Below are 130,618 nucleotides of genomic sequence, written 5' to 3' on the forward strand. Positions count from 1 at the left end.
TGATGCCTTATCAGGTACCAAACGATTTAATCAGTTCACCGACGAACGATCTGCGTGTCAGTTTTACCTGTATACACAGTAGCTACGAGTCAAACAATGCAGAAAATCTTATCATTTTATCTCTTTAAAAATCTCTTAAGATATCCTTCAAACAAGACATAAAAATCGTAATGAATTGACACTGCCGGTATATGAGGTGATATCGCCACAGCTTGCATATATACATGTACAAAATTGTGAAGACGTAGGCCTGCGCACCTGTCCACACTCTTGAAAGCTGTGTACGAGTCTACTGGCTTTTTTGATTTTATATATAAAAAATAACGAGTCTCTTTCGCATATCTTTATTATCGGAAACATTTAAAAGAACTCCGAAGCTTTAGTTCGTCATCACTATTGAAAGTACAGCCAAGGCTCGGACGCTTAGGTGAAGTCTAGTTGTAAACCGCATCGTATTTAAACTAAGAAAGCAAATATTTAATTGCTTGATTCTCCGTCCAAATAGCTGTTTCTTGCCTACAGTTTACGCATTTCTGTGCTTCAGCCACCTTTTTAGTTTGACAGAAAGCAATGCACGCTTCATACGACCTTTTTATATGCGCACCTTGTACATCATCTACACCTAGCATTGCCATGCTGGAAACAGCAGAGGACCACTATGACCCCTGTGGCGCGCGGTTCCTATCATGCGCACTTCGTATTTCCGCAAAAGATGAAAAAGGTCTATAGTCCGAAGGTTCAATAGTCTGAAGGATCCGTTTACCATATGAAAAAGTCTCAAATTCATGAAATAAATCAACAACTGACAAAAGTAAACTTAACAATAATCTCCTTAAAACCAACACTGAATTAATGGAGAATGTGGAACTCCTGCCGCAGTGTCACGTACCCCGCCCAGCAAGCGGCTGGTTACCTATATATACTAGCACATTGTACATGTAGGTACACTGTACAATACTGACATCGACATGTTAACAGGCCCGTAGCCGGGGGGGGGGGGGGGGGGGGGGGGGGGGGGGGGGGGGGGGGGGGGGGGTTCGAAAAAATCGCCCCTTTTGCTGGGAAGAGGTCCACTCTGGGTAAAATTTGATCTAGGTACATGAAGTTTTTATGGGAAAAGGTCCACTTTTTGTGAAAAAGAACCCCCCTTTTGAAATTGCTGGCTACGGGGCGGTGTTAATCAGGGCACATTGTACCCAGTGACACAGCTTGGTTTTTTTCACTGAAAACACATGAAATACATGCACCAGTGATAGGTGTATAATATGTAGTATGTGAATGAATACGAGATTAAATGACCTAAATCTGTTCCACTTTATATTTTCTAGAGAAAGTCAACCTCACGATAATAAAACAGCGAGAAAAGTACTGGTGCATGAACCTCTACCATTAATCATGCAGTGTAGGTCTACAGAACGACCGCGAATGCATGAGATTATTTAACTGGCGAATGAGTTAGAAACACGAAGGGTGAAAATAAAAATGGTTACACACAAGATACTCTGCAATGGAAGTAAATTGCTTGGAAATCGACCGGGGTCAACATGACCTACTAGTAGGGCCTACAACTCGCACTATGGCACGCATTTTTTAAGGGCGGATACAGGATTGCACACGTTTCGTTTTCGATCGCACACTTTATGGAGCGTTATTCCTCCTGAATATTAATACGTATTAACCAGGAAACTACCACACATTTTGTTGCATTATTTTAGACCCACAAATACGTTGAGGGTCATTGTACGGATTGCTTGTACTGTAATGCCTGTGTGACGTCTTGCCCTCGTCAGGTCAAGTACACATCACGCACATATTTTTCCGCTAATACAAATAGATCGAATCAGACTAGACATTTTCTTATATTCGCCTACGCCAAATAAAACCAATCCAAGCAATAAAAATATTTTCATTCAATTAAAGCCATGAAATAGTTTTGATAAATTACATGTTCAAAATGACTGACTTTTGAGGTATATATGTTGCTTTGTACAGGTATTTCTACGCGAGCTCGAGGACATTCACCCGTCTTTAACCTGGTGCAGTAGGAGTTCATTGACTTAATATAAATATAGCGTCACCTATTTTAACAATATTCTTTTTTAACCTAGTCATCTCGTAGCCAGCAGTTAAAGCAGATATACTTTTCATAGCCAATTTCTCATCAAGAGCAACAGGAAACACTAGGATTTTATTTGCCTTTGTTACCTATAGCGGTACATGTAAATGTACAAGGTACATAAGAGTTTTTCTAAAACAGAGAAGTTTGTTGTTGTCTATCACGAGGACTATGTATACACTGTGCGTACAGTGCATGTATAAAGGAAAACGTTTCAAAGATAGCTTGTTTTGAGATATTTGGTAGTACTATGCTAAATGATAAAAGTATCAAATTGATGAAACGGGTCACGAACAACGCACAGGGAGCACGTTTCCGACAGTTAATGTTGTCCACTTTTTAAAGTAGGCCTATATAAACAAGTACACAGTATATAAATAATAACCTCCCAGTTATACTGGTGAGATCACAGGAGGTGCACGGAATATTACTATCCGAATACAAGACTGTAGCAGGGCACAAACACCGACTTGAATCAGTTGCACGGAGTTTATTAAATTCAATGAAGCAGAGGAAATTATACACCTTCTTGGTAGGATCTGAGACCAGAAGGGCAGTAGTGGACCCGGCGGGGACAGGCCCCGGCAGTTCTGCCGGCGGTCGCGATCATACAGACATAAATCCAGAACAAGAAGCCGGTACAATGGGCCCTGACACAAACAATCGCTGTGGTCGTGGAGCACCTAACGGTTGTGACACGGCCAGTACAAGTCGGTCCATTGAGAGGAAAGACACAGACGACGGTATGGTCAGCACAGTGAGACCAGCGAAAAGGCGACGGTCAGGTTAGTGATAGAACGCAAGTCCCAAAAAAGACTGAAAATAATGTCAATTTCATATCTATTAGGGATTATTTCAATCGAGTGCAATGGTCTCTGCTTAAAAAATGAAATATAACTATATGAATGTGTTTGTAACTGAATTGCTGGTAGTCTACTATAAAAAAAGTATTATGTCACCAGCAGATGAGATAGAAACACGCAAATGAAAAAAAATACATCTAAGATCTTCTGTTTGAAATCAACGTGTGAAACGGTGTATTATTAACAAAGGCAGTGTACGCACATTGCTTGCAAATCGTCCTGGGTCAACATGACCTAGCGCGCACTGAGGTACTTTTTTAAGTACGCATACAGCACAGCACAGGTGCCGTTTTCGATGGCACAATTTATGGAGCATTATACCTCCACAGTGGAATATTAGACACTTAAATAAATCATGTAATTACCGCACTTTTACTGCATTAGTTTAGGCCCATAGATACAATGAGGGTCACTGTACGGAGTAAATGCTTGTGTGACGTCTTGCCCTCGTTAGGTCAAGTACACATCACGCGTATAACCCTCCGTTAAGAGAAATAGTTCTAATCAAACGTTTTATTTTTATATTCGTGTAGGCTGAGCACAACCAACAATAAATCCAAGCAAAAAATTATGTTAATTCAATTAAAGCCATGAAATATAGTTTTGATAAATGACATTTATATGACTGACTTCTGAGTAATATAAGGTGGTATGTACAGGTATTTCTACGCGAGCTCGAGGACATTCACCCTCGTCTCTAACCTGGTGCAAGTACAAGTTCATTGACTCGTTATAAATATAGCGTCACCTATTTTAACAATATTTTTTTTTTAACCAAGTCATCTCCTCGCCAGCAGTTAAAGAAGAAATACTTTTCACAGTCAACCTCTCAATGCGAGCAACGGGAGCGAGGATTTTACTTGTCTTTATTTCCTATACATGTACCCTGTACATAATAGGGTAATCAAAACGGAGAAGTTTGATATTGTCTGTCTGTCTGTCACTAGGGCTATATACAGTGCAGCCGTAGAGGAAGGCGTTTTAAAGGTAGCTTGTTTTAAAGGTATCTGGTAGTACAATGCAAAATGATGAAACAGACACGAAGTACAACTCACAGGGAGAACATTTCCGACAGTTGAAAATGTTCACTTTTTATAGTAGTCCTTTATAAACAAGAATATCTACCAGTAAATATAATCTCAATGTATTACTGGTAAGATCACAAGTGGTGCACGGAATGCTACGAGCTGAATACTAGACGGTAACACGGCAAAAACACGAACTTAATTCAGTTGCACAGAGTTAATTAAATCCAATGAAGCAGAGGTAATTTTACACCTTCTTGGTAGGACCTGGGACCAGAAGGACAATACGTAGAGGATCCAGCGGGGACGGTTGCGATCATACTGACATATAGAGCCAGAACAAGAGCCCGGTACAATGGGCCCTGATACAAACAATCGCTGTGGCCGTGGAGCTCCTAGTATTTGTGACACGGCCAGTAGGCCTACAAGGCGGTCCAGTGAGGGGAAGGAAATAGACGCCGGTATGGTCAGCACAAAGAGACCAGCGAAAAGACGACGGTCAGGTTAGTAAGAAGAATGCAGGCTCCCAAATTCATTCAAGCCACATGGCAGTTCTCTTGCGGATTGTGAGCACGTCCGGGGGGGGGGGGGGGGGGGGGGGGGGGGGGAGGGGGGGGAGGGGGGGGGCATGTACAATTACATGTGTATCGATATGATGGAAATTATGGAGCAGCTTATATATATATATAGCTGTTTTGTTATCTTTTATAATAGGCTTTGCGACATTAAATATCTTTTCCCGCAGCGACTTATAAGAAGTAAATACTAGTATATGTGCGGTAATACACCTGTAGGCCTACTATGTATGTATGACATGAAAAATTCATAAGAAGACTGTAAGCATACCAGAGCTCGGGGAAAGTGGACTGTAGTTCATTGGTTGTTCTACCGGTCGTTGACCGCGGCCAGACAACTTCAGGTCACCTTGACAAGGAACGCGTGAACTAACGATCGACCTACTTTTAAGAACTAGGGCAACGCCACTTCCTACGCAGGTGCAAAACAGTCATTAGCCGTAAACTTGAGGAAGGCGCCGCTGCAGCCCCTTTTTATAGGGCTCATTTCCAAAGACACTATCGGTCAACCAAGATCGATCCAGCTTCGTAGGGACTCTCGCTGAATGCAGTCAGTTTAACAGATTAAAACAACTCCTTCTGGCATTGAGTAGAATACAGAAAAAGGGGAAAGAGGTCCACTTTGTCTGAAAAAGAACCCGAGACTTTACATTGTTGTCTATAGACCTGGCGTTCACGCTGTGTTCATCATGATTTATGATTTCGCTACTTTTAATAACTAAGGCCGCAGATCAAAATAACCGTTTTTTTATTAAAATCATTTGAATGATCTGCTGGTGTACATATATGTAGCTCATTGGTTTCTCTGTAAACGAACATCGCCCTTTGACAGTGCGTAGGATTTTAAAAACACAATTTTTTCACCTCTCTTCTCAAATTTCTTTTTTATTTGTGCTGCAGTACGCGCTCCTTACACTTTCTCGTTTCTTTCATCCAGTAAACGACGAGGTAAACCGGTAAACCACAAGGCATTGTCACATAACAAAGTTGTTGGATATACATGATTGTTTAAAGGGCTACTCCTTGGGATTTACCCAACAATAGATTTCCCCGGGGAAATAATCAAATTTTTTCGTATTTTGTTTTTTTTTTTTTTAGCAATTTTTGCTTGTACTACCAGGTTGAGTTCCTTAGGTAAGCGACCGACGGAGTTTTCACCTGGTGATTATCTCTTTTGCCCGCACGCTATTTTCTACAGACGGCAATGGCTTTAATGGTATTATTAGAATCTTTCAGCACCATCATGGGTCTTTCACCTAACAAACGGCGGGCTAAACACCCGTAGGTGAAATTGCATGCGGTTTGTGCGTGTATCGTATACTATACAGTGTCGGGCATTGTAATATCCCGGGAGCAACGACCGCTCTTATATCACTCACTGCAAGTGGTAAAGGCCAAGCTCGTGCGTTAAATCTGACATTATGCTTGCTCCTCCCACTGTAGGTAAAAATAACTGCAAGGATTCCGCTTGTGATTTTTTTTGTGTGTGTGGCTGTCACAGAACAGTGACCTTTTACGTAAGTGGTCTTTTTTTTTTAAGTTTATCAAAGTGGGATCCTTCAAACTCCATTGCATGCTACCGGTTTTTCTACCCTTTCAGGCATTCCTTCTTTTCAGATTATTACAATTGTGAAAAAAATGATTATCTCAAGTGTCAAAAAAAAAAAAAAAAAGAATTTACGCAACCAGAGCTCTTTTATTAAATCAACAATAGCTGACTTTTATGTACTCAAATGCATTTACCGAGCACTTTATGTTTCACTATTTACTAAATGTTGAACTAACTTGCGTATATGAGAGCTCGAGTACCGGTAACATGACATAGTAAGTCATTCACCGCAGGTCACTGACATCTAGAAAGTCGGCATTGAAATCAATAGCCGCCATATGAGCACTCATGTGCGTTGACCTCATTGTGTCCCCGGCAGGTCGTTGGCCGCACAGTGAGGGAGCTTGCCGTTTGGATATCTGCAAAAACATCGCTACTATCAGACATACCCTAGATGTGTGCATTTAGCGTTCAAGTTTATTAGTATCGCTTCTTTTACGCTCATAAATACCAAGGTGAAGATCCCTCGCCGCAGGTTTTTTTTTTAAGTTGTGGTCGTTAACCGCATTTGTAACCTAGATATGCAAATAAGCCTCGTTTCTGGGAAGATCAGTCAGGTCAATCAGGACAGAATAATGTTATATAGAGGCGTATACAATAGCATCGTATATACATTCATAGCGGTTGTGTGTTCAGCGGGTTCGCGTTTAAATCTTTAATGGTTTGTATATTTAAAGTTACTTTTAATCAGCGGTAAGATTGGACACAATTTTCTCGTGACTGTTGCACCTAACAAAACAAAAACCCTTTAGAGTGAATTTGAACATGTTGATCTGTAAGGTAATTGAATGGAGATAAAAGAAAAATAACATAAATTAATACGAGATCAAAAGAATCTTATATTTTGAAGACCAGTCCTTAAAGATCATTTACTATAACTTGTGGAATTTTCTTTTTAGATGCTTCTACTAGTGAGAGTTCAACTTCGACAACGCCCACGGGCACGTGTTCGCCTGAGTTGCCCCCGGTCCCCTCCCGTCAGTGCCTCATATGTGGAGACAAGGCGACGGGGCTGCATTACGGCGTGGTGTCGTGTGAGGGGTGCAAAGGTAAAGTCTTCCGGTCACAAGAAATTTTTTACATCGCGTGACGGCATTTACTGGTTGAAGACCTATCATATGATAATGGCGTATTGGTTTGGAGGGATATAAATTGAAAAGAATCACGATGACACTGGTAGGGTTTTATTAAAGTGGCAATTGCGAATTGGTCTAAATAATTACAGAATTATGGAACCTCGAAGAAGATTTATAATGAAAATAGAAGAGAAACCTCGTAAACATGAAAACCTCGTTTTTATGCCTGATCAAATCTCACAATATTTCTGCCAGGTATCGTGCTTTAAGAGTCAAGGACTCTGCATTGTCCTGATGCATCTAAAAGTGTTCTTTTCCCTTTTTTTGACCGTCAGGTTTTTTCATGCGTTCAGTGCTGAATAGATCCACCTATAAATGTAAAAACCACGGTCGGTGTGTTATGAACAAAAGGTCTAGAAACCGCTGTCAGTACTGCCGGCTGTCCCAGTGTCTTAAGATTGGAATGAACAAAGGAGGTGAGCTACACATGCAAATTATTTTATTTTATTTTCTTATATTTTATTTTATTGTGTGTGGTTGGTAGGGGGATAGCGGAAGAGTAACTCGATCAAAAAGTTTACAAAAATACCATTTCTAGTACATTCAGAACAGGTTTTGTCGCTACAACTTAAGGGGTATGCCGCCATGGGTATTTAGTTATTTTTTCTCTTTTGTGCTGCACGAGTTAGTGAAATGCTGTTGATTTGTATTGTTTCAGCTATAAGAGAGGATCGCATGCCCGGTGGTAGATCACGCCATGTTGGACAATATAAGGTACTGGTGACACAGCAGTGGACAAACTTCTCATGCATAGGAGGCGCCAGTAGTCTAAATTGTACCCCCCCCCCCCCCAATCCCCCTGTATATATAAAAGTTTAATTTATTGGAGTTTGGTTGAGTTATTAATCGTAAAAAAATAGTCACATTACCAATAATATATTTGAGAATTATGTGTAATATTTAAGTTTCAGTTATGTCGGTAGCTTTCATAAATCTTATGCTTTTATTTTTCGGGAACACAAAATGAACAATCCAGTTTTGGGAGTGGGTGAGTAGTATCTGACATATTCTTCTATAATGCTTTCTTTGTATTTTTAGTATTCACAACAGAAAATGGAGCGGATACTTAGTGGATATTACTCTGATAGTGATACGGAATCTGCACAAAGTCTCAGTCCTAGCCATCTTTCTGATGGCGCGGAAAGTATTGAGTGCAAAGTAAGCCTCTCTCTCTCTCTCTCTCTCTCTCTCGTAGATTCTTTTCTAGGTGACATGCTACTAAGCGTGCACCAGTTTACCTCTTAAGACATGAAGTAAACACACAGAGTTATCATTTACCCATTTCTTCTCCCGTAGTAATACTTTCAGGGGCATTAATCAAATTGAAATAAAAAATAACGATCGTTTTTAAAGCGGCATATAATTCCAAGACACATATAGGTGCATGATCACCTGTCGGACTTAAATATGAATAACCCTTTGAAATAATAACTCAATTAGCGTTCCTTTTTTAACCTTTCAGTCGGCCAGTGATGCACGCCCAATTTGCCAGTGCCCTCAAGACATCCTGGACAACCACAATCTCCGTCTGTGGCGACTGGCTCTCCCGCGTCTCCTGGAGCTTGACCAGAACCCCTTGCTCACCGTGTTCCCAAACTGTGATGGACAATTGTCTGATGGCGACATGTTATCTCTCATTAACGACCTTGCCATAGAACTTTGTAAGCGACAGAGCGGTTGGGTGAAGAATCTCCCCATCTATGGCTCTATCCCGCTGAGTGACATTGCGTCTTTAACCACGGATAGTTTCTTTGAGGTGACGATACTGAGCTCGCTGATGATGAGGAGGAACGGGCTGGCGTCTCACCTGCGCCAGGCTATGACCAGGTACCAGCCGTCTAAAGAATCTTTACAAGCTCAAAGTAAAAGCCTAACGGCCGCCTTTTACCAGGTGTGCAGTAAGATACTGCAGCTGAGACTTACCATGGAAGAGTTTGCCTGCCTGAAGGCATTGTCCTTCCTTCAACCAGGTAGTTATCGATGGCTTATACTTTATGTTATAATAATTCATTATCCGTTCTAAACAATTTTTTCATGATTCTTGTCTGGAGTGAATACTGGAATGTCAACTGAATTGTAAAGTGCAATATTGTACGATATTCGTGTTTTTCCTAAAATGATATTTTTAAAGTTACCCCAGACACCGTGGTGTGTCGGTCCCATTTTGCCATTTATTTTTCTTGTTGTCCCGTCCACCAAATCCTCCAGTTGATTTCCTCTCAATGTGACCTATACGAACCCTCATACTACAGGTACAGGCAAACAAGGCAAACCTAATTACTGTAAAGTGTTTCTTTAATATTTCCAGACAGGCTCAACTGTCAACACCAATGCCTTGTGTCACACCACCGGGACAAGTACGAGAATCTCGTTCGTGACATCGCGTCCTCTTCTGGAGGAACGCTGGATCCCGAGAGGGCTTCAAATATCATCAAGGTTCGCTGCCTTCTCACGGCAGTGTCTGCAGAACTGCGTGAAATGCCCCTCGACGATTTGCCAGTTGTGTTGAAATGTCTCTTTAACATAGAAATGAAGCCGAGCAAGTGAAAGGTCCCACAAAAGAACAGCAAAGCTGCAAGATGTCTTATTATATTTCTATCTTAAGGTGATAACAACTCTACATATGAGATTCAACATTTCCCAATAAACATTTTTAACAATTCGTAGAAATATCATAAATTCAATTTTACCTCCAAAATGACGGCCAGCGCAATTATTCTGAAATCTGACCTTGCCACCCGAGCACGTGGGCCTGAAATGGCTACCATCCGTAATTATCTCATAAGTGATTATTACAAAAAAAAAATGTCGTTTACCACGGGAAAATCCTTTTGTGGAACTTTTTCGGCCATAAAGGAAGAGTTGTCATCCTTTTAAGGTCAAACTGGTAATATTTTTCATATTAGTATTTTTCACTTGATAGGTATGATTGTCTTTTTTGTGATATAAGTTTATTCTATGACGGCATACGAAAATCGTTGCCGTTTGTATGAAAATGCGTTCAGATAACTCTACATGTTCCCGTTGAGGAACAAATGTACCGGGTACATGCATTTCCATGCTTAGGCATGGTTTTAACATTCTTACATTCCTTGTTATAACAGCATTTAAAAAGCGGACTTCCAGTTGGTGATGTACATGTAATAGTAACTAGTTCCACTGGCCAATGCTAGATATCAGAAGTGGGTAAGGTGTGTGTGTGTGTGTGTGGGGGGGGGGGGGGGGGGGTGCGCAGTGGTCATTTGCATTAATAGAAAAAAAAAAAACAGAAGGGTGGGGGTGGGGAATCCAATGCTTCCTTTGTAACCGGTGCAGACAAATTCGCTTTGACCCGTGACAGATAGCAGACTTCTACTCAAAAGTGATGACTGTACAGATGTTTCATCATTTTGCCTTTGTCTTCCAAGAAGAATCCCCCGCTTGTTCTGCAGACGAGATGACAAGACAATTTCAAACTCGTGGTGAATGTATTATGGGTTTCTAAGAACTTTTGTATTATGTGTTATTGCGCATCACTTTTTACCAGCTCAAATCAACCGTCTGTTCCTTCGTAAATAGACTCACGCAAAGCCCTTTTAGCATTAAGATTTTTTTCTGATACGATGCCAGGCAATAGAAAAAATCATGAAACCGAAAAAAAGACCTCCACCCCAAAAAACGCCGATATGACGTCATCGGCAAAATGGCCATGCTTCATCTGAACAGCTTATGAACATGATATGATAAATTTATAACTATCAGTATTATGTTAAGGCGTTTAAGCTTGGTACTGCCTAACGTGGTAAATGGCCTGAAAGGAAGGCAAAATAGAGATTCAGAAGATAAAGCCTAGTATCCTCCCAGGATAAAGCTAATATCCTTGTAGGATACAACCCTATATTCTCGTAGGATAAGATTATATGGGGGTCACTATATTCTGCGGAATACTTCATAGAAGGTTGTGTTTGACATGTGATTTAAAAAGCTTCCTTATATTATATATCTTTGGATTGTTTATAGCATACATATATGTTGAGAGATATTTTTGTTGTAAAGCTTATTTTCATTACTTGTTGGCAAATAAAATGTGTTTTGAAAACCTCCCTTTGCTGATTGCGTTGATTGCGACAAGAGAGGATCCTAAAGGCGGGGACCACAGAAAACACACCGGACACCGATCTGATACTCTGGACAGCCGCGTTCATACACAAACTTATGAGAAATCCATAACAAGCAAATCATACTTATTTAATTTAATATATCATGCTAGTAAATATTTGATGAACAGACTTTGCTTGTGATATATTACGCAGAGACAAATTACTCATTATGTATTACTGGAGGGACCCAAAGGGTATTTTCGCTTTCCTTGAAACCCACTTTTTATCTCCCAAGATGAAGCTTCCGTGAAGCACCCCATTCCCGTGACTCAACGAAGTCATTGTAGTCGTTGATCAATGCGTGTTTGTCAACACACCGGCCTGGCATTTGTATGATACCCCGTACAGCTGCGTTCACAAACAAATATGTGAGAAATCCGTGTATACGCCTGCGCAACATGTAATTTAGCTTTGATGAAAAGACACTTTGATGTTAGTTTTGATAATGTAGACACAAACAAAGTTTATAGTGTATTACAAGAAAAATAAACATTTAAATAAATAAATAAATAAATATAGGTATTAGAATGATAAATATTTCAAATGAAATCAAGTCATATGACACGCAGCAAATATGTGCACCTTAACCTCTAGAAGTGGGTTTGACCCGCACATGATCATCATCATGTGTCATTCATAAAATGACATATTGCGACAGACAGACAGGGGGATGAACTGTAGAAGACCTTTACCTAAAATACACATACACATGCATATATCCAATCAACTGACAACTCGAATACATCAAATGTTTGTAAATAACAATATAAGGTGCCCAGAGACGACCGTATCAATGCCCCTCTTCACTGTCACTTTAGATATTTTTTCGAAACATTTAAAAATAATGACAGCTATAAAATGACCCATTATAAAGATAGTGCCATGATGTTTCACCGGTGACATAGCATAGCGCACGTTCTGGTCAAGAGACACGGAAGGAGGTAGGTCCTTAGCTGTCTAGCTATTGGTTGTTAATTTCAAGTTTGCTTAATTTTGTTTACTAAATAAGATATAAAGATTGGCATCATTTGCCGCTTCAGTTTGTCGACAATCGGGGTTTCAGATATGTGCTGTTTCGTAATTTGCTTGAGATAAAATAAGAAAAGAATATAAATAAATGTTTCCCAATGCGTTATGGATTCCGGTGTAACATGAAAGAGAGTCCCCCACGATATAGAGTCCGCTTCCCATTTATTTGCATAGGTAAACCTCGCCCTAGAATTTGATCCACTTAGGTCAGACTAACCCTAACCATCATAACTAAATGGAGGCCAGACTTTCTGTTACATGTACCCTCAGTTTCGTTACACCGGATCATCACTGAGATCAAACGTTTAGGAAGCTGCACGTCACCGTATATAAATGCACTCAATGCGTGTTTAATCTAGACCTTATGCCATAAGTGATTTTCTTTAAAACCTCAACACTTAATCAACAATCCAATGAACAAGAAGAACACCATTCCAATACCGTGGACAAAATCTTGATATATGAGCCCAGGTTTTTGTTTTAAGTTTTGATTATTAAACCTCAGCCTCCTCGCCCTCTCTCTCTGTCTCTCCCTCCCCCCCTCTCTCTCTCTTGCTGGAGATGGAGTCTGGTGCATTGCTCATGACAGTAAAAGAAAAAATTAAGAGCTTAAGCACTGGTTTTGTGGAAACATTAATATCTACTGGGCTTAAAATTGGACTTATGAAATCCCCAAATGTTCAATGTATTGAATATTGTTTTTATTTTGAAAATAACCTGCTTCTCGGTTCAGATATCAAACGAACGAGGGCACTGCTTAATGTGGCCATTGATGAAGCGTCTGGGATTTTATAAGGATATAAAAAGAACATTAGGAACAAAAAACACTTCTTTAAAATTGGATTGCTGAAAACATTTCGGTTTTGCATGTAGAACGCGTAGAGTGTAAACTTGCTATGCTATAACATGCGTAACGTTTTTTTTTCATCCTTACAAAAACGCACCTATGCCGAAGCGTACCACACATATTTCGAGACGAGACTGTCGCAAGCACACCGTTCTCTTCATTTCATCTATTAGGTAATATTTTGCTATGGACGAAATCAATAAGTGATATTACTTTTGTTTTATTCGAATGATATGTACATAATTCATATCAATTTAAAATGACGGTCATGACTAAAGAGAAACGAAGACAAATACCATTTAGGAAGGGACGTACAGCAACATGCTCGAGCGTTTAACCAAACAACATTATATTGTACATGTAAATGGGGCATATTAAAGCTCTGTTACATTAAGAGAATTACAGAATATCTATCGGGCAGACAATCTTTGACATATGGTGACTTTATGCGGCCATTGGCGACGCCTGTGGCATTTTATAGAGATAAGAGGCCATAAACAACAGAAAATAGTTTTATTGAATTGTTTTACTGAAAACAGAGTTTAAATTTATTTTAACATGCGCAACGCTATTTTACCCTTCCAAAAGGCAAGGCGTGGCACATGTTTCGTGACCGAACTGTGGAAAGCATACTGTTCTCTTTGTTTTATGTAATAAATAATACTTTGCTATGGAATCAATAGGTGTTATCACTTTTATTTTATTCGAGTTCGGAATAGATGTACGTAATTCGTATCGCCATAAGATAATGACCAAGACTGAAAAAAAAAAAAAAAAAAAAAAAACGAAGACGATTCAGGCACGACCGTGGAGGAACAGCAAATGAAGAATTGCAGTATTTCGCAGATTTTAATCTTTTTAACTGTTTTAATTGTTTTAATACGCTTTGAACACACCGCACCGGTTTACATTGGGTCGGGTGATGTTTGAATAAATTTGTGGATAATGTCTATTAAACGTTCAGGGTGAAAAGGTGATGGTTGACATGAACACGGTTTCGGAGATAACTGCTAGGGCAAACTGTCTGGGGGTTATGTACTTTTTGTTTCACTTTGGCGTGTTATATAAACCTAGACGTTTTGGACACTTCTGCTACAAACATGCAATATTGAACACCAAGTGTACAACAATGACGATGCGTACAACAAGGAAACCATACCAGGTCCGTATCCAGCAATTTCAAAAGAGGGGTCCTTTTCCTGAAAAAGTGGACCTTTTACCATAAAATCTTCATGTACCTAGATAAGCATTTACCCAGATGGGACCTTTTCCCGGCAAAGGGGGGGGGGGGTTCTTTTGAAACTCCCGAAACCCCCTGGTTACGGGCCTGCAAACTCCCACTCACACCGGCCGGTCCGACTGAAGGCTCCCTTGATAAACGCTGCTCGAAATTAATGCGGCGGTAAATTTAATATACCGTATACGTAGAAGAAAACGCACCCCAAAGCAGTTTGACCCAGATGGTAAACGGTGTACTTTTGACGGAAGGCGAGTTAAGTATCTGAATATTAATATTGTTTTAATTGTTTCGATACGCTTTAAGCACATCACTCCGGTTCAAATTGGGTCGGGTGATGTCTGAGTTAATTTTCGAATAATGTCTATTATACGTTCAGGGTGAAGAGGTTGACACTAACGCAGTTACGCAGATTCAGTGTAAACTCTGCGGCTCACGCACTAATTGTTTGACATGTGATATAAACCTAGACTCTTTTGACACCGCCGCCATAAAAATGCATGTATTCAAACTTTTAATGAAACAAATAGTGGTATTATGCAAGTAGAACCCAGAAGTTATGTTAAGCTAAACATGTTATGCTAAGATAAAGAACTACGCCCATTGAAAAAAATTGAGGAATTAGGACCTGCAAAATTTTTAAGGGTAAAAAGTTTTAGTTTAAGTGTGATTACTAAGGTGTGCGTTTTCCCACATGAAGTATAATGGTGTACATGAAATAAAATTATACGTTTACAAATTATATCAAATAAAGATATCGTGGTAGAGGTTGACATGCAAACTACCACCCAATGGGGCCGTAGCAATAGTCCGAAGGTTCAATGGTCCGACGGTTCATTGGTCCGAATGTTCACTATAGAACCTTCGGACCAATGGACCCTTGATTAAAAAAAAGATGAAAATGTTACTGTTTTTCGAACCAATGTACCTTCGGACCAATGAACCTTCGGACTATTGAGACGCCCCCCCACCCAACTATACAAATATCTTCGACTTCAACACTGTTTGTACCTTTCAAAGTGCGAGGTACACATGTATTCCAAATTAGAAAGTGGTAGAAGCTTATTATCATGTGTTAGCCAAGGGGATGCTCCAGGGTACAACGTAATTTGGTATTATTAATTAATATTGATACCTAGCTGAATGGGTTATTATTTCTAATATCCTTTTTTCATGATTTTTCGCTATCATGGCAGCAATGCACGAAAGGACGAAGAGCTATCTCCGTGGGAGGTTTTGGATCTGGAGCACCATCGGCCTCTCTTTTCTCAGCCTCACTCTTCTGATTGCACTGGTTGCAGTAGGTGAGAAATGGCGGGAACTGGAGGAAAACCAGCAGCAACTTATTCACAGGTCCCGTAGGTCCTCGGCGGAAACCGAAGTTGGTAAAAGGACGAAACGCACCACCCACTGGAATGTGCCGCATTTGCGGTCTTATTGGAATTACAGAAACTATTGGAATATTCTTCCGAAATATGAACTTTCAACCCCCTCCATTTTCGACTCCCTGACCAATGAGGAGATGTTAAAAATCCAGCGATTCATGCAACAGCAACCAGAGCTGAATCTAAAACCGGTGTCTGAAGCCTCCATGTCTGATAATTATATATTCCTCATGGAAGCCGTGCTCCCACCAAAATCCGAAGTGCTGGATCACCTCGATAGAGGGCAGCCTATGCCAGCGCGCCGTGCACGTGTCACGTGCTTCATGGGAGCAAAGAATCCTCCGGTCGTTGAAGAGTTCTTAGTTTCTCCGTTACCGAGAGTGGCGCGATATGAACGGGTTAGCAGTACAATATCGTTCCACGCGAGACCAATTGATGGCTTTGAATCCAATGGGATGGATGAATACATCTTCAAACCAATCACAGAAAAGATGTTTCCAATTTTAAAGAAATACTACGGCTACTGGTACCACAACTGCACCAATCGGTGTATTTATTTTGACACGAGCGCACGAGGTCTTAGAGCAGGAGATCGTCAGGTCCACGCGTCGGCTTACCGATACGGAATTGACGGCTACTACATTTGGCCACTTCCTTTGCAGATTGTCGTGAATACAAACGGCAATAACCCTGCAGCTTACAGCGTAACCAGATTGTACTTTGAACATCAATCGTACAGCAACGTCGACGAAATACTGGATGCGTACAACAGTGGTCAACTGAAGGTAACCAAGCTCCCACCTCCACCAACTAGACCGACGTACGGCTCTCCTGAGAAAAGACGCTTGCATTACGGCGGCGATTATCGTAGAAGAAAACGCATCCCGAAACAGTTTGAACCAGACGGTAAACGGTACACTGTTGACGGACGCCGAGTAAAATATCTGGATTGGGAGTTCAACGTTCGCTTTCGTGCCTTGACGGGAATACAGATAATGGACGTGAGATTCCGAGGTGAGAGAATCGCCTATGAAATTGGTATTGGGGAAATAGCTGTCTATTATTCAGGAAGGGAACCCACAGGAATTTTAGCAAATTTCCTAGACTCGGGATTCGTGCTCGGTCGACTGCATTTCCCACTTCTAAAAGGGTATGACTGTCCCAACAACGCCATGTACTTCGACAACACCTTTTACAACCCATCAGGCGGCCGTCCCCACACCCATAGGTCCGCTGTCTGTCTGTTTGAACACAACACTGGTATACCAGTCCGTCGACACTATTTGAGAGACTATACCGGCCCAGATATTTCGAGTTTCAATTACCAATTTAGCCTACCGGGCACCGTACTCATTCTTCGAGGGATTATTACACTTTTCAATTATGATTATGTACTCGATTACGTCTTTCATCCTAATGGCGTCATTGAGACCAAGGTTTCTTCAACAGGGTACGTATTCAGCATCACCAATCCTAAGGGGGAAAGTTCACCATACGGGTACAACATAAACACCGAGGACGGTATACTGGCTCCACTTCACCATCACATGTTCAACTTCAAGGTCGATCTTGATATAGGCGGTACACAAAATCGGTTCGAGACTTGGGATCTGAAACTGGAGAGCCTCCCCAACCCTCTAGCCCCAGGCGACAGTTGGATACAGAAGAGACTTGAACGAAATCTACGCAGAAACGAGCAAGATGCCCTGATCAAGTATAACTTTGACGAACCGATATATTACGTGATGTACAACGCTGGAGCCAATAACTCATTGGGTTATCCACGTGGATACCGGATTTATTCCAACGGATTCTCCAAGAAAATGCTACCGGATGGATGGTCGTTTGAAAACGGAATCTCTTGGGCTCGGCAACAGGTGGCAGTATTGAAGCAGAAGGTAACAGTGACCTTTCATGGGTGTCAACGTTTTTGTCCTCATTTATACTATTCTGCATGTACCGGGGTATTGTTGCATTACTTTAGGAATACGGCAATGTAACCGACAGTGTATTATACCATAGTTTTGTTTATTGAGATGTGGTTTAGCACAGAAAAGGGTTTATTGTATATTGATTCAGTTTTTTTAAGACAAGAAAATTATCTTATTGTACTGTAAAATTGTTTATTTATTATAGGACAGCGAAGACACGACAGCCAGTCTATTCAACCAAGCCGATCCCTACAATCCCACCAAAAACTTTGCTGATTTTCACGGAGACAACGAGAGCATAGTCGACCAGGACTTGGTAGCTTGGGTTACCGTAGGTATACACCACATCCCTGTGGCTGAAGACATCCCCGTGACGACAACCCCAGGAAAGGAGCTCTCAATCTTTTTAACCCCACTGAATTATTATGACGAAGACCCTTCGATGACGTCATGTGACGCAACTGTCGTACGACCTTGAGAGGCAAGACCTGACGTTGCTCCACTCTAGCAATTCAGATTGGAATTGTCCTTTTCAATTGAATAAATTGACAAAACATTAAGGTTTTGGGTATTTCCTATGTACCTTTACATGGTCATTTTTATAGATTACGCATTAACCTACCGTCGATTATAAGAGTTGATGTTGATTTGAGCTTAAGCAGCCCATGTTTAACTTAAACCTGTAACAATCGTCGCTCAAGTTATGTAATGACAGACCACTTTTTCAATGAAATAGTGGTAGGGATTTTGCGTAAGTGTGAAATCAAACGCGGATCGTGTATTTAGTAGTCAATTCCCGAAATAATCTCTCTCTCTCTCTCTCGCTCGCTCGCTCGCTTTGGTAGTTCAAATAGCGTCAAGCATTCTGGACTGATAAGCTTGATTCGTCTTGTATCTGATGTAACATAAGGCTTCATGGCGCTTAATCCCTTAACTGTGTACTAGTAATACCACCTTCACGACTGCACTCCTCCCACTTGGTGCATTAATGGCCTCGTTTACACAGCCGTACCTATACCATAATATTTTAAAGAAACATATCCCTTTGATCGACGAAGGGAACATCGTTTTACTGAGACGCGAGGGGCTCGAGGCCACGTTGTTACATGTAGAAATTATCAAAAACAGTCTATTCACGCAGTCGTCGTCAGAAAACGTTTGTCGCAACGCAGAACCTGTCAGATCGGCCGCTGTGTGAATGGAACCAAACCGGTGACAACGCAGACACGTATATAAGGATGCGCAGTACCCGCTACCCGGCCCATGTACAGTAAGTCGAGCTAGAGTACTGCTACCCGCCGTGATGAAGGTCCTTATCGTCGCTGTCACCCTGTTTGCTGTGTCACAGGCAAGTGGATGTCTTTTTCTCTTATTTCTACTTTTTTCCAGATGAGTATTTGATTTTTTTTTGTAATTTCCTGTTGAAGAAACCATGACAACCTTCGATGAAGATTTACGTCTTGTTATGTAGTAATGGCACCAATCTGTTCCTTTTTATAAATCAAACCGATCTGACTAAATTTTTTTCTTTACTACTCGAGTGGCCAGATTTGATCAAATGCCTTCCTATGATCTGCGGAACTCGAAAGACTACACCTTGATTACTTTTTGAAAATTTTGTACAACAGACGCTAGTCTGCCCGTTTACGTAATTGTGGATTGAAATGCTACTAGTACATTGTACAAACCTTTATATACAATACATCTTCCTATAACAACATAAACCAAATCATAACATAAAGAATAATGGTGTGGACTTATATCTACTTCAGGCACAATTTGGAATCGAGTGGAACAAGCTTCCAGACCTGTTTAACTTTGGCACCAAAGCCCCAGGAACAGTATGCAAGACCTCTGAGGAATGTGGCGACGGCGAGTGCTGCGTGGAGGACATCTTTGGGCAGGCGGCCCTCCTAGGTGACGTAGATACATTTTATCGTCTGGTTTGCCACTGCTCTGTGTACAAAGTATGTGTTTTGGATGAATTTCGTAGGACACGTCAGTGGTGTTGTTGGTGCCGTTAAGTGTTACTTAATAGATATAATGTAACAGAAACATCGTTTTGTGTTGTTTTAAAGGTTAGGGTTGTGTATTAGGGTTCTGAGAGAAAAGCCTTTGTCATTTTTTGTGTTTATTATTTTTTTCAAATTTTTCCTAGCCTAGTCATTGCCATCATTACACATTCTTATGATAGTCATGGATACAATGTCCTTCACGTTTTCCCTGGTTTTTCTGTGTTACCACGTTGTTCTGCTTGAAGAACTAACATAAGGTTTATCTTAAAAAATAGGCGTAAGAAGGGAAATGCTTTGAGTTATTGAAACTTAGTCAAATGACAATGAAAATTTAAATGGCATTCTCACAAACGTGATCGGATTGTTAAGATAACTAAATGTCGTTTTAACAATAAAACCCAGTTTATTAATTTGCATATTTGAAAATGAAAATAATATAGCAAAAATGAATAAATTATCTTCAGGAAAGCGTCAGCTGATCTGGCCATTTACCAAGCAGCAGGGTGTATGCAAACCATACAGGAAAGAGGGAAGGTATGTACAACATGGTCACTTGTGCATGGACACTGACATTCTGCACACGCGCGCATGATGAATAACGCGAACTCAAACAAACGCCAAGAAACACACGTGAACGAGGAATTATTCACCAAATAAACACACACACACACACACACACACACACATGCTGACAGGTTGAGCAAACGGCCAGAGAGGATTTGGCACACATAAATATGTGCATTTTGTACATACATGTGCATGTATGGGTTTATACCGCTTTCTGTGCGTTGACGCACCTGTAGGCGGACGCACGTAGAAGATTTTTAAAGGGTCATAAACTGGAATCAATCGTGTGAAGGCGAATTCGATAACCAGCTGTCATTGTCTTACTGTTACGACAGATGGCAACGTCCACATTTGATATGATAACACTAAACATGATGTACACTTGGAGATAATTTGACATGCCTATATCTCTTTTTTTATTGCATTTGCGATTTAGGCTTATGTTATTAATTTTGGAACCAAAATATACTCGTTGGTAGGCGTTTATATATGAGGTATTGCACGTGATTTTTGAGGATCGAAATGTCTAAAAATTCTTCCATAATATAAGGCACAGCGATAAAATCTTTATGCCAAATGTACAAAATGGCTTCTCCATAGTTGCACATACTTACAGTATGTACATATGTGGTTTTCTTCCAGCGCCTGCCACCCACTGCACGAGACCCACCTTCAAAGCAGCATGTACAAAGGAATGTACCAATTCTCCTGCCCGTGCGACCCAACCCTGGTTTGCAAGGGAGAAAAAGTCCAACAGACCTTCGGGTTCGTGATCCACACCAACCCCACCTGCCAGGTCGATGCCGAGACCGGAAGTGGAAAGCCTGACACCGACAAACCAGAGGAAGACTTTTAAACAAACCTTGAGCCGGAAAAGACGTTGTTCGTGTGATCACAATTGACATACGTGTTGGCTGCCTGCATGATTTTGTACTTTTTGGTCAGAAATAAAAATGTTCGACTGTTTGGTTCGCCCAAGGCCTTGATCACGGATACTGAGTATGGTGCTATTAAGATGCGAACGTGTAGAAAATATCATCCGGGCCTCCGCCAAAATGTTGCTTATATCCAGGAGTTAAAGCTCATTTTTGCTACATGTATGAATAATTCAATCGATGATATTTATTTAATCAACACTTTGTGTGTTTTGTGCTTGAGTTTTGAAAACGCTTTGTTCTCCTAAATAGAGTAGGCCCTAGTGATTTACTTAAATATACCGTTTACATTTATAACGCTATTCTCAATAGGCCTACCTGAATACGATTGCCAACGATGTTTTGTAATCTGACATCGAATATATCATTGAAGTTTGTTGGAAAAATTCCATTTCCGATCAATAATATTGTTTTGAAATCTTTGCCATTTAAACGTTTGAAAGTCGAAATGGCCTTATTCCATTAGGGGTGCCAATGTAATGAAGCTTTCGATATCTACATCATGTCACTCCTTCAAGTGTGGAATTGGTTTTCCTAGTCACCAGAGATCTCCAGTTTTTCTAAACTTCGGTATAAACCCTTTGCAATATACCTGTATTTCGATGTTTTAACAACTAATCAATTAATTTCGTTCTTACAATTATATTAGGTCTTGCATGTTTAATTTAGAATTTAACATGAGTACCACGTATACTGGTACATGTGGGGTTTTGCGGAATGTAGGCCTACGTTAAAGGTACAAGACTGGTGGATGGAGAACACTGGTACATTTCAATAAGCTATATAATGACAACGTAGGCGTGCACTTACTTAAATAATGTTTTTTTATTGAAAAAAAAATCAGGAAACATACAATAAATATGTCTTGTGGTTCTGTATGGACTTCAAAGTATTTGGAAGATAGACTTCACAGTTTTAAAATTAAATTTAAATGTAATTTTAAGCGACATTTAAAAGACTGCGAAAATGATCCCCGCCTAGTTCTCCTAATTTTTAAGTCTCTCCAGCAGATTAGACAAACGTCATACTCAAAGTAACAACGATCAACGCTGTCACCACGATTGATTTACAATTCTAACAATGACAATAATGGTAATGACAATGATGACAGAAAAAAGTGATTACTGCAGCGACATCTATGACAGTGCAAGGACAGCAAGACTCAACATGCCGGTGACGACGTGTGCGCCATAACCCCACGACCTTGACCTCGCTCCACTCGTTGACCCCTGGTTAGTTGACCCGGGGGTGGTGGTAATCATCACCTCCATATTGATGGTACACTCTTTAAGCGTGATCTGTGGATCAAGCATGTAGACTTTGTATAGTCCTAGTGCCGTCATCGTGGCCACTTCTCTTGCTGCCGCGCGACATGTGCTGAACGCTGTCCCTGTGCAGTTAACGTATTCGTTCAGTTTACTGGAAATTGAATTAGGTAGCGGATTAGGTAAGGAAATTGAGAAAGGCGCTAGAAGTATAAAGTATAAATATCCTATTCTTCGTCCGTACACTGTACCATATACTGGCACTGCTGCCTCACCTCATCTTTTTGCATTAAGTTTGGTCCTTGCAGCATTCTTTCTCTCTCTCTCTCTCTCTCTCTCTCTCACACACGCACGCACACACACACACACACACACGTCCAGACACACATACGAAAGAGGGTTAACCTTATGCATGTTTATAGTTTACTGCAGGGATACAAATACACTATCAATATAATGAATAATAGTTTCAGATATGACTATTTTTTAACGCTTAGCCATTACCTCTATATACCGTCTAATCGTGTTAAAACAAATGTGCTCGTCACTGTTCTTAGTTCAGACTGACTCAGCCATTGCTGTAGTAGACAAAACAGTCATCAGCTACAACGCGTCTCACCTAGCGCATTCCCCCATCACATCAACTTACTAGCAAATCTCATCAGCGCTGTCCGAGTTCCTGGCCCTGTCTGCGCTGTCTACTGCGCTTGGAGGCAGAAAAGCTTGTTCCAGGTGATCTGTGTAGCAGCTGGCGACGGCCGTGGTCCTACTGCTCTCAGTAAAACAAGCTAGGTTGTCCTGGTAATCTGAAGAGGGTTAACGCACGGAAATTACTATATTTGTACATGAACAGAAATTGTTATTGATGTTGTTATTTTTTTATTCAGGTCGTTCTGATAAAATAAAGGCAGTTATGTTCAGTTCACAGCAACACCAGCATGCCTACAAATTCCGTTCTTACGACAGGTTGGTTATTGTGATCTGGCATTGTACAAAGCTATGTGATAGTGACCAAGGCTTGTAACAGTGTCTATCAAAACTAGTACATTGGTGAAATTCGCAAGAAGTACCCGTCAGAAACCTTTTCATCAACTCATTAAAATTTGGTACAGATGCTTCAATAAATCTTACAACCTATGCTCCAAAAAAGTGTAGATTATTTCAGCAGATTTTACAAGGGCGGTTAAGGACCCAGACAGTTTAAAATATTTCCTAAAAACATATCTCCTAGCGGATTTTCATGTGAAGTCGAGACACTTACTCTTCTTGCCAGCGTCACTGCACAGGTAGGCTGCGTTAGCGCTCTCAGCCTCCAGTGTGATGGCGGTCTCGTTACATCCCAGGTTACTCTTTAACTGGGTCGTGCATGTCTTCAACTCTGTTAATTTCCTGTTGAACAGAAAATAACCAGAAGTGTTACTAACATATCTCGTGAAATACAGGTTACATGTACATGTATTTGTGATAAGGCAGATCGTGTATTCGTGCAATTAAGATGTTCTTTTAACCTGATTGAAAACTTTTGCTGAATTTTAATCTGATAATCACATATAAAATGACTAAGCGGTTCAAGCTTGTGCTATTTTTTGTTGGCTTTTCAAACCTCGAATGGTGACGGTGATTTATTAAGTGGTTATTTATGTTACATGCGTGTTTGAGAGATGAGAAAAAGAGGGATCATATTTACCATGATTACTTACAGGCAAAAGTCCCGGAGCTGCGTGTTATTGAAAGTAGGCCAGTTGAACCACAGGTCCATGGTGGAAAGCATCTGGCTACATCTGTCTTTCTGCTGATAACAAAAATCGCCCCCTGGATCGACGCCCTGAGACCGCTGCACCGGCCCTGGAGAGACAACGAGAGAGAATAACATTTGGTTAAAATATCCTGATCCACATTTGCTGGCTTAGGATTGATAAAACGCACAGTTCGCATTCATGCCTATTGTACTGTATGCATTCTTTTAGATGAATGTATTCAATTACCTCTATAATATTACAGAACTTGCGTAATTTTTTAGTTTTCTCCATCTGCACCCACTGATGAGAAAAATGCACTTAATTTTCTTCAGACAATTCTTTGAATTGTTTATAGAGTTGACGGTTGTTGAATAATGTAGCTATATAGTGAAACAATACACATCTTGAACAAATATGGATTTATTCGCAGCGTTTACTTTTTTTCTTTCTTTAAAGCTAGGTACATAATAGTAGGTAATTAATAAGGTGTACATGCACTTGCACATCCTATCTAACCACTATAACAGTTTCTGCCCCCCCCCCCCAAAAAAAAGAAAAAAAATGGCTTTGGGGTAACACTGACATTTGAAAATCATTCGTAAATATCGATGAGAGTTTAAATTTACTGAACGACCTGTAGTTCTAATAGCAGTACGTTTTAATTTATTGAAGCGCATCTCTGAACTTATCCCATCAAAAACACTTACCGGCAAATAAAACAACCGCAACGAAAAACAGTATCTTCATGGTTCCTGTTGTCGAACGAGTGGACGTAATGAACAAGACAGAGAGATGTAATGTATGTTAATCAGTGCTGCTGTCATGGCTTTATATACACACACAGACGCTCACTCACTCTTTATCTCACACACACAGCAACGAGTGCAGCGGGGCCGGAAGTAAGAAACGTGAGTCAATGACCCTGCAAATATTTCGTCACAGGTTATTATTCAGCATGACCTGGGCCTCCTAAGTACCCAGGTAGGCGTAAAGCGTATCCCCAGTCTCTCTTTTGTTAACGATCTTAGCTTGCGTCAACATAAGCTGCGGTGAATGCGGTAAGCGGTAACGCAACACGGGTCCTTTGACTCATGCTAATATTAGATCTAAAAGATCAAACTTGTTCTCCCCCGTCTCCTTATATGGGGCATAGAAATGGAAGAAGGATTGAGACTCGTGGGTTTATTTGCTGTATCATGGTGACTGTAGCCGTCCACAGCAAAGACATGAACTTGCAGTGACAAGAGATGACTGTGATAAAAAATCTGTAATGATAGTTTGAGTACAATAAAATACCCTAATTTATTTATTAGTAATTATTGTTTTATAATGTTACTTCGTTACGATAAATCAATCCACGATCCGTTTTATGCACTCATAATGTGCATTGCTGCATGGAGAAATAAAAAGCATGGAAGTCGAGGCGGGTTATAATGGTATATAATGGTACATGAGTAGTGGAAGCGAAAATAAACTCCTTCATTGAATTTTACTCCCCGATTTTCATAGTTCATAAGAGATCATTGCTAATATTTAAAACTACTGGCACTATGCCAATCGAGGTAGGTTTGTGATTGAATTATCCTCAACCAAAAAAAAAAAAAAAAAAAAATTGATTGTGCATTTGTTATTAACCTTTATTGAATCAAACCCTAAAGACTTCATCTTTTAAAGAAGAAATGATTATTTCACAATTTCGATGTTGAAAATAAAATGATTGAAGATATCTTTCTGAGCTTACTTCAAATTGAATTTTGTTTCCTCTCATACATGAAATTGCGTCTCTCAATAAACATAGTAATAGATATGATGAAATATCAGACACAAAAAAATTAATTATTAAAGCACATTCACATCAGGTTAAGTGTCAATCCATTATAAACATATGGAATTGCTCTTAAAAAGTACAATCACATCTTGTTACGGTTTTACATATTTTCATCATTTTTAACACAAAATTATAAGAATAGGTGCGTTGAATGTACATGTACTGTACATGTACATCAGGTTAAATTTTGGCCCACTGACATCTAAGCCGCCGAAGTTAATTGAAATTAAGCGAGAGTACCCTCGGATCCAAAGTTAGAACGATAGGGTCTGGGAATGGTCTCTAAAACTCCTGGTATAAAAATAATGTAAGCATATGATAAAGGCAGGTGGCGCGCTTTTGAATAGCCGTGTTGAAATCAGTGTTAAGTTTGCATATTCATATACTGAGGCTAGTCGATATAAATGATAAACATTGTGTTTCATGCAGCCGCAGATGAAGTACAATTTTACAAGTTTGGTCGTTGCGTCCTTTTTTTTCTGATCAAGGGTAAATATCGATCCGAATGAATAGTGACATTGCTAAGACATCAAAACCGTCTATTCATTGTCTAACAACGGTAACATGGATCTGGCGTTCGACAGTGATAGTTGGAGGGGTCCGGTGAGTGGTGCTGTAATCTGGAGGGGATGAAGTCTCCTCAGATTCCTTCTCACGGCAGCATATGTCATAAATAAAAGAGAAGCAGACGAGGATGGCCAGACCACCCAAGACAATGAGGGCGATCGCGGCACCATCGCTGACAACGCCCTGGCATGACTACAAAGATAAAACAAAAATGGGCTTTTGAATATAAGTTACTATAAGTAACTGGCTCGCGCTGCCAGTAATTACGCCGCGGGATATTCAGGGCACAGACCGTGATCATAAGACATACCGCGAATAGAAAATAGAATTTAGAAAATAGACATTCCATGTGAACGAAGCCTAAGGGTGCTTTCTCAGAGATTTAGATCGATCTAAAGATTAAGTTTTAGATCGACCTAACTCTCTGGGGGTTCACGCTAACTTGCAGTCAGCCGAGCGGGCACCATAGTTAATTAACCCCTTACAGCTTGTAGTAGGCGGGACCGAAATTTAAGCCGGATTATCTGACAGTAATCTAGTGAGACTCCCCACAGGGATAGGTCGATCTAAAAATCTATGGAAATGGGGTGTAAGTGTGCTATAAACTGCTGAAAGGCGCACAATGTGTGTTATATCTTAGCTTAAAAAACCTTGAAATTACGGCGACCCTTACGATAGTGCCGAATAGAATCTATATGGGACTCTATAAGGGCCCATTCAGATTGAGAAGAGCCTAGTGATAGTAACGAGTGGGGAGGCGTGTGAGAGGCGGAGAGACTATTACAGGATTAAGCGGTCTCCCTTTCATGTAGGTCCGGCATATTTAGGTCGCGGCCTTACTAGCATTCGGCTCTTCTCAATCTGAATGGGCCCTAAGAATCTGGCGGGACTATAAAATTCCTATAAGAGTCTATAAGAACTACATATGATGTCCTGATTTTTCTTATCTCGGGCAATTTCCAATAAAAACTTATAGAACTTTTGGTCAATTTCCTGTAGGGCGTCCTACAGTGAAGTTTTGTTTTGAAACTTTCCAAGGTACAGTAGACTGCAGTGAAAATAGATAGATGAAGTCCTTGCCATAACAAAATGCATAGTATCTATTAACGTGAATTGTATGCAGATTTAAAGGAGTGAAGTTACTATGGAAAACATCCCGTTACCGTTTGCTTAGTTTGGGCAATCTGAATCGGAAGACCTAAATGTTGAATTTCAGTGCGTGTTACTGCTCAGATTTATTGACAAAACTGTTAAGTTGTTGTTCTTTTAGTCATCAAACTTTGATTTTTGAGAAGTAATATTATGGTGGTAATCAACACCGTTCACGTACCTTGTTCCTCAGTCGATCCTCGGCGTGCAGACACTCTGTTCCGAATCCCACACCACAGGCTGCTACAACCACGAATGCCAAGATTATACACCAGTTTGCAAATGAATCGTCCGTTTCGACCATATTTGAACTATTAAATCACAACTACGAAATGCGGGTTTTATACAAAGAAAATATGGGCCAAGGACAAAATGCAACTCCTTTGAATGTAAAGAGAAAGTATCGCAGAACTCGGTCGAAAGAGTGACATCACAGTGAGGTAACCGTTAACTCATACAATGAAATCATGGTGGGCTCAGATAGTGACCCGACGGTGACACCACAGTGACTTCACAGTGAGCTTTGCATGCAATTTTTTTTATCAACCAACACCCCGTTACCTTCTAAAACTAACTTATCGTTATGCTCCAATAAGTAGTTTTAGATCACTTGAGCAGGTTTTGCTGATGCCATGTAATGGCAGATTGAAAACATACGGCGGTCTATCACTTAAAATCTGTGGACCAAATGAATGGAACTTTCCTCCAATATGCTTAAAACTATAGAGTCTGAGGACAATTTAAAATATTATTGATTTATTTCAAATGTTTATAGCTGATTTGGTTGTTTTCTTTGCCCCTATATAATGTATTGTACATATATATTTAAATATCTTTATATTTCAACTTCTATTTATTTATTTATATGTTTATTTATTGACCTTGGATTTTACCAGACAGATGGCTTTAAAAAGTTCTTGGCGTTCAAAACTGCTCGTACATTGACAATAGAAATAGGGATATGATTGGATAACAAAAATACATTGATGGTGCATTTATCATTAACCTTTGTTGAACTTAACCATTGTAATTTTATATTTTAAAGAAGAAATAACTACTAGACAATGCCGAAGGTGAACATTGAAGATTGAAAAAAATTCTTTTTGAGATTAATTTCCTCACAAGAAATGAATCCTGTTGAACAACACGACATTTTGTGCTGATTACACGATGACAAAATTAATGATAATGTGTCACACACAGTAAAAAAAATAAAGCACAGTCACATTAAGGAAAGTGTTTACCTATAAAAGTCATCATAAACATGGAATTGCAGTCAAAAAGGGCACCCACATTAAGTTAAAAGCCTGAACTTTTTACACACCGCATTGTTTTGATGTGGTGTCATTTACTAGTATATCTAGCAATATAACAAGTTTGGTTGTTGCCTTCTTTTTTCTGCTCAAAGAAAAATATCCGCACTCGATCCGACGTACAATGGCATTAGTCGATCCGACGTACAATAGCAAAACCTTCTATACGTTGTTTGTATTCCTAACACCTATTTTTTCAATGGCGACGTGTCTAATTACGTAGATCTGACCTACAACGGCGTGAGTTGGTGGGTCCTCTGCCCGGGATGAAGTCTCCTGGGAGTCTTCAGCTTTGAAGTGGTATGCCCAACAGAATAAACCCCACAAAGGAATGGTGGCCAGTCCACCGAAGACAACGAGGGCGATCGCGGCACCATCGCTGACAACACCCTGACACACCTACAAAAATAACACAAAAATCAGGCCTTCCCAACTACCAGACTCGGCACCTACGGGTCCAGTATAAACCGGTTTATCAGACCACACTACCCGTTTTCAAGGTGTGTGTCAGATCGCATTACAGAGTATCAGCCACCACACCGATTTTGCCTGGTGCGCGATGTGATAGCAATGATCCTAAGCGGGGTTGGAAAGTAGTGCATCTCATCTAGATTCATGCGCTGCTGCAATTTTCTGTTTATGCTAAAATCTGACAGTACCGCAATTTTTAACATAAAATTTAGGTTCGGACATAGCCAATGATGTTTTGTAAATAAGAACTTGCAAACTTATATATTAATTTAGAAAAGTAGACCTAATTTTGATAGCGGAAGCATATTCTGTCGGGGGTTAAATATTTTCATGACTACCGGGATGGACGAGATTGAGGGCAGGGGTAATCCTAGAGAGGGGTGAGAAACGTCCATTGTTCTCGTCAGCGAGGCTGTCCTTTTTCAGGGTTTGTACGCACGGACAGAAAACTTAAGTATTGTGGGAACGTTATTAATGAAGCCACTGGTAGTACTAGTAGATATCAGCCTGTAGTCTTGAACAAGCGCCTCGATGACGAGTGAACAGTTGTCAAAAACAAAAGACCGAGGTGTGGTAGTTCAACTACTGTTCATGCGTGCCGCAACGACCAAACCTAATTGCTCCTCAAGGTCACAAAACAATAACCGGTACTGACGGCTAGGCTCGTCTTAATCATATAAGTCGCGCGTTTCCACCCCCTGATTGAGGGAGTCGTCTGTTGTATTCATACGACTCCTACTTGACGAAAACGAGGCGCGATACCCGGATGACAGGTAGGCTTACAGAATTTGTGATAGGGTATGATACTCTTTTATGCGATCTGACACACACCTTGAAAACGGGTAGTGTGGTCAGATATATCGGTTTATTCTGGACCCGTAGGTGCCGAGTCTGGTAGTTGGGAAGGCCTGAAAATGTTCAAGCGGGCTTTTGAATTGCACTTTTAGAATACAAAATGTGCGTTATATCTTAACAAAAAAATTCAGAATTACGGCAACCCTTGCCTTATAGTACCTTTGGCAATTTCCTATACGACGTCCTATCGGAAATTTACGTAAGGCAACTTTGCAAGGTGCAGTGGAAATCGATATTTATACTCCTTACCATAATCTACATCTTATCGGCCACGTGAATTGTAAGCCGGTTTAATAGAGTAAAATTACCATGGAAAATATCACTTATATCTTTGTTTAGTTTGGGCATTATGAACCGGAGTACCTATGTGCTGAATTTTCAGTGAGTATCACTGCTCATTTCTATTACCAAAGGTGTAAACGTGTAGTTTTTGTTCTTCGTCAAACCTTAATTTTTGAGAAGTAATATTCTGGTGGTGACCAAAACCGTTCACGTACCTTGTTCTCCAGTCGTTTCTCGGCGTTCAGACACTGTGTTCCAAATCCCAGACCGCATGCTGCTAGAGCTATGATTAACAAGATAATACAACACGCACAACATGAATCTACCCTTCCGGCCATCTTTGAACTAATCACAACAAAGAAAGTCGATTTTTAAACAAAGGAAATACCGACCAAGAACAAAACAAAACGCCTTTGAATGGAAAACGAAAGTATCGCAAAACCCAGTCGACGGTGTCACCTCCCAGTCACTGAATGAGTTATGCAGGCAATTTTTTTTATCAATGAACATCCCCGTACCTACTTAAACTAGTGTGTGACATCATTATGCTCCCAAACGTAGACCACTTGATCAGCTTTTGTTCAGGCCTTCCCAACTACCAGACTCGGCACCTACGGGTCCAGAATAAACCGATATATCTGACCACACTACCCGTTTTCAAGGTGTGTGTCAGATCGCATAAAAGAGTATCATACCCTATCACAAATTCTGTAAGCCTACCTGTCATCCGGGTATCGCGCCTCGTTTTCGTCAAGTAGGAGTCGTATGAATACAACAGACGACTCCCTCAATCAGGGGGTGGAAACGCGCGACTTATATGATTAAGACGAGCCTAGCCGTCAGTACCGGTTATTGTTTTGTGACCTTGAGGAGCAATTAGGTTTGGTCGTTGCGGCACGCATGAACAGTAGTTGAACTACCACACCTCGGTCTTTTGTTTTTGACAACTGTTCACTCGTCATCGAGGCGCTTGTTCAAGACTACAGGCTGATATCTACTAGTACTACCAGTGGCTTCATTAATAACGTTCCCACAATACTTAAGTTTTCTGTCCGTGCGTACAAACCCTGAAAAAGGACAGCCTCGCTGACGAGAACAATGGACGTTTCTCACCCCTCTCTAGGATTACCCCTGCCCTCAATCTCGTCCATCCCGGTAGTCATGAAAATATTTAACCCCCGACAGAATATGCTTCCGCTATCAAAATTAGGTCTACTTTTCTAAATTAATATATAAGTTTGCAAGTTCTTATTTACAAAACATCATTGGCTATGTCCGAACCTAAATTTTATGTTAAAAATTGCGGTACTGTCAGATTTTAGCATAAACAGAAAATTGCAGCAGCGCATGAATCTAGATGAGATGCACTACTTTCCAACCCCGCTTAGGATCATTGCTATCACATCGCGCACCAGGCAAAATCGGTGTGGTGGCTGATACTCTGTAATGCGATCTGACACACACCTTGAAAACGGGTAGTGTGGTCTGATAAACCGGTTTATACTGGACCCGTAGGTGCCGAGTCTGGTAGTTGGGAAGGCCTGTTGTTGATGCCATGTGATGCCGGATTGAAAACACACGGCGATCAAACTATTCAAGGCTATGGGCTAATGAATGGAACGTTCTTCCAATATACTTAAAAAAATAGTGTCTGAAGACAAATAAAAACAAAAAGAATAGATATTTTTTTCAAAATATTTAATAGCTGATTTGACTGGCTTTTTTTCTTTACATTGTATTTTACTATCTTAAAGATTTATTAATTAATTAATTTATTTATTTATTAATCTTTGTCTGTTCATTTTACCCCCATAAACTTTACTGCAAATTTTATATGGATTTTAGACTATAAATAAATCTAATTACTATTATTATTATTATACAATAAGCTCATGATGGGCATAAATTTGAGTTCACGGAGATACCACAGTGACGTCACAGTATGAGGTCACATTGTTAGCTCATGCTGAAGTCTCCCTTTTTTATTTTATGGAATTTTAAAAGGAATAGTACAAACAAACGCGTTCATTTCATGAAAAGTATTGTAACACGTAACCGATAAAAAACCAACCACAATGGTGCCTTCATTTCATTCAGTGCTATGTGACAGCAATTCCGTAAGTTTATATCAACATGGGGATATATATACTTTATGAACATAGTTAAACTGTTGGACAACTTTTGCCTGATGATTTGAGCAAGTATATATATATATATATTTACTCGTAGAATTCACTTGTGGACAAGTCAGTTTCTTTAAGGTAATATAAATACACATTATGATAATTGATTCGTTACAGTATTGTTTACTGAATCTTATTACACAGTGACAATTAATAGAAATCAGGGTGTGTTTGAAAAAAAGTAAACCTTTGTGACTTTATATTTAAAAAAAAAATTAACTACAGTATAAGATTATGTCGAAGGTGAAAATTGAAGATCGAAAAAATCTTTCTGAATTTAATTGAATGCAATTCCATTTTGTTTCCTTACACAAAACATTAATCCTATCGTACAATATAACAGTTTTTGTTTATTACACGATGACAAAATTAATGATAAAATGACACTTTTGCATAGTCATGTTGAAATTAAAGCAATGATTGCAAATTCATGTCCAATAGGTACTGTACTGTGGGTCGATGTATCTGATAAATATTTCGTTTCGTTGTGTCGTAAAAGAATAATAAAACAAAAGTTCAATAAAAATATATATTTGCATTCGGTCTGACGTAAGTAGTGGCATTTTCCCGACTTCTAAACCTTTTATTCGTTGTTTATATTCCTCACGCCTGGACTATCAATGGTCACGTTGACGTTAACGTTGCGAGTTGGTGACGTCAAATTAGCCGAACTGCCCCAGTGGGTGGCCTCGTAATCAGGAGAAGGGCTCTCGGTCCGGGATCTAGTCTGCTTGAAGTTCTCGTTTCTGTTGTGGCAAACGGGGGAACAGCAACAAATGAGGATGGCCAGACCACCGAAGACAATAAGGGTGATCGCGGCACCATCGCTTACAACGCCCTGGCACGCCTGCAAAAATAACACAAAGGTGTTCAAGCGGGCTTTCGAATATAATTGTGCTATATCCCAATAATAATGACAAAAAACAGTTTATAAATACATGTACATGTACATAGCAGCCAGAAGCTTGAAGTTGTACATAAATTGGATTAGAATAAAAATTACAACTTAAAACACATGTATTTACATAAAAATGATATACAAAAGATCAAAATGAGTTTGAAAGCACAGATCTACAAGATCAAAGGGGATATAATAAAAGATATGCAATAAAGACCAAGATGAATTCCAAAACAGAACATTAAAAGGAGGAGGAGGAAAAATGTCTTTGGTGTGAATTTCGTTTGAGAAACCGAAGGGAGGGTGTCAGGACCCCCCCATCCCCCACCTGAAGCTGCCAGTGATAAACCCCTTATCATAACATACGGATTTAATTAAAACTACCATGGCAATATATACCTTAAATATTTTTTGGTTCAGGCAATCTGAACCGGAAGACGGTGCCTATATGTTAAATTTCAATGAGCATTACAGCTCATATCTACCAATAATGTTGTAAACATGTAGTTCTTTGATCCGTCGATAGTTACTTTCGGGAAGTAATATTCTGGTGGTAACAAACAGCCTACTAGTACACGTACCTTGTTCTCAAGTCGATCCTCGGCCTTCAGACACATTATGCCGAATGTCAGACCACAGACTGCTAGAGCTACGATTCCCAAAAAATAACAGCAAGCACAACATACACCTCTGTTTTCACCCATGTTTGATATTGATCTATAATCACAACGACCATAATCGATTTTTATACGAAGGGAAAATGGACCAAGGGCAAAACACAACGCACGTAAATGAAGGTGAAAGTATCGTAGAAATAGAGTATAAATATAGTTTAATTAGGTGAGTTCACATTGGTCACATGACATGGTATAGATTCTATAGATCTGCTGTGGTGGACTTTACCAGACACATGACTAAAAAATGTTACTGACTTTCATAACGACTCGTATAGAGTCACAATAGAAATGGAGGTGTGATTGAATAAAAAACCCACATTGATTGCACCCTTGGCTTAACCTTTATTGAACAAAACCATTGCGACTGAATCTTTTAAAGAAGAAATAACTATTAAACAATATCGACGGTGAAAATTAATAAGATCAAACATCCTTCTGAGCTTATTTCTAATTCCAGTTGGTTTCCTCACATAAGAAATTACTCCTATCCTTCAATACAGCATTCCCCTATTGTAACGTAATGACAGATATGGTAAAATATCACAGACAGGTAATAAAAAAGGTGCTTTCGCTTTAGGGTAAACATCACTAGTACAGTATGTCACTTGTACCCATCAATAAATTTATTTATCAAAAAAATTGCTGTCAAAAAGTGCATTCACATCTAGTTAAGTTTTTACTTATTCTCATCATTTCAAACACTGAATTACAGGTTTAAATTTTACCGATTGAAACTTAAGCTGAATTACATGTAAGATGTCAGCTTTTAAGCTTGTGACTTCAACAAATTATGAAAAAAAGCTCATGAAAGCTAGAAATTATTTTAAAAATTGCAGAAGCTTATTTAGCAGGAACTTATGTAAAACTCCAAACATTAATTTACACGTATGAATGAATAAAGCAAACGTAACGTCGGTGTGAATTAGCAGAAAAAATTTACCCCGTTTCTTTTCTAGTGACGTTTCCAGATATTACAATCATGCTTTCCTAAATTCATTATTTAAATACTAGTACAATGAAAGTATATTGATAAAGACATGAGAAGCGCTTTTGCGTAGCCGTGTTTAAATCAGTAATAATTGCAAATCCATACGCTATTCCTGGTCGAGGTAAATGATAATCATTTAGTTCCTTGCGGCTGTAATTGAATTATAATGTAACACAGTTGTTTCCTTCTTCTCTGTTCAAGGAAAAAATACCCATACTCGAAATAACGTAATAAGTACCGTGTACATAGATTGTTGAACCTTCTATTCGTTGTTGATATTCCTAAGGCTTAGTCTACCAATGGTAACGTGTCTTATAACGTGGATTTGGCGTATGACGGTGTGTGTTGGGGAGGTCAAATAAGACGAGCTGCTCCATTGGGTGGCGTTGTAATCAGGAGGTGCGGCCTCTACCGGGGATGACGTCTCTTGGGAGGTCTCATCTCTGCTCAGGCATGCGTAACAGCAACAACAGCAGCAGAGGAGGGTGGCCAGACCACCGAAGACAATGAGGGTGATCGCAGCAGCGTCGGTGACAACACCTTGACACGCCTGAAAAAAAATTAAATAAAAAACATAAAAATGTTCATGCGGGTTTTGAATATGAAAATGCTGTTGCACTGATCAGACACTCAGTGGGCGTTATACAATATTTAAATTACAAAATCTGTGAAATATGACACAAAATTTCAAAGGTAACTGTGTACAATGAAAAGTCGATAGATATACTCTTTCTTTGGACATACTTCATCTTACCTGCTCACGTGCATAGTAAATGAGTTTCAAAGAGTGACGATACAATGTAGAAACACCCCGTTAATGTTGGTTTAAGCCCCTTTTACACTGGAAGGCGTCCTTTCTGCGTCCTGTAATATGGCCCTGTTTGAGAGCAAAAAAATAAAAGCAATAATACTATACGTCCCGACAACTGGCCTATCATTGACCATTCATTTCGTTTCACCATTGCTTGTCTTCTTTTTATGACCACGGCGATGCCAGTGTCATGGTCGCACAAAGAACGCAGAAATTCGCCGTCCAATGTAACGGGGGTTTTAGTTCAGTCGATCTGAACCGAATGGCCCAGATGTTGAAATTCAGTACGTGTTACAGCTAGCTCATTATCTACAGCTGTCTCAATAAAGTCGCTACAGTTGTAACATGTAGTTTTTTTTACCCGTCGATCGTTCCCGTTTGAGAAGTAGGTCATGTGTATTCTGGTGGTAACCATACTAGTACACGTACCTTGTTCTCCAGTCGATCCTCGGCCTTCAGACACAGTATTCCGAACGTCAGACCACAGACTGCTAGAGCTACGATTGACAGCAATACACAACATCCACAACACACAGTTCCCTTTTCACCCATGTCTGAAACTTATCACAATGAACACAGCCAATTTTGTTTACAAAGGGACATGGGTCAAGGACAAATTTACACAACGCATGTGAACGAAAGCGAAAGTATCGTAGATATAGAATAAAAATATAGTTTATGTACATTTACATTGGACACAGCACATGGCATAGATTCTACAGATCCCCTGTAGTGGTTGCATTTTATGCCATCTCGAGCCACTAATTATCTTAATCAAAATATCACTGAACTATGCCAAACAGCAAATACCAAGCAGTAGGCCCCTACACCATGTTTTATTGCATTGATCTTGGAGCGACACGCGACATCGACACATTCTAAACCCACATAGAAAGATATTGATTGGTATGTATGTACATTTATAGATAGACAGATGGACGGACAGACAAACAGACAGACAGAGAGACAGATAGGTAGAAAAAGTAAATGATTTAGGGGTCGGTTAAAGAGAGTACTGATGTGACGACACCTCCAAGGTTCTAGTTCTTTTAAAGACACCTTCAAGCTTCAACAAATTTGATTTCTTTGATTTCCTTCTCTGAATAGATGTACACTATACAAAAAATAATAATTTTGACTAGATGAACAGTTTTTATTGAAGTGAATGGCAGACCGTAATGTCTTTGATAAAACACTGTACACATTTTATATCAAAGATAGCATGATGAAAATCACCATCCATTTAGCATTTCTACTAAAAGAGAAACTCGTCATTATAAACATAGAATTACATTTAGTTAAGTTTATACTTACTGATTCTCATTCTTATTCTCATCATTTCAAACACTGAACTACTGTGATATGGTGCATTAACATCAGGTTAAAAATTTACCCAATTGAAAATTAACCTGAAATATTAGGTGTAAAGCTTGTGATAGCAAGAAATTAAGAAAAAACTCAAAAGCTCGCGGTAGCTAGAGTAGCATTTTTATTCAATTCTAATGAATGTATAAAGCGCAAGTAACAGGCATGTGAATTGGCAGATAAAAAATTAACACCCTTTCTTATTTAGTATTGTTTTCAGAAATTAAAAGCGAGCAATTTTATAATTTCTTATTTAAATTTAATGAAAGACTATAATAAAGACGTAAGGCACACATTTAAATAACCGCACTGAAGTCAATGGGAACATAGCAAATTCATATCTGCTGGTTGAAATATCTGATAAAAGTTGTGTCCCATGCAGCCGTAATTGAATTAAATCTAACACTTCTGGTCGTTTTGTTTTTCTTGTCCAAGGGAAAATATTCATACTTAATCTGACATAAGCACTAGTCCGTCTTTTAAGCCTTCTGTTCGTTGCTAATATTCCTGGTTTACCAAGAGCACCGGGTTTACCATTGGTACAGGTAACATGTCTAATAACGTTGATCTTCCCTAGGTGAAGTTTCTTTGTTGTCTTTCTTAGATTTTAGATAGCAATATACGCAGCAAAAACAGCAGAGGAGGATGATGGCCAAGACACCGACAATTATCAGAACGACCGCAGCAGCATCGCTGACAATCCAATTGCACGCCTCCTGCAAAAAAAAGACACAAAAATGTTCAAGCGGGCTTCCGAATATAGTTGTGCTATAACCATTTGCAGGTGCAGAATTGGTGTTATTCATTGCATCTTAATACGTTATATTACAGTAACCCCGACGGAATGTCTCATGGGACTTAATAGGAATTCTACGGGACTACAGGGATCTTACATGGGTACATGGGGTTCTATATTATCTGACGTACTATAGTTTTCTAATTTTGGGCATATTTCCTATAGAACTTTTGAGAACTTTTGGTCAATTTATATAGGACGTCCTATCGGAAATTTTCGCATCGAAACTTTTCAGGGTATAGAGAAAATCGATAGATCCACTCCTTACTAAAACACAATGCATAGTATTTACTCCGACATACTTAAAGCGAATCGAAAAGAGTAAGATTACCATAGCAAACACCACGTAAAAGTTTTATTCGGACAGTCCGAACCAAAAGGCATATATCTTGTATTTCAGTGCTTTGAACTGCTGAGATTTATACACAATATGTTGTTAACATGTAGTTATATTCTATCAATCGATCGTAAATTTTTGAGAAGAAATATTCTTCTTGGCGACCCACACCGTACTACCGTAGTACACGTACCTTGTTATTCAGTCGTTTCGCGTCTGTCTGACACTGTGTTCCGATTGCCAGACAGCAGACTATAACAATTATAAACCCGACACTCCAGCACACACAACCTTTGGTGTCTTTGTCTATTTGTGTATATAATGGTGCTTCCATTTTTAAAACTGAACTCACCACACTTAACACAATCGATTTTATACCAAGGGAATAGGGGCCAACGTCAAAACACAACGCATGTGAATCAAAGCGAAAGTATCGTAGAAATTAAGTAAAAATATACTTTGATTAAGTACGTTTACGTTGGTCACAAGGCGTGGTATAGATACTACAGATTCGATGTAGTTGGCTGCATTTTACGACATGGAGAACCACTGATTATCTTGATCAAATTATCACTGAACGATGCCAAACAGCAAATACTGAGAAGTACACCATGTTTTATTGGCATTGATCTTGAAGCGACACGTGACATCGACACATTCTAAACCCACATAGAAAGATATTGATTGGTATGTACCTGTATGTACATTTATAGATAGATAGAAAATTCTATAGATAGATAGATAGGTGGACGGAAAGACAAACAGACAGACAGAGAGACGGAAAGGTAGAAAAAGTGAATAGTTAAGGGGTCGGTTGAAGAGAATGATAAATGTGACGACACCTCCCAAGGTTCTAGTTCTTAAGAAACCTTTAAGCTTCAACAGATTTGATTTCTTTGATTTACCTCTCTGAATAGATGTACACTATACGAAATACGAGAAATTTTGACTAGATGAACATTTTTTTTATTTAAGTGAATGGCAAACCGTAATTTCTTTGATAAAACACCGTACACATTTTTATATCAAAGATAGCATGATTAAAAGCATCATCCCTTTTGCATTCCTACTAAAAGAGAAACTCGTCATTATAAACATGGAATTATATTTAATCAAGTTTATACTTATTCTCATCATTTCAAACACTGAATTACTGTGATGTGGTGCATAAACATCAGATTTAAAATTAACCTAATTGAAAATTAACCTGAATTAGATGTAAAATATTAGGTTTAAAGCTCGTGATAGCAAGAAATTATGAAAAAAAACCCCCAAAAGCTCATAATAGCTAGAGGTGCGTTTTTATTCAATTCTAATGAATGTATAAAGCGCAAGTAACAGGCATGTGAATGGCAGATAAAAAATTAACACCTTTCTTCGAGTATTGTTTTAAGGGATTACAAGTAGGCAATTCTATAATTTCTGGTTTAAATGTAAAGAAAGACTATAATAAAGACCCTTTGAATAGCCCTGTTGAAGTCATTGTAAAGATTGTAAATTCACATATATTTCTGCTGGTCGAAATAACTGAAATAACATTTTGTCCCATGCAGCCGTAATTTAATTAAATAGTGGCACTAGTCCGACTTCTGAACCTTCTGCTCATTGTTTTTTCCTGCTCTATTATTGTTACATGTAACGTGTCTAATGACGTGGATCTGGCCTAGGACGATGCGAGTTGGGGAGGTCCAATGAGTGGCCGCGTAATCAGGAGGTGCGCCCTCTACCTATCAATTTAAATTGTATTGTCCTAGAAAATCGTGGTTGTTTGATCTAAGTGTCAGTGGTAGCTGTGGTATGAAGTTTCCGTGGAGTTCTAAGCACTGACCAGGCGTGAAGATTCTTGGGAATTCTCTGAGTGGAGCAAGCAACATCCGCAGCAAAGACAGAAAAGGATGATGGCCAAACTACCAACGATAATCAAGACGACCGCAGCAGCATCGCTGACAACCCACTGGCAGTCCTGCAAAAATGACATAAAATGTTCAAGCGGGCTTTTGAACATGGTTTACAGGGGCAGTCTTTGAGTTATATACACTTTATTTTTTACTGAAAACCCGTTATACATGTATAAAAGCAACACTTACTTATGTCTTATACCGTAGCATGGGACTTAATATGAATTCTGCGGGATTCTACAGGAATCCTACATGGGTCCATGGGATTCTATAGGATCAAACGTATCTGTAGGTTTCTTATTTTAAGCATATTTCCTATAGAATACTAGAGAACCTTTGGTTGATTTTATATAGGACGTCATATCAGAAATGTTTGTACTATGACTTTTTAAGGTAGGTTTAAATCGATAGATATACTCTTTACCATAACATACTGCATAGTATCTGCTTATGGTACTGTAAGCGGATACTAAAGTGTAAAACTGTCATAGCAAACACACCTTTAAAGTTTGTTTTATTCAGCAAAGCTGAACCGAAACACCTATGTGTTGCATTCCGGTGCTTTTAACTGCCCAGATTTATTGACAATGTTGTTAACATACATGTAGTTATTCTGGTGGTAACCAACACCATACTAATACACCTACCTTGTTCTTCAGTCGATCCTCAGCGTGCAGACATCGTGCTCCGAATGTCAGACAGCAGACTATTAAAATTATAAACCCGACACTCCAGCACACACACTTTTTGGTCTCTTCGTCAATGTATACAGTGACACTCATGTTTAATACTGAGCTACCTCACCGAACACAGTCGATTTTATACAAAGGAAATATGGGCCAAGGACAAAACACAACGGGTGTGAATCAAAGCGAAAGCAAAATATAATTTGAAGTGCGAGTTCAGACTGGGCACAGGGCATGGTACAGAGGCAGGCCTGTAGATACTACAGATCAGCTGTAGTTGCTTAATTTTCTGACATAGTTGACCACTGATTATCTTAACCAAAATATCATTAGGCTATGCAAAACAGCTGATACTAACTTAAGCACCATGTTTTATTGGGTACTGAACGCGGAGCGACACGTGACGTTGGCACATTTTAAAGTCACATAGAAAGATGTGGATCCTTATCTACTTTATAGATAGACAGACAGACAGACAGACAGACAGACAGACAGGGATAGATAGAAAAAGTGAGCATGGTAAGGGGTCCGTTGAAGAGAGTACTAGATGTGACGATACCTCCCAAGCTTAAGGAGTTAGGTAGGGTTTCTATAAAGCTAGTAAGGAGACGGGGCAATTTAAATGAATGACAGGCCTTGATTTCTTTGATAAAACACTGTACAAATTTTTATATCAAAGATAGCATGGTTATAATCATCATCCATTTTGCATTTCTACTAAAAGGGAAACCCGTCATTATTAACAGAAATTACAGTCCAAACCTGCATTCACATTTAGTTAAGTTCATACTTATTTTCATTATTTCAAATACTGAATTCCTGTGATGTGGTGCATTTCAATGTTAAAACATCAGGTTTAAAATTTACCCAATTGAAACTAGATGTAAAATATTAGGTTTAAAGCTTGTGATAGCGAGAAATAATGAAAAATAAAACAAAAGCTCATGATAGCAAGAGCAGCGTATTTATTCAATTCTGACGGATGATTAAATCGAAAATAAAGACATGTAAATCGGCAGATAAAAGAATTAACCCCTTGTTTTAATGAGTAGTGTTTACAGAGCTGATAAACAAGTAATTCTAAAATTCCTGAATTATATATAATAAGGGAATATTATTGAAACAAAAGGCTTACTTCTGAATAGCCGCGTTGAAAACAATGTGAAGATTGCAACTTCATAATTCTGATGGTTGAAAAATCTGATAAATATTTTGTCCCATGCAGTCGTAATTAAAGTAAATCTAACAAGTTTGGTCGTTATGTTTTTTCTTGTCCATGGGAAAATATTTATACTTAATCTGACATAAGTAGTGGCACTATAGTCCATCTTCTTCTATTCTTTGTCTTTAATCTTCGTCTGCTAATGCCAGGTTTACCATTGGTACATGTAACATGTCTAATAACGTGGATCTTGCCTAGGACGATGTGAGTTGGGACGGTCCATAGAGTGGCTGCGTAATCAGGAGGCGCGCCCTGTACATGTAACTGTCAATTTATATGGCATCGTCCTTGAAAATTGTAGTTATCTAAGTTTCAGTGGTAGCTGAGGTATGAAGTCTCCTCGGATTTCTAAGCACTGACCAGTCCTGAAGTGTCCTCGGATTTCTCATATTTGAACGAGGAACATCCGCAGCCGCAGCAGAGGAGGATGACGGCCAAAACACCTACTATGATCAAGACGACCGCAGCAGCATCGCTGACAACCCCTTGACAGTCCTGCAAATATGACATAAAAATGTTCAAGCGGGCTTTTGAATGTTGTTGTGCTATACATGTAACTCTTTACAGTCACAGAACATGTGTTATACATTGCTCTGTATCATGACTAAAAATCCGTTATATTACACTAACCCTTGTGAAATGCCTTATAGGACTTTACTGTATTTGACTCTATAGGAATCCTACATGGGTGTATAGGAATATGTAGGATCCGACGTCCTGTAGGTTTCTTTTTTGGCGTCTGTGCAATAAAAACCTAAAGAACTTTGGGTCGACTTCCAATAGGACGTCCTATCGGAACTTTTCGCACGGCGGCTTTCCAAGGTACAGTGAAAATAGATAGATACCTTCTTTACCATAACATACTACATAGTATCCCTTGTATAAATTGTGCGCGGATCCAAAACAGTAAAATTTCCATGGCAAACACCCCGTTAAAGATTGCCGGGGCATAGTTTGGGCAATCTGAACCGGAAGACCTATATGATGCATTCCATTGAGTGTTACTGCTCACATTTACTGACAATATTGTTAACATGTAGTTCTTTTATTGATAAAGCGCTCATTTTTGAGAGTAATAGTATGGTGGTAATCAACACCGTACACGTACCTTGTTCTTAAGTCGTTCCTCGGCGTGCAGACACTCTGTTCCGAATCCCAGACCCAAGCCTGCTACAGTTACGATTGCCAAGAATATACAGCATCCACAACATGCAGTTCCCTTGTCAACCATGTTTGAAACTTTTCACAATGAACACAACCGAAATTGTCTACAAAGGGAAATATGGGCCAAGGACAAAACACAACGCTTGTGAATCAAAGCGAAAGTATCGTAGAAAAAAACAGGTAAAAAAATGTGAGTTCAAATAGTTCACAGGTCATAGTACGGAGGTATAAATACTACAGATCTGCTGTAGTGGCGTCATTTTCTGACATAGTTGACCACTGATTAATTTATCTTCGCCAAAATATCACTGGACTATGCAAAAACAGCTAATACACAGTAGTACACTGTGTTTTATTGCATTGAACACGGAGCGACATATTTTAAAGCCACACGGAAAGTTATTGGTCTTTATCTACATTGATAGATAGATAGATAGACAGGCAGACAGACAGACAGAGGGATAGATAAATAGTGAGCATGTCAAAGGGGTCGGTTGAAGACAGTGCTAGATGTTACAACACCTCCCTAGCTTAAAGAGTTTGGAAGGGTGCGTGTAAAGCTAGTAAAGGGAAGGGGTACGTAGCACTCTGCATACAAGGAAAAAACAATGTGTTTGTGTGTGAAACTGCTATGATAAAACTTTCAATATATATTGAAGCCGAACAATAGGTGTCTAGTGCTCTGATGGAAAAGATTTAATGTTCTTAAAAAGTTCTTTGCTTCAATTTTATTTCTTTGATTTAATCCCATGAATAGATGTATACTATACATAAATATTAATTTTGACTAGATGAACATTTTAAATCAAGTAAAGGACAGACCATTATATCAAACATAGCATGGCCAAAATTATCATTCACTTTGCATTTCTACTGAAAATGGGTCCTGTCATTATAATCATGGAATTACCCCTCAAAAATACATTCATATTTAGTTAAGTTAATACTTATTCTCATCATTTCAAACACTGATTCACTGTGATGTGGTGCATCAACAGCAGATTAAACATTTACCCAACTGAAAATTAACCTGCACTAGATGTAAAATATGAAAGTTAGTGATAGCAAGAAATTATGAAAAATAAAACAAAAACATGGTAGCAAGAGCAGCGTTTTAATTCAATTCTAATATATGATTAAAGATAAAGTAACGGACATGTAAATCGGTAGATTAAAAAATATAACCCCGTTTCTTATTGAGTAATGTTTACAGAGATTACAAGCAAGTATTTCTAAAATTCCTGATATATATTTTATAAAGGAATGAAATTATGACATAAGGCGAACTTTCGAATAGCCCTGTTGAAGACAATGTGAGGATTGCGAATCCATATATAATTCTGATGGTCGAAATATCTGATAAACATGCTGTCCCATGCACCCGCAATTAAAGTAAACCTAACAAGTCTGGTCGTTGTGTTTTTCTTGTCCAAGGAAAATATTCATACTTGATCTGACATAAGGAATGGCACTAGTCCGTCTTTTGGGCATTCCATTCGTTTTTTTCTTTCTGCTCTACCAGTTGTTTATGTATCGTGTCTGACAACGTGGATCCGGCCTAGGAAAGTGTGAGTTGGTTGAGGTCCAATGAGTGGCCGCGTAATCGGGAGGTGCGCCCTCCACCTATCTATTTAAATGGCATTGTCCTAGAAAACCATAGTTGTTAGATCTAAGTTATAGTGGTAGCTGTAGAATGAAGTGTCCTGGAAGTTCTAAGCACTGACCAGACGTGAAGTTTCCTGGGATTTCTCGGGTCGGGTGCGGAATATTCCATAGCAACAGGGGAGGATGACGGCCAAAACACCGACAATAATCAGGACGACCGCAGCAGCATCGCTGACAACATACTGACAGTCCTGCAAATATGACATATAAATGTTCAAGCGGGCTTTCAAAATAGGTTTTGCTATATCTCTTTACAGGCGCAGAATTGGTATTAGACACTGTATCTTAACTTAAAATCCGTTATATTAGAGTAACGCTTATAAAATGTCTAATAGGGCTCTATGGGACTCTATATGAATTCTACGGGACTCTACAGGAATCCTACATGCGTCCATGGGATTCTTTAGGATCAAACGTCGATCCTATAGGATTCTCAATATGGGCATATGTCCTATAGATCCCCAGAGAAACGCTGGTCAAATTTATATAGGGGGTCCTATCAGAAAATTTCTCACCCTAACTTTCCAAGATACGGTGAAAATCGATAGATATACTCATTACCATAACGAACTGCATAGTATCTGTTCATGATACTATGAGCGGATCCAGAAGAATACAACTGCTATAGCAAACACCTCGTTAAAAGTTGCTTTTACTCGGGAAATCTGAACCGACAGACTTTTTTTGTATAATTCCAGTGCTTTTACTATGTCTATGTCAAACAGCTAATACTAAGTGCAGTAAAAGCATGTTAAAACATGTTGTTCTTTTTTCCATTCTGGTGGCGTCAAACACCGTACTAGTACAAGTACCTTGTTCTTCAGTCGATCCTCGGCGTGCAGACACCGTATTCCGAATGTCAGACAGCAAACTATAAAAAGTATATACAAGACAGTCCCGATCACCCACTCTATGGTGTTTCTGTCCAAGTATGTATGTAATGGTGGATACATCTTTAAAACTGAGCTACCTCACCGAACACAGTCGATTTTATAGAAAGGAAATATGGGCCGAGGACAAAGCGCAACGCATGTGAATCAAAGCGAAAGTGTCGTAAAATACAGGTATATAAATGTGAGTTCAAATAGGTCACAGGTCATAGTACAGAGGTATAGATACTACAGATCTGCTGTAGTAGCGTCATTTTCTGACATAGTTGACCACTGATTATCTTCACCAAAGTATCACTGGACTATGCAAAATAGCTGATACTAATTTAAGCACCATGTTTTATTGGGTATTGAACTTGAAGCGACACGTGACATCGGCACATTCTAAAGCCATGTAGAAATATATTGGTCGTTATCTACATTTATAGGTAGAAAGACAGACTGGCAGAGAGATAGGAACCAGTCATTATAAACATGGAATATCCGTCCAAAAATGCATTCACATTTAGTTAAGTTAATACTTATTCTCATCATTTCAAACACTGAATTACTGTGATGTGGTGCATTAACATCAGGTTAAAATTTTACCCAATTGAAACTTAACCTGAACTAGATTTTAAAGCTCGTGATAGCAAGAAATTATGAAATAAATAATCAAAAGCTTGTGATAAGCAAGAGCGGCATTTTTATTCCATATTAATGAAGTATTAAATTGAAAGTAACAGAAATGTAAATCGGCAGATAACAAATTAACCCCGTTTCTTATTTTTAAAATAATATTAAAATAATGTTTTTAGAGATTACAAACAAGCATTTTTATCTGATTTATACATAACGAAAAAATATAATAAAGACAAGGCGCATTTTTGAATAGCCTTGTTGAAGTCAATGTGAAGATTGCAAATCCATATATAATTTGCTGGTTGAAATATCTGATAAAAGTTTTGTGCCCCATGCAGCCGTAACTGAATTAAATCTAACACGTTGGATCCTTGTTTTTATGCGTGTGTGAAATGTATAAGCCCCTTACAAGTCGAGAGGTATGATATAGTTTAGAGAGCATGCTTAACAACACACAGGTCAACAAAAAGAAAGTCAAGAATGCGTATAAAATGCATAAAGAAAAAGCCGGAGTCAATGCCGCATATATATGTCTTGTTTTCAGTCTATGTGTCTCGTTTTCAGACTATATGCTAATAGTACTGTCAGGGTTAGCCAAACATTATTATTAACTGTCTTAATTACAACTGTACAAACACGGTGATAATTTTTTTGATAATAAATAAATCTACATTGTTCACTGAATAAATTATCTTGCATTTACACACATGTTATCTTGCCGACGGCGTCATAATTCCGATTTTGGGGATAAAAAAATGCAAAATCGGTTTCTCAGATTTCTCCTTTACCTGGGGACCCATGACACCTGTTTTAAAGCCAATTTAATAAGACCACTGAGTACTCCGAATACCTGCCAGCGATTTTTCTGAAAAACCGTAGTTCCTATGTTATCGTTAATAAGACAAAATAAAACTTGCATTTCAATAATGCATTGCAATTAGGGGCTCAAAACTAAAAAACAAAGCATTTTATCCAAAATGACGGCATGGGATTGAAGCCCATACACTTTCCGTCATCTATGCCAATTTTCGTGATAAGGTCTCGTTTAGGTGTAAAGTTATGCTCCAAACCGATGGCCAACTCGCATCAAAATAAAAGATGTTAAATAGACGATAAAAGCTTTGAGTTGCCTACATGTTGTATGCTTATACACAGAAACGAGAAATATAAACTCTGATATTTTATGTTTTCGAGGGGATTTTATTGTTTTTAATCAGCACAAAGGTAGATACATTAATGAATAATAAGATGCAGAAAAAAGACGCATTTGGATTATCATGTACCCTTTCAGTACCATTGAGTTTTTTTTCCTTTGACTGCTATTTATTGAGAAGAAACATTCTGATAATGACCAACACCAAACGTTGTTGCCCGGTAGATGTCGGTATTCAAACAAAATTGTTCAAATATCAGACCTCGGACTGCTTGAGTTACGGCTAACAAGAAAATGCAGCAGCCACAACACAAAGCACCTGATTTTATTACCCATATTTGAAACTATTCACCGTGAACAAAAGTGATTTTTCTGTTCCAAGAAAATGGGCCAAGGTCAAAACATAATGCACGTCAATGTAAACCGAAAGCATCTTGAAATAGATTTTAAAAAAATTAGTTCAGATAACCTGTTTTGTTCAAAGTTCTTGATTTAGATTAAAAAGTACCGCTACAGCGCTGTCATTTTATGAAATTCAGTTTTCATTTCTTTGATTTATTCCTCTGTATAGATGTTAACTATACAAACATATTAATTTTGCCTAGATGAACATTTTTGATTTAAGTGAATGACAGACCGCAATTTCTTTGATAAAACACTGTACACATTTTTATCGGCAGAAAAATCGGCAGATGAAAAACATTAACGCTGTTTCTAATTATAATTGAAAAATGTTTTCAGAGATTACAAGCAAGCAGTTCTATCTGATTTATACATAATTAAAGAGTATAATTAAGGCATAAGGCGCACTTTTGAATAGCCCTGTTGAAGTCAATGTGAAGATTGCAAATCCATATATAATACTGCTAGTCGAAATATCTGAAAAGCCTGTGTCCAATGAAGCCGTAACTGGATTAAATCTAACAAGTTAGATCCTTATTTTATTCAATTTCATGTTCAAGGGAAGATGTTCATACTTGTAGTGGTATTGGTCCGACTAGTTTATATTCCCGGTCTACCAGTGACGCTGGGTTTACCATTGGTATAGGTAACATGTAAAAACGAGAATGTGCTTTACGACGGTGTGAGACAGGGTGAGCCAGTGAGTGGCCGCGTAATCCGGAGGTGCGCCCTCAACCTACAATTTTAATGGCGTTGTCCTTGAATATTGTGGATGTTATATGTAGATCTAATTCCAGTGGTAGCTGTTGAATTAAGCTATCAGGGAGTTCCAAGTACTTCCCAGGCATGTTTCCGGGGATTGCTTAGATTTGTGCATGCAACATCCCAATAAAGTGCAGCAGGAGGCCAAGACCACCTGAGCGAAGATTATTAGGGCGATCCCAGCAGCATCGCTGTAAACCCAGTGACACTCCTGTAAAATAGCACAAAATGTTCAGGTAGATTTTTGCATAAGATTGTGCTATACATTTTTACAAGCACAGAATGTGTGTTATTTTTGAACGAAAAACTTCGGAAAATCCAGCATCCCTTACGAACATTTCTTATAGGACTCTAAAGACTATGGTACTCTGAGTGGATCTAAAACAGTAAAATTAATACCCCCCCCTCCGTTAAATTTCCTTTCGCTCTGACAATCTGAACCGACTGACCTATTATGTTAAATTCCAGTGCATTTATCTCCTCAGACTTATTGACAATATTGTTAACATACGGATCTTCTACTCTTTGATCGTTAGTACAGTATTTGAGAATTCTTAATATGGTTGAGACCAACACCATACATGTACCTGTTTTGTCAGCCGTTCAATCGAACAATGTACTCCGTATCCAAAGATAGTGCCCGCTACAACTAATATGACGAGAGACCAGAAAAAGCACACCTTGAATTCTTTATCGGTCATGTTTGAAACTTCTCACACCGAGCACAGTCGATTTCATACAAAGGAAATATGGGCCAAGGACTTAACACAACGCATGTGAATCAAAGTGAAAGTATCGTAGAAATAAAGTAAAGGAATAGTTTTATTATCTGACTTCAGATTTGTCACAGGGCGTGGTTTAGATGCTGCAGTGGTGTAATTTTATGACATCGTAGACCACTGGTTATCTCGATAAAATTGTCATTGGACAATTACCAAACAGCAAATACTAAGAAGTACAATACGTTTTTGGGCATTGATCATTCTGCGCCACGTTATCTTAATACCTTTTTAAACCACATAGAGGGATAGTAGTCTGTATCAACTTAGATAGATAGATTGATAGATAAGCGTGCAAAGAAAGGGGCAACTGGAGCAAGGACTAGATTCGCCAAACCCCCAGGTTAAATAGGTTGCGTAAGGTGCGCAAATGGAAAGTGTGTGAGATATTTTATAAGTCCCATACAATCGTAAGGTATGCCATAGTTTGGAGTGCATCCTTAACAAACACAGGCAGACAATAAGAAAGGGGTCGAGTATGCGTATAAAACGCATAAAGAAAAAGCCCGAGTCAATGCCGCGTTAATGCCTCGTTTTCAGCCTATATGCTAAGGGTACTGTCAGGATTAGCCAAACATTATTATTTACTGTCTTACAACTGTACAAACACGGTGAAAAAATGTTTGATAATAATAAATAAATCTCTGAATAATCACTGAATAAATTATCTTGCATTTACACATATGTTATCTTGCCGATGGCGTCATAATTCCGATTTTGGGGATTAAAAAGATGCAAAATCGGTTTCTAAGTTTTCTCCTTTACCTGAGGACCCAAGGCAACTGTTTTAAAGTCAATTTGATAACACCACTGAGTACCCCGAATCACTCCCAGCGATTTTTCTGAAAAGCCGTAGTTCAGATGGTGTCGTTAATAAGACAAATTGAAACGTGCATTTCAATAATGCATTGCAATTAGGGGCTCATAACTCGAAGACAAAACATTTTATCTAAAATGACGGCATGGGATTGAAGCCCATACACTTGCTGTCATCCAGCTAATTTTCGTGATAAGATCTCGTTTAGGTGTAAAGTTATGCTCCAAACCGATGGCCAAATCACATCAAAATAGAAAGATGTTAAACAGACGATAAAAGCTTTGAGTTGCCTACATGTTGTATGCTTATACACAGCAACGGTGTTTTCGTGGGGATTTTATTGTTTTTAAGCAGCACAAAGGTAGATACATTAATGAATAATTAGATGCAGAAAAAAAAGACGCATTTTCCGCAGTTGGATTATCATGTACCCTTACAGTACCCTTGAATGTTTTTTATCCTTCGATTGCTATTTATTGAGAAGAAACATTTTGATAATGACCAACACCAAACGTTGTTGCCCGGTAGATGTCGGTATTCAAACAAAATTGTTCAAATATCAGACCTCGGACTGCTTGAGTTACGGCTAACAAGAAAATGCAGCAGCCACAACACAAAGCACCTGCTTTTATTACCCATATTTGAGATCAACTATTTAACGTAAACACAATTGAACTGATCTTTCTGTTCCAAGATAATGGGCCTAGGTCAAAACGCAACGCACGTCAATGTAAACCGAAAACATCTTAAAAATCAAGCATCTATAAAAACTTAGTGTAGATAAACGGTTTTGTTTAAAGCGCATGATTTAGTTTCAAGAGAACCGCTATAGCGATGTCAACTTTTGAAATTCAGTTCGGTTTCCTATACCATTGATCATGTATCTTGATCTTATATAATTAGTATCATTGGGTTACTTCGTTTGAGCCAAGCGATTAATTAAAATAACTGAAGGTACAACTACTTCTCTGATATAAAGTGGAGAGAGAGAGAGAGAGAGAGAGAGAGAGAGAGAGAGAGAGATGGCGGACAAACGGAGGGATACAGGTAACAGGTTCTCAAATTGAATGGAGGGGATAGAAGAAAGAACGTAGATGAAGGATTATCGTGGAAATAATGGGCAGCGTTTAAAGAAATCAATTTAAAGAATGGGAAACGGTGAAGGTATCTCTCATATAGAGCCTGGGCTATCGCAGTAAATGATCGCAAAAGACGAAGAGGTGGCGACCCCACTTACCTGCTGCCAGTGGGGTTACAGATATAGGGCTGTGTTCACTCTTACTTATTACGATTAAAAGAGTGTGTGCAAAGACAGCGTACAAAAGGCCCGCAACCGGGGGGGGGGGCGGTTTTGGGAGTTTGGGGGGGGGGCTTGAAAGAGCCCCCCTCCCTTTTTGCAGGGAAAAGGTCCCATCTGGGTAAAACTTTATTTAGGTACAAGGAGCTTTCATAGTAAAAAGTTCATTTTTTTTTCAGAAAAATAACCCCCTATTGAAATTGCTGGGTACGGGCCTGTGCAAAGACGTGCATTTTGGTTTACAAAGACATAGAGTACGTACACTGGGGAACCTACTTGTACAGACGTGCAAGGCACTCGTACTCTCCCGTGTAAGCCTGTCATTACGGCGGTTTGACGCGTAACTGGTGTGCAATCAATTACAGTAAAGCTTTTCATCCTTTTTATTATTCCGCTTGGCATAATTGCATAGTCTACAAATGATTTTCAACAAAAATTTAATGATGAACAAAATCTGAAGTTTTTTTAAATAATATAAAGGTTATCACAATGATGAACAGAAACTGAAGGTTGTTACAAAAACAGCACCGTGACGTGTAGGTGAATTGGCACATAAAACTTAAACCCATTTCTCATTGCAAGTGATATTCAAATCCTTCAAACTTAGTGCTACTGCTAAAATTCCTCATTTGAAAATAGATATGAGATAATACGCGCTGTTTCAAAGGCACGTTGCAATTGCAGTGAAGATTACAAATCCAATAGCAGATCGCTAGCAGATATAGCTGATAATTATTTTGTTCCATCACCTAGTAGTTCATGCATTATCAATTAGCAAGAGTTTAGTCGTAATGTTTTTCTCTTTTTAGAGGCGTTTATCCAAATTTGTTCTTCCATAGATTGTGACAGTTTTCGACATCTGATTGGTCTTTCTATTCGTTGTTCAGGCCTAGCTTACCAATGGTAACGTGTCTTATAACGTGGAGTTGGTGAACGACGGTGTGTGTTTGGGCGGTCAAGAACGCTGTGCTACTCCATCCGCTTTCTTCGTAATCAGGAGGCGAGTCCTCGGAGTCCTCATCATCGCCGCTCAGGCATCCGTAACAGCAGCAACAGCAGCAGCAAAGGGTGGCCAGACCACCGAAGACAATGAGGGTGAACGCAGCAGCGTCGTTGACAACACCTTGGCACGCCTGCAAAAGAGACATAAATATACAAAGTGTGCATGTGGGGATAAGGTTTTCAGAATTTAATGTTATAGCTTTACATTGCTAAAAGAGTAATTTTCTGTGAAATTGTAGGAATTTTCCAAGGTACATATGTACACCTATCCAATAATAATATTAAAATCTATAAACCTTTTGACTTTTAATATCTATAAACTTTAATATTTATTGTCACGGAAATTCGACAATCTTCATATAAGTTATAAGATTGGCCTAAAATGGAAAATTGGACGTACAAAGTCGATTTTTAGATCGCAATTTGTGAACGGTTTGGTCACAGAATGCTTACTGCTGCATGTATAAATGTATCACAGCATACACATCAGCTATTCACAAAAAACTGAAAGCGACTTTTTAAAGAGTGACATCACCAATGAAAAACACTTCAGGTATCGTTCAAGGTTCATTTGGTTCAGGCAATCTGAACCGGAATCGCCAAATATGTTGAATTTTGATGCGTACTTCAGCTCATACGTGCAATGTTCTAGACATTTAAAATTTTCTCCCATTTATCTTTTTTAGGAGAAATATGGTGCTGGGCGACACTGTACCTTGTTCTCCAGGCGTTTCTCGGCATCCAGACACAATATTCCAAATGTCAGACCGCAGACTGCCAGACCTACGACTGACAGCAACAAACAGCAGCTACAACACAAAGCACCTGTATTTTCACCCATGTTTGAAATCAACTATTCACCGTGAACACACAAGAACTTATCTATTTGTTCCAGGAAAATGGACCAAGGACAAATCGCAAAGCACGCCAATGTTCATGTAAACCGAAAGTAGCTTGAAATACACACAATGGACAAAAGAAGTCAAGTGTCACCCCCTGAATCAGAATAACCAAATAATAATCAAGTAATCAATAATCAAAGTAGGCAGATCTTGAGTAGTTATAATATCTGGCATAAATTTCGTGTTTTCTTAATGTTAATAAAATGATACCAGGAGCATATCATTCCACAGTCATTTACATGTATCTCCCCCAAATATTGGTTCAGTAGGGGTGACACTTCCATTGTCCATTGTGTATTGAACAAACAATTAGTTCAGATTTACGGCAGGGGCGGATCCAGAGATATGGAAGAGATATGGAAGCTTTCCAAATTATCTTTGTTGATACATCCTCCATTTTTGACCGTCTTCCAAAAAAAAAAAAACTTAAAACTTGAAAATCTGAACGTCTTCCAGAAGACAGCCTCTGAACGGTTGTTCAAAAGGCATGGTGCAGACTCTAGAGAACAACAATAGTGACGTCATTTTATAATCTATGTTACTCAAATGCATAAGTATTTGTAACTGTTGGCATAATGTGAAAAATTGCCAAATCAAAAATGCGTATACTGTATAAGGCTTAGAAATGGAGTCATTTAAACAAAAAAGCTATTATGCCATTAAATGTCTACATGCACATGACGCAGGTAGTTGAAGGGCTCTTTCCCAATGAAAGCAGCGATCTGCGTAGATCGACCCAACTCCGAGTGGACTCACTGAATGCAATCAAATTAGCAGACTTACCAGTACAAGCCTCCCGTTGTTTTCAACGTATAAAATGCAGCTTTTCTGTAATCTACTCATCGACAAGAAGTTGCTTCTTAATACGATTGAATTTAGCAAGAGTTTAATCGAGAACAGCTGAATTTGATAATACGCCTAGCTTCTTCAGGCCGTTATGAATGCGACATCATTTCAGTGCATACACTCCATCTATACATAATTCATTGACCTCATGTCATGCGACACCCCCACCCCCAGGTATGATAATCAAACTTTTTATTGTGCCCTTATGTGTCTCTTATATATCAGTCATGACACCTTTTCGAAGGCATGCTAAACAAACCATTTCAACATATATGCGTAACGCAAAAAAGGGGACTAAGACATCGCCGCGTATTTGTCTCGTTTTCAGCCTCCCGTCCACACCATCAACAAGCGGAACTTCTCGATAAACGAGATTCCTTTCCGGGAAGTGAAAGCCACTAACAAAGATGTCAGAGGAGAGATGTCCCGATTGCTGCGGCTGGTGCATGTGTCTGGTCGTCCTAGCCGTGGGGGTGTGTGGGTGGACGTTCGGCATAGGGTGCCTGCAGGACGACCACAGGGCCACCCGGGGGGTAATGTTTGTTTATATGTGTGTGTTTGTTGATAACGCAAAAAGTACCGTATCCCAGTTAGGTTCGGCCCTGTTTCGTAGTTTCACAGCCAAATCATAACTGCATAAGACCTGCGTCTCACGAAGTACATGTACCATACTGAAAAAGAGGGGCATTCTCTTCGTCTTCTTCTTATATATATATATATGTGTGTGTGTGTGTGTGTGTGTGTGTGTGTGTGTTTGTTGATAACGCTTAAAAAGTACCGTGTCCCACTTAGGTTATTCCGTAGTCTCACAACAAAATGATAACTGCATAAGACCTACTAGTAAGTCTCACGAAGTACAATAACCATACTGCAAAAGAGGATCATTCTTTGCATGTTCTTCTTACGGGTGGTTAAAATCCAGGTAACCCTCGTTCAGGAGCGTAGGAGACAAATTTTAAGTGCGTGCCTGTGTTTCCGCCCCCCCCCCCCCCGCACACACGTCAGTTTTAACAAAATATCCCAAGAAAGCTCTGCCTGTGTGTTGTATTGCATCAGTCCTGTTATGTGAAGCGTGTGAGTTGTGTCCCTTTGAGAGACCGCTTTACTTTATTCCGTAAACACTAAGCAGGATTATAAGTGACCTAAGTATACCGCTCGATCGCTTTATTAAAGCTGTGGACCTAGTTTTAATGGCACCACTTGACAATAGAAATACAAATGCGACAAGTCTGTAATAATGCAACGGTTTTACCAGAATAATGATATTCGAGTTTACTTTACTTTTACAGCTGTGTCTCTTCTGCCCTTCAAAAGCTTATTTTATTCCCTGTAAAATTCTGCAGGCATTAAAGATGATTCCTATTTTGTGCAACCCACTATTGAAACGGTGCCCAGACAGCCATCAACACACTGTTTTAACAGCTCGAAATAAAAATCCCAGTGTGTATATACAAAATGATTCATATGTAAAAGATCTCTTCCTTTTTACAGTACTGTTCAGGAGTTGTCAGCAGAGGCGCAGCCATAACTCTGATCATTTTCGGAACCATCGCCATGGCCCTCATTTTGTGCTGTTGCTGTATCGGCTGCTGCACGAAAGATGGCGCTCTAGACACCCGAGACCCCATCCGGGACCCTCCTCCTTACCAAGAAAGCAACCTTGCTTTCTGGACAGAACCATCTCGTATACTTATAAGGGACATTAGAAACGTTCGGCAAGTAGCTGTTGTGAGGCTTGGATACTCGGGAATTTGATTTCCACAGTTAAACATGCTCAAGAACTGGTAATTCTTTAAAAAATTGATGGGAGAGTATGCATCTTAATGATGCCAATTTTTGTGTTTTGAGCACATGCAATACGTTGACAAAATATTTTGCTTTGTCAGAAAAATAATGTCTGTGATTTGCAGTTTTTTTTACATTATTTTGCAACAATTGACGTCGCTTTGATGAGTGCCAGTGAACTTTTTTATGTTGATACGACGATCAAATTGAACTTCATGTATTCGATTACTGCATTTCAATTTTAATTCCAACATAAAGCTTAATTTGGGCTTCGGAACGTAAATGCACTGTACATTTTGATAAAAACTATTGGACACGACTGGAAAAACGGGAGACTGAAAGAAATGTTTTTGTGAGAAAGAGAACATTTAGAAATCAATGTCGAAATCACTGACAGTTTACAGTTTTGTTATGTTATTTTATCAAAGATTGTGAGATGAGAAAAGACTGAAAGACTGAGAGTGATTTTTAAAAACTTTACTTCCCACATTCTGAAATGCATTTGTTGATACGGATCTATGAGCTAGCAGTTCGTTCCGTCTTCTCTACCGCATTCAAAACCTGCCGAGTGTTCGGCGACGCAATGTACTTTACTTTAATAATAATAATAATAATAATAATAATAATAATAATACATTCGAGGAACACTTCTAACAGGTTGATTGGTCAAAGTAATTTATAAGATTGCTACACAGCAAATCTATTTTTTATATTGCAGTTGGGTTTCAATCTATCGGATAAATAAAGATGCATATTAAAAGATTAAAAGGTGTCATATTGTTGATGGCCAAACAATGTTCAAGTCTGTGACAAGAAAAGCTTGAGGTACAATATGTTTGTTATCGCATTATATCAAACATTTTTGACCTCTCGCGTTGAAGGGTTGAAATATAATTGATATCAGCCGTCAGAGAGGGCAGGAATGTGACCTTTCCGGTGACATCACGAGGCCAAATAAAATATTTATAATGTAAGCAACTTTAATGCCACGCTGACGAAAGTGCTTGCAGTTGACCTGCCAAGTGTCCATAAAAAAGATTCTGATATCAGAAGTGCTTTTTTATAACAGCCGAAATCTATCTTAGTGTTCAATGTATGGACCATGAGCGTTACGCATTTTGCTTTTGATGTATGTTTTGTGACTTTGTACATGTGTTGAATTTTTAAAAATCAAAGCAACTTGATGTTGCCAAAAAGAAATAACATATGTTAGTTTATCGATAAAGTCAAAACACGGAAACTCTGGGCTCAAATTCCTAAAAGCAGGAGATTTTAATTAAAATGACAAATACCATGTGACATAAATTGAAATTCCAATTATACGAACTCATACAAAGACGGGAAGGGTTTGAATTAACGGGCGAATTTGTTACTCAAGCAATAAATAGCGCATTATTCTTCAAGGTCTAAAAATTACGCGACCTCGAGCTCAATATCATTTTAAGGTACATGTAATTGGCTGAAGATAAAGATATACAACCTTAAGTCGAATGTTCATTTTTGTATTGTGCAATGCTGAATGGTTTTTGTTTGAAATACCTTTCATCCATTTAACACATGAGTTCATGTTACTGTGTATTATTGGACCGATTTCATCCATCGTCTTCTCTACCTCGTTACCAGCGTATTTCAATTCCATTCATCACAGTCCCTTAATATATTAAATAACTCATTCTTATGGGTTCACGAATGAAAAAATCATGAATCGATACTGATAGAGAACAGCTGAATCGAACCCGAATGTCATGATCTGGAAATCGTGTTTTAAAGAAAAACAAACCACCGACTCCTTAACAAAAATAAACAATATTTATTTTACATTGTTATTAGAAAAAAAGACTGTTAGACGGTACTATCCTTTGTCATGAAAATTAAAATATTTAGTCAACGCAATCAAAGAAATCTTTATCGAGCCGCCAATTAATGTACAGAATGAATGAATGTACAAACATAAATATTAATAATAAATTTTAATTCAAACGATTTGACTCAATTAATTCGATGACGCATTCCATACAATCCGACAAAATCAAACTAGCTCGGGTCAGTTTAACGAACATCATCAGGCTCCAGTCCAGCAGCAAACCACCTCAGCACTTTCCATGCGTACGGACTGGGGTGGTCTAATTTTTGACACTTGATAACTTCGATAATATGCTACATAATTACTTCAACTTTTATTTTTTAACACTGCCCGCTGTGATGTAGAGAAACAGAACCTTGTATGATCACTTTAATTTCAACTTTAATAAAGTTTAAAAGAAAAAATATTCGTACACAAATTTCGTGCCTTTTAAGTATTCCTTACACACATGTAGTATTTCACCGGGATTTGTAATGAATCCATTTGTTTTGTTTTATTATAAAGGAATGAATTTTCACATGGAACACATTTACATGTAGATGAATTTGTGCACAGACAATCACGTGATGAGAAAGACCAATATCTGAGTTGTTCTTCGGTACATTTCCTCTCTGGGATAAAGTTAAAGATTTGTTTCACCAACGTAACGACATTTACTACATTCTTGCCGTACGTAAATTGACAAGTGATATTCAAATCCTTCAAAATTAGTGCTACTGCTAAAATTCCTGATTTGAAAAAGACACGAGACGCTCTGCTTCAAAGGCGCGTTGCAACAGAAGTAAAGATTACAAGTTCAATAGCAAATCTGGTTATTATTTTGTTCCAACTTCTTGTAGTTCATGCATTATCAATTAGCAAATATCGTAATGTTATTATCTTTTTAGACGCGTTTATCCATATTTGGTGTTTCATAGATAGTGACAGATTTCCGTCTTCTGATTGGTCTTGCTATTGTACATGTATGTCTATGCCTAGCTTACCAAGGGTAGCGTCTCTTAAATGACGCATTTGGCGTTGGAAGATTTGTGTTTGAGCGGTCAAGAAGGCTGTGCTACTCCATCCGCTTTCTTCGTAATCAGGAGGCGAGTCCACGGAGTCCTCATCATCTCTCCTCAGACATGCACAACAGCAGCAAAAGCAGCAGCAAACGGTGGCCAGACCACCGAAGACATTGAGAGTGATCGCAGCAGCGTAGTTGACAACACCTTGACACACCTGTAAAAGCGACATACCTGTAAATATACAAAGTGTGCTTGTGGGGATAAAGTTACTAGAGTTTAATGCGTGTTAAACATGTAGCTTCACATAGTTAAAATAGTATTTTTTTGAGAAATTTTAGCAATTTTCCAAGGTACATATGTATACCTATTTAATAACAATATTACAAAACATAAATCTTTTAAACTTTTAATATCTATAAACTTTATTATTTACTGTCACGAAAATTCGCCAATCTTCATTTAAGTTACAAGATTGGCCTAAAATGAAAAATTGGACCTATTAAGTCGATTTTTAGATCGTAATTTGTGAACGGTTTGGTCGCAGAATACTTGCTACTGCATATATACATGTATCATAACATATATATTAGCTGTTCACATTACTTGAAGACTGAAAGCGGCTATTTAAAGAGTGAAATCACCAATGAAAAGCACCTCAGGTATCGTTCAAGGATTGTTTAGTTCCGGCAATCTGAACCGAAATCGCCAAATATGTTGAATTTTGATGCGTACTGCAGCTCATTTGGGCAGTGTTCTCGACATTGATCTAATTATTATTATTTTTTAGAAGAAATGTGATGCTGACCAAGACTGTACCTTTTTCTCAGGGCGTATATCGGCATCCAGACACAGTTTTCCGAATGTCAGACCGCAGACTGCTAGAGCTACGACTGCCAGCCAAATACAGCATCCACAAAATGCAACTGCCTTATCACCCATGTTTGAAACCAACTATTCGCCGTGAACACACTTGAATTTATCTATCTGTTTCAGGAAAATGGCCCTAGGACAAAACGTAACGCACGGTAATGTACATGTTAACCGGAAGCAATAAACAATCAGTTCAATTTTACGGCAGGGCTTATCCAGAGATATGGCAGAGATATGGAAGTTTTCCAAATTAACTTTGTTGATCCATCCTCCATTTTTGACCGACTTCCGAGAGAAAAAAAAAATAGATACCCGTCAATGTTAACTTGGAAATCTGACCGTCTTCAGGAAGACCCGGAAGACGGCCTCAACCCGCCCCTGAACGGTTGTTCAAAAGGCAAGGTACAGACTCTAGAGAACAACTATAGTGACGTCATTTTATAATCTAGGTTACTCACATGCATAAGTATTTGTAACTGTTGGCATAATGTGAAAAATTGCCAAATCAAAAATGCGTTTCCTGTATTGGCCATTATTGGAGCCATTAAATGTCTACATGCACATGACACAGGTAGTTGAAGGGCTCATTCCCAATGAAAACATAGTTCTACATAGATCGACCCAACTCCGAGGGGACTCACTGAATGCAATCAAATTAGCAGACTTACCAGTACAAGCCTCCCGGTGTTTTCAACGTATAATCAGCAGCTTTTCTGTAATCTACTCATCTACAAGAAGTTGCTTCTTAATACGCTTGAATTTAGCAAGATTTTCATCGAGAACAGCTGAAATTGATGATACGCCTAGCTTCTTCAGGCCGTTAAGAATGTGACATCATTTAAGTCGATAGTGCTTATACTCCGTCTATACATAATTCATTGGCCTGGGGTTATGCGACAACCCCAGTATGATAATTAAACTTTTTAACGTGTCCTTAACTGTCAGTTATATACCTGTCATGACCCATTTCTGAGGACAAACCCGGATCAACATTTCAAAGAAAGAGTATACGGAACGCATAAAAAAGGGACTGAGCCATCGCTATGTATTTGTCTCGTTTTCAGCCTCCCGTCCATACTATAAAGAAGGAAGTGAAAGCCCCTAACAAAGATGTCAGAGGAGAGATGTCCCAATTGCTGCGGCTGCTTCACGTGTCTGGTGGTCCTAGCCGTGGGGGTGTGTGGGTGGACGTTCGGCATAGGGTGCCTGCAGGACGACCACAGGGCCACCCGGGGGGTAATGTTTGTTTATATGTGTGTGTTTGTTGATAACGTAAAAAGTACCGTATCCCAGTTAGGTTCGGCCCTGTTTCGTAGTTTCACAGCCAAATCATAACTGCATAAGACCTACGTCTCACGAAGTACATGTACCATACTGAAAAAGAGGAGCATTCTCTTCGTCTTCTTCTTACAAGTGGTTAAGCCAGGTGATCCTCGTACAGGAGCGTAGGAGGCAAATTCCTAGTGCGTACAGTGCGTGCGTGCGTGTGTTTGCGCCCCTCCCACACGTTAGTCTTATCAAAATGCCCCAAGAAAGCTCTGCATTTTTACCTGTGTGTTGTATTGCATCAGTCATGATATTTGTAAAGTGTATGAGTAGTGTCCCTTTGAGAGACCGCTTTACTTTATTCTGTAAACACCAAGCAATATTATAAGTGGCCTAACTACATGTATAGGCCTACAGCTCGATCGCTTTATTAAAGGGTTCACCTAGTTTTTGATGGCACCACTTGACAATAGAATTACAGATGCGACAAGTCTGTAATTATGCAATGGTCTTACCAGAATAATGATATTCGAATTTACTTTAGTTTTACAGCTGTGCCTCTTCTGTCCTTCAAAAGGTTATTTTATTTCCTGTAAAAACTGCAGAGATTAAAGCTGATTCCCAAACTGTGCAACACACTATTAAATCGGTGTATGGACAGCCATTAACTCGATATTAACAGCTCAAAATAAAAATCCTGGTGTAAAAATACAAACTGATACATATATAAATGATCTCTTTCTTTTTACAGTACTGTTCAGGAGTTGTCAGCAGAGGGGCAGCCATCACACTTATCATTATGGGAACCATCGCCATGGCCCTCATTTTGTGCTGTTGCTGTATCGGCTGCTGCACGAAAGATGGCGCTCTAGACACCCGAGACCCCATCCGAGACCCTCCTCCTTACCAAGAAAGCAACCTTGCTTTCTGGACAGAACCATCTCGCATACTTATAAGGGACATTAGAAACGTTCGCCAAGTAGCTGTTGTGAGGCTTGGATACTCGGAAATTTGATTTCCACAGTTAAACATGCTCAAGAACTGGTAGATCTTTTAAAAATTGATGGCTGAGTATGCATCTTAATGATGCCAATTTTTGTGCTTTGAGCACATGCAAAACGTTGACAAAATATTTTGTTTTGTCAGAAAAATAATGTCTGTGATTTGCAGTTTTTTTACATTATTTTTACAACAATTAACGGCGCTTTGATGAGTGCCAGTGAACTTTTTTTTATGTTGATACGACGATCAAATTGAACTTCATGTATTCGAATACTGCATTTCAATTTTAATTCCAACATAAAGCTTAATTTGGGCTTCGGAATGTAAATGCACTGTACATTTTGATAAAAATATTGGACACGACTGGGGAAAAAAGGGAGACTGAAAGAAATGTTTTTGTGTGAAAAAGTACATTTAGAAATCAATGTCGAAATCATTGACAGTTTATAGTGTTGTTATGTCATTTTAACAAAGATTGTGAGATGAGAAAAGACTGAAGTTTAAGAAAAGTGATTTTTAAAAACTTTACCTCCCACATTCTGAAATGCATAAGTTGAGACGGATCTATGAGCTAGCAGTTCGTTCCGTCTTCTCTACCGCATTCAAAACCTGGTGCAATGCACTATACTTTAATAATAATAATAATAATAATAATAATAATAATAATGCATTCAAGGAACACTTCTAACAGGTTGATTGGTCATAGTAATTTATAAGACTGTTACGCAGCAAATCAATTATTTATATTGCAGTTGGGTTTCAATCTATCGGATCAATAAAGATGCATATTAAAAGATTTAAAAGTGTCATATTGTTGATGGCCAAACAATGTTCAAGTCTATGACAAGAAAAGCTTGAGTTACAATATGTTTGTTATCGCATTATTTCAAACATTTTTGACCTCTCGCGTTGAAGGGTTGAAATATAATTGATATCAGCCGTCAGAGAGGGCAGGGATGTGACCTTGCCGGTGACATCAGGAGGCCAAATACTATATTTATAATGTAAACAATTTTAATGCCGCGCTGTCGAAAGTGCATGCAGTTGACCTGTCAAGTGTCGATAAAAAAGAATCTGATATCAGAATAGCTTTTTTATAGCTGCTCAAATCTATCTTAATGTTAAATGTATGGACTATGAGCGTTACGCATTTTGCTTTTGACATATGTTTTGTGACTTTGTACATGTGTAGGATTTTTTTAAAATCAAATTAACTTGATGTTGCCAAAAAGAATTAACATCTGTTAGTTTATCGATAAAGTCAAAACACGGAAACTAAGGGCTCGTATTCCTAAAAGCAGGAGATTTTAATTAAATGACAAATACCATGTGACATAAATTGAAATTCCAATTATACGAACACATGCAAAGAGGGGAAGGGTTTGAATTAACGGGCGAATTTGTTACTCAAGCAATAAATAGTGCATTATTCTTCAAGGTTGTAAAATTATGCGACCTCGAGCTCAATATCATTTTAAGGTATATGTAATTCGCTGAAGATATAGATAAACACCCTTAAGTCGAATGTTCTTTTTTGTATTGTGAAATGCTGAAAGGTTTGTGATTAAAATACCTTTCATCCATTGAACACAGGAGTTCATGACACTTGTATTATTGGGCAGATTGCATCCCTCCCCTTCTCTACCACGTTACCAGCGTATTTCTATTCCATTCTTCGCACTCCCTTAATATATTAAATAACCCTTTCTTATGGGTTCACGAATGAAAAATGAATGAATCGATACTGATAGAGAACAGCTGATTTGAACCCGTATCATGATCTCGAAAACGTGTTTTAAAGAAAAACAAACCACCGATTCCTTAACAAAAATAAACAATATTTATTTTACATTGTTATTTTGATATGCATTTGTAAATGATAAAAAAGAGACTGTTAGACAGTACTATCCTTTTTCATGAAAATTAAAGTATTTTTAAAATTAAAATCAACGCAATCAAAGAGATCTTTATCGATCCGCCAGTTAATTGAATGTACAGACATAAATATTAATAATAAATTTTAATTCATAAAACGATTTGACTCAATTAATTGGATCACACATTCCATACAGTCCGACAAAATCAAACATCAGGCTCCAGGCCAGCAGCAGACCACCTCAGCACTCTAACTTTCCATTCGCACGGGAGACCCTGGACTGGGATGGTCTAACTTTTGACACCTAATAACTTCGATAATATGCTACATAATTACTTTAACTTAAGCTAATGTGCTTTTAATTTTAACACTGCCCTCTGCCATGTAGAGAAACAGAACCTAGTATGATCACCTTAATTTCAACATTTAATAAAGTTTAAAAGAAAAAAGGAAACAATATTCATACACGTACATACATGTAGTATTTCACCGGGATTTGTAATGAATCCATTGTCTTTTTCTAAAAGCATGAATTTTCACATGAAACATATATAGATAGATTTGTATTGCTGTAGCACCGGTACTATAGTAGTGTCCGCTTGACATAACCCAACCTTGTGCAGCTTTGTTTGCAATCTGTGCTGAAAAATGCACAGACAGTCATGTGATGAGAAAGACCAATATATGAGTTGTTCTTCGGTACATTTCCTTCCTGGGATGAATGTTAAGATCACCAACGTAACGACATTTACTACATTCTTGCCGTACGTAAATTGACAAGTGATATTCAAATTCATTGCAAGTGATATTCAAATTTTCAAATTTAGTGCAACTGCTAAAATTCCTGATTTAAAAGTAGATATGAGACCCCGCTGCTTCAAAGGCGCGTTGCAACTGAAGTGAAGATTACAAATTCAATAGCAAATCTGGTTATTATTTTGTTCCATATCCTTGTAGTACATGCATTATCAATAAGCAAGAGTTTAGTCATAGTTTTTCGCTTTTTATAAGCGTTTATCAATATTTGTTCTTTCATAGATAGTGACAGTTTTCCGACATCTCATTGGTATTTCTATTCGTTGTTCATATTTTTCAGGCGTAGCTTACCCATGGAAAAGTGTCTTATAACGTGGATTTTTCGTACGACGGTGTGTGTAGGCGCTCAAGAAAGCTGTGCTACTCCATCCGCGTTCTTCGTAAACTGGGGCCGGTTTCACAAAGCAGTAGTTAGTTAGAACAACTAACTACTGAACTACCTCGCTAACGAGCAAACTTAGCGATTTTCGAGGGGTGTTTCACGAAGCAGTAGTTAACTTATCGCTAAGTTCAGTCGTAAAGTTCGGTCGTTAGTTCTCTCGTTACTCACCGTAGTCTCGAAACCGTCTGCCGGAAGTGGAACTCTTGCGTAAAAGTGTCACGAAAGCACTAATTCTCCAATTTTTGGTGGCTGGAAATGCATAAGAACGTCTGCTTTGAGGTCGTTGTAAAGGATCTCCACCACCTTTTTGCCGCTCTTTTTGTCACAGCTAGGCGCAACCTCTCGTAAATTGCATCATCGTGTGTATATTCTAATAGATTCTGCCTTTTATGAAAACGTCGTAGTCTACGTTGCCGTCTGGCGGTACGGATAGCAAGAAAGGTAGCCGCCATATTGGATACAAAGACAAACGACAGACAACGGTAACTAAGCAACCTTTTTATTTCACTCATTACGCATGCGTACGATGAAACTCTAGAGTTAGCGACTGGTCTGACCAGTCGTTAAATATCCAAGGTAACAACGAGACAATAACGAGCGAGAGAACTAGCGACTACTTCGTGAAACGGCACTATAACTAGCGAGAGGCTAACTACCGATCGCTAACTAACTACTGCTTTGTGAAACCGGCCCCTGCTTTGTTTGAAAACAGCCGCAACAGCAGAAGAAGAAGGTGGCCAGTCCACCGAAGACAATGAGGGTGATCGCAGCACCATCGCTGACAACTCCCTGACACACCTTCAAAAGAAAAACTAATTTTCAAGGTGGCTTGTGGGAATATAGTTGGTAGAGTTAAATGCACACAATATGCGTTATTTCTTTACATAGCAAAAAGAGTATTATGACTTACATATTAGCTGCTTAAATGAATTGAAATCGCCTTTTAAACGGTGAAATCACCAGTGAAAAACACTTCATGTATATTTTAAGGTTTGTTTAGTTCGGGCAATCTGAACTTGATAGCAAAAGCTGTTGAATTTCGATGCTCATTACACCTCATATGGGCAATGTTCTATACATCTAAATCTCTCTCCCATTGATCTTTTTTTATGTATGACACTGTACCTTGTTCTCCATGCGTTTATCGGCATTCAGACACAGTATGCCGAATGTCAGACCACAGACTGCTAGAGCTATGATTCCCAATAAATAACAGCAGGCACAACATCCACCTCTGTTTTCACCCATGTTTGAAATCAACTATTCACCGTGGATACAATTGAACTTTTCTATCTGTTCCAGAAAAAGGGACCAAGGACAAAAAGCAACACATATACATGTAGCTATAAACAGAGAGCATCTTGAGATAAGAGCAAACAATTAGTTCAGATTAACGGTATTGTTCTAAGGGCATGGTACAAATTCTACAAAAACCACTATTGTGACGTCATTTTTCACCTTGAACACAACTGAATTTATCTATCTGTTCCAGAAAAATGACAAAACGCAACGCACAAAAGCATCTTGAGATAAGAGCAAACAATTAGTTCAGATTAACGGTATTGTTTCAACGAGCATGGTACAGATTCTTAAAAACCACTATTGTGACGTCATTTTATAATCTATGTTATTCACATGCATAGATGTTTCTAACCGTAGACAAAATGTGGTAAAATACAAAATCAAAGATGCGTGTATTGCATAAGGCTTAGAAATAATAATAATCTTTATTGAGCAACTAAAATGTGTATATGTTACATTTTACAGGCTTTCTACACTAGTCATAACATCTTAATAACAATTATACAAATCTATACAAATACTTATGGAATGATTACTGGGAAGCAGCACAGAATAAAACGATTATTGCTATTGATGGGTTTGTCGTTTTTTCAAACTTTCAGTTATATATAGATGTAATGTTCTCAAGCACGATTCTCTTTTTGGACTGAGCAGGTACTGAATTTTTTCATCTGTTTTCTGCTCAGGAGGTATCATTAGTCCACTTCTTCTGTCACTATGTTCTTCACATTTCAGTAGGAAGTGGATTTCCGTTTCAATTTCATTTCAGTGGGTGCACTTGCGATAGGGGTTTTAGGGGACGTATAGCGGCCACGTTCAATTTTTAATTCGTGGTCACTAATCCGCATTTTTGCAATAGTCTTCATTTCTGATTGTGAGACTTTCATTAACAGATATTTTTCAGGGGTGTAAGTAAAGTAAGTTAAGTAATCTGTATGTCCTAAGTTTACTGTAGTTATCACTTTCCAGGTCTTGCCAAAATAGTTCCTCAATTTTATTGTTGATTGCATCTCTTAGGTTTTCAAAGTTACCTAGTGTTTGTATATTAGTTTTATGACCCAGACCCCAACACAAATAGAGCCATTAAAACAGAAAGCTATTATGTCATCAAATGCCTACATGCACTCTGACGCGTGTAATATAAGACATGCATGCACACACTAAGGGAGCGCGAACACGCATCAGCTGAAATTCAATAGGGTCCTCTCATGGCAGTTCTTTTAAGAAAAACGTGATAAAACGCGACATCATTTCAGTCATTAGTGCTTATACTCCGTCTATACATAATTCATTGGCCTCGGGTCATGCGACAACCCCAGTGTGATAATCAAACTTTTTATCGTGCCCTTATGTGTCTCTTATATGTCAGTCATGACAACTTTTCGAGGGCATGCTAAACAAACCCTTTCAACAAAGGGTATGCGTAACGCAAAAACAAGGGGGGGGGGGGGGGGGCTGAGACATCGCCGCGTATAGGTCTCGTTTTCAGCCTCCCGTCCATACCATCAACATGCGGAACCTCCCGATAAACGACATTCCTTTCCGGGAAGTGAAATCCACTAACAAAGATGTCAGAGGAGAGATGTCCCGATTGCTGCGGCTAGTGCACGTGTCTGGTCGTCCTGGCCCTGGGGGTGTGTGGGTGGCCGTTCGGCATAGGCTGCCTGCAGGACGACGACAGGGCCACCCGGGGGGTAATGTTTATATATATGTGTGTGTGTGTTTGTTGATAACGCTTAAAAAGTACTGTGCCCCACTTAGGTTATTCCGTAGTTTCACAACAAAATGATAACTGCATAAGACCTACTAGTAAGTCTCACGAAGTACAATAACCATACTGCAAAAGAGTATAGTTCTTGCATGTTCTTCTTACGGGTGGTTAAAATCCAGGTAACCCTCGTTCAGGAGCGTAGGAGACAAATTTTAAGTGCGTGTCTGTGTTTCCGCCCCCCCCCCCCCCCACACACACACACGTCAGTCTTAACAAAATATCCCAAGAAAGCTCTGCCTGTGTGTTGTATTGCATCAGTCCTGTTATGTGAAACGTGTGAGTTGTGTCCCTTTGAGAGACCGCTTTACTTTATTCCGTAAACACTAAGCAGGATTATAAGTGACCTAAGTAGGCCTATACCGCTCGATCGCTTTATTAAAGCGGTGGACCTAGTTTTTAATGGCACCACTTGACAATAGAAATACAAATGCGACAAGTCTGTAATAATGCAATGGTTTTACCAGGATAATGATATTCGAGTTTACTTTACTTTTTCAGCTGTGCCTCTTCTGTCCTTCAAAAGCTTATTTTATTTCCTGTAAAAAACTGCAGGGATTAAAGATGATTCCTATTTTGTGCAACCCACTATTAAAACGGTTCCCAGACAGCCATCAACACACTGTTAACAGCTCAAAATAAAAATCCCAGTGTATATATATATATACAAAATGATTCATATGTAAATGATCTCTTCCTTTTTACAGTACTGTTCAGAAGTTGTCCGTCTTCTCTACCGCATTCAAAACCTGGTGCAATGCACTATACTTTAATAATAATAATAATAATAATAATAATAATAATGCATTCGAGGAACACTTCTAACAGGTTGATTGGTCATAGTAAATTATAAGACTGTTACACAGCAAATCTATTATTTATATTGCAGTTGGGTTTCAATCTATCGGATCAATAAAGATGCATATTAAAAGATTAAGAAGGGTCATATTGTTGATGGCCAAACAATGTTCAAGTCTATGACAAGAAAAGCTTGAGGTACAATATGTTTGTTATCGCATTATTTCAAACATTTTTGACCTCTCGCGTTGAAGGGTTGAAATATAATTGATATCAGCCGTCAGAGAGAGCAGGAATGTGACCTTTCCGGTGACATCAGGAGGCCAAATACAATATTTATAATGTAAACAATTTTAAGGCCACGCTGACGAAAGTGCACAGTTGACCTGTCAAGTGTCGATAAAAAAGATTCAGATATCAGAAGAGCTTTTTTTATAGCTGCTCAAATCTATCTTAATGTTCAATGTATGGACTATGAGCGTTACGCATTTTGCTTTTGATGTATGTTTTGTGACTTTGTACATGTGTTGGATTATTTTTAAAATCAAAGCAGCTTAATGTTGCCAAAAAGAAATAACATCTGTTAGTTTATCGATAAAGTCAAAACACGGAAACTCTGAGTTCGTATTCCTAAAAGCAGGAGATTTTAATTAAATGACAAATATCATGTGACATAAATTGAAATTCCAATTATACAAACACATACAAAGACGGGAAGGGCTTGAGTTAACAGGCGACTTTGTTACTCAGGCAATAGCGCATTAATCTTCAAGGTTATAAAAATACAACATCTCAATATCTTTTTAAGGTACATGTAATTTGCTTAAGATAAAGATAAACAGCCCTAAGTCAATCGTACTTTTTTCGTAGTGTGACCGACAGAAATTGAGCACAGGAGTTCATGCTACTTTGCATTATTGTTATTGAACCGATCCCCCCCCTCTCTACCTCGTTATCATGAAGCACTATATCACAGTCACTTAATTTATTAAATAACCCTTAATTATGGGATCACGAATGAAAAATTAATGGACCGATACTGATATAGAGAACAGCTTATTCGAACCCGAACCTCATGATCTGGAAAACGCGTTTTAAAGAAAGACAAACTACTGACTCCTTAACAAAAATAAACAATATTTATTTCACATTGTTATTTTGATATGCATTTGTAAATGATAAAAAAGAGACTGTTAGACAGTACTATCTTTTGTCATGAAAATTAAAATATTAACTCAACGCAATCAAAGAGATCTTTATCGAGCCGCCAATTAACTGAAAGTACAAACATAACTATTAATAATAAATTTTAATTCTTCGTAAAACGATTTAACTCAATGAATTCGATCACACATTCCATACAATTCGACAAAATCAAACTAGTTGTGGTCAGTTTAATGAACATCATCAGGCTCCACTCCAGCAGCAGACCACCTCAGTACTCTAACTTTCCATTCGGGAGACCCTGGACTGGGGTGGTCTAATTTTTAATACCTAATAACTTCGATTAAACTGCTACATTATTACTTTAACTTAAAGCCATTGTGATTTTATTTTCAACACTGCCCACTGTGATGTAGAGAAACAGAACCTTGTATGATCACTTTAATTTCAACATTTAATGAAGTTTAAAAGGAAAAAGAAACAATATTCATACACACATTTCGTGCCTTAAGTATTCCTTACATACACGTAGTATTTCACCGGGATTTGTAATGAATCCATTGCCTTTTTTTAAAGGCATGAATTTTCACATGAAACATATAATATTATAGATAAATTTGTATTGCTGCAGTACCGGTACCATACTAGCGCCCACGTGACATGACATAAGGTTGTACAGCTTTGTTTGCAATTCTAGGCATCATTGCTGAAAAATGCACAGACAATCGTGTGATAAGAAAGACGAATATTTGAGTTGTTCTTCGGTACATTTCCTCCCTGGGATAAAGGAAAAAGATTTGTTTCACCAACGTCTCGACATTAACTACATTCTTGCCGTACGTAAATTGACAAGATCTGAAATGTCGTAAAGTCCTACCGTTCAAAACCACAGTTCTTTTTTACCTAGTTTCGATGGTCAGAGGGTTGTTTTCTTTACATTGACATTGGCCGGAGACCGCCAACCTTCTACATGGTCATGTATTATCTGTCGTTTAAGAGGTAGGATTAATATAAACAATCTATTGATGAGCTTGGAACAACAATGAGAACAATAAAGACGAGGTACCTGTGTATTACTTTGTACGACTACGACGGCCTTTAACGGAGGTGCATATGTATTATCACTGCATTGTATCGTTTCCCACTCAAACGAATTGGCCCCAGAGTCGCAGCCAATCGTTTGATCGTTCAGCTTAGTTACATCATTAACATCCAAATACAGTGCTTAGTTTTCAAATAAATACTTAATTAACGTGTACCAACTAATAACGATTTTACTCTGTTTTACTTTGTGTGGATTTTTTTTTGTAAGGGGCAGACCATGACACTTGCACGTATATCATATTTACATAGATGCACTATTACTCATTGGGACGTTACGGCGATTTCTTAATGAGTGCATATTTAGAAGCACTAAGTACCCCCTTTCCCTGTATGCACCTACAGAACATGTGCACAGTTTTGTGGCATTGGTCCATAACATCTTAAAATACCAACTTAACTACTTACATGACAAAATAAGCCTTACTGGCACGGTAAAATGAAATGGAAATGTCCAATTCTGAGACCACTGTCGGAAGATATATTGCGTCATTTGCCTGTTTTAACTTCCAGTCGCCAAATCCACAAGCTGGTTGCTCAGTGGGAACTCATACAATTACATTCCCAACTGCTTGATCAGGGAACGTCCATGTCAGTCTCATTTAACCGCTTTAGAAGCATACCCGTGGGTCTTCTACGGCCGTTATTCCCATTTAACCAGTTCAGTGTGATATTACGGTACAAAGCGTCTGTAAAATTGGTCAGTATTAAGCGACCAACATTCTCGACACGGAATCTGTGCATGCTACCATTCACTCCGGCCTGTTTGAGGATGTGCTTCGGTTTGTTAAAACCAATCCCATCTAGCCACTCTCTCGTTTTGTTTAGCAAGATTTCGCTTTCCTGCGGCCGTCGTGTGGTATTGTCCCCTACTTTGACTCGCACTTTCCCGGGTAACGTCGTCACTTCGAGGCTCACTTGGACTTCCGTTTGCGCACTGCTTTCCTCGCTGATTTGCCAGATGGCTATAAAGACAACGGCAGCTATGAGTGTAGAGCTGATCACGCCTGCTATAAGAAAAATCAAAGCTTTGGTGCTGCCTTCGTTAGCCTGCTGGTAGTAGGTCCTGTTGAAGTTACGGATGCTGAGGAGTGAAAACGCCACCGTCGGGACGCCAAGCAGAGGATTGAACAGCGTCAATACGAGGGCAGGAATGAGGTAATTTGGTGGAGGCCTGCAATAGAAGAAATCATAATTTATTTGCGTTATTGGGCAATGTGTTGGGGCTTTTTAATGAGCAAGTTAATGTTTGGGCCAAGTTTAACTCAAGGAACAATGTGTATCTTTATTTCGAAGCCGCGTATTTTTTTCTGTATTTTATTCGCAGGAGGGTTTAACATGTCCATGGCATGTCCGTAACATAGATTTTGCAACGGGTGTCATTCAGTAATTTTTACGAAATGCAACCCTGTGAGTTATCATATAAAGTAATGTAAATGAAGATTTTCAACTGATGTTGTATACATGTATCTCCGTACTCGACACACTGAATCAATGAATACAGGGGGGTACTCGAATCACTAAAGTTAATTCCCAAACAACTACAACTACAAGGAATATCAAAGCCTTGAATTGGTAAACAGACTTTGCACCAGACAACCAGAGTACGTGATTGGAGCACGTTTCAGAACTCGACTCTTGTGTTTAGTTTGTGACGTTCCTATCTGGTGAAAGACAAGGCGCAGACACAACATGGCCCCGTTACAAAGTATAGGAGGTGATATCATAATTTCTCCCATTCGATTCACGTGTTGCTGTGTCTGAGATTATATACATGTATGTCTCCCTTGTTGTTTGTGTGTCACCGAAATCTACGTGAAAACACACTTACTGTAGTATACACATAGACATTGTTTTGCTTTCCCAGATAAGTTAACTACCCTACTTTAAGGTTATGCAGTTTCGCTTCAACTGATACACGATAAAAGAGTGTTGAAATATGAGGGCTTTTTTTAAATGCCAGATTACACGTGCTTGCTGAATGATTATTTTAATTTTGATAACATAACTTATCAGTAGACTGGAGACAGCAAGCAATTTAAAGGTTACGGTAAAAAGTTTCAAAACAAATCCCGATATCAACATGAAGCCGAGCTTTTTGTATCTGTTTGTTGCTTTGAGACCTAAACACACACTCACTCACGTACGCACGCAGATGTTACAGAGACGTCAGGGTAGCTTCCTACAAAAAAGGAGAAACTGCCTATATCTATTTGAAACATGGTTGTGCGCAAAATCCTTGTTAAAATAATTCTAAAAATTGCGGCAGGGTGTGGAAAAAAAATGTTATTCAATCCCTTTGTTCACGACATACGAAATATGACATGAATTATGTTGTGGTTCGCCTGCATAATCTAATAAGACTGGCAGCCGAAGAAGTGAGGGAGATTGAGGGGATAAATAATCAAACGACACAAGTGATTTCGTAGCCGCATAAGCGTTGTTAAGTACGCCACACTAAGTACAGTGTACATGGTGGAGGAACGCCATCGCCAAATATCATAATTTAAGGGTCTTACACAACGTCTTTGGGCGTATTTACGTCTAATAAAAAAGTAAAAATATAATAATAGAGACATTCGTTTACACTGAGATAATCCGGTGACTGAGAAAGCCTTGAAACCGAAAATGACGCTTTGTCTAAAAAACACTGCTAGTTCGCGTACGTCATTCGGGAGTTCGTGTAACAGGTAAAAGAGCAATCACGAGCACTGTGCAAATTTACGTAAATGTGGCTTTATGATTACCTGTAACTTCTAAAATCATTTGTAATCCTCCAGTATTTGTAGTCAATACTACAAGTACAATGTACTGGCAATTGCCAAAACACTCAATGGAAGGGATGACAAACGATTAAACATCTAAATTATTAGTCGCCAGAAAAACAGAGTCACTCCTGGAGATGGATTTTGAACTGACAAAACGGAATTAAAAACAAGTTCTATAAAACTTATGCTGAAAGTGTGTTGAAGTAATCAAAAAGATGGGATTTTCTAAAGGCAACAACGAAAAAATGATACAAGTGCAAATTTCGTTGTAATAAATGTATGTACTTCGTACTTAATGATAAGAGTCGTAGGTACAAGCGCCTGTAAGATTTTAAAAATTTTAGTTGTAATTGACAGAGGCCAAAATCAAAGGGCAGACAAACAGACAGACGGACGGACGGGAAGAGAAAGAAAATACACAGAAAGAGAAAGGATAAGAAATTAATGGAACGTAATGTGGACCACAATGCAATTACTAGACAGCTAAAAAATTCCGTTGATATTTGACATAAGCTGGATGGGTCGAGTTTGGAAGTATGGTAATTACGCGTACTGTTGATCCTTGTCATAAAAGCTGACAAGGGCAACTAAACAGACACTTGGATGAATACCAAACATTAGAAAGGTCGACCCGGTGTCATTCTACCCTACATCTGTGTGTTTTATCAGCTTTGTGCTTGTGAGAGTGATTTACCTCACACTGGAACACACGCACACACACACACACACACACGTGTACATGCACACACGCACACAAACAAACACACACACACCCAAGTTTTGAGAAAGAGAGAGAGGGAGAGTGCGAGTATACTTTCAGAGAAGGAACACCTGCCGTTTTAATTTCATCAAAATAGCCGCAAAAAGACCATTATCGTGTTATTTATTATTTCTAAAATGTAATCAGGAACTGAGGAGAAAGCTTTTCTTTACTATACGAGGCTTTTCTTCACTGTACGAGGCTACAAACCACCGTCGTATATGTCTTCTTAGACGGGATTTGGAAAATAACTAGGTGCGATTACGCCGAGGACAATGAACCTGATTAGCGGAGTCTGAAGCTGACTGATTCCTTGATTACTTCGAAAAAACATATAACACCTGCTCACGATACAGAAATGATATGAAATCGCTGACGGTTACTATAATTTCAGCAATTCCATTTCTAAAAGATATTCGATCGCGTCCACTACGCGTAATAAATTGCTTTCTATATTTAGCTGTAAGTGAATTATTTGACATTTTCCAGTCGAGTTATCTTAGCGTCATTGGAATTGTTTTACATGCCCCTGATAAATGGGTAAATGGCGGATACAGAATATATCTCCCAGGTGAGAGAGAGAGAGAGAGAGAGAGAGAGAGAGAGAGAGAGGAGGAAGAGATGAGATTTGGAAAAAGAGATAGACAAGAAACATTTCAAGTGAGGAATTACGAGAGAAAGTGAGGGAGAGAGATGAAAAGAGAGAGAGGAAAAGAGAAGGGTTAAATTCTAAGAGAAAGAAAGGAGGGTTGGGGTTGAAATTCCGAGAGAGAGAGAGAGAGAGAGAGAGAGAGAGAGAGATTCACTCACTTTGGGGGTGGTAGTCGATACCTATATGTACACCTGGTAGTACCCAGAGCAGTGTTTCCGTACGGCATCGCATTGCCCCGGTCTTTGGTCTCGAAACATGTTCTCTCATCAGCCGGATCTTCATCCTCATCATCATCTTCGGCGATTATGTGGATGCTTCCGTCTGTGAGCTGGTCCAGCGTCTTGCAGTCTCTCGAAGAGCCAGCGGCGTCAGCCTTGGGTGCAGCGGAGGGCTGCGGTGGCGGCAGAGATAACGCGCTCGCAGGTCCATTACAGTCCATGGTCCAGAATAGGCAGAGCAAGCGCTATATGGGGCATTCGCTGTCATGTCTAATGAGAGCTCCCACTGAACCAATAGGCTTATATGATACTTCACAATTCTCTCTTATGAAAACAATGAACCTTGCAGCTGAAACACAGAAAAAAAAAACTTCCTTAGTGGTGGATTATTTTAAAACATTTCCGACGTGCAAGAGTTGCAGATCAACGGGGTTAGATAAAGTGACACATTTTCAAAATAAGCCGTTTGTTTGACATTTGTAATGGTGAAGGAACTTTGTGTACTCTACCACTTCCAAGAGTCAAATGACTGATGATTCGAAGTTGAAAAGAACAAAAAAGTTGTGGCTTTCAATTGTGTATTTGCAGTTCTTTCATACAAGTGCATTTATTACGAGTAATTGTTTTATAAACAACGTTCATATTTTGTGCAATTAACAAAATATACAACCCATGTTCATGACGAAGGTCGTCTTGTGACACAATTCAAAGTGCGATACAAACCGTGATAACCATATAATATTTCCAAAAGTCTAATAAATATTGTTTGATTTTATCAACAGAATTTTGTTTTCGCACGCACCTTCATTAAAATGTGATTGCTCTTTGAGTCAGTCAAAATGGCGACAATTCTCGTTCAATGGACACATAAGACTACGAAAAACACAGGCTTCGTGACAACTAATTTACCACAACTTACATAACTACTTTTTTGTATCCTAAATCAGCTGACACAGCTGAGCTGTATAAACTTACAGATAACACGAAAAAACATCAAAATAGACCACACACTGGTGACAATTATGTCCTTGGTTGCCAGTTTTGTTACCACGCGCTTAGTCAGGAAGCGAATGACGCATTTTCTTTACTAGTTTGTCAAGACTTAGATATCGGTTGTGGATATACCATAACCTGTAGAGATGATCTCTAAACTGTATCTTACTCTTAACATTATCACTTAACTCCCAAAATCGCAAAACCCCTCACACTCTTACCCTCCTTTCCCGTCCAGGCCTCCCTCAAAACCAATACTCAACTGATAAGGCAACTGGTTGCCCTAAATATCACGTCGTTGCACAAACACCCCTTCCCGTTATGCCCCTATTTCACACAGACCACGAATCGCCAGGAATTGAAAATTTCAGGATTCGTGGTTGAATCGTAATCAGTTCGTGAAGTTCTTAACAGATTCGTATATAATCGTAGTCAGTTCTTGCAATTCTTGATCAATCGTTCGAAATTTTGGCCACGAACTCCCGATTCCAAAAAATCGTAGTGAATTTCTGGACAATATTCGTGCGATTCCAGCCGAATCCTACGAATATTCGTAACACTATCGAACCTGTATTGTAACTGAATCGTAGAGCGTGTCGAATTAAAGCAGAAAATTGGCAAAATCTCACGAATCCAGCCGAATCCCACGAATATTCGTAACACTATCGCACCTGTATCGTAACTGAATCGTAGAGCGTGTCGAATTAGAGCAGAAAATTGGCAAAATCTCACGAATCCTCACGAATCCTGAAATTTGTCAATTCCTGGCGATTCGTGGTCTGTGTGAAATAGGGGCATTAGTTAGAAGCAGTCACCATTCCACGTGGCCTTATACAGGTGCAGTGCCGTGTGTATTATTTAAGGTTAAAGAGGCGAGCGTTTTTGTTAACATAAAGCACGTTTTATATCTTGACACTACAGTAGTAGGTGTTTTGTGCAGCATAATATATTTAATGTTTGGAACGATTGTAAGACTTAAAACAGGGTTATTCTCCTCCTTAAAAAGAAGTCTACATTAAATACAAAACCTAGTGAAAAGGAAAATATGGCGATTAATGGAAACAAATTTGATCAAACAGATCGTGTATTCAATACGGATTTGTTAGCTTAAACTTTTAAGTTTAAGCTAATTTTAAAAAATTGAAATGTTCTATATAATCTTCGAGGCAGGGAATTAGGAAATATATACAAGTATTGTGTGGAAAACGACAGGAAAACTGGTTTTAGTGGCGTAATTAAGATCTAGAAAACAGCAATCCTCTTCACTAGAATTGTAATCGAACTCGTCCATATGTAAGGCGATGGCTTTTGATGCTTTATCATTTGTTTTTTGTTGTGTAAAAATCAAGAAAAAATATTTGGGGCAGTGTACTAATTGTCAAGATATTTAGCGAATATTTATTGACTATTTTTAATCATATAATGTTTCACGTAGAACAGGAAACAAATGCTCTTAAATGCCGCATTAAATTATGAAAACTTGTTTACACTATGGCACTCCCTTTTGTAACACTGCGTGTGGCTCCTCTATTTTCATAAACATTTCGTTCTTTAAAATAACCCAAGCATTTCTTATTGCCATTAAAAAGTTACGTAACGCCTCAGATGATTCAGACAAATAGAAAATACATAAGGCCTGCTGCCAATGAATTGTTGCATTTAGTTATACAATCTTATTATTATTTTTTTTTGCGCACGTGTTTGACATTTTCCGGTTCTCGAAGAAAATAAAAACAACTCCAGCTGATTAAAAATATAATTGGAAACGTTGTATCATTTCTAAAAAATCAAATGAGACGGTTCTGTTTATCAGTCAAAAAAAGTTCCTTGTCCAAACAGACGCCCCTGGTTACATAAAACGCCTCCCCAACACCCTTTTAAAACGTAATAAGAAACCACGTGTAGAGCCGCATTGTGCAACCGCAACGCTTTTTGCAACCTTTTTTTTTCTAAGTCACGGAAACGGTTTTAAATACCTGAATGCTATAGTGATACATATGGTTACATGAATGGAAGACCTCTTAATCCTGTAATGGTCTCTCCACCTCTCACACGCCTCCCCACGCGACGTCCCTGCAGAGGCACATTGATTCAATCTCGGCTCCATTTGACCGGACACCTGGGGTCTTCCTTTCATGTAGGGTGCGCCATATTTGATCCTTGGATCAGTTGATTCTCGGATCTTCTATTCTGAATGGCCTCAGAAACGTTGCCATAGACCCTCTTGAATTTTAGTGAGAGGGGGAGGGGATTTGTTTCCGGGTTGGATGGTTTCACTTTTAACTTGTAATTTTATTAACCCCAAAAATTAAGATTTAATCTCTTCACTGGTTTAAGACGAAATAACGGAAATTACTTTTAAAAAAACTCGTCCTTTAATGCCACTACCAGGTAGTTGCATTAAATTTTCCAAAGACCCTTACACTTCCCTGGTTTATCGATCCCCAATGTTTCGAGCCCTATCCTAATCGGCTAACGGCGTCAATAGCCTTGTAGAGACGCATTTTGTTCTGTTAAATTATGAGTTGGAGATATTATCCGTTCTGCCAGTGAAAACTTACAGGTGCTGTACGTCTTTCATATTGCAAAAGTGATATGTTGGCTAACTTCGATAACACCAAGCCAAAAACACTTACGTAGAGTAGCCGGTGGAACAGTTGCCAACAAATAAGCAAGATAGGGTAACTAAACTCCCGAGTATATTCCTGCTAACAGTAGCTCTTCAAGAGGATTGATTTCCCAAGACAGAGTAACGTTGAGTAATTTGAAAATCTTGTTTTTTTCGTCTCTTTTACACACAGTACATTAGAAATAATATGTAACTACTTACATTTGCGCCCCAACCACACTAAAATGGGGGCATAAGAGAACGAGTTAGGAATTTCATAATACATCCCAATGTAGATCAATGTAGCCAACGTACTTCCGCCTTGAAAGTTCCACCCCCCTTGTTTTCACTACAGTTTATTAACAGCCAGTCAATATACAATGTACGTGTCAACGCGATAAATTTATCCCCTTTTCATGCGTTCAGAATATCTGCCTACAGGTACGGATGCTTAAGCATATCATTTATAGAAAGAGTGCATTAATTGTCTGCAGCCGTATGTTAACGTCCAAATACAGAGGAGACACATCAACATTCATTGTTATTTGGTTAAATTGTTTTTTTAAAAACAGCACAAAAGTCGGCAAAAAAGCCCATCGTTTCTGAAGAGACACTAAAAGTTGCTGTTTCATGCTTCCAAGACATTGGTGTTTTAACCCATCATCAAAATGATTAATTTCATTGCCATCATGGAATAAGAGACAATAAAAGACAAATTTCACCTAACGCAAAATATGCTGTGAAATATTTAATCGATTTTTAAAAATTATCCATTAAAAAAAACTTGTTTGAAGATCAAGGTCAGTGTGTCTTATAAATGCGCTGATATCCAGAAAAATCTCCGCGTTCTTAAAAAAAAAAAAACGCTGTTTGTATCATTAAAACATCTCCCATCTCTAATTTTTTTATTTAAATTCTGTGACATTCGCATTTGCACTCGATGGAACTTATCAATTCGGCCCGCTGGCACAAAGCCAGGTCGGGGTTAAAGACACGTGTTCAAGCATTGTTTTAGTTTTAGTATTTTTTATTTCACTTCCAGTCCTTCTGTATCTTTAAACAAGGTAATTCAGTTGTAGCAACAATTAAGTAGTTTGAGAAACGACACCATATATTGGCTGTTTGTAATCGTTCAAACCACTTATTATTTATGTTCTAAGCGGTGTATGTAACCATTATAATAAATATGTGGAGATTAAATTCAGGGATCGAGGACAGGGAATGTGGGGGCAGGGAACACGGGGGGGGGGGGGGGGGGGGGGGGGGAGCGCCTGCGTAAGGGCGAGACGAACTTCTGCTTATATTACTAATATTCCTGATAGAAATTGTGCACTACTACATGTAGTAGTTAAGAGGTTAAATGCATAAATAGAAAATATCGAATATTTGATTTTAAATAAGAATGGAAGAGTTTTTAGCAGGAGTATAATGATCAGTATTAAAAATAAGGTAATCTCGGCCTACGCTACCTTTGGAACATAAAAACAGGATATCAAAATTAAAAACAAAGAGATTACGGACGCAAATCCACGTACAGCTGGTGTGCTACAGACCTTTCCGGATTGGACAACAAATCCACTGAACCACGTGACCTATGATACGCGAAAAAAATAATTTGCGCTCATATGCCATGGGGGGAGGGAGGGGGCATGACGGGGCTCCAAAAACACCTTTCAGTTTTTTTATAGAAAAAGGTTTTCAAAGTGAAGATAGCCGGATTAACATAAATGAAAGCAAAATAATTGCAATTAGCATTGGCGAATGCCTCAGTAAGACAAAACAAAACTTTCGCAGCAATACAACGCAGTGAACAACAATTGAGACCATGGTAAATCCCGCCGACAGCATCAAATCACCCCGTTTATATTATTCTAGTCTCGTTAAATGCATGCCATTTACATGTCTGTTTCATCAACGTGCACAATGTGCAATACTACAGTGCTGTATTTAAGAATAATATCTAAAAATCAAAAGGCAGATGTTCCCTTGATAATCTGGTGCTCGAATAGGAAGTAGGTTGCAGATCAATTACATCTTTTTTCAGAACAAAAGAGGTCGAAGGCACCTGTGTTTCTGCAGAATAGCAACAGCTGCTGAAACTACAGGGGGTAGTTAAAAAAGAATAATGAGGAAAACACTCGTAATACACTAGGGCACACAACGAATACGAAAAAAAAAAAAACATTTGTTCTTGCTGTGTAGTTTCAAAAACTCTGCGACGCGCTAAGACGAGAAGAAGGCAATGTGTCATTAATGAAGGTGGCTTCCGTCTCTGATTTGATCGTAGATGCATTTTTGGTAGTAGTGGTTTTATCGTTTTCCTATTTCAAATTCCAAGGAAAAAAACAGAATCCCTACCGGCAGTGTCACTGACAATGCCACCAAACTAGGGGATAAATTGCAACTTTTACGTTAGGACTCCCGTCCTTTCTAGGTCTGTCACGTTGCTATCGGTTTTGATAGAATTTAAGTTCCTGGACGTGAAAACTAAGGCCAGGGTCCGTCGAGAAGATAATTGACTCACCAATAGATGTTTTGATTTTCTGTGTCTGTTTTCTATCTGTCAACAGCTTTACGCAAAAATTAATTAACGGATTTTGATTTTAATTTATTAATTAATTAGTTAATTAATTAGTGGTTAATTATGAGTTAATTATTTGTTTTGGCTGAGGCCTGTGACCTCTGGGTGTTCTTGTTAGATACGGGATTTTTCTGTCAGTGCTAAAAGCGCGTCAAATAATCCAACCAAGATGGCAATTTATGTGACTACATGTACGAATATTTCTCCCTAATCATAAACCTATACTTCCGATCATCGGTACTGTACAAACACGTGCTCCACAACGGTCGCCACACCGTGCTTTGAAGTCTTAAAATATAAGCTAGGGCAATCGTATGTGAGATAGAGCAGATTTACCCTGTCTTTAATGATGCAGGTATTATAAGCGAATGGATTCAGTTAATCAGTCACGAATGTTTTGGCGCATTTTCAGCATTTTTTTGTGATAAAAATGAAACCATGGAAGAAAAAAAAAAAAAAACACGCGAACGTGCTCGTCCACATCATGCCGCAATGAATATGAAAGGTTTCGTTCATGTGAAACAAATATTTTGCCAAAGGTGATATAAAATTGCATTACGAGAAACGGAAATCTCTCATGGATGCTTTAAAACCATTAAAGAACATCTAAGTGACGTACTTTTGATCGCTTATTTTGTAGCGCATCATTTTTGCAATTGGATGAACAACAGTGTACTTAGTGTTCAAATGGTATATTATTTGAGTTGATGAATTTCCATTGAAACTCTCTTCATTTTTAACTGATTTCTTTAATAACAACAGTGTACATAGTGTTCAAATGGTATATTATTTGAGTTGATGAATTTCCATTGAAACTCTCTTCATTTTTAACTGATTTCTTTAATATTTGAAATATGCAATTATAGAATCAATACTATCTTGTTTTGGAAGTATAAGAACATCAACATCGTTCTTGAACAGATACAGATGATAAAGACCACTTTAAATATTACACTGTTGCTGAAATAATTGACCATGTTTCCTACAGTTACATGTATCATTAAATGAACCAAAAATTATGTAATAATTTATTTGTATGGCGTCAAATGAATAAAGGAAAAATTTTGCAGGAAACTTGGACTAATAAATCCCACCATTCAAAAGGTAGTCTTTGTAAGATCTTCCACCTTTCCAACTTACTCAAGTGTCGGTCTCTATTGAGTGTTCGGAGCCATTTGAGGCACCATTTGACGAAATCAGAGACGACTCACACATACCACGCGCTTGCGCGCGCGAGAGGAAAAATTAAATAAGTCACAAATAAATAAATAAATGAATACAAATAAAATACTCACAAACAGTGTCTTGCATTTCAAATTTCCAAATTCTTTTCACTTGCAGTCACATATTTCATACTAATCAATGGAAAGCAAACCATACACGTGTATCGTGTATTACAGGCTTCACGGCACAGCAAGTACATGCATAATTAATTGCCGCTGCAGGCAGTGTATTTCACAGCATGCATGTCAATTGAAGTACGATTCACAAAAACACATCCTATTGAAAATCTCCTTGGGATTATTGACAGTTGAAATAATTGTAGGGCGACACCTGGGAAGCGTACTTAATATACTAAAGCTCTAGGTGCCGACAGGAATTGCCATGGAAACTGGTTTGTAATTTGTCATCATCTGATTGTAATCTTATTGGCAGCCGGCTCCTTCAAAGATAATGACAACAAAACGAATTTGTCTCGGTGCTTAGTTGACAGTATCGACATAAACAAGAGTCTTTCGGAGGGGATTTTTTTTCACGAGGACGTTCGAGGAAGTGGTTTTTCCATATCGATGTTTTTAAAATGAAAATGTGGGGAGTGGGACGCCATTAGGCAAAGAACCACAAGGGAACCCCTTTAAAACACAATTAGATAGACAACTCTGAGCGCGTTCACAATAAAACTATCGCACTACATTTGTACAGTAGTAGTTCGAATGACAGGCATAGCTCCGCGGGGAATCTTGCTGAATGCAATCAAACTGACACGCCTCTTCTTGATACCAATGCTCTCGTACCTGTATAACCATCAGGTTTTTTGTATTCTACCCAACTTCAGGAAGAGGCCGAGGCTCTATATTTCGGTATTGCCAGCTCGATCTTGATTTCATATACAACCCACATCAGCAATAAATGCATGTGTAAAGCTGACACATGGAAAGGTATAGTGAGCAAGCTAGCTTTATAGTGCTCTGACACTCAGAGTAGGATAGGCGTGGTAACCTATTAATCTGATTGCAATGAGAGAGAGTCCTCACAGAGTTAGTCCGAAATACCTAGTACGCGAATGAACCCTCAGGCGAATGTTGGGTCATTTTTATATTGAAAATAATTACTTTATTACATTTCAGAGACTATACAAGCAAGTAATTATTTTATTTTTATCCGAACAGTAAGAACCGCAAAATAGCTCCGCTGTAAAATAATAGCAAATATATCGATGAGGCAGGTTGGAAGCCAAGAAATGATCACATTTTACAAAAGACGCAACGATTTGATGCAAAAAAATGCCACAGAAAGTAATTTCACGCGAAATTCTACTTTTGAAAGAAAGAATTCGGTCATTAGACCACAGCAACAGTATATGTAGTCGAGGAAACTGTTCATCATAGCAAATTTAACTTCCTACAACACATTGCAAAAATTATCTATACCCTTACGGCTTTGTTTTGTCGTCCTTGACTCAATAGCAATGGTTTTTACCTTACTGACAAAGTTCATTATCTTATTTTTTCAACTTGTTTTTGCATGCTTGATGTAGACGCTTATAGATGGTAATGAGTAGAACAAAAAACCTGTGCGATTTTTCTTCCGTTTTTTCTTTCGTTTCGAGTCCAGATATCTATTCAGGCATCTTTAAAATGAAAAAGCGACCAGCAGTCTCAATCCACAAAACCAATTATATGAGATAAAAGGCTCTATGCATTTTGCAATTACCCCGAGTAAAGGTAAGGAGAAATGAACCCCTAGCTTCTTCTGCCCTGGTGTGGCACAGTTGCGGATCTAACTGTAACTGATATTGGTTTCTTAGAGGTATTTAATTACAAATCAATACCAGAATATCAAATTCAACCAGACCTTCTTGATAACGCCGGAGTCAAGGTCCTGATAACAAGACATACCCGGGTGTTAAATATAGAAGGCTATAAACAGTGTATCTATTGTCACCTTACATGCAACAACGTAACAATCTTTAAAAGAGCGAAAACAAGCTCAATGACCTGATAATAAGACCTACAAAACACAGAACTGACTATAAGCAGTGTAAGTATTGACACTGGCATAATCCTTAGGTATACAAAAAAATGAAACCAACCATTAAACTGTCAACAACGCGCACCTACCAGTACCGGCAGCTTTGTTACATGTTTATAATAGATGTCTGTATGTTATATACGTTATATGTCACATGTTCATGTTCTTACAGCAGCACTTCCTATGTGTATCCCATACAGTCTAAAAGATCTCACATCTTCGCGCAAGATCGAGGGACTTGGCATTGGGGTGGGGGTCTAAAATAATAATATGACAGACAAGCAAGTGCGATGAGGGAACGAATTTTTCAATAAAATCTGACAGAATTTGTCTACGTATGTTTTTCCGGTTGATTTTTTTAAGAACGAGAAATTAAATATGAAAATAAGGTGTCATATTCATGAAATAAAGCCCAAGCTACCAGCTCGTATACCTATAAATCAAACATACTTATAGAGCTAAATCATCCAGACTGTACATCATTTTGTGTGTGAAAGTATATACAAGTAGGACATGCGATGCTAAATTTTTGGGAATGCACGTCCAATTTCTGAATCCTAGCAATGTATGCGTTAGGACTTCCATTCCCAGCAAAGCATTCTCTAGGACTTTTATTCCCTGGACTAGGGGCGGATTGAGGTTGTCTTCTGGGTCTTCCTGAAGACGGTCAGATTTCAAAGTTTACATTGCCGACAATACATATCTTTTTCTGTCGGAAGACGGTCAAAAATGGAGGATGGATCGACAAAGATAATTTTGAAGGCTGTCAGAAAATATCTCTGGATCCTCCCCTGTCAAAACTAGCATTACTAAGACGTGAGCTCCTGCCACACAGGCAAAGACAGCATACGCCGTCCTCCTCTACCCTTGAAGGAAGTCTCGTAGACTTTACCTTTAGATACATATAGTTGTTTTGATAACTTCAGACTGTGACCGCATACCGTATCACAGACACAACAAACCTGACCTTTTACCCTCGCGGAACAGGGAATCTCGATCTAGTGTCTCGCGTAGCCGTGGCTCATTCACAGTGAAATTATCGATCTACGTAGATCGATCCAACACTTCGGTGACTCGCTGAATGCAGTCAGACTAACATAAACACCCCTCCTCCTGGCGTTAGGCAAGAAGCAGAAAAGCTGGTGATTACACGAGTAGGCTGGAAACAAGAGGAGGCGTGTTTTTAAAAAAATTAATCTGATTGCATTTAGCAAGAGTAGGAGTTGGAGTTGGATCGACCTACGTTGCACGATAATTTCATTGGGAATGAGCCCTAAAGCACGCACTGATCGGAACAGCTGCATAACAAAAAACATTATACAACATGTTGGTGATTATTGGGGCACAAACATATTCTACGAGTCCAGTTTTCCCTCTGTGCATTCTGTGTATTAACTGGGTAGAATATACGAAGAATAGTTTGGGTTATTAATGGTGCATTATGATATACAGGTACCGGTAAATCACATAGAGCAAATGATTTATGCCTTATCATATTCAGAAGAGCACTAACTGACTTTCTGCTTCACAGTTACAACTTGTGTACGTCTCAAAGCAGTCCTAAAAACACGTAAATATCCTGTCACTACATACATGTGGCGGCAAGGTTAGCTACATTGTTCATATACTTAATAAGTGCCAGTGACGTGATGCAATGTTTCAGACGTGTCACATATGTGTTGATGTTATTAATGGACCCACACAGCATTTTCACACGAAGTACTCAGTAGTAATCCGGCCCGTAGCCAGGGGGATTCGGGGGGTTCGAAAGAACCGCCCCTTTTGCTGGGAAAAGGTCCACTCTGGGTAAAATTTTATCTAGGTACATGAACTTTTTATGGGAAAAGGTCCACTTTTTTCAGTAAAAGAACCCCCCTTTTGAAATTGCTGGCTACGGGCCTGAGTAATATACTGTAACTAAACCATTAAGTGTATCAACGATGAAGTGGTTTCAGATCCATAATACATGTACGCCGATATAAGTAAGCTAACAGTAGAACTTATAGATCGAAGCATACTCATGTACAGTACGTAGGCCTACATACGAGTTCCCAGGAGATAGGTACGCTGGGATTTAATGGGAAACAAATATATTCGATATAGCCAATGTCTCCAGACATGCACAAAGCAACGTCATTCGAAATTTTGTGGAATTTGGAGGAGAGTGTGGTCAGGAATTATGGCGGACTAGAGAGTACAATGAGGCCACGAATAAAAACTGACAGAATTACATCACGGATATTTTTATTCTTATTTTCTCTTCTGCCGAAATAAATCAACTGCGAATGAGCACTAATTCATCATGCTTTTGAATATCACTTTTATTCCCGCATGCCGCTTATAACAATAACAGTATGTCCCAATTAGTGCTTAAAAGTTGACCAAAAGCCTGGGTTCCCATACCTAGATCAATCTAACAGGATTGACCCATCTCCAAGGGGTTACTCGCTAAATTGCTTTCAGCTTAAGCGGCTTAGATGTCTGGCACGCCTACTGAAGCTGCTTAACGATAATACATTGGCCCCCTAGCACCTTTCGTAGGCATACAAGCCATATAAGCCGCTTAAGTTGATAGGAATTTAGCAAGAATCCACTTGGAGATAGATCGATCCAAAGTTAGTACGATAGGGTCTAGGAATTCCCAAACTCTCGTGAATTCTCGTGCAGTTGCCGATTACTCCCATTAAGGTAGTGCGGACCTACTGCAAGGGGACTGTGTCATATGTAAGGTCTGTGACATACATAATCTTCTCTACACCAGAGAAAAAAGCAATCAAAAACGCTTCCACTCAATCAAAATACATGAACCGGCATCAGCCGCCTCGATAGATATCTAGGTCACTTATCTAAATGTCAATAGAGTCTGAAATTCAAACACCTGCTAATATTTACCCTCTTGTCGAAAACCATGCTCTTTAACTCAGCAAGACTTTCAATGATAGAAGAGATAGGTAAGTAGACTGCTGCCTATTTTAAGAACCCTGCCACAGTACTCTGATTGATTCGCTGGTTGACTTATCAGAAATGTTATTCATGTATTAAATAAAGTAAAAAAAGTGAATTCCTGGCTCCTGCAATCAGTAACCTCAAACAGGAAACAAAAAGATCCATTATCCTAAAATTGAAGCAGAGATAAACAGACCCCCCCCCCCCAAAAAAAAAAAAAAAAAAAAAATATATATATATATATATATATATATATATATATATATATATATATATATATATATATATATATATATATATATATATATATATCCGTACACTGTATTGTTAAGTGCCTCATAAGTCATCGTTTAACTCGCCGTATAAAGCACGGCAGCAAAAATAAGTAAAAATAAGTCACTTTAGTGGCGTACAGTTACCTGACCTAAACTGAACTGGTCCGTAATAAGTTAGGTTGGTCCATCTATACAAGAGACATGTCTATATTGAGCTGGGCCGTGCTACATGAAAACTGTCTCGATCCATCTATACTGAAAACAGAATTTTTTAGCTGGGCCGTACTAAGTTTGGCCGTCTCATCTTTCCTGGAAACAGGTCTACTACTACTACTGACTTGGGTATACGAGCCTACCCTGTACTTAAAATAGACATGTGCCCTGCCTCTACACAAGTGTCTGCTGTGACACTACACTTTCATCATGTAAATATATGTGGCTTAATAATTATGGGAAGAAACCAAAATGCTTTTTTTTATATTTGGAGAGGCATGAATTATTCAGCATTCAAGTATTGATAATCAGGGTGAGAGGGGCTAATATATATATTTTGCAATTGTGCACACGAATAGTTATACCATTGTAGGGTCTTGAGCGAGCGTATTTTATCCTTAATGTATATCATATAATATTCATAGAACTCATTTTATCCGTGTCAATGCTTAGCTGGCAGGCAGCCGCTAAAATACATATTGACGTTGCTTTTTTTCAGCCAAAATAAATCATTTCAGAATTTGTTGTAATAAGCCTAGCATTAGACGTTCATTGTGGAGGCCCACTGAAGCCTACAGCATTGTGGGCAGGTCACCATGTACTGCTTGTAAACTGACTTTACCCCCGGTAGTAGATTGTAGGCACTGTTGACATTTTCTCAGCCCGCAAAATTCTCAAAGAGTAGAACACAACCGCTGTTCATGCACCAACTTGTTATATGATTTTATGTCGTGATATTTCAATTTCGTAATCCTTGCATGCGGTTACATTTGATATTTACAAGCAACCAGTGAATCATTGTTGCATGCAGTGTACACATCTTGGAGATTGACACGTTCCTTCACTCAGTGCGTCTGCTGGTGTGTCTCTGTCTGTCTGTCTGTCTGTCTGTCAGCTTGTCTGATTGTTGATCAATGAGAAAGTAAAAAACTGGGGATATCTTCATGTACCGTGTACAAGGTCATGGAATGTGAATCACCCCCCCCCCCTCCTGAACGCAGTGAATCATTTTCATCATCGAATTACTCCAGCACTAAGGGTTAAATTCAACTTATACCTTACCTGATGGACATCTCTTGATAAAAGTTCTATGGCCTAGATAGACTGAGTAAGACCTTCTCCGTGATCAAGTCGATCAAGTGCGAAAAATCGTCATTAGTCTAGCAGAATCCTTACTTGTTGAATCGTCTTAACGTTCGAAGAGTGCAGCAGGGATAAAATACCGTAACACCAACACCAGGTGTTGTGCATTGAACAACGCTACACTGTGGTTTTAATCCAAATATAAATGACTCAAAACAGCGGCACACTGATAAACGCTTCCTAGGTCCGAGGTTAATGCAGTTTCTTAGTCTAATAGACCTCCGCGCCGCCGAGTTTGGTAGCGCCAATGCAACCTACAGCGTTCACCCGCCGAGGTGAGGTTTTAACTCTACTCCGCCACAGCGTCGGTATATTGTTTTCACTAGTTATTCGTAGATGTGGCTCTGGCTTCTCGCTAGCTGTGCGTGTGTGTTTCTGTACTGTGAGGAATTCAGCACAATACTGTTGTCAGCCCTCAGCTGGGCCTTGGGGAAAAAGTTAATACGGCTTAAAGGCAGGCGATCCGATTGGGTAGAAATGACTTGCGCATATATACCAACGCAATCTTGCCGTCAACATGTGTTCAGTTGATTATTTAACGGCATGTCAATCTGGGTTTGGAGAGATATCACACACGAAGACCTTGAAATAGCAAGGCCGACTTCCCAAGCAGCAGACGACCATGACATTCGCTGAATGTCATCCACGCAAAAATATCACATTATTATCAATGATAATCGGGAAACTTGAGAAAGTGGCAAAATGTCATCCTGTTTTTCATCAGTGAATGACCCCTATGATACAATGACCATGCATGGTCAGCAACACGTGATGGGTAGTGTTTTGTTATTGATGCTACCTATATAGCTAGCTATAGTGCACGACTGAAGCCCGCTGACCCATTATCTAAGAGGGCCGCGTCAAAGTAGCCCAAGGCCGAAAAAGAAACCCGAGACATCTTGTACAATGTCTATTATGACCGATTTACTAAGGAATTTATTTTTAACACGTAGACCAATTGAATGAGATTTACATGTACCTGAGTTCGGTATAAATCCACAACTGTCCATATCGATAAATATTTTTTTCACCAATGTACTTCACCATTTAGTTTATTAGTATACGTGGTGTATAAAGATAAGTGTCTTCATTCAAATGCTGTATTATTATTATTATTTTTATTATATCGTAGGCCTACTAGGTCATGTTAATATATATACCAGTAAAGGCACACATTGAAATCGAATTGAATTCTATAGAATTAATATATATAGTGTATACTGTGTATATACAAAGTGCTGGTACATATAAGAAACAACAGTCACGTTGTTTTGCCACGGACCAGCCAATTCATTTAATTTACTACTCCTGACACGTATTTGGTCAAAGTAGCCCCAAGTTTAATTTAATCTTAAAGTTAGACAAGTTGTTAGGCGAAGGATATTTTGTGATATAGTTCTTGGGTTAATTTTACAGAAAATACTGATATACCTTGGCAAATGGTCCGCCTAACAGAGACGGACCATTCGATTTATGAGACCGAAACTCATAAATCCTAAAAACTAAATAAAAAATAGTTTTGTCGTAAGCCTCCGGGTCCGACCACAGAAATAACAGCTGTTTGTCAGTCTGATATGTTCAAAAAACATGTCTTTTGAAATCAAATAGTTGGAATGCTGAACAAGCGAAAATGTGCAAACATACATGTATGATTATGAACAGAAGGCGATAAAAAATTGAAACCAATAGGGTTCGGCACGCAAACAGCAAGTTATAATATGACGTGTAGACACATACTGGAAGGGATCGAAGCATTTTGTACCTACAGGTATATGGTGGACAGATAGATAGACTACACTGTTGGCAACTTGCTATATAATCCTCACGAAGGCAAAAACTTAAAGTACAGGTAGATTCACTTTCTGATGGGATTTCACATACTAGAAAGTGTCCCCGGGTTTAAATTTGTACTGTGAATGAAGATTGACAGAACAATAAAATGGGGTCAAACGCTGGGGGCGTAGAACTTGATTTTGACCGCTCCTTCATTGGCGACACACGGTTAGCATGCCTGTAAACCCATAGGTGATACACACTCTCACTGTACGCACTAAAAAAAATTGCTTAAAAAAGCATCGAGACCTTTGTTCTAGTGTTCTCCGTTTTTTTTTTAAATACGCGACGGGAATGGTAGTCAGCAAGGATCTGTAGTTTTTTCCATTACTTGATACAGATAACATTCGTCCCATACTAACTTACTGGCCTCGATACTTCTGGGAAAACCCCAGTTAACCTGCACTTATCACATTGGACCCCTGAGTCCCCTCCCTTGATCCGCCATTCTGCTGCGAAAGTCAATTCTATGCGTCATAGTTTGCTATAGTTATATAGGAATAGTCTACAGAATTATTGGAGCACGAAAAAATATTGTTTGAAAACCGATAAATCTGCCTCTCAAACATTTTACAGTCCCGTCACTTTGGCGGGGCTGAAATAGACACATCGAATATTCACTTAAGTAAGGACTCGTGGGAAATCAAGTATTTGAATGAAAATAAATAGTACACCGGGTATTCGTATCTTTCACCAGGTTGAAATGCAGTTTTTTTTTTAATTTCCAATCCATAGCCTCCTTCTTTGCGACAGGATGTTGCAGTTCAACTGTATCTGTCTGTTAAATTGACGTGCCAATCAATGCACCAAATGGTGGTCACATCAATTGCCAAAACGGCCGTCAAAAGTTACACAGCAGACAAAGTTTGTCAAGTTGTCGTAACCCCACTCTGTAATTACTTTCTTTCTCAAAAGAAATTAAAATTGTCAATGTTTTATCAAGGTTAATTTATAAGAAAATGGCATTGAAAATTACTTGCAGATGTACCTTTATTGATTAAAAAATAAACTTTTTTCATTCATTTGAATACATTTTGGTGCTACTCAATTCCTCAGTTTTTTTATTGACTTGTCAATCACTATAACGTTAAGGGGATCTGTGAAGGGTGTAAACGTCATTAACGCCGTGAATCCATAATGCCCCGGTTATATTGGCACAGGTTTAACACGACGGTATAATGACTCCAGTAAGTGATAGCAATATACAGACACGCACTTGAACACATGGATTTAAAAATTGCTAAGAATAAACTGCAGTATGAAACCTTATTAATACTGCAGAGTTGTGTCGCGAGGATTGCATGTGGTAAATTACGTAAGAGCACACCAGTATATCTTGTTATGTTTCATGCCTTATCGGTTTTATCGCTGGATTATTCACTATTCAGTGAAATCGACACTGATGGGTCAGGTAGCGTTAAAAACACGTTTCCTTCACATAAGTTCAAATTACATTATTACTTACTACTTTGGACCTCATCCATCAAGGCGGTAACCAATATCGTCGCTGATGAAGTTCTGAGATAGCAACTGAGACAATTTTTTACGTCCATAAACAGGCATCAAAACACAGGATGTTCTTGAGCAAAAAGAGATGGAAGTAGGAGCTAGATACCCACGTGACATATTCCTTTTTAATACAAATATCTCCGCTAATACCGGTGGTTTATTACGTCACTCTGGATCTAACCAATGAGAGGGGTCGGTGCCGTTCTGTTGCCGAGCTTGGTGGACGAACATTTGTACATGTAAGTTCTATGGTTTGTAAAGAAACAACCAGCAAGTCTTTAAGATGGTCGTTCGGTTTGGGATAGAATAAAAGGCTATTTGGCCACATTCCAAGATGTCAGAATTACGGTAACATTGTGACCTTTAACGCTTTCATACGTAAACAAATACACTGATTGCATAATGATAATAAGTAAAGTTTTACATTTTTCATCTTCTTGTTGGTACATGTATGGGCAACTAAAACCATCACCAACGACAACTCCATCTCCATGTATGCCTTACATTTGTGCAATACAAAAAGTGGCTACATGCATGCATGGGTACACTTGGATTAAAGCCAACATATTAAATAATGAGAAAAAAGATTTAAGCGTTCTTATATCATACCAGTCGCAAACAAAATTTGGCAGGTTGCCAGTCTTTCTGACCGCAAATACAGTTAAATGATCATAAATAAAATCTTGAATACATTTGGTTATTCAGTATGCTTTACATAGGAAGAAAAAATGCTTCAAAATATGGATATAAAATAAAGATATATGGAATCTGAAACAGCAAAAATGATTGTGGATCTAGATGAAAGATTAAAAAACAAATATATCCATATATAAATAAACAACAAGGAAGATCCCCAATCATAACATTTTTAAGGGATCAATTGACTCGGTAGCGCGAATTTCTGACTTGCAAGATAATACCTAGCATTGCATAATATATATGCCAAACATTTCCTCGTAAAGGTCTCTCAGATTATATCATCCGGCAGGGAATCTTGCCTTAACATTTTACCTTTACTTTTTTGCAGCCATTCGATCAATATGTGATACAAGTCTCAGCACGGTGTCATGCAATGCTCTCATCATAAATATTAGAACTGACAGATGAGTCTATACTCCAATATCGAAGCAACATGAATCCAAAGAAACTCAATTCATTATGGACTGTGAACTTGAGGAAATGATTTCTTTTCAATGTGCCATCTGGCAGCAGGAAATATACACATGTATACATAGTATTTATGAACACCTTCATAATTCCTTTTTGACGAAGGACAAAAATCTTTACCTCAACGTACATGTATATGTTATATACGGCACGGCTAAATAATTGCGGATTTCTTTCCAGATTGTAAAGTAACACAGTAAAATGAGAAAATAATTGGGCAAGTCAGTGTTATACAAATCGTACTCAAAATACATGTATATGCATGTGCATCTGTATATATGTGACTTACGATTAATTAAAATATTCATTACAAAGTTATAGTACCGGTATGGTAGAGCTTAAGCAAGTTTGTGCATCTTAGCTACAGATTTATTAGCATATTATATTTGATACATGCATTTGCCGTGGTTATACGTGTATAATTAACAAATAAAGTAACTGAAATCGTATGTTGATTTGATTCTTTTATGTTTAGGAGCTGATATGCTTTGTTAAATGCATATGGATTTATATTGCTTTGAATAGGCAAAAATAGATCTTTAATGCGTATGTTTGTTGTTCGGGTTCATTTGCTTTGTCTATGAAGCGGCTTCACGCACTAGTTAATGAGGGTCTCGCCCGAAGAAATTGCTCAATGAACTCAATACAAGTCCAACAATTGACTATCAGATGATCTTCGTTCAGACACAGAACCCAGCACAGGGAAATTTGCCGTCTTCCTGCTGCAAAGAATACCACGTATGCGTTGTCATTTTTACAATGAAATATCATTATTTTGCTGATTTTGCACCTCGTGTGGCTTTATAATCCAAAAGTACAGTAATTTAATAAAAGGAAAAGATGAGATGAATTTATCGGGAACTAAAACCGCTATAAGAATAATTTAAAGACAAGCAAAAAGTGCCGACAATATTGAGATGAACTGCTGCGTTCACGTAAAAAAATTACATCCTGAGGACTCTGTCATAATAAGGAAATCAAAGATTTTTTTAACTGAAACAGCTTCTTTTTCTGAGAACTGGATATACGTGTGGAAGGAAATGTCAAATTCGTTAAAAATAATAAGCATCTGAGGTGCAGTGAGAAGGCAAATTACTGACGTTTCATGATTTTTCCACTTCATGTAGTGCCATTGTACATAATTACTTTTCGTGAGACGGAATTAATATTGCTTAAGGACAATGGAATCTAGTGCTTTTAGTGAAAAAGAAAAAAATGTCTATTCACTAGTCTTTCTCTCTATTTATACGTAGGCTATAAATCCCCACTCATTAAACATATTATGTACTTATTGTTTGCATCAATGCACTAATAAGCACCTCTAAATAAACCATAATTGGGGGACGCAGGTGGTAATAAAGCTGCATTAATTCAGTTACGTCAGAGGGTGTCCGCTCTGTGACCTTGTTGCATGGGTTCTTGTCGTTACAAACACGAATCCCTCAGAAAGTTGAAGGCCAGCAAGGTCATTGTGTTAGATAATACACTCACGTTGTTCTTTATTTTCCAAAGATTTAACTCCATGTGCAGATTAAGAGATTATATGCGTATGATTTTCTGCAGCGAGTGTCAATTGACGAACAATTCAGTTTCCGAAAAGGTCTAGGAACAGTTCGAACAATTCAGTAATAAAAAGTTAAAGGGATAACTCTTCGTTTTGGCCAAAAAATGAATTTTCCTGGAGTAAACAATAATTTTCCCATACTTACCAATGGTTAATGAATCCATTTTTACATTCAAAGTTAGTCCCTGTTTTTTTTCTAAAAAGTTTGGTTTTTTGTTTAAATCTCTTAAAAGATTTTAACAGAGTATAGCCATCAATGGAGGTCACGTGGTCTGAAGACAAGCTCAGATATCAGAATAATAGCTATAACTGCCGTTTTTATGGTAAAACAGAACATATTATATTTCTATGAGTTATTCACATTGTTTTTATTGTGAAATATAGATCTCATACGAAGAGTTATTATCCCTTTACGTAAATCCGACCAAATGCCACCACAACGTTTCAAACAGCAGAACTTTAAGAAATACCAAATGGTAATGTTTAATATTTCCCGAAAATTGATACTGGGGCAGACATTATATGCTTAGTGCATTATTTTTAACGAATTTACTTTTATTTGAATAATTATGCTATAGTGCTTGTAGCAAAAAAAGCGTCATACATTACTATGTAATTTTTTTAATCGACGGACAGATAATTAGGTCTAATTTACGGCCAGAAATGTGAACAAAGTGCAGTCCTTTGGAGGTTACCGGGTGATTGATTCGGTTCCTCCTTTGGCATGTCGACTAAGAGGTACAGGGGTATAAGAAACTAATAGCAGTGGTTTATATGCGTTACAGAGAATCTACGCTCGATTCATATGTAATAACACGAAAGGTATTCTCCACGCATTTGAAAATCCCCAATGGCCATATTTATATCCTACAAAGCTTTTTATATTTCTCAAAAAGATAAAGGCGATAAGTCCCTGTCAAGAAAACTTTTCTGAATTAAGCGTACCTAGTGTCGTTATAATCTTCTCTGCCTTCTCTACGGCCGTTGCATGTAGCCCGCAACGATTGATAGCAGACTTTATTTCACTGGGCAGTCATTTTAAACTAAAGTATTAAATTAGAAATGGAATTAGACATCGAATCCACGTGCAAGGACGGGTCAAACAATAATTCATGAGTACATGTAGAAAAAAATGTCTCTTTACTACACGAAAATTCATTTTGCGGGTAATATTCCGTGGAGAGCACATTTAAGTAGTTACATGATTCATAACAAAGGTTCTATTCCATCATTTTCCTTTATTTGAGAATTGCGTGATAGTGACTTCCCTCCCGGCTTTTGATTTATTTTCAAATAATCTTGAGACTGGAGGACATATTACTATCAAAATGCTGCGTGCAGACATGCGATTAAAGCTAGACTTTTTTTACTCATTGTTGAAATTGTTGACGCAAAACACACACTCTCATTTTCTTTCTCTCTCTCTCTCGCACACACACACACGCACACATACACACACACACACTATTATTAGTTGGCCAGCAAATGCTACAGGTGACTCTCTCTCTAGCTTCTCGCACGTCGTCATTCGCGTGGCTGGGCGCGGCACACTACTAAAATAGGGACTACATGTATGTATGTATTTAGCTAAGATCCTGGGGTAAGTGTAGGGCCTCCCGTTAAAATGTAAAATTGTTGCATCTTTTGAATGTCTGAAGACACATCTTAGCCTTACATTGTCCTGTCTCCAGTAATTTTACTTGGACTCAACAGATGTTCTCCGAATTCAGATAAGTGATTGTTCCGGTTATAAAAACAGAACAATCAAATAATAATAATAATAATAATAATAATAATAATGAAATAAAAACAAACAAACAAACAAACAAATAAATAAATAAATAAATAAATAATGGGAAATATAAAATGAGGCAAAATAGTGCTTTTCCCAAGGCACACTTTCAAATATGCTTTCCGTCTGTAATTTCAATTTTCAATTAAATTAAAATATTCAAGTAAACTATGGAAAAGAGCATATGCGCAGTTATCAGTTCTTAACCCCTACCTCCCCCCACCAAAACTGCGATAACTATTAAAAAGTAAACACTGGTAACAGCCATTTGATTACTTCATTATTAAAGAACTTCCATCGCCAAGGGGAAAAACACTGAGTGATTCAAATTTTGATAACGCTTTTAGTGGATAGTTTAAACACTTGGCAGTGTTTTGAACATTCATTGGTCTGGTAGCGTCCGCCTGCTATTTGCGTTGTCAGGCCGCGAGTGAAAGGAAAAGGTGATTAGTGCGCGTTAAATGGCATTAACACATAAAAGGTTTACAATCTTTATACACGGACTAAAAACACTGCCAAATATTGTCGATTGCCTCTGTATTTACGACGCAAATATGGACTCGATCAACCACAATGCGGACAAAAGAAATTTATACATCGATCGATTTTATGAGAGAAACGACAACGTAAGCTGGGGATCCAACACACACAGTCTCAATAACAAATCGAAGAGGCAGCTGACAGTAGGCCGTGTGTTTGACGACACATATCAGTCACTATCCCCCCGGAGACATGGACGGGAGAGTTACCAAGACTACTCCCAAAGGTACAAACACGTGAATTATAACCTGCCGACGAAAGTCAGAAATCTTTACGAACTCCGCCAACTCCGTGGACGCCCGATAAGATGCCCATACGGCAAGGATTCCCTCACCACTGATTTTGCCGTAACGCCGGACACACAGTTCACTGGTGGTAGTGACGGCGGTGGTGGTGGGCGTGACACGTACGAGACGCCTTGGCGCCTTAAGGCCCATAAGGCAGGTGAGAGTAGTAAAGCCTTGATGGCCCGGGGTGCCCACACACACAGCTATGCTGAGACAGAGAAAACGCCAGCCGAGTCTTCTTCGTCCAGTCGACCGAGAAACGTGGATAAATCTCAACTGAACCAACTCTCGTACAGCACGGCTGGCGTAGGTCAACACGGCGGCCCACCCATGTGGCTATATCGCAGCCGAACGGACGTGGATTTGACCGAATGGACGCAGCCGCCTACCCTCCCTCCTCTTCCCAGCTCCGACTTCAGTTTCCACGGTGACCACACTAATGTAAACGGTGGACATGGTTTTTATTCTCACGTGGGAAGAAGCGCTCAATCCACGGCTAACTCATGGCCGAAAATGAACATGACGCGACGGCAAAGCTCAATCCTCGGTGAAAACACCTATAGCCATTCCACCCCCATCTCCCAGAGGATATACCTAGAACAGCCTTTTTTCGATACGCATCGGAAATCCATAGTAACTGAGATTTCCGATTCTTCCGCTAGAGGGAGCGGTGGCTCGGATCCCTTACGCCTCCCGCCAGTCGGCAGGTCGATAATCATGGAAAACGAACTGGATCAGTATCTGAAGTTTTTACACAAACAGAAAGGGAGAGACTGTACCTTCAGTAGCCTCCAGCACAGGAGCTTCGAGGGGCCTAACAGAGGGGGGCCCATTAACAGGCCCCACAGCCCAAACCTGAGAAACGACCTGGCGAGGAAAAGACACATTATGGACAGCAAGTTGCCGAAGTTACCCACCTCTGTTTCGGCTTTCGACTTCCAGCGGGGAAAGACGTATGAAATGCAAAAGCAAATGAGGCTGCGTTTAAATAAAAAGTAAGATTAGGTGTAAGCTGATGCCAGTTATTGAATAAAGTTGTGTTCAAAGTAAGTCCGTTAGCATGTAACCAGCCAGATTCAATATTTTAGAAGCGTTGGGATAATCACCATTTGTGTTAAGCTTTACTCCACTCCGCCTTGGTTTCATAATTTAATGTAGACTCCATAAAGTATATACATTGAATAAGCAGACTAAAAGGGAATCAAGCCTCAGGTGGATGCGTTAAGTAATGTACAGAACGTAAATGATGGAGGAGTGGTTAACTGGAGGTTGAACCATCATTACATTATAATTTTATTTATTTATTTATTGTTTTGCGTCACAGGGCATTTATAGCTGGTCATACTCCATGATTTATATTGTGCTCAATTACCCCGTTATCGATTCTGTTATTTTCCCGAATCAAATATTGTGCCATTTATTTTCCCAAATCAAATATTGTGCCATTTATTATTTATGTATCACACTGAAAATCTTAAGGCACCTCGCGCATAATTTAGGCTAACTACTACACAGCTATTACTATAGCTGCAATTAGATGGCTTAGCACATTCTGTGTTATGAACTCTTTGTATAAGTGTATCAGTAGTTTGTTCATGTTTTAAGCATCATAAGCTTACAGGTGAGAAGTGTATAGCGTAACGATATCGTTTATCGTGTTACATTGTAAGAGCTGTGATATATATGTTACACGTAGTAAACACTCTAGCGGCCAACAAGAGAACTACATTAAAAGAACTACATTATTACTACATTAAAAGCAAGCGAGTGAGTGTCAAAGGGTGCAGAAACCGCAAAGTGATACGCACTCTACAGCAGAGATCGAAAAGTCAATAAAAGCGTCAAATTGATTACGGGAAATCGATTACACAATAGCCAAGTCGCATCCCTAATCCCTAATCAGGAATGTGTAAAATGCCTATCGTACACGTTATCAAAAAAAAAAAAAAAAAAAAAAAAAAAAAAAAAAAAAAAAAAAAGCGGGATGGGAGGTGCTACTGATTTAAAGTTTTAAGTATGGCTGCACCTTACCAGGCGCTGTTGTGACGCTTACTCTTTTTCTAGTCAGTGCGTTAAGTATACTTCCTTACTGTTGTATCAGTTAACAAAATAGGTTAATATTGACTTTGTACGTGTTTATGTAAGACAACTTTTCTTCCAATTCAACACGCTCAGTCAGTACCAAATGGAAAGCATAATACATGAGGGCATAATATGATTTGTAAGACGTTTCAACGCGACGGGAAGGACGCTCAATATGGTAGTTATGGTAGTTATTGTTATGTCTATAATTTAAAGAAATTATCTTTTATAAATATGTTACATTTAATATATGTATATTTGAAATAAGTGTTGGAAATAAAGCTTTTATGCGCCCCAGTTGACTGTATTTGTCCTTTTCTCTATTGAAATAAATCCGAACATGAAGCGTAGATGCAACAGTTTCGTATTAAAAAAATTACTCATATTCCTTAATTAAAAAAAATTAAAAGTAATAATTGTATATTTGATTTTTGTTTATTTCCCTATCATTCTCACTACCGGTGTTTTGATTAATGTGATTAATCACAGTCACTATTTAAAATCTGAAATAAGTCAGACGAGTGTGCGAATTTAAACATGGTGATTAAATATGTGCACTGGGTCCTAGTTGTATGTAACAATAGCGAATTGCAAAGATTGCCTACTCGCTCCAAAATATTAGCAGGCATCAATACCGGCAGAGACTGTGGGTTCATGTATATTGTATCAATTTTTCAATCCACTTAAGATCTAAATTCTCAACAGCAGTTGATCGAACCGCCTTGAACATTATCGTCTTGACAGCGAGTGGCTCTGTTGTGTATGTGTATAAGCGTCCCACTACTATTCAGATGCATCGTCCCTGCTAGATGAATAATCAATCACGGGAGAGGGGAGTAGGGCCTACACTGGGTTACCCCTCCCCTTCACACCCGCCTTTGCTTCAAAAGCACCCCTATCCCCTTTCTCCCTCCCGAAATAACAGTAAGACAAGTGAAATGAGACAAAACCAAGATTTGCCATATTGTGTCCTAAGTGTCTACTGCTTTATTTTTATTATTTCACTCATAAATAAATAAACAGATAAATTGGTTTATTAATGAACAAATAAATAGTATTATTGTGGACAGAAAAGGAAAGACACTGGGAAAACAGCTATATTATTATGAATTAAATTTAATTTATTTTCAACATGCATGGTACGCGTGTACTAAAAGGGAGCTTTCATATGAACTAAAAAAGGCTGCATTTTTGCCTGTCTTTTTAGCAGAGCGGGAAAGTTTATCAGTCTGTGTCGTTTTTCTCCATCGTTTTTTTAACGACAAACTAAGACAGCATTATGCGGTTTTTCATCTTCCTCGTGCACGACAGCGTGATGTCGCTGAACGGATCTAAAAAGAGATTACAGGCAGGATTCAAGCTACTGTTGAAACCCGGACGTCCATTATCTAGGCCCCGCACCGTGGCGTGTACGCTCCCGTTGACCGCTGTTTGCCAGCCTACTAGCTCTCTTAATAATTTCAGATCCGTCTGTTTACGGAAGTAAAATGTTGGACTCAATTCGGAACTGCGTATTTTTTCCGGGTTCACGCTAAACTCCGGCCTTAATAAACACCTGCAGGGATATAAACGTTATAACGCGGATGTGGTCCAGCTACTAATAGGCCCAGAAACTGTCGTTTGTCGCACTGGTGAAATAATTTAAACTAAAGGTAGGATTTCGTTAAACTAATTGCAACTTTAAGGATTTTCCAACACACTTTTTTTAACGAAAATTTGTAACCGTTCAGCATAGCTGTATGGACGGATTTGTTCACATTTGAATTGACACAATGCATGAAGTTATGTGTTAGAATCTAGAGATGAATTCGAAATACCTCACGCTATATCTAGTTAAATATATGCACTAGCATTTTCAAGCTTTAAGCATAGACTATGACATGACTTGCAAATAAATAAATAAATAAATAAATAAATAAATAAATAAATAATAATAAATTAAGAAGCACATACCTCTGCACTATTCAGGATAGGATACATTGCTCATAGAAACTTGAAATTCAAAAACAAAATCAATAAAATAAATGGATAAAGAAATACGTACAGCTCTCCATTATTCAAACATTCAAGTGTCCCACTTACAACTTATCAGTCCGTCTATTTTCACAGCCCGGTATCCTTCAACTCTTATCAGACACCTGTAGTGGTCTCCTTGCTGGACACCCGAGGTCAGTTTCATACCCCTTTGACACGCGCACTGTGACCTTTTTTTTTTTCAAAAAATACCAAATCAACATAACTACTGCTGAGGCCTAGTATCGGATAAACGGAGTCCTGATAACTTGTGTCAACGATCATTGGGTTTTAGATTTAATATTTTAAGCATTATTTAATAGCCGCTTGGTTGTAAAAAAAAAAACTACTGCAGTCAGAGTCCTGATAATGCACAGGATGTTTTGTACTCGGGTGCAGAAAACAGTAAACAAACTACTGGTGCATGGCGGATGCTATGTATAATGTGGACAGGTAACGATGTCACTGTATTATACACACGTCTTCTAGTGTTAACCGCTGAAGGCGCACAGCTTGCGTAGACCCTGTCTCATACGACTGCAGCTACAGCCTATACCCTCTGATGTCAGGGGAATCTAAAATAGCATACAATATTAAAGTATGTATTCATTTTGTGACAAAATACAAGTGGACCCTGTCAGAGAGTAGTTACTGTATATCTGACTTAAAGTGGACTGAAGCCCTTCCTCGAAAATAGACTCGACCCACGTATTTAGCCTTATATGAGGATCCCTTTGGGTATTTTATTTACCAGCTGTGAAAGCCAATGATTATTGCCCGAGGTGCGTGAAACCCTCATAATATTCAGCTTGATCCGTGAAGAACCCCATTCCCTTGACTCGAGAATGCGGCTTTTCAACTCGTATTTCTTGTCTTTTGTATAGGTATGTAAGTCTTAATCGCTGTGCTTTGTAAATTGATGGTTTTATTTCCCGTGAGCTGTGATCCCCTCCCCCCCCCCCCCCCCCCACACACACAATGGGACCCTCTAACATTTGGCAGGCCGACCCTTACACCTACAAGTTGCCGAGCAACGTGTGGCTTCTCTGTCAATTAATCTACGGCGGCGCAGGGCTCGGCGGAGATCCTGTTTACTCATTGAGACAAAATTAGGTAATTATCCACAGCGGCGACCGTGGCCCAGCCTTTATTTCCTGGTTCCGCAAGGGAGGAATATATAAACCTTGACGATACTCAGGAGAATGGAGTGAGATATTGAGTGACGCTAGAGAAGAGACCTGTTGAGAAGCCAAAGTACAGTAGGACACGATGTTGCTGAAAAGATGTTCGTTCATTCTTCTAGCACTGTCGCTATACACAGCAGGTAAAGATACTTATGCTTTTAGCTGTATGGAGTTGGGGTTGGGGTTATTTTCAAAAGTGAACTCAAGATAATTATCTGAAGTTTCAAAAACACGGCTGATAGGTTCAATGATTTAGAAAGGTAGAAATGTGAGAAAAACGCCATTTTGGAAAGCGTAGCATTAAAATCATTATCATGCCACCTCTTCGTTTTTTTCTAAATTTATGAATATTACATAAATATGTTTTGACACAAAACTTCGCATAACAAACTGAACATTTGCTGCTTTTTATTCTTGCGGGTCACCAAACGTATCCTTTCTTTACCCTCTGATACACTGTGTCACATGGGCCTCTAGGATAGCCTGTTATAAAATTCAAGAATTTAACAATCTTGTAGCAGACTAGTGGCAAACCCTGTGGTCACAGAGTGCCCATTTTGGCAGACATAACTATTTTGCCATGGCACACGACTTTACACTGTAAAAGGAATTAAAAAATCAACGGTTTTCAAATTATTATATTGGAACAATCTAAGAAAGGAGCGGTCATTTGGCATCTACTGGAAACTTTTATACGTCAAAAGAACGAAAAATGATCAACGACATAGATCTCGGCCTCCGTATATCTCTAGGCACACGCTAACATCAGACTACGCAGGTACACATTACTTAACGCGCGTGAAAGTGTCTCGAAAGAAGAACAATGCCGGGCGAGGGCCACGGGATGGAGTAAAGATTTAATTTGACAAAAACATTAAATTGTAAGCACCCCTTTGATTTATTTCTCAGCCTTGATTGCAGTAATGCTAGGAGCTAGTTGGAGGTCATAAATAAAATGACAATAGAGTATGTACATACACGACCAAGCACACTCATTCTACGTCGAGAAGCCAACAATGTACTTGTGAGCTGGCTTCACAGCCCCCCCCCCCCCCCCACACACACACACACACCCCGGGTTGCAGAGATGATCGGAAATTAACTCCCACTAACAGCTTACTTCTCTGACGTTTCCAGTAACGTTCATTGCTTGTGTCTTGTTACTCCCCACCCGGATTATATCTAAATTCTCTTAATGACTCTTTATACTTGATTACATCATAAATCTCTGCTCAGTAAGCACACCTGATATTTCTGGGACCTGCGTTTAATCAAAAGATGTCCAGTTATCTATGTAAGCCCATGGGTGGAGAACTGGTATTTGCGATAGACTGGATTCAAATTTTGGGACTTGCAGAATAGAGTTAGATAGGAAGAGGGAAAGAAATGTCTGAGAAAACTAAAGACTCTTGCTGTTTTATTCCCTCTTTCATGTGCCTCAGTGACAAGTTTTTTTAATTCTGAACCCGGGTAGAGTCTAACGCCAACCCCTCATTGCAGAGCAATGCTGGTAGTCAGCAGCAATTTTCCCTACTGTAGAACTGTATTGTAGAACTCTAAGAGAGCATTCACATCGAGAAGAGCCGAGGACTAGCCAGGCTGAGACCTAAATATGGCGGACCTACATGAAAGGTAGACCGCATAATCCTTTAATGGTCTCTCCACCTTTCTCACGGCTCCCCACGCGTCGTCCCTCGACCGGTTGAATTGAACCGAGATTTAATTAGTGTGCCCCGGCAGGGACGACGCGCGGGGAGGCGTGTGAGAGGAGGAGAAACAATTAAAGTATTACGCGGTTTTCCTTTCTTGTAGGTCCGCCATAGGTCTCGGCCTTGCTAGACCTCGGCTCTTCTCTATGTGAATGCTCTCTAAAACTAGGGCCGGATTGATTTCCTCGGACTATGCCATGGCCTTATCATCATTTTGATCTAATGTGACCATATTAAATATTCACTGTACAAAAACAGGAGTAGAAAGGTAAGAGTTGTATATTTGGTCGTTTGTCTTGTCATTTGCATCCAAATTTGGATACCGTGGACGGCGGATGACATTGTTATTATATTATCATACTCGAAGATTAAATACATGCAAAACTTAATTTGATTTGTTTGCTTGTTCGGAGTATTTAATGGTGGTGGACTTTTTTCATGCTACGTACGGCTTGTGCTGGAAAAGTAAATGTTATAGTGTCAATATTTCCAATTATATGATTCATGTGTCGAAATATTAATCTATAAATTTATTTGTTTTTTTTTTCGGCAGACGTTTTAGGAAGAACGAGTAATCACGCTCGTATTTTGTGCACACGCAAGCGTCGAGACCTACAGGGCCTTAGCTTTCATGAACGTCTGAAGCGCTGCTCAGGAGGCGGCGGCGGCGGCATTGAAACCATCACAGTGGTCGGTCAGCGAATCAGCGATCCGTTTGTGACTGTCATTAGGGGGGACGCCATCAGAGGATTTCTGGACAGTTTTGCTGGACAGGGGGTGATCACCCACGAAGGTGGATTTGGGGGTGGACCTAGCAACCAGCAGCAACAGGATAAAGACTGTCATGGGGACGTGGGTAAAGTCGACACCAAAGGAGCGTCTTCCAAAACAGCGGGTCAGGACGCCAATGCAAAAGGACTGACTGGCGTGGCGGCCTCGAACAAACTGGCGCAGAACGACCTCAACAGACTGAAGCAGTAAGTAAAAGTTTTTTAAAACAAACTGTGCAATTTAATCTTTTTATACATTATTAAAAGTCAGACATAACCAACCTTCCAAATGTACTGGTAGTTACAGCATAAATTCAAACAAGATACATGTACAGTCAGTACTGCCCAAGGTAAATAGAATATTAATTTTTACATATTAACATTTCTGTCTCGGAATTTCCTGATCAAGCGAGATTTGGAGGAGAATTGGGTCAGAAATGATAAAAAAAGCTAGCGAGTGCAGCGCAAAGGAAAGAAAAAAAAAAACAAAAACAAACAAACAAACAAAAAAACAGCGTATATTCTTGTACGTTATGTAGTCTCGTATGACGTCACACAGTGCCGTCAGCCTCGTTGTAGGCTATCTAGTATGATAAAAAAGGAAGGATGAAATTTCTAAAAACAGGTATTTGAATAACAGAATTTTTCTTTTTCTTGGTGTTAAATTTAGAAACAATTTTCTTTTTAGATTTAAAGATCAGATCAACCAAGTGTCTAAAGAGACGGGAATGGATGCTGCCATCATTGCTGCCATCATCTCGCGAGAATCTCGTGGCGGTGCTGCTCTGGACTCCAATCACCATGGTGATAACGGGAACGGCTTTGGGTTGATGCAAATTGATAAAAGATTCCACACTACTCAGGGTGCTTGGAACAGTGCGGAACATATCAAACAAGGAGTGGGGATTTTAAAAGGAATGATCAGTGGCGTCCGAGATTGCCACCCCTCATGGAGTGACGAACAAGTTCTGAAGGGGGGCATATCCGCCTACAACGCGGGTGTGCGTAATGTCCGAAATTACGACCGAATGGATGTGGGAACAACGGGAGATGACTACGCTAATGACGTCATCGCACGTGCTCAATACTTGAAGCAGAAAGGGTTCGATGACCCCAAGGATCAGAAGTGCCAAGGCGGCTCCAGGAGAAGGCGGGGCACCTGTCCTTACAGCTGGTTCAATCCCAATGAAACCAGACCGGTAACTTCAGGTTCGTCAGGGGGCGCTAGTAGCCGAGGCGGGTCCGGCTCAACAGGTGGCAGCAGCAGTCGAGGAAGCTCAAGTCGACACGAGCCAATCTTTACGCCAAGATGTGTGAGAGGGAGATGTACGCAGATCCCATAAAAAATTCAAAACAAAATCTTAAGAATATCTGGTTGACAATATTAAGACACATACTTCCATTAAGTTTCCCTGTACATACATGTAGTATTAGAAGTTAGTGGATGTGTGCACTCCAAACGTTTATTATGTCGAGGTCAGCACATCATATTTTGTATAATGTGAATAGAATATATTTGTTATATAAATAATCTTACTTAAAAGTCTTTTTAATTTTAAAATTATACATATTTCCTCTGACATTGAACAAATACGGAATGAAGTTACAACTATGGGAATAATTAAAATAAAAAAGATTTATTAATTTCATTTCATATCTACATATTGTACTAGTTATTGAAGATCTCTGTAGTGGTAACATTGAAATATAAAACCCATTCTGACGACAAAGATGTATAGAAATAAAATATCATTACGGAATGAACTGCCTACTAAATTATAATGCTAACACATCGACTGCTTAAAGTATATCGTCCGAGATAAGTTGATTTCTTAAGGGTGCCATATATATTGAAGGCGGTTATGCATTATGTGCGTACTGGACAATAGAATTGTCACCCCCTAAATCAGAGTAATCAAAGTTATTAACCTGAAGAGGCGGAATATAAGCAATGTCAGAATATCAATATTGTTGAATTGTTCAGTCAGAACCGTTTCTATTGTGAAATTTGATGTTAATAAAATGATACCAGGAGCACATCATTCCACAGTCATTTATCTCCCCCATAGTATTGGTTCAGTGGGGATGACACTTCTATTGTCGAGTATGTGCATATCAAAATACAACATTAAACCAAATTGTGATGCCAAAGATATATAAAAAAAAACTCATTACGTGATCAATTACCTAACATTACTTAGAATACTATACAACATATGCTATTATACATGGTTGATAAAAGTTAAATCTTGAAACTATCTGTAGGTTGCTACATATTAACTGGGGTATATACATGTATATCGATATCGATATACAAAATCCAGCTACACGCATAATATATTTCTAAGGGTTCCAGTATTTCTGTTGTCTATTAAGAACTTCAATTGTGCATGTTCCATATATGGCACTGTGCTGGAGATACTAACAGATTGGGATGAAAGTCTAAAAACATTTCTATTGTAATTTTCCTTAAGTATACAGTGAAAAAAAAAACATTTAAACCTTTCAGCGTTTTATGCGTTTTCAATGTTTCAAAATATGTTCCGGTTTTACTAAATTAAAAGACAATATTTTGTGAAATACCGAAAAATATTACAAGACATGTTGAAAAGAAAACATTTCGCTATTGCTGAGAAGATTAAATAAATGTAAAATAAAATGTTCTCAGTGACATTGAACTGAAGGAACAAGTCAATTGGGTCTTTAAGGAGAGCACCATACAATTTAAAAATTTCATTCAAAGAAAAAATCCATTTAACCGTTCTGCGTTTAATTTGTGAACTTGAAAATATGCCTGGCTCTGCCAAATTAAAGACCAAAATCTCGTGGAATACCGTAAAAAAAAGCAAGAAGGGTAGAAAAGAACACATATGTCAAAATTGCTGGCAAGAAGAAGAGGGTATTGCCAAAAGAGATGGTCTGGCAGCACCCACAGTTTGGTAAATCACCAGGCTTACATCCCAGGGGATCGACATTTGTTCCATTAATGGCTTGATTGGTCACTACTAAGGCAGTCTGGTCAATAGTATCAGGGCAATCATAGACGTCAACTTGCATCGTAGCCCTCTCGTGGTCAGTCATGACGACAGACACTTTGTAACCACATTCTTTGCGTATGTCATACTGAATGGTGTCGTCTGCTACTAAAGGGTAATAATCAGCTAAGGTCTTCATACCGTTGTGTAGGTTTACCTTGACGTCCGAGTATTTGGCTTCAAATGAAAATATTCTGGCGTTGTAGGCGTTTGGGGGTACCACGTGGAACAATATGATTACATAGAGGTCCGTCCCCTCGATATTGTATACAAATGATCCTTCAGGCTCCCCACTACTTCCGACTTGATCAAACTCGAGGACAGTGGCTTCTCCTGGGCCGATTCTCTCTGGTGGAATCACTTTCATTTTCGATGCCTTAGTATACACAACTGGATTCACCAAGGCTTTTGTGCCCAGGTAGTTACGTATGGTCACAATACAAGTGCGAGTAATGGCCGCCTGAAAGTGTGATTTTTGATATGTTATATTTGAAAAATAAAATGTATGTAGCTGGCATCAATTTACACAGGCGGATCCAGGATTTGGCTGGGATAAGACATCAAGAAAGTAAAACCTTGCACGGCCTCGGTGAGTTATCGCAGCTGCTGGTCCCCAAGCTGACTTTACCCAAAATTATTTTGTATAATATTTACAGTATAGAGAATGAATACATTTATGGGGCCTGTAAAATTAAACAAAGGATAATATAAACTTCGTGAACGTCTATATTAATTTATTGATGAAACACCTTTTCTCAATAAAAGTGAATGGGATTGGCATACAAAGTCTCAAAATAGAATAGACATGCAAAAATATATGATATCTGACTTTGTACCAAAAGAAAATTAATTATAATCCAACAAATGTGGGATATTCAGATATCAATTTGTACAAGCACACACGCACGCACACACACATACACACACACGCAAATAAAGTTGGTTGATGCCTAAGTTCAGTACCCGGTATGTCCAAGGTTACATGGACTCATTTGACAACAACACAAAGATCTTTATTGACAAAATTATGTGCCAGTCTATCATTGTATTGACACACTTTGATATATGTGGCTGCAAAAATTGTGATTAAATAGATTAGAATGACCTATTTAGCACCTGTACATGTAGCAGTAGATTTAGATCATAGAGAGAGAGAGAGAGAGAGAGAGAGAGAGAGAGAGAGAGAGAGATAGGGAGGTGACAGAGAGAGGGAGAGAGAGATAGAGAGGATGAGACAGGGGGAGAGAGACATACTTAAAATAAATGTAAATGAAACTTCTGCTAGTCTGTTATCTTTTTCCTCTCTCTGTCTCTCCCACTCACTCTGTTTCTCTCTGCATGTGTGTGTTTGACTACAAGAGAGAGAGAGAGAGAGAGAGAGATAAAACTAATGGTAGAAGGTACATATAGTTGTGAATTTGAATTTAAAGAGTCGGCGTAGCCGAGTGTCTCATAATCTGAGATCTTCTTCGAGTCTTTTTTCCTTTTCTTTTTCTGTCTCTCTCTTTGAGACTGACTGTCTGTATCACTGTTTGTGTGTCTTTCAACACGAGAGAGAGAGAAAGAGAGAGAGAAAGAGAAAACCAATTACACTTACGGGCAAATTATTCAGTACGGTGTTGATAACGTCCAGTCCTAACTTTGCAACGGCAACCACCGGTCCGACAACTTCAACATCCCTCTCAACACGTGTCTCAGCATCTTCTATGAGCGGACTATCTTCCAGTTCTGCTCCTCGTACAACCCGGTCAGAAGCTTCTTTGTCCACCGAGTCATCAAAGGAAATGTGGTCAGCAGGCGCTACACCAAGCAGGACGAAAAGCAGATACAGAATGATCGTGGACATAAACTTGGAATTCATACTGCAATGTATGTTTAATTAAGCCACGTCTTACTTTCGCTTTGTCATGTTACAGTGCACGTCTTGCCTGGATATTAATATCGTTATACACTGTACCTGAATAAGTGACTCACTATAAAGGCCTACTCCCTGCTGTTGTGCTAATACCTGTATGACCCTAATGTAAGTTTGAACACAGAGGGTATGCACACAAGCGTGCTATTCTGCGAACTGCTTAGTCATAAAATTCTTCGAAATCAAACATTTAAGAAAAGTTTCTATTGCGATTATTAGTTTATGACATGATGTGCCCCTTTGCGGATCAACAGCGGAATGTAATGCAATAACTGCTACTTCATGATGCTACTTATATAAAAAAAGTCCAACAGTATTCAGGCCCGTAGCCAGCAAATTCAAAAGGGGGGTTCTTTTTCTGAAAAAGTGGACCTTTTACAATGAAATTTATGTGTACCTAGATAGAATTTTACCCAAAATGGACCTTTTCCTGACAAAAGGGCCGGTTCTTTCGAACCCCCCGAACCCCCCTGGCTACGGGCCTGGTATTGTTATACCATTGGTTCATTTGGTATGTCTCAAAAGCAGTGTAACACAAACATCAAACGCTCCTTACTTTCTTTGTAAAATCAAAAGGTGAACTCAGCAAACTGAAAATTAACCTGCGTTTATTCGAGCACTCTTAAGAGGCTTAGATGTCTGTCTCGCCAACTAAAGCTGCTAGGGGGTAATTAATTAATTATCATTTAGCAGCTTCAGTAGGCGTGCCAGACATCTATACCGCTTAAGCTGAAAGCAATTTAACGAGAAAACCCTCTTGGATGAATCGATCCTGTTAGATCGATCTACATGTAGGTATGGGAACCCGGTCATAAAGTACGCATATGCAAATACGCCATCTAATGGTTGGTGTCATAATAGCCTTTGAAGTGTTTTGAATTAAAATTTTAACTGTGATAGGAAACAAAAAGTGTGATAGTATCTAATTAACCGTTTGTCAGCGTTAAGTATCCTAGGTACTAGATTTTGGTATCGCCAGCTCGATCTTGATTTCATGTATAACCCACATCAGCATTACTGACTCCAGCGGCATGCTGGGGGAGCGTTCGGCAAAAGTTTGACTGGGGCGCTTCCATATTTGGAAGTCACATGTCTCGTACGTTACAGCTGTGTCCCGCCTGGAGCTGCTCTCGCCTTGAGCTGACGTCATCTCGTGGAGACGAGACAAAGAACAAAGACCAAAGAAGCAAAGTTTCTGACGCGGAGTTTGAATTTTGAACTAAGAATACCTTGCAATGGAAAAATCAGTGTCACAACCCAAGCACCTTTCTGCTTTAAAAACTGATTTTTGGTGTAGCCATTGCACAGTACTTATAGTGGTATCGGACATACAGTGTAGCTGTCAACTTGGCACATGTGTACTGTGTTTATATCTTCAAGAGCTAATGTTTATTGATAGGCAATAAAATACAAAAACACATGGAATGTCTTTTTCTTTTAAAAGTATATTATTCATTTTTCAATTAAAATCTTAAATACAGAAAACAAAAATTAAATTAAGCAAAATTAAATCTGTTTCACTTTTTATTTTGGACTCATGGCATTCAACTGCGGATAAACTGCAAAGCAGTTCCTTTGGTTGACAGATACTCAAAATTGCCGCTATTCTTCAGGGCCACTGTAAAGTCAATACATGAAAAGGTATAGTGAGCAATCTAGGGTAGCGTAAAACGGCTTTTACAATATCTTAACTGACCTGCAATAGATATATCAAATTGATATAGAGCTCCCTTTATATAATTTAAACTTGTGATAGCAAAAGTAAAAAGTGATGTAATACATGTACATGTACGAATGTCCAGTTTAAATGTCAAATTAATTTTTACATGATGATATGGTCTATAAGGATGATTCTAGTTTGCATTTGAACTTTCATTATTTTAAATGGCTTGACTTTGCATATATTGATTTATCACCAAAACTATTTCACATTTGAAAGTGACTGCACAAAAATACAAGTATGAAGAAACGGGAAGTACATTTCTTTTCGGTTAAAAAATCTTTGAATAAAATTCTTTCAAAGTACTATAATTATAGTGAAAATATACACACAGGCGTTCCAATATTATGTAATGTATATAACACATCGTCTACATGTGTTCCTGCTACTTGCTTTACATGTAGTCTACAAAGCTTAAAAATGTGTCCCATACCATTGTTCTGGAAAAAAAAAACAAGTCAGTCCAGCTGTGTTCTAAAGCTAAAAACACACTGAAAACTACCTTCATAACAAGACTCATCGTTCAAATACATTTGACTGTCTGCTAAAGCCTACAAGGTATTACAATGTGTTGCACGCCCTTGTTCTGGAGAAACAGATTAATGTAACTGTAGGTCTACATGTATATGGACAGCACACTACAATTTCACCCTCACCATTCTCAAACAATTTCACTGGTTACAGAGCACGGATTTTTTAAAACTTTTACCATATACACACGCTGCTTTTTACAACTTGGTCCATGGCCACAAAATTATGCGATCTTGTATCAACATACGACCCCCCCCCCCCCCCCCCCCCCCCGCCAATTACGCTCTTCCTCCCGCATAAGGCTTGACTACGGTGACAATTCTTTTAAAGTCGCTTCATCTAGGGAATATAATTTACCGTCACTTTTACCACGTAGGGTGGATTATCCGGATACTTTTAAAAGAAAACACAAGACTTACCGATTTAAGAAGTTCCATGAACGTAGTTTTTATATATGGCTTTTTAAAATGAGTGGCGAAGTAGTTTTAATTTCTACATAATTTGCTTCAACCTTTTTTCCTTTTCTTTTTGTAGACATTGTGTTGTAAAGTTTATCGTCTGCATGTTGCACAACAAATACATGCTACTATAAGTGATATTACTATGAATGCTGACAGTGATATCAATATTATCATAATTTGTTGTTCTGAAAAGAAATTATAGTTGGCTTTGGGGGTCAAGAGAGAATCAGTGTAGTTGCCAGGAATAATGTGACAGCACCCACAGTTTGGTAAATCACCAGGCTCACATCCCAGTGGGTCGACGATAGTTTCATTAGCGGTTTGGTTGGCCACGACTAGGACAGTCTTGTCAACAGTATCCGGGCAATCATAGACGTCAACTTGCATCGTAGCCTTCTCATGGTCAGTCATGACGACAGACACTTTGTAACCGCATTCTTGACGTATGTCATACTGAATGGTGTTGTGTACTACCAAGGGGTAAAAGTCAGCAACAGTTTTCATGCTTTGGTGTAGGTATTCTTTGACATCCGAGTATTTGGCTTCAAATGAAAATATTCTGGCGTTGTAGGTGTTTGGGGGTACCACGTGGAATAAAACGATTACATAAAGGTCCGTTCCCTCAATATTGTACACAAATGATCCTTCAGGCTCTTCATCTTCTCTGGCTTGATCAAACTCAAGGACAGTGGCTTGCCCTGGGCCGATTCTCTCTGGTGGAATTCCTTTCATGTAAGATGCCTTAGTATACACTACCGGATTCACCAAAGCTTTTGTGTCCAGGAAGTTACGTATACTTACAACACAAGTGCGAGTAACGGGATCCTGAAAGTGTGACATTTGACACATTTGAAAATTGCTATGTACAGTGTATGTAGCTGACATCAATTAACACAGGTGGATGGAAGATTTTGCTGGGATAAGATATCAAGAAAGTAAAACCTTGTGCGGCGTCGGTGAGTTAACATGCTAGCTGCGGGTCATAAATCCCCGAGCTGACTTTTGCCAAAGTCATTATTTTGTATAATATTGACACTAATAGAGAATGATAACATTTCTGTTGCCTGTAACATTAATCTAAGGACAAAAAACTGCGTTAATTCATATATTGACGAAAAACGGTTTAATCGAAAAAAATAAATAAAATCGGCATACAAAGTTTCAAAATGGAAATTCGTAAAAATAAATGGCCCCATTCAGAATAGGGGACTAAGTAGTCCGAGTGACAAAATGGCTGACCCACTTGAATTCTTCCCCACGGGATATCTATTCAGTGTCTATTAGCGAATTAGACTGCAAGCTTTGTAGTGGGTCGCCATAGTTGACCCTTGGACTAGTTAGTCCCCTATTTTGACTGGGGCCTATAATATCTGGCTTTGCACTGAATAAATTATAACCCTGCAAATGTGGAATATTCAGATGGATTCATTTAGATTCATTTGGATTCATTTGACAACATCTTTATGAGAAAATTATGTGCAAGTCGATCATTGTATTGCCACACATTGATATATGTTGTTGAAAAATGACCTATTCAGCATCTGGACTACAGGTAGTACATGCAGCAGTAGATTAAGATCAGAGAGAGAGAGAGGTTGAGTGAGAGAGATAGCTAGGAGTGAGAGAGAGAGAGAGAGAGAGGTTGAGTGAGAGAGAGAGAGGTTGAGTGAGAGAGATAGCTAGGAGAGAGAGAGAGAGAGAGAGAGAGAGAGAGAGAGGTTGAGAGAGAGAGAGAGAGAGAGAGAGAGAGAGATGGAGAGGTTGAGTGAGAGAGATTTAAAATTAAAAGAAGCTACATGTACATGTGACTATGAATTGGAAAAGTTGGCGTAGCCGAGTGACTCATATTCTGAAAAGTGTTTTCCTTTTCTTTTTCGGTCTCTCTTTAAGGCTATCTCTCTTTGTCTTTGTATATTTGTTTGTCTGCATGAGAGTGAGAGAGAGAAAGAGACAGAGAGAGAGGGGGAAAGACAGAGAACCAATCCTACTCACAGGCAAATTATTCAGTATGGCGTAGATAACGTCCAGTCCTAACCTTGCAACGGCAACGACCACTCCGACTACTACAGCATCCCTCTCAACACGTGTCTTAGCATCTTCCATGAGCGGACTATCTTCCAGTTCTGCTCCTCGTACAACCCGGTCAGAAGCTTCTTTGTCCACCGGGTCATCAGACGAAATGTGGTCAGCAGGCGCTACACCAAGCAGGACGAAAAGCAAAAGCAGAATGACCGTGGACATAAACCTGGAATTCATACTGCAATGTATGTCTTATTAAGCCACGCCTTACTTTCGCTTTGTCAAGGTTACAGTGCGTGGCTTGCCTGGATATTAATATCGTTATACACTGTACCTGAATAAGTGACTCACTATAAAGGCCTACTCCCTGCTTTTGTGCCAATACCTGTATGACCCTAATGTAAGTTTGAACACAGAGGGTATGCACACAAGCGTGCTATTCTGCGAACTGCTTTGTCATAAATTCTTCGATAACAAACATTTAAGAAAAGTTTCTATTGCGATTATTCTGATAAGTTCATGTTTCCCTTGTCAGATCTACAGCGGAATTTAATGCAACAGCTTCTAATTCATGAAGCTATATATATAAAAAAGAGCGACATTATTTTATACTATTGTTTCATCTGGTATGTCTCAAAAGCAGTGTAACACAAACTTCAAGTGCTCCTTAATTTCTTTATAAAATCAAAAGGTGAACTCAGCAAACCGAAAATTAATGTGCGTTTATTCGTGCACTCTTAAGCGGCGTAGATGTCTGCCAAGCCTACTGAAGCTGCTAGGGGGTAATTAATTATCATTTAACAGCTTCAGTACGCGTGCCTGACATCTATGCCGCTTAAGTTGAAAGCAATATAACGAGAAAAATCTCTGAAATGGATCGATCCTGTTAGACCGACACATGACACGCCAACGTCAACACATGCGTACAGCGTAAAGCGTTTTTTACAGTATCTCAACTGACCTGAAATACCCGGTACATCTATCGAAATGATTTAAACTTGTGATAGCAAAAGTAAAACGTGATGTAAATACGGCTGTCCAATTTAAATGTCAGCTTTATTTTTACATGATGATATGGTATATAAGGTGTCTCTCCATACCGTTTCGAGCCATTGTCATTTTCGTGATTGTATAATTTCTGTTTGTAGATTTTGCTAAAAGAAGTGTATATTTTAAAATTATATTGAAGGCCGTTAAAATCACACTTAATGTGCCAAATATTTGTAAACCGTCAGCAAAAAGCAGAACTCTTTGTCCTTTCGAAAGCTGCTTTTACAGTATCTTAACTGACCTGAAATACACCTAACAAACGCAAAGGTAGTTGGGATTTAATTAAGCTAGGGCGTATTTTCGTGGTGATATTGAATTCAATGGATCTGTTGACCAGGGACACTCGATTTACGACCCACCTCATATGTCTATAAGACGCTTTTCAAACGTTCTGTAGATTATAGAGATTTTGGAAATCATAAAAGAAAAAAATATTTTCAGCTTTAAAGTTCCGTTAGATCAATATGTACATTGGATGTAGTTCACTCGAAAGAAAGAAAATGCGTTTGTTAAACTGATGATTTCCATGAATGACAAAGACAAAAGATGAAAAATGATCCAAGTTTGTATTTTTGCATTATTATTTTCATTATTCTAAATGGCTTAACTTTGCAAATATTGATTAATAACTAAAATTATATCACATTTAAAACTGAATGCACAAAATTACAAGTATGAAGAACATTAATAACTCTTTTTCGGTGAAAAAACAATTATAGTTTAAGTATACACCCAGGCATTCCAATATTATTTAATGTATATAACACATTGTCAAAATGTGTTCCTGCTGCTTGTTATATATGTAGTCTACAAAGCATGACAATATGTTCAATACCATTGTTCGGGAGAAACGAGTCAATCAACACTGAAAACTATCTTCATAATAAGACTCTTCGTTAAACTACATTTTGACTGTCGACTGCGTAAGCCTAAGAGCGCATTCTCAACGAAATAAGCCAGGCTTTACAAAGCCGGTGACCTAAAAATGGCGGACGTACATAAAAGAAAAACCGCCTAATCTTTTAATAGTCTCTCCGCCTCTCACACGCCTCCCCACACGTCGTCCCGGCGGGGTACAGTAATTAAATCTCGGCTCCGAACATTAATATTTCCGCGAATATCTCTGGTGATATTATCTCCGTAGATAGTCGATTCATTGCTGCTCTACGGGCCAAATTATTCCTTTTTCGTCTCTGTTTTCAAAGATAATAGAACAGAAGAGCTTTTTTCCTTCGATCGCCTTCAGCCGCCATGCTTTCTTTACCACGAGTTTAACTGATGAGCATGCGCACTTAATATTTCTCAGGTAGCTTCCGCATGGCGAACGGAGACGCGATTTAATTACTGTACCCCGCAGGGACGACGTGTGGGGAGGCGGAGAGACTATTATGAGATTAGGCGGTTTTTCTTTCATGTACGTCCGCCATTTTTAGGTCACCGGCTTTGTAAAGCCTGGCTTACTTCGTTGAGAATGCGCTCTAAAAGGCATTAAAACGTGTTCTATGCCCTTTTTCTGGAGAAACAGACTAATTAGACTGCACACTACAATTTTAAATTTACCGTCACATCACCCCTATTCCCAAACAATTTCATTGGTTGCATATAAAAGCACGGATTCTTTTTAAACTTTTTCTGTATATGCTAACGCTGCTTTCACAGCTTGGCCCATGGCCCACACCTCGCCGGTGTGGTGTAAAGCCGTGAGCGAGATTCTGCGAGATTTTAGAAGGACTGCTTTCACCCCCACGCCATCTAGCGGCAGACCCTCAAAGCTGTTATTCCCAATTACGCATTTCCTTATCGTAAGGCTCGTCTCGTCACATATGGTGACAATCTTTTAAAGTCGCTTCATCTAGGGAATGGAATTTACTTGCACTTCTACCACGTAGGATGGATTATCGAACTACTTTTAAACGGGAACTCAAGATTTATCTTTTTAATAAATTCTAAGAATATTTTTTTTACTTATAACTTCAAATGGTGAGTGACATTGTTTGCTAAAATAATTTTTCCTTTTCTTTTAGTAACTTTTTTTTATTTTTCACGTTGTACTGGTATTGTAAAGTCTACCGTCTGTGTCTTTTGTAGAAAATAGCAATTATTAGCAGAACTAGTAAAACTGCTACTAGTTGTGATAGCGCTATAGCTAGAATTTGTTCTATTGACAAAGAATTAGAGTTGGCGTTGGAGCTCGAGAGAGAATCAGTGTAGTTGCCGGAGATATTGTGGCAGCACCCACAGTTTGGTAAATCGCCAGGCTCACATCCCAGTGGGTCAATGATAGTTTCATTGGTGGTTTGATTGGTCACGACTAGGACAGTCTTGTCAATAGTATCCGGGCAATCATAGACGTCAACTTGCATCGTAGCCCTCTCGTGGTCATTCATGATGACAGACACTTTGTAACCACATTCTTGACGTATGTCATACTGAATGGTGTCGTGTGCTACTAAGGGATAAAAATCCGCAACAGTTTTCATGCTTTGGTGTAGGTATTCTTTGACGTCCGAGTACTCAACGTCATAAGTAAATATTCTGGCGTTGTAGGTGTTTGGGGGTACCACGTGGAATAAAACGGTTACATAAAGGTCCGTTCCCTCAATATTGTACACAAATGAGCCTTCAGGTTTTTCATCCTTTCCGGCTTGATCAAACTCGAGCACAGTGGCTTCCCCTGGGCCGATTCTCTCTGGTGGAATTCCTTTCATGTTAGATGCCGTAGGATACACTACCGGATTCACCAAGGCCTTTGTATCCAGGAAGTTACGTATACTCACAACACAAGTGCGAGTAATGGGATCCTGAAAGAGTGATATTTCAATATATAATGTCCATGTTAAGTGATGTAGAAATTCAATGTAAAGTACATGTAATTGGTATTAATGTATGAATATTGTATATCAGTAGAAGATGATGGTAAGTATTGCCAATTTTGGGTACTGACTTGTTTTGTTTGTTATACTGTTCTTATGCTGAGGGTGTAGCACGTACGTGCTGGTACACCTGAGTCCAACTCAAATCAACACTGAAAGGAGGTTAGTGACGGTGGGAGGCAATGTGTTGTTTTAGACTGACAGTACAGAGACTAAAATCAAGTGTATCTTAGGATAATATCAACTTTGTTTATCAACTATTTATTTTATTAATGAATTGATGAGAAGCGAGTTTTCCTATTAAAAAAAATGAACTAAAATGAAGAAAGTAAATTAATAAAATGGGCAAGCCAAGCCAAGTTTAAATATAAACAATATTTTACTTTGCTCTGAACTAAAAGAAATTTTAACCGAATAAATTGAGGGTATTGAAATATCACTTTGAATCCAAGCTTTTAGTCGATTATTCAGTTCAATATGTCCCAGGAGTCATGAATTCATTTGACAGCACCATTAACGCCTTTAAATGGAACGAGCAACAGGACTTAAGTATCGAGAGAGCCGAATGATTTATTATCTGAGATCTTTTAACTTCTGTCAACTTCTGTCTTCCCCCTCTCTTCAATTTCAATTTATTAAACCTTTAAGCCCTACGGCTCATCAGAATATAAAACAGTGACAATATAAAGTTATATCTAATCAACTACCATGACTACAATAACCACTACCGATACAATAACTACTTTCTGTTACTCACATTCTGTTTGCCTGTGTGTGCGTTTTTCTGCGAGAGAGAGAGAGAGAGAGAGAGAGAGAGTAAAAAAAGACACACTTACGGGCACATTTTTCAGTATGGTGTTGATGAAGCCCAGTATTAAGTTACCACCAGCAATGACCGCACCGACAACTGCAACATCCTTCTCAACACGAACTAGTATCTCAGCATCGTCGTTGGGCAGAGAATACAGGTATTCCAGTTCTGCCTCTCTTCTAACACGGTCCACCGGGTCGTCAGACGAAATGTCTTCAGCAAGGGTTATACCAAGCAGGACGAAAAGCAGAAATAACATGACCGTGGACATAATTCTGAAATCCATGGACATGTTTGAATACATGTAAGTATGTAGCAGATGTATGTCTAAACCGCCATTTTCTTTCTGTTTGGGAAATTTACAGCACACAGCACGCCTAATAGGAATCGATAAACACTTTTCACAGTAGGTGACCCCTTTATCAAGAGCAAACATGTCAAGATAAGGATTACAAACGCGCAACTTTCTGTTTCGATCTTCGTGATAAGTAGGGGATTTTTATGAAAATGTATTTATGGGGTAAAATAATTGATCACATCATTTTGTAAAGTGACCGTAGCGTCGACAGGGAGTCTAAATGAAATTATTTAGCATCTTAAAGTAACTTTATTACTTTATTAAAAGGACTTGACGGGGGGGGGGGGGGGGGGGGGGGGGGGGGGGAGGAGGGGGGGCAACTTACCCCGGGGTCCAACTAGCCCCGGTCTCCCCTACATGTGTACCTTTTTTATTCTTACTGACACTACACGATGGAAGAAATGGCCACCTAACGCCCAAATACAGAGGAAACAAAAATTGATTCATATTTTAAATCTTCCGGAGAATATTACAAAATGCTCAGCTGTTAATGATCTGCCCTGCTATAACTGCGCATGCCGTTTTTGTCGTAAAACCGAATATATTATATTTCTATGAGTTATTCACTATGTTTTTATTGTGAAATATAGACCTCATACGAAGAGATATTATCCCTTTGACTGAATTACAAAATGTATTAATAGACCGTGAAAACAAGGAAAATAGAAGCAGGGAGGAAGAGCTAACGCTACCTTTTCGATACACGATTTTGTTTAAATCCCTTTAATCAGCTGATTACTGGAAACCCGAAACGGACAAATAAAATTGCGATCTATATATACGCCTGTCGTTGGGTTATATTCTCCCCTACATAAAGTGTCACCTCTAACGCAATGCTTAAAGTGATACAGAAAATCATGTAACTTTTTCAAATTCTAAAGGGATTTTTTTACACACCAAATGATCGATTTTCCAACCAATGAATAAACTAACCGTAGTTTAAAAAAATAATTTATTTTGATGGGGAATAAAATTAAGTTGCTCATTGATGGATACAGGCGAATTTCAATAGCAGTCATGGTAAAAGAGAGATTTAGAACTCAAAAACCGTCTATAGATCGTGATTATTTCACCAGGGTTGGATAGTACTTATCTTAATGATATGAATTAAAGGAGAGGTGTTCAAGAAGAAATGTATTTGGTTATATAACGACTTAACACGCATTGTATAAAAAACCGCGTGTGCTTTTAGACCCGCCTCTTGGTAGATGTACATCTATGGTTGAGTTATATGGGCTAGTGCTAGTTTTGTGCGTTGCAGTCTCTGTTAAGTTATTACAATCTCATGAAAGTCTCTGTTAATGAGTTCAATTCTGCATCATTCACATGTGACCATGAATTAATATGCTCAATGAAAAATTACAAAGATGAAACATTGGGCTCCGCAACTCGAAAGCATCGCGTATTGCGAATAGCGATATCACATAGAGGCTACAATGTACTACATATATGGGACGAGTATGGGCGAGTTATGGAGTCGAGAAGTTTGCTGCGCGGTCGCAGGGGCCAGCTACGGTAGCGTAAGCTTTTCCTCCCTGCCTCTATAACAATAACCTCCCAGCCTCTATAACAAAAACAATAAGAGACACATATATTTAGATCGATCTATTCCCCTGGGGAGTCTCACAAGTTGGTCAGCTTAATCGGCTTAAATGTCTGTCCCGCCTACTAAAAGCTGTAAGGGTGTAATTAACTTTCGTGCGCGCTCGGCTCCCGGAAGCTGACAGCAATTTAGTGTGAATCCCTACGGAGTTAGGTCTATCCAGATGGATTGATCTAAATCTGTGGGAACCCAGTCTAAGACGGCACACACTTCATGTTAAAGCCACGCCGAGTAATCATTATAAAAACTGTATACTAACAACCAGTGGCACAACCTCCACATTTAGTAAAGACAAAGCTGCTTGTTTTGACATCAAACGTAAAGACTGGATGGGGGGAAAATACCATCGTGTCTTTACTGTACGTAACGCAAAACACGTATTTCTAATCGTATTTATTCTGTACTCACGCCCCATTAGAGAGAATAGATTGTGTTTATAAACTTACATAATCTAAAAATAGATAATGCGGGTAGCAAACACTAGCGGCGTGGACTCTAACAGACACCATGCGTACAGGGAAGGAGCGCATAAGTAAATTACTGATCGCGTGATCATCTGAGATGGGAGTCCGTCCTCGCATAACGCGATGGGGAGTAAATTGATGCACGCTATAATCAAATTTAATGGACACCTATTAACTTGGCAGTATTGCACCTTGTTCTAAGCTGTCCTATTTTTTTTTCTTTTTTCTTTGCTTCTTACAGTCGGGTGATTGGACCTAAGCTATTTTTAAATTCTAAATTAAAATGAATTTGATAGTTATTTTTTGGGTAGTTTCTATGATTTTCTACCGCCAATCAGTATGTGGCCCAGACCAGTAAACACTCCCGATCTTCAAGGGAGTCTCCGAATTTGGGGACATATCTACCTACACTGTAAAAACAGTGCTTAGCATTTAAATACATACAACATACGTTAAGCACCTATACGCATTCAGAAATATGTGTAAAAGCTAAGCACGTATAGCTTTTCAAGCGTTTTACAGAAGAAAATGCTAGACACATTGGCAGTGTTACACGTTTAGCTATGTGCTTAGCTTCACCGGTATATGGATCTATAATAAGTCTATCACAAGCTAAGCACATTGGCTAAGCACTTCCCCTGCTAAGCGCGTGAGGCTGCTAAACACATGGAGCTGCTATAGGTGTGGAATTCCTAAACGTGTGGAGCTGCTGAACAATACCCTCTACCAAGGCCGCAGTTCTTGGGGACATTTTTCGCTGAGACGACATTAGATCAAATTGACTATCTATTTATCTAGAGACATATCTGTGAATATCTGTGAAAAATCAATCTGTCGCCCTGGTAGAGGGTAGCTGAACAACAAGTTTAGCTCTTCAAGCTTCTTTCAGAAGAAATAAAAAATGTTTAGCATTCTTAGAAACGTCGCACTTTTAGCTATGTGGTTAGTTTCACCGGTCCCATAAGTTTATTACAAGGCTCAACAATTTGGCTTAACACTTCCCCTTGTAAACGTGTGGAGCTGTTGAAGGCGTGGAGCAGTCTGCTCGAACGCTTTGTGTCCTTCCTTGCAGTAACGCGTGCTTACTTAAAATAGGCCTATTAAAGATGCATACAAAGTCAATTTTTTGCTCAGAAACCAACCAAATACCAGTATATAGTTTCGTAAAAGTATAATTAAGAAAATTGCCAGAAGGCATTAATTAATATTACCTGAAAAATGATATTTGAATGGATTTTTCTGTTAGCTTACTATCCTGTATATACATGGGGCAGAAAAGTAGGTCACATAAGTAGGTTAAATTTCTGACCAAATTTTTAAAGAGCAGTCTAAAGCTCTTTTATGGCTGATCGAGTGATTTATTCAGTTTTTCCCTTTATTTGAGTCGTATAAGAATCTAGTAGAAGTGGTTTATATGTGTTACTGGCAACCCACGCTCCACCGATGCTCGGTTCATATGTACCTTTAAGTAATAATCAAAATAACAAATAACGTTTTCACGACGTTATCAGATGGTTACATGCTGGTTATGGTATAGAAGAACATTATGGTAACGTTATGGGTGTTTTAATGATGTATAGTAACGTTATAATTTGTAAAAAGATTCGAAGACAGTTTCTACAAAATTTTATGATACATGTAATGTCATTTTGTGCAGTTTTATAAGCGTGTTTATAACATTCTGGAAAAACATTATATAATGTTTTGAAAACATTTTTTTATATAAATATCCAAAACACGTCTTATGCTGTTTGAACTACAGTTAGCGGTTAATTCCAAAATGGGCTTGGGGTTAGTCGGCGACTAGAGAGGTGCGAATTGTAGAATATTCGGACTATCGGTACCGAAATAACCAGCATGTGATGAAAGCTTAAATAAAGTATTATAATGAATACCCCACCATCATCCTGATGTTCTATTGTTCATTACTTCCGGAAAAAAATAAATAGATATCAATACCGTAACGCATTTTATCAAAATATGGAGAAAGGTGTTTTAAAGTAAAAATGATAGTTGTTTCGTGCCTTTAGTGAACTAGTGAATTTTCCTAACCTGCTTTTGAGAAATACATTCCAATAAACTTCCTCGCAAGGTCAGCTAACACAAGGATGAACAAGTCCAGCTGTAAAGATGATAGTGGGAAGTCAGCGATGTTGACAGTTCACGGTACCCTGTTATAGAAAGAGATAACTATAGCAGTTAAAGGTGACCGGGAGCTCGTGTGTGTGTGCGTTCGCGCGAGCACGTGTGTGCGACCAAAACAGTTGAAACCCAAAAGTTAAACAAATACACCCTACATTTATAAGCCGTCAAACGTGTCATACTGCTAAACACAAGCGGGTAACATGTTAAGGAGCTAAGCATGTTAGGAGCTAAACGCGTCGAAAAAGTTAGACAAAACATGCGCTTAGAAATGTGTTTAGGAGCTAAACACTGTTTTTACAGTATATCTCCCAATTCAGTCTAAAATCTCCCCACATTTTTCTCTTTGTACTCGCGTTTAGACGGTCGGTGACTTCATTCATGAAATTGCGCTGTTACATAATTGATTTACTGATAGGGGTAAAGATAGCAGTAAACAATAATCTTTAAAAAATAAATGAATAGAGATAAATAAATGATAAAAAAAAAACTGGCACTAGTTTCTGATTGCCAGAATCGCTTTTAAAATACGAATCTAATTTCTAGTTGCCAGGTTTGTTTTAAAAAACGATACTAGTTTCTGTTTGCCAGAACAGTTATGAAAAACGTGACCAGTTTCTGGTTGCCGGGGCCATTTTTAAAAATCCAAACTAGAAACTAGACGCTCTGTAAAATTCATGGTCTCAGTTTGTGAGTTGGACTTTTCCGGTGAGTATCAAAACACGGATAAGTAAGTTTTATATTGTCGATTTCAGAAACCCAGTTTCTACGGAAATAATAATAATAATAATAATAATAATAATAATAATAATAATAATAATAAACAATTATTATCAAAATTTTGCGTCAAATTTGGTCGAAAGCGGGTAAAATTCATGGTCTCAGATTCTGAGTTGGAAAGTTCCGGTAAGTATCATAACACGAATAATTTTTTTTGTCGATTGCAACAGTCCAGTTTGAGCAAAGTGTTTGGAAAATCGAATCACAATCTTCCTTACACCGTATGTTCAATTGACGCTTTGTGCGCGTTATGGAAAGTACCGAGCTTTCGGATATCATAGAAAAGAAAAAAATATGGTATTTTAAACTTCGAAGTTCCGATTGATCAGTAAGGACACTGGATGTTGTTTAGTCAAAAATAAAAGGTTAGAATAATGATAAATACAAAAACGAACGAATGATTTTGTTTATATATGCATTCAGTAATATTATTTTTTAATTAATTAGGCTTACATGTACGTTTGCAGATATTGATTTATACCTAAAATTCTTTGACATTTTAACTTCTATGGTAAAAATAACAAGTATGAATACAAAAGCCGAAGTTTTCAGTTTCACTTCGGTTAAAATATTCTTTGAATCAAGTTCTCAAAAAGGTGCCGCATTTAAATTTAAAATGCAATGTATATAACACATCGTCATAATGTGTTCCTGCTGCTTGCTATAATGTAGTCTACAAAGCATAAAAATGTGTTCGATATCATTGTTCTGAAGAAACGAGTCAATCCAGCCGTGGTTGCAAAGCTAAAAACACACTGAAAACTACCTTCATAACAAGACTCATCGTTCAACTACATTTTGACTGTCTGCTTACATGTTATGAGCCTAAAAGGCATCAAAATGTGTTCCACGCCCTTTTTCTGGAGAAACAGACTAGTGGAACTGTAGGTCAACATTTATACATGTATGCACCGCACACTACAATTTTAAAATTACCGCCACGTCTCAAACAATTTCAATGGTTACACATAAAGCACGGGTTTGTTTTTAAACTTTTAATATATGAACATGCTCCTTTTACAACTTAGCCCACCATATTTATGCGATCTTTTATCAACATAAGACCCCCCAATTAATCCCTTCCGCCCATTTACTCTTAACACCGTGTAAGGCTCGACTTGTCACATATGGTAACAATTCATTTTTTGGGGATGCACCTAGGGTATGGAATTTACTGTCACTTTTACTATGCAAGATGGATTATCGGGCTTGTTTTATAGGGATCTTAAGATACACCAATATCTAATTAACAAATATTACAAATGGAATTTTCTTAAATGACTTATCAAAGTGAGTGACAAAGTAAGGTTTAATTTCTACATTATTTGCTTAATTATTTATCATTTTCTTTTAGTTATCATTTTTTTCTCGTTGTATTGTAAGTCTACTTCTTTTTCTTTTTATACAAATACTCTAAAAATCCCAGTAATATACAAAAAAATACTGATGCTGACACTATATAGATAATTTGATTCACTGTCAGGGAATTAGAGTTGGTGCTGGGAATCGTGGTTGGGTCAGTGAAGTTGCTCGAGATATTCTGGCAGCACCCACACCTTGGTAAATCACCCAGCTCACATCCCAGGGGGTCGACGATAATTTCCTCAGTGGTTTGGTTAGCCACTACTAAGGCAGTCTTGTCAATAGTATCCTGGCAATCATAGACGTCAACTTGCATCGTAGCCCTCTCGTGGTCAGTCATGACGACAGACACTTTGTAACCACATTCTTGACGCGTGTCATACTGAATGGTGTCGTCTGCTATCAAGGGGTAAAAGTCAGCTTCGGTCTTCATACCGTTGTGAAGGTTTACTTTGACATCCGAGTACGTGGTTTCATACGTAAGTATTCTGGCGTTGTAGGTGTTGGGGGGTACCACGTGGAACAATATGGTTACATAGAATTCCGTTCCTTCGATATTGTATACAAATGATCCTTCAGGTTCCCCACTACTTCCGACTTGATCAAACTCGAGGATTGTGGCTTGCCCTGGGCCGATTCTTTTCGGTGGAATTACTTTCATATTCGTTGCCTTGGTATACAATACCGGATTCACCAAGGCTTTTGTTTCCAGGAAGTTACGTATGCTTACAATACAAGTGCGAGTAATGGCCTCCTGAAATAGTGAAAATTGCAAAATAATGTTCAGTTTTTGGGTGTTGTAAAAATGTAATAATTGATAAATGAAGACAGACGGATCCAGGAATTCTTTTGATGATATATATAAAAACACACAAACACACACACACACACACACAGAAAGAGAGATTTAAAATAAGAGACAGAAGATATACATGTACTTGCGATTCAAAAGAATTTGCAAAACCGAATAACTCATACCTTTCAACTTCTGTAGGTCTGAATCCCTCTCTCTCATCATTAGTTTATGTACGTTTGTCTGTGAGAGAGAGAGTGAGAGAGAGAGAGAGAGATACTGTCTAGAGTCAAACAATGGACTTACGGGTAAATCATCCAGTATGGTGTTGAAAAAATCCCCTATTAACTCGCCAACAGAAATGATCGCTCCGAGAACTACATCATTCCTTTTGACACGTACTGCTATCTCAGCATCGTCTAAAAATGGGCTGTCCCCCAAATCTGCCCCTCTTAGAACGCGGTCAGAAGAATCTTTGTCCACCGGGTCATCTGGCGAAATGTGGTCAGCAGGGGCTGCACCCAGCAGGGCAAAAAGCAGAAAGAAAATGACCGTAGGCATTAACTTGAAATCCATACTGCAATGTATGTCTAAGCCACACCTTACAATCGGTTTGTCAAAGTTACAGTGCACAACTTGCCTGAATCACCTGAACGGGTGACATACCATGGGGCTGTTATCAGTGGCGGTGATATCAAAGTATCCAATTCAGAAATAGGGGTTCAGGTAGAAAACGCACGAGTTTTTGTTGTACACTGTTGCTCAAAATGGCTGTCACACACTCAATAGTTTTTTTGAAAACACCATCGGTTTTTAAAATTATATTTATGTAGATATTTTGGATTCAGTCCCCACAGCAATCAATGACCATTTGGTACTACCTAGGTCAAATGAAGAAAAAAATATTAAATCCAACCAAGGAGTTAGGCCCCTACAACGTTTAGCTATGTGTTTAGCTTCACTGGTATATGATTCTATAATGCGTTCATTAGAAAGCTAAACACATTGGCTAAACACTTCCTTTGCTAATCGCGTGGAGCTGCTAAACATATGAAGCTGCAAAATGTGTGGAACTCCTAAACGCGTGGAGCTGCTGAACAACATGTTTAACTTTTTAAGCTTCTCACAGATGAAAATGCTTAATATGTTAAGCAGTGTTGCACGTTTAGCTGTGTTTAGCTTCACAGGTTTATGATCCCATATCATAACAGCATTATTTCAAGGCTTAACACTTTGTCTAATCACTTCCCCTTCTAAACGTGTGGATAACTCCATGCAAAACAACGTGCCAGCTAAAAAAATCTTGTGGTAACGTTATAATGAATGTACAAAGATTTGAAGAAAGCTTTGTGATAACGTTATCTTGTGGAGTTTTACTAGCGTTTATAGAACATACTAGAAAAACATCATAATAACGTTTTCAAAACCTTTTTATAACTATCACCCCAAAAAAATTCTGACGCTGTTTGAACTAAATTTGTTAACTCCAAATTGTGCTTAGGGTTAATCGGCAACTAGAGCGGTCAGAATGGTAGAATCTTCGGACTATCGGTACGTACCCAAAATAACCGACGTGTGATGGAAGCTTAAATAAACTATTATACTGAATAACCCACCACCATCCTGATGTTCTAATGTTCGTTTCTCCCGGAAAGATTAAATAGTCATCAATACCCTAATGGACTTGATCAAAAGATGAGGAAGGTGCTTTAAAGTAACAGTGATAGTTGTTTGGTGTCTATAGTGAGCTCATGAATTGCCCCAACCTGATTTTCAGAAATACATTCTCATAAACTTGCTCGCAA

The 130,618-nt window shown here is 38.7% G+C and overlaps 15 protein-coding genes and 5 long non-coding RNA genes across 29 annotated transcripts; 5 read left to right on the plus strand and 15 right to left on the minus strand.

Annotated features, from left to right (window-relative positions):
* Positions 1 to 2,026: 2,026 nt before the first annotated feature.
* LOC106179265 (nuclear receptor subfamily 6 group A member 1-B) lies at positions 2,027 to 10,528 on the plus strand. Of its 2 annotated transcripts, none has more exons than XM_087016412.1 (7): positions 2,027 to 2,901; positions 7,088 to 7,237; positions 7,600 to 7,740; positions 7,983 to 8,038; positions 8,363 to 8,482; positions 8,787 to 9,294; positions 9,633 to 10,528. In XM_087016412.1, exons 1-7 carry the CDS (start codon positions 2,619 to 2,621, stop codon positions 9,869 to 9,871), a joined length of 1,497 nt encoding a protein of 498 aa, XP_086872538.1. In that variant the 5' UTR covers positions 2,027 to 2,618; the 3' UTR covers positions 9,872 to 10,528. The 2 variants fall into 2 exon arrangements, with proteins under 2 accessions (XP_086872538.1, XP_013418263.2); XM_013562809.2 differs by lacking the exon at positions 2,027 to 2,901 and adding an exon at positions 3,662 to 4,507.
* A 5,237-nt stretch (positions 10,529 to 15,765) lies between these two features.
* On the plus strand, positions 15,766 to 18,452 carry LOC106153941 (diamine oxidase [copper-containing]). The gene is made up of 2 exons (XM_013528096.2): positions 15,766 to 17,859; positions 18,098 to 18,452. The coding sequence occupies exons 1-2, from the start codon at positions 15,766 to 15,768 to the stop codon at positions 18,368 to 18,370; spliced, it is 2,367 nt and encodes a 788-aa protein (XP_013383550.2). The 3' UTR covers positions 18,371 to 18,452.
* A 598-nt stretch (positions 18,453 to 19,050) lies between these two features.
* LOC106153936 (toxin CSTX-20-like) lies at positions 19,051 to 21,440 on the plus strand. The gene is made up of 4 exons (XM_013528090.2): positions 19,051 to 19,240; positions 19,665 to 19,809; positions 20,372 to 20,441; positions 21,117 to 21,440. The coding sequence occupies exons 1-4, from the start codon at positions 19,196 to 19,198 to the stop codon at positions 21,328 to 21,330; spliced, it is 474 nt and encodes a 157-aa protein (XP_013383544.2). The 5' UTR covers positions 19,051 to 19,195; the 3' UTR covers positions 21,331 to 21,440.
* Positions 21,441 to 22,214: 774 nt separating this feature from the next.
* Positions 22,215 to 25,310, minus strand: LOC106179250 (uncharacterized). Its single transcript, XM_013562792.3, has 5 exons — positions 25,121 to 25,310; positions 24,375 to 24,519; positions 23,936 to 24,063; positions 23,324 to 23,480; positions 22,215 to 22,828 (listed from the first exon to the last, which is right to left on the minus strand). Exons 1-5 carry the CDS (start codon positions 25,158 to 25,160, stop codon positions 22,546 to 22,548), a joined length of 753 nt encoding a protein of 250 aa, XP_013418246.2. The 5' UTR covers positions 25,161 to 25,310; the 3' UTR covers positions 22,215 to 22,545.
* Positions 25,311 to 26,035: 725 nt separating this feature from the next.
* Positions 26,036 to 32,416, minus strand: LOC106152932 (uncharacterized). Of its 3 annotated transcripts, XM_087015963.1 has the most exons (4): positions 31,401 to 32,416; positions 31,094 to 31,161; positions 28,139 to 29,669; positions 26,036 to 27,000 (listed from the first exon to the last, which is right to left on the minus strand). In XM_087015963.1, exons 3-4 carry the CDS (start codon positions 28,259 to 28,261, stop codon positions 26,785 to 26,787), a joined length of 339 nt encoding a protein of 112 aa, XP_086872089.1. In that variant the 5' UTR covers positions 28,262 to 29,669; positions 31,094 to 31,161; positions 31,401 to 32,416; the 3' UTR covers positions 26,036 to 26,784. The 3 variants fall into 3 exon arrangements, with proteins under 3 accessions (XP_086872089.1, XP_086872090.1, XP_013382130.2); XM_087015964.1 differs by lacking the exon at positions 26,036 to 27,000 and having other exon boundaries at positions 28,697 to 29,669; XM_013526676.3 differs by lacking the exons at positions 26,036 to 27,000; positions 31,401 to 32,416 and having other exon boundaries at positions 28,697 to 29,669; positions 31,094 to 31,374.
* A 172-nt stretch (positions 32,417 to 32,588) lies between these two features.
* LOC147761114 (uncharacterized) lies at positions 32,589 to 34,658 on the minus strand. The gene is made up of 2 exons (XR_015334894.1): positions 34,541 to 34,658; positions 32,589 to 33,908 (listed from the first exon to the last, which is right to left on the minus strand). It is a non-coding gene; the product is annotated as an uncharacterized LOC147761114 (long non-coding RNA).
* A 160-nt stretch (positions 34,659 to 34,818) lies between these two features.
* Positions 34,819 to 37,029, minus strand: LOC106152927 (uncharacterized). The gene is made up of 2 exons (XM_013526672.2): positions 36,865 to 37,029; positions 34,819 to 36,174 (listed from the first exon to the last, which is right to left on the minus strand). The coding sequence occupies exons 1-2, from the start codon at positions 36,985 to 36,987 to the stop codon at positions 35,887 to 35,889; spliced, it is 411 nt and encodes a 136-aa protein (XP_013382126.2). The 5' UTR covers positions 36,988 to 37,029; the 3' UTR covers positions 34,819 to 35,886.
* Positions 37,030 to 40,211: 3,182 nt separating this feature from the next.
* Positions 40,212 to 41,664, minus strand: LOC147761115 (uncharacterized). The gene is made up of 2 exons (XR_015334913.1): positions 41,479 to 41,664; positions 40,212 to 40,896 (listed from the first exon to the last, which is right to left on the minus strand). It is a non-coding gene; the product is annotated as an uncharacterized LOC147761115 (long non-coding RNA).
* A 784-nt stretch (positions 41,665 to 42,448) lies between these two features.
* Positions 42,449 to 44,027, minus strand: LOC147761116 (uncharacterized). Its single transcript, XR_015335284.1, has 2 exons — positions 43,848 to 44,027; positions 42,449 to 43,234 (listed from the first exon to the last, which is right to left on the minus strand). It is a non-coding gene; the product is annotated as an uncharacterized LOC147761116 (long non-coding RNA).
* An 891-nt stretch (positions 44,028 to 44,918) lies between these two features.
* On the minus strand, positions 44,919 to 46,542 carry LOC147761117 (uncharacterized). Its single transcript, XR_015334912.1, has 2 exons — positions 46,381 to 46,542; positions 44,919 to 45,759 (listed from the first exon to the last, which is right to left on the minus strand). It is a non-coding gene; the product is annotated as an uncharacterized LOC147761117 (long non-coding RNA).
* A 6,112-nt stretch (positions 46,543 to 52,654) lies between these two features.
* LOC106179247 (uncharacterized) lies at positions 52,655 to 54,241 on the minus strand. The gene is made up of 2 exons (XM_013562788.2): positions 54,007 to 54,241; positions 52,655 to 53,422 (listed from the first exon to the last, which is right to left on the minus strand). The coding sequence occupies exons 1-2, from the start codon at positions 54,130 to 54,132 to the stop codon at positions 53,162 to 53,164; spliced, it is 387 nt and encodes a 128-aa protein (XP_013418242.2). The 5' UTR covers positions 54,133 to 54,241; the 3' UTR covers positions 52,655 to 53,161.
* A 1,082-nt stretch (positions 54,242 to 55,323) lies between these two features.
* Positions 55,324 to 63,272, plus strand: LOC106179249 (uncharacterized). 2 transcript variants are annotated; one of them, XM_087015802.1, is made up of 3 exons: positions 55,324 to 55,572; positions 61,627 to 61,798; positions 62,580 to 63,272. In XM_087015802.1, the coding sequence occupies exons 1-3, from the start codon at positions 55,447 to 55,449 to the stop codon at positions 62,792 to 62,794; spliced, it is 513 nt and encodes a 170-aa protein (XP_086871928.1). In that variant the 5' UTR covers positions 55,324 to 55,446; the 3' UTR covers positions 62,795 to 63,272. The 2 variants fall into 2 exon arrangements, with proteins under 2 accessions (XP_086871928.1, XP_086871927.1); XM_087015801.1 differs by lacking the exon at positions 55,324 to 55,572 and adding an exon at positions 60,739 to 60,964.
* On the minus strand, positions 58,618 to 61,514 carry LOC147761118 (uncharacterized). Its single transcript, XM_087015803.1, has 3 exons — positions 61,231 to 61,514; positions 60,509 to 60,695; positions 58,618 to 59,906 (listed from the first exon to the last, which is right to left on the minus strand). Exons 2-3 carry the CDS (start codon positions 60,629 to 60,631, stop codon positions 59,640 to 59,642), a joined length of 390 nt encoding a protein of 129 aa, XP_086871929.1. The 5' UTR covers positions 60,632 to 60,695; positions 61,231 to 61,514; the 3' UTR covers positions 58,618 to 59,639.
* Positions 63,273 to 64,653: 1,381 nt separating the features above from the next.
* On the minus strand, positions 64,654 to 67,240 carry LOC147761119 (uncharacterized). The gene is made up of 2 exons (XR_015335282.1): positions 67,030 to 67,240; positions 64,654 to 66,702 (listed from the first exon to the last, which is right to left on the minus strand). It is a non-coding gene; the product is annotated as an uncharacterized LOC147761119 (long non-coding RNA).
* A 3,649-nt stretch (positions 67,241 to 70,889) lies between these two features.
* Positions 70,890 to 103,385, minus strand: LOC106179306 (uncharacterized). Of its 6 annotated transcripts, none has more exons than XM_013562873.2 (3): positions 103,303 to 103,385; positions 76,376 to 76,784; positions 70,890 to 73,211 (listed from the first exon to the last, which is right to left on the minus strand). In XM_013562873.2, exons 2-3 carry the CDS (start codon positions 76,654 to 76,656, stop codon positions 72,614 to 72,616), a joined length of 879 nt encoding a protein of 292 aa, XP_013418327.2. In that variant the 5' UTR covers positions 76,657 to 76,784; positions 103,303 to 103,385; the 3' UTR covers positions 70,890 to 72,613. The 6 variants fall into 6 exon arrangements, with proteins under 6 accessions (XP_013418327.2, XP_013418324.2, XP_013418321.2 ...); XM_013562870.2 differs by having other exon boundaries at positions 103,265 to 103,384; XM_013562867.2 differs by having other exon boundaries at positions 103,174 to 103,334.
* A 981-nt stretch (positions 103,386 to 104,366) lies between these two features.
* On the plus strand, positions 104,367 to 109,401 carry LOC106179286 (uncharacterized). Its single transcript, XM_013562834.3, has 3 exons — positions 104,367 to 104,557; positions 106,680 to 107,103; positions 107,585 to 109,401. The coding sequence occupies exons 1-3, from the start codon at positions 104,503 to 104,505 to the stop codon at positions 108,237 to 108,239; spliced, it is 1,134 nt and encodes a 377-aa protein (XP_013418288.2). The 5' UTR covers positions 104,367 to 104,502; the 3' UTR covers positions 108,240 to 109,401.
* LOC106179287 (uncharacterized) lies at positions 108,521 to 111,882 on the minus strand. The gene is made up of 2 exons (XM_013562836.3): positions 111,529 to 111,882; positions 108,521 to 110,391 (listed from the first exon to the last, which is right to left on the minus strand). Exons 1-2 carry the CDS (start codon positions 111,790 to 111,792, stop codon positions 109,705 to 109,707), a joined length of 951 nt encoding a protein of 316 aa, XP_013418290.2. The 5' UTR covers positions 111,793 to 111,882; the 3' UTR covers positions 108,521 to 109,704.
* A 1,389-nt stretch (positions 111,883 to 113,271) lies between these two features.
* On the minus strand, positions 113,272 to 116,923 carry LOC147761120 (uncharacterized). Its single transcript, XM_087014615.1, has 2 exons — positions 116,551 to 116,923; positions 113,272 to 115,383 (listed from the first exon to the last, which is right to left on the minus strand). Exons 1-2 carry the CDS (start codon positions 116,812 to 116,814, stop codon positions 114,649 to 114,651), a joined length of 999 nt encoding a protein of 332 aa, XP_086870741.1. The 5' UTR covers positions 116,815 to 116,923; the 3' UTR covers positions 113,272 to 114,648.
* A 2,691-nt stretch (positions 116,924 to 119,614) lies between these two features.
* Positions 119,615 to 121,696, minus strand: LOC106174329 (uncharacterized). The gene is made up of 2 exons (XM_013555839.2): positions 121,337 to 121,696; positions 119,615 to 120,428 (listed from the first exon to the last, which is right to left on the minus strand). Exons 1-2 carry the CDS (start codon positions 121,613 to 121,615, stop codon positions 119,694 to 119,696), a joined length of 1,014 nt encoding a protein of 337 aa, XP_013411293.2. The 5' UTR covers positions 121,616 to 121,696; the 3' UTR covers positions 119,615 to 119,693.
* Positions 121,697 to 127,077: 5,381 nt separating this feature from the next.
* Positions 127,078 to 129,467, minus strand: LOC106179280 (uncharacterized). The gene is made up of 2 exons (XM_087014569.1): positions 129,120 to 129,467; positions 127,078 to 128,774 (listed from the first exon to the last, which is right to left on the minus strand). Exons 1-2 carry the CDS (start codon positions 129,387 to 129,389, stop codon positions 128,043 to 128,045), a joined length of 1,002 nt encoding a protein of 333 aa, XP_086870695.1. The 5' UTR covers positions 129,390 to 129,467; the 3' UTR covers positions 127,078 to 128,042.
* Positions 129,468 to 130,618: the final 1,151 nt, after the last annotated feature.

Source organism: Lingula anatina, chromosome 6, assembly GCF_051362555.1.
Source record: "Lingula anatina isolate TDL-2025a chromosome 6, LinAna3.0, whole genome shotgun sequence".
NCBI lineage: Eukaryota > Metazoa > Brachiopoda > Lingulata > Lingulida > Lingulidae > Lingula > Lingula anatina.

What these genes read in the sequence shown, in the direction of transcription:
- LOC106179265 (XM_087016412.1), top strand. Translation starts at nt 2,619, where the DNA reads ATGAAGCAGAGGAAATTATACACCTTCTTGGTAGGATCTGAGACCAGA. An exon ending in AGCGAAAAGGCGACGGTCAG is followed by an intron (nt 2,902 to 7,087) that starts GTTAGTGATAGA and finishes TTTTCTTTTTAG; the next exon opens with ATGCTTCTACTAGTGAGAGT. An exon ending in GCCATGTTGGACAATATAAG is followed by an intron (nt 8,039 to 8,362) that starts GTACTGGTGACA and finishes TTGTATTTTTAG; the next exon opens with TATTCACAACAGAAAATGGA.
- LOC106153941 (XM_013528096.2), top strand. Translation starts at nt 15,766, where the DNA reads ATGGCAGCAATGCACGAAAGGACGAAGAGCTATCTCCGTGGGAGGTTT. An exon ending in TGGCAGTATTGAAGCAGAAG is followed by an intron (nt 17,860 to 18,097) that starts GTAACAGTGACC and finishes TATTTATTATAG; the next exon opens with GACAGCGAAGACACGACAGC.
- LOC106153936 (XM_013528090.2), top strand. Translation starts at nt 19,196, where the DNA reads ATGAAGGTCCTTATCGTCGCTGTCACCCTGTTTGCTGTGTCACAG. An exon ending in CCCTGTTTGCTGTGTCACAG is followed by an intron (nt 19,241 to 19,664) that starts GCAAGTGGATGT and finishes TATCTACTTCAG; the next exon opens with GCACAATTTGGAATCGAGTG. An exon ending in TGGGCAGGCGGCCCTCCTAG is followed by an intron (nt 19,810 to 20,371) that starts GTGACGTAGATA and finishes AATTATCTTCAG; the next exon opens with GAAAGCGTCAGCTGATCTGG.
- LOC106179250 (XM_013562792.3), bottom strand. Translation starts at nt 25,160, where the DNA reads ATGAAGATACTGTTTTTCGTTGCGGTTGTTTTATTTGCCG. An exon ending in CAGTGACGCTGGCAAGAAGA is followed by an intron (nt 23,481 to 23,935) that starts GTAAGTGTCTCG and finishes AACCCTCTTCAG; the next exon opens with ATTACCAGGACAACCTAGCT. An exon ending in AGCGCTGATGAGATTTGCTA is followed by an intron (nt 22,829 to 23,323) that starts GTAAGTTGATGT and finishes TTCAATTTCCAG; the next exon opens with TAAACTGAACGAATACGTTA.
- LOC106152932 (XM_013526676.3), bottom strand. Translation starts at nt 31,216, where the DNA reads ATGGCCGGAAGGGTAGATTCATGTTGTGCGTGTTGTATTATCTTGTTA. An exon ending in AGAAACGACTGGAGAACAAG is followed by an intron (nt 29,670 to 31,093) that starts GTACGTGAACGG and finishes TTATTTTTGTAG; the next exon opens with GTGTGTCAGGGTGTTGTCAG.
- LOC106152927 (XM_013526672.2), bottom strand. Translation starts at nt 36,987, where the DNA reads ATGGGTGAAAAGGGAACTGTGTGTTGTGGATGTTGTGTATTGCTGTCA. An exon ending in AGGATCGACTGGAGAACAAG is followed by an intron (nt 36,175 to 36,864) that starts GTACGTGTACTA and finishes ATTTTTTTTCAG; the next exon opens with GCGTGTCAAGGTGTTGTCAC.
- LOC106179247 (XM_013562788.2), bottom strand. Translation starts at nt 54,132, where the DNA reads ATGGGTGAAAATACAGGTGCTTTGTGTTGTAGCTGCTGTTTGTTGCTG. An exon ending in AGAAACGCCTGGAGAACAAG is followed by an intron (nt 53,423 to 54,006) that starts GTACAGTGTCGC and finishes TCTCTTTTGCAG; the next exon opens with GCGTGCCAAGGTGTTGTCAA.
- LOC147761118 (XM_087015803.1), bottom strand. Translation starts at nt 60,631, where the DNA reads ATGGGTGATAAGGCAGTTGCATTTTGTGGATGCTGTATTTGGCTGGCA. An exon ending in ATATACGCCCTGAGAAAAAG is followed by an intron (nt 59,907 to 60,508) that starts GTACAGTCTTGG and finishes TCGCTTTTACAG; the next exon opens with GTGTGTCAAGGTGTTGTCAA.
- LOC106179249 (XM_087015801.1), top strand. Translation starts at nt 60,797, where the DNA reads ATGGAAGTTTTCCAAATTAACTTTGTTGATCCATCCTCCATTTTTGAC. An exon ending in ACGGTTGTTCAAAAGGCAAG is followed by an intron (nt 60,965 to 61,626) that starts GTACAGACTCTA and finishes TCTCGTTTTCAG; the next exon opens with CCTCCCGTCCATACTATAAA. An exon ending in ACCACAGGGCCACCCGGGGG is followed by an intron (nt 61,799 to 62,579) that starts GTAATGTTTGTT and finishes TTCTTTTTACAG; the next exon opens with TACTGTTCAGGAGTTGTCAG.
- LOC106179306 (XM_013562873.2), bottom strand. Translation starts at nt 76,656, where the DNA reads ATGGACTGTAATGGACCTGCGAGCGCGTTATCTCTGCCGCCACCGCAG. An exon ending in TATCGACTACCACCCCCAAA is followed by an intron (nt 73,212 to 76,375) that starts GTGAGTGAATCT and finishes CTTCTATTGCAG; the next exon opens with GCCTCCACCAAATTACCTCA.
- LOC106179286 (XM_013562834.3), top strand. Translation starts at nt 104,503, where the DNA reads ATGTTGCTGAAAAGATGTTCGTTCATTCTTCTAGCACTGTCGCTATAC. An exon ending in ACTGTCGCTATACACAGCAG is followed by an intron (nt 104,558 to 106,679) that starts GTAAAGATACTT and finishes TTTTTTCGGCAG; the next exon opens with ACGTTTTAGGAAGAACGAGT. An exon ending in GACCTCAACAGACTGAAGCA is followed by an intron (nt 107,104 to 107,584) that starts GTAAGTAAAAGT and finishes TTTTCTTTTTAG; the next exon opens with ATTTAAAGATCAGATCAACC.
- LOC106179287 (XM_013562836.3), bottom strand. Translation starts at nt 111,792, where the DNA reads ATGAATTCCAAGTTTATGTCCACGATCATTCTGTATCTGCTTTTCGTC. An exon ending in CCGTACTGAATAATTTGCCC is followed by an intron (nt 110,392 to 111,528) that starts GTAAGTGTAATT and finishes TCACACTTTCAG; the next exon opens with GCGGCCATTACTCGCACTTG.
- LOC147761120 (XM_087014615.1), bottom strand. Translation starts at nt 116,814, where the DNA reads ATGAATTCCAGGTTTATGTCCACGGTCATTCTGCTTTTGCTTTTCGTC. An exon ending in CCATACTGAATAATTTGCCT is followed by an intron (nt 115,384 to 116,550) that starts GTGAGTAGGATT and finishes TCACACTTTCAG; the next exon opens with GATCCCGTTACTCGCACTTG.
- LOC106174329 (XM_013555839.2), bottom strand. Translation starts at nt 121,615, where the DNA reads ATGTATTCAAACATGTCCATGGATTTCAGAATTATGTCCACGGTCATG. An exon ending in CCATACTGAAAAATGTGCCC is followed by an intron (nt 120,429 to 121,336) that starts GTAAGTGTGTCT and finishes TCACTCTTTCAG; the next exon opens with GATCCCATTACTCGCACTTG.
- LOC106179280 (XM_087014569.1), bottom strand. Translation starts at nt 129,389, where the DNA reads ATGGATTTCAAGTTAATGCCTACGGTCATTTTCTTTCTGCTTTTTGCC. An exon ending in CCATACTGGATGATTTACCC is followed by an intron (nt 128,775 to 129,119) that starts GTAAGTCCATTG and finishes TCACTATTTCAG; the next exon opens with GAGGCCATTACTCGCACTTG.